Source organism: Dasypus novemcinctus, chromosome 3, assembly GCF_030445035.2.
Source record: "Dasypus novemcinctus isolate mDasNov1 chromosome 3, mDasNov1.1.hap2, whole genome shotgun sequence".
Taxonomy (NCBI): domain Eukaryota; kingdom Metazoa; phylum Chordata; class Mammalia; order Cingulata; family Dasypodidae; genus Dasypus; species Dasypus novemcinctus.
This window is the reverse complement of record NC_080675.1, coordinates 128,478,381-128,588,331: the sequence shown is the minus strand read 5'-3', so window position 1 is coordinate 128,588,331 and position 109,951 is coordinate 128,478,381. Positions and strand designations below refer to the sequence as shown.

The 109,951-nt window shown below is 39.5% G+C and overlaps 1 protein-coding gene across 4 annotated transcripts; it reads left to right on the top strand.

The window, feature by feature from the left end:
* The first annotated feature begins 18,256 nt into the window (after window positions 1-18,256).
* RAB27A (RAB27A, member RAS oncogene family) lies at window positions 18,257-99,606 on the top strand. 4 transcript variants are annotated; one of them, XM_058294231.1, is made up of 7 exons: window positions 18,257-18,632; window positions 39,355-39,475; window positions 66,953-67,127; window positions 73,681-73,766; window positions 75,514-75,617; window positions 80,573-80,696; window positions 97,301-99,606. In XM_058294231.1, the coding sequence occupies exons 3-7, from the start codon at window positions 66,972-66,974 to the stop codon at window positions 97,497-97,499; spliced, it is 669 nt and encodes a 222-aa protein (XP_058150214.1). In that variant the 5' UTR covers window positions 18,257-18,632; window positions 39,355-39,475; window positions 66,953-66,971; the 3' UTR covers window positions 97,500-99,606. The 4 variants fall into 4 exon arrangements, with proteins under 4 accessions (XP_058150214.1, XP_012385430.1, XP_012385431.1 ...); XM_012529976.4 differs by lacking the exon at window positions 18,257-18,632 and adding an exon at window positions 18,660-18,942; XM_012529977.4 differs by lacking the exon at window positions 18,257-18,632 and adding an exon at window positions 18,951-19,028.
* Window positions 99,607-109,951: the final 10,345 nt, after the last annotated feature.

Here is a 109,951-nt window from a genome sequence, read left to right as displayed (position 1 = left end):
AAGTATTAGTGCTGGGGAAAGTCAATTGTGTAAGGAAGGAAAAAGTGTGAAGTAGTATTGGTGATATATGTTTACAAAGCAACAATATGAGTTCTGGGAGGATGGAGGTTAGATCATGTAAATTGTGTAGAGTTATAGTAGTAGGAAAGTACCTATAATGAGGTAGACGACTGAATATGGGAGGAATGTGGTACGTACTAAGAGGCTATTGTTTTTTTGAGAGAGGGAAAGAGAAAAGAAAGGTAATAGTTTCAGGGACGAATACCAGATGGAAAACTAAACAAAGGTATTAGAAATTAAGAGTTAGACACTTTGTGGATCAAAGAAAGGGAGATGGAATATAGGAGAGATAGCAGATGGTGGAGGATATCAAGTTGTAGGGGAAAGGGGATAGTGTAGACAGGCTAAATCTATTCACAGAGAAATGAGGCAGTGGAGGGTGAGGAAACCCAGCAAATGTGAGGTATTTCCTGTAGGACATATTGTATTGTTATGGTAAAATAGTATAAGAAGAATATTGGGGACAAGAAAGAGAGGATTGAAAAAAAAAAGAAAAAAAAAAGAACAAGAAGAACAACAACAACAACAAAAAATAAAAAAAATAAAAAAAAAACAAAAAAAACAAAGAACAGAAACCCCGCCGCCAGGCTTGGCTGGGCTCAGCCGGGCTCCGTTCCCCCACCCGCCGCCCGCCACAGCTCGGCTGGGCTCGGCCGGGCTCGGCCGGGCTCGGGTCCCCCGTCCGCCGCCCGCCGCGGCTCGGCTGGGCTCGGCTTCCCCTCCCGCCACGACTCAGCTGGGCTCGGCTGGGCCCGGCTTTCCCGCCCGCCGCCCGGCGCGGCGCAGCGCGGCTCGGCTCTCCCGCTCGCCGCCCGGCGCGGCGCGGTTTGGCGCGGCTCGGCCGAGCTCAGCCGGGCCTGGCCCCCCCGCCCGCCGCGGCTCAGCCGGGCTCGGCCGGACTCGGCTTCCCCGCCCACTGCCCGCCGCAGCGGCGCAGCGCAGCTCGGCTCTCCCGCCTGCCGCCTGCCACGGCGCAGCTAGGCTCGGCTAGGCTCGGCTGGGCTCGGCTCCTTCGCCCGCCGCCCGCCGCGGCACAGCGCGGCTCGGCTCTCCCGCCCGCCACCCGCCGCGGCGCGGCTAGGCTTGGCTGGGCTTGGCTCCCTTGCCCGCCGCCTGCCGGGGCACAGCGCGGCTCGGCTCTCCTGCCCACCGCCCGCCGCGGCGTGGCTCGTATCCCCCGCCCGCTGCCCACCTCGGCCCAGCTAGGCTACCCTGGCCACCGCCCGCCGGGGCTCCGCGCGGTGCTAGCTGCCTCGGCTCCGCCTACCCAAGGAGGGAGTCCTCCACACGTAGCTGGGATCTCCGTGTATATTTCACAGATGGATCCTCTCTGTTACCTTCCCTCCAAATCGATGTCCAGACACCTCTGGACCAGGAAAAATCCCGAAACAGCCCGTCCCAAAGAGTCTCCGATGCCTCCCAGCCGATTCCCCCCAGGAGCTAGTAACCGGGAAGTTCACTCAGCCGCCATCTTGCCTCCCCCTCAGGATTTTCTCTTTATCTCTTTGTCCAACTCCCTCCTGAATGATGCCCTGCAGCCTCCTGCTCTGTGAATTCCCAAAACAGCTTGCTTGGGTAGGATTTTGCCCCTTCTCTGCCATTTTTTTGTGAAAGAGCTGAGCAGTGCTTACCCTATGTCAATGGCATTTTCCCAGAACTCCATCATCCTGTTTTTACCACTGTCACTAAGTAATATGCTTTGAAGTCAGGAAGTGAGGGATCTCCAGCTTTGTTCTTCTTTTTAAAGACATTCTTGGCTATCTGGGGTCCCTTACCCTTCTAAATAAGTTTAATTTTCAACTTCTGCAAAAAAGGCTGTTGGGATTTTTATTGGGATTGTGTTGAATCTGTAAATTAGTTTGGGTAGAACTGATATCTTAATGATATTCAGTCTTCCAATCCATGAGCATGGAATGTCCTTCTATTTATTAAAGTCTTCTTTGTTTCTTTTATCAATGTTTTGTAGTTTTCTGAATACAGGTCCGTTATTTCCTTGGTTTGGTTTATTCCTAAATATTCGATTGTTTTAGTTACTATTATAAATATAATTTTTTTCTGATTTCCTTCTTAGATTGCCTATCAGTACTGCATAGAAATGCCATTGATTTTTGCATATTAACCTTGTATCCTGCCACTTTTCTGATCTTGTCTATTAATTCTAGTAGCTTTCTTGTGGATATTTCAGGATTTTCTAGATATAGGATCATGTCATCAGCAAATAGTTTTACTTCTTCCTTTCCTATTTGGGTGACTTTTATTTCTTTGTCTAACTTAATTGCTCTAGCTAGAACTTCTAGTACAATATTGAATAATAATGGTGAAAGTGGGCATCCTTGTCTTGTTCCGATCTCAGCAGGAAAGCTTTCAGTCTTTCACCATTAAATACAATGCTAGCTGTAGGTTTTTCATATATACATTTTACCATATTAAGACTGTTTCCTTCCATTCCTATCTTTTGGAGTGTTTTTATCAAGAAAGGATGCAATATTTTGTCAAATGCCTTTTCTGCATCAATCGAGAGGATCATATGATTTTTCTTCTACAATTTCTCAATGTGGTTTATTATGTGAATCGATTTTCTTGTGTTGAACCACCCTTGTATACCTGGGATAAAACCCATTTGATCATGGTGTATAATTCTTTCAATGTGCATTTGGATTCAATTTGTAAGGATTTTGTTGAGGATTTTTGCATCTATATTCATTAGAGATATTGGTCTGTAATTTTCTTTTTTCATAGTATCTTTATCTGGTTTTGGTATTATGGTGTGTTGGCTGCCTAGAATTGGTCCTGTTCAATTTTTTGGAAGAGCTTGAGCAAGATCATTATTAGTTTATCTTTGAGTGATTGGTAGAATTCATCTGTGAAGCCATCTGGTCCTGGGCTTTTCATCTTTGGGAGGTTTTTGATGACTGTTTCAATCTCTTCACTTGTGATTGGTTTGTTGAGGTTTTCTATTTCTTCTGAAGTCAGTGTAGGTGTTTCATGTGCTTCTAGGAATTTGTCCATGTTATCTATATTTTCCTCTTTTTTTTGTCATATAGTTGTTCATAGTATTCTCTTATGATCTCTCTTATTTCTGTGGGGTCAGTGATAATATCACCCCTCTCATTTCTGATTTTATTTATTTGTGTCTTCTCTCTCTTTTTCTTTGTTAGTCTTGCCTAGGGTTTGTTGATTTTGTTGATGTTTTCAGAGAACCAACTTTTGGTTTTCTTGATTCTCTTTATTGTTTTTGTTGTTGTTGTTGTTGTTCTCAATTTAATTTTTTTTTTCTGCTCCGAACTTTACTATTTCTTTCCTTTGGCTTGGTTGGGGATTCGTTTGCTGTTCTTTTTCTAGTTTTTCCAGGTGTGCAGTTAGGCCATCAATTTTAGCTCTTTCTTCTTTTTTAATGTAAGCATTGAAGGTTATAATTTCCCTCTCAGCACTGCCTTTGCAGTATCTCATAGGTTTTGATAGGCTGTGTTCTCATTTTCATTCATCTCAAGGTATTTGCTGAATTCTCTTGCAATTTCTTCTTTGACTCACTGATTAAGAGTGTGTTGCTTAATCTTCGTATTTTTATCAATTTTCCCTTTTACAGTCTATTATTTATTTCCAGCTTATTCTATTATGATCAAAGAAAGTGTTTTATATAATTTCAATCTTTTAAAAATTTAGACTTGTCTTGTGACCCAACATATGGTCTATCTTGGTGAAGGAGCCATGAATGCTTGGAAAGCATTTATATCCTTCTGTTTTGGGGTGTAATGCTCTACAGATGTCTGTTAGCTCTAGTTCATTTATCATATTATTCAAGTTCTCTGTTTATTTTGCTTCTGTCCAGATGTTCTCTCCAGTACTGAGACTGGTGTATTGAAGTCTTGAACTATTATTGTAGAGACATCTATTTCTCCCTTCACTTTTGCCAGTGTGTGCTTCATGTATCTTGGGACACTGAGGTTAGGTGTATAAATATTTAGAATAGTTATTTCTTCTTGTTGAATTGTCCCTTTTATTAATATATAATTACCTTCTTCACCCCTTATAACAGTTTCACATTAAAAATCTATTCTGTCTGATATAAGTATTGCTACTTCGGCTATTTTTTATTACTATTTGCATGGAATATCTTTTTCCAACCTTTCACTTTTAACCTGGTTGTGTCCTTCTATCTGAGGTGAATCTCTTGTAGACAATATATAGATGGCTCTTTTTTTTTTTTTAATCCATTCTAGCAATCTGTATCTTTTGATTGGGGAGTTCAAGCCATTAATGTTCAATGTTTTAACTGTAAAGGGATTACTTACTTCATCCATTTTGACCTTTGGCTTTCTGTTGTTATATCGTACTATAGTCTATCTTTTTTACCCTTTCTAATAATCATTTCTACTTTCTTCTTGAAGTCTCTCACCCTTTTTTTTTTTCCCTTTCAGGCTGCAGCACTCCTGTTAGTATCTCTTGTAATTCTGGCCTTTTGATAACATATTCTATCAGATTTTGTTTGTCTGTGAAGATTTTGAACTCCCCTTCATTTCTAAAGGACAGCTTTGCTGGATACAGAATTCTTGGCTGGCATTTTTTCTCTTTCAATACCTTAAATACATCATTCTACTTTCTTCTCTCCTCCATAGTTTCTGATGAGAGGTTGGCAATTAATCTCATAGAGTTTCCCTTGTATGTGATGCTTTGCTTTTCTCCTGCTGCTTTAAAAAAAACTTCTGTTTATCTCTGATATTTGTTATTCTGAATTGTAGGTGTCTTGAGGTAGGTCTATTCCTGTTTATTCTGTTTGGGTTGTGTTGTCCTTCTTGGATATTGATATTTATGTCTTTCATAAGGGTAGGGAAGTTTTCAGTCATTATTTCCTCAAATATTCTTCTGCCCCTTTCCCATTTTCTTCTCCTTCTGGGACACTGATAATGTGTGTGTTTTGTGTTGTCATTCAATTCCCTGAGACTCTGCTCCATTTTTTCCATTCTCTTCTCTTTCTGTTCTCCTCTATTTTCCAGTTCAGATGTTATGTTTTCAAAATCACTGGTTTTGTCATCAAGCATTCAAATCTGTTCTTATGTGCTTCTAATACTCTAATAAATATATATTTAGATTTATTTTTTATTTATTTCTCTCCCCTTCCACATCCCCCCCCCCCCCCCGGTTGTCTCCATTGTCTGCTTTCTATGTGTCCATTCACTATGTGTTCTTTTTTTTTTAATTTTTTTTTATTTTATTGAATTTGTAATAATATTACATTAAACATATATATGTGAGGTCCCATTCATCCCCATCCCCCCACCCCACCTCTCCCCCCCCCCCCCCCAGCAACACTCCCTCCCATCATCATGACACATCCATTGGATTTGGTAAGTACATCTTTGGGCACCTCTGCACCTCATAGTCAATGGTCCACATCACGGCCCATACTCTCCCCCATTCCATCCAGTGGGCCCTGTGAGGATATACAATGACCGGTGATTGCCTCTGAAGCACCATCCAGGGCAGCTCCATGTCTCAAAGACGCCTCCGCCTCTCATCTCTTCCTGCCTTTCCCATACCCATCAGCCACCATGTCCACTTTTCCCAAACCAATGCCACCTCTTCTATGTGGACATTGGATTGGTTGTGTCCATTGCACCTCTATGTCAAGAGGAGGCTCAGATTCCACATGGATGCTGGATGCAATCCTCCCACTTTCAGCTGTAATCACTCTAGGCTCCATGGTGTGGTGGTTGTCCTTCTTCATCTCCATCTTAGCTGAGTGTGGTAAGTCCAATAAAACAGATTGTAGGTGCTGGAGTCTGTTGAGGCTCAGGACCTGGCTATCACATTGTCAGTCCAGAGATTCAAATCCCCTAAATATATCTTAAACCCCAACATTAACTGCACCTCCAGCACATTAGCATGAAAGTCTTATGGAGGGAGATCCCATCTGAGTCCAGATTCATCACACATAAACACCATTTCCAAAGAGGGGCCATCTGACCTGGTAGTTAACCCCATCGGCCATGACCATAACTCCCATGGGTCTCTTTAGCCCTCAAAGGAACCAATATCTGGGGGTTATATCTGCTTTATCTGTCTCTCTGACTCTGCTCAGTTGTGCATAAGGGCAATCCTTCTGCCAGCCTCCAGACTCTTTTTTAGAAACTTGTAGCCATATAAACTCATTTCTCCTTTCCATTTCCCCCTTACTTTAGGTCAAACAGCATTTTAAAGTCATGTTATTTTATGTAGACAGGGATATTCTGCTGATCCGCATTGAACCTTCCGTATAAGGTCATTTTCCAGTTGCATCATCAGTTGGTAGTTGATAGTGGTCCCTCGGTGCCAGGGAGGCTCATCCCCAGGTGTCATGTCCCACGCTAGGGGGAAGGCATTGCATTTACATGCTGAGTTTGGCTTCGAGACTGGCCACATTTGAGTAACATGAAGGCTGACAGGAGGAAATTCCCAGGCACAATGTTGCTCTAGGCCTTGTTCTTATTTTAGGCTTATCAGCTCACAAGCATAGTCATTAGCATCAGGGGCTCACTGTTGAACCCTCACTCCCTCCCGGTCCCCGCCGCTGCACCTGGGAGACTGTTGCTGCTCCCCTAGGGACCACGACAGAGCACCACTGGCCAGGAACCCAGTACCCCCCCTGCTGTGGTTTTTAATTGTTACCACTATGAGTATATCCAAACATTACCATGCACCCTGGACATATGTTCTGTACAGCTCCCTGTCAGCCATATATCACCTGTCAATGGCATCCCATACCAGTATCCCTCCATTGCCATTGTTGAAACACTCTGTGATCCAGAACTACCCGAAATTTGAAGCCCAATATAATGTCAGGGTCCCTTACTAGGGAATGGCATATAGCGATGGGTTTAAAGGTTAGATAAAGAACACGTGTTTACTTGGAAAAAATTCTACATCCTATCTTTTCCTTTTTTTTTTTTCCCCCTAATTATTCAGCTTCTCTTCACAGGAGCCCTAGACCACAGCAATGCATATATATAATATACAGCACTTCCATACATCCACCACAAAACCTTTTCCCTTCCACAGCGATACTCTTACACCCTATTCACATCATATTTACTTAACGTGATGTACAGAGTCTGAGACACTAGCTTTCTAACAAGGTGACATCTGTGCTTACATTATGGTGCATACTTTAGGATACACAGTTTTTTACATTCTTAGTTAGCCTATGTTTTACATTATGGTTTACATTATCAGTCTGTCATCTCCTATATGTTATGGTGTAATATTACATGTTTTATATCCATCCTTGTGTACTCTCAAGAAACTATGTGTTCTGTGTCCGCTTGCATTCTTGTAAGCAGCACTGGGAATCTGTGTCTCTTTTTGTTTTCTCATCTCGCTGCATCAGCTCTCCATGTGTGCGGTGCCACTCCTGGGCAGGCTGCACTTTTTTTGTGCGGGGCAGCTCTCCTTGAGGGGCGCACTCCTTGTGTGTGGGGCTCTACTACATGGCATGGCACTCTTTGCATGCCTCAACACTGCGTGTGGGCCAGCTCACCACATGGATCAGGAGGCCCTGAGTTTGAACCCTGGACCTCCTATATAGTAGGTGGATGCTCTATCAGTTGAACCAAATCCACTTCCCCTAATATATTTTTAATCTCATCTATTGTCTCTTTCATTCTCATAAGGTCTGTTATTTTTCTTTGCAGACTTTCAAATTTTTCTTTATGCTCACCCAGTTTCTTCTTAATATCCTTTATGTCTTTAGTATTATTTTCTTTCAATTCTTTAAATTTATTTTGGAGAGTTGTGTGACTATCATTGATTAATTGTCTTAAGTCCTGAATCTCTTCAGGATATTTGGTTTGTTACTTTGGGTGGGCCATCCCTTCCTTTTTCCTAGTATGGCTAGGATGTTTAGGCATCTGATATGTTGGTAAATTTACTCTGATGGCTAATTTCTCTCTCTTGCCTATTGTCAGTATTTTTTTTTTCACAGCTTTTCTTTGATATTTGATTCAACTTATCTTAAGGCTTTAAAACTGCCCAGCAGTTTTATCAAAATTGTGCCAGGGACTTACTAATGGGACGCAGATTTTCTCCCAGGGATGGGTAAAGAGAGTTCAAAAAGCAGTATTTGTCAATGTAATTTCCAGATTGGCCAGCAGATGGCACTTGGCACAATTTTCCACAGAGGTGTATCTCTCTCGGTTTTCCTTAGTTTTTGTCTGGCCAGAGCCAAGATTCAAAGTGGGTTCTTCTGGCTGAATTAGCTAAAAAAAAGCCCCCCGATTCCTCCTCCCTTTTCCCTTGTAATAGCTGACAGGGAGGAAGATGTCTGATCCCCTTTTAGTCAGCTGAAATGAGTCAGGGGTTTTACTTCCATGGAATATCTCGGAGGTAGGTGAAAGGAGCCCTCCCAGCAGCTGGAAGGTTTTGTATTGTTTCAGCTGCTTCATCTTTCTGTCCCTCACTCTCCTGGGAGTTCTGAAGCACTGTCTTGGTCTGCTGACTCCCAAAGCTGGTCCCTTGGGCAGCTTTTGACTCTTACTCTGTTGTTTTTGTGAGAGATCTGAGCATTATCTGCCTAATCTGATGCCATCTTTCCACAATCCCCCGTGATGTATGATTTTTAAAAACGTGTTTTTGGATTCAGTTAGCAAGTATTTTATTGAGGATTTTTGCATCTATATTCATTAAAGAAATTGTTCTGTAATTTTCTTTTTACGTATTGGTTGGCTTTGGTATTAGGGTGATGTTAGCGTCATAGAATGAGTTTGGTAGCATTCCTTCCTTTTCAACTTTTTGGAAGAGCTTGAGCAAGATAAGTATTAGATCTTTTTAAAAATGATTAGTAGAATTTACCTGTGAAGCCATCTGGTACTTGACTTTTAATTTTCGGGAGGGTTTTGATGACTGTTTCAATTTCTTTATTTGTGATTGGTTTGTTGAGGTCTTCTATTTCTTCTAAGTTAGTGTAGAGGTGTTGATATTCACTGAGAATATGATCCAATACTTAGAAAATCCCCAAAAATCCACAACAAACTATTAGTACTTATAGACAATTTCAGCAAATTGGTGGGATAAAAGATTAATATGCAAAAATCTATAGTTTTTCAATACAGTACTAATGAGCAATCTGAGGAGGAAGTTAGAAAAAACATTCTGCTTACAATAGTGACTAAAAGAATAAAATATTTAGGAATAAATTTAAGCAAGGACATGAAGGACCTGCATTCAGAGAACTATAAAACAGTGCTAAAAGAAACTGAAGATGATCTAAATCAATGGAAGGATATTCTGTGTTCATGGGTTGGAAGACTAAATATCATTAAGATATCAATTCTACCCTAACTGATCTACTGATTTTATACAATCCTGATAAAAATTCCAAAATCCTTTGTAGAATTGGAAAAGCCAACTATCAAATTTAACTGGAAGGGTAAGGGGTCCAAAATAACCAAAAATATCTTAAAAATGAAGAACAAAGTTGGAGGACTCTCACTTGCAGATTTTAAAGCATATTATCTAACTGCAGTGGTAAAAACAGTTTGGTACTGGCATAAAAATAGGCAGATTGACACATGGAATTGAATAGAGTTCAGAAATAGATTCTCACGCCAAGAGTGCCTACAACTGAAAGCAGGAGAATTGCATCCAGCATCCGTGTGGAATCTAAGCTCCCTCTTGATGTAGATGTGGAGTGGACACAACCATTCCAAGGTCCACAGGATGAAGGAATAGAGTATGGGATAGAGTGGACTTACTGCTATTTTATTCATGAACTATTGTGATTAGTATTCGAAGAAAATGTGGCATTGGTGTGGAGAAAGTGGCCATGGTGGCTGCTGGGGGTAGGGAGTGGGAGGAAAAGATGTGATGTGGGGGCATTTTCGGGGGTTGGAGTTGTCCTGGGTGGTGCTGCAGGGACAGTTACCAGACATTGTATGTCCTGCCATGGCATACTGGGTGGAAAGAGGGAGAGTGTGGGCTATGGTGTGGACCATTGACCATGAGGTGCAGCGGTGCTCGGAGATGTAGTCACCAAATGCAATGAATGTTGCATGATGATGGAGGAGATTGTTGTTATGGGGGGAGGAGTGGGGTGATGGGGGTGGGGGGTGTATGCAGACCTCATACTTTTTGAATGTAATATTAAAAAAATAAAGACACACACAAAAAAAGAAATAGACTCTCACATCTCTGTTCAAGTGATTTTTAACAAGGCTGTCAAACCCACTCAGCTGGGTTCAGAACATCTTATTCAACAAATGGTGCTGGGGAAACTGTATATCCATATCTAAAAGAATGAAAGAGGACCCTTATCTCATACCTTATACAAAAATTAATTCAAATTGATCAAGGACCTAAATATAAAAACTAGAACAATGAAACTCCCAGAAGAAAATGTAGGGAAACATATTCAAGATCTCATGATTGGTGGTGGTTTCTTGGACCTTACATTCAAAGCACAAGCAACAAAAGAAAAAATAGATAATTGGGATTGCCTCAAAATTAAACACTTTCATATTTTGAAGGATTTTGTTAAGAAGGTGAAAAGACAGCAAATTCAATGGGGAAAAATCTTCGGAAACCATATATCGGAAACCATAAGAGATTGATTTCCATGTTATATATAGAGATCACACAACTTAATGACAAAATGACAAGCAATCCAATTTTAAAAATGGGTGAAATAAATGAATAAACATTTTTCCAAAATGGAAATAGAAATGGCTGAAAGACACATGTAAGGATGTTCAACATCACTAGCTTTTAGGAAATTACAGATCAAAACTACAGTTTTGGCCATTATTTTAAAAAAAACAAACAGAAAACCACAAGTGCTGGAGAGGATGTGGAGAAATAGGAACACTCCTTCACTATTGGTGGGAATGTAAAATGGTGCAGCCTCTGTGGAAGACGATTTGGCGGTTTCTTGGGAAACTGAACATAGAACTGCCATATGATCTGGCAATTCCCCCTACTAGAAATACATTCAGAAGAACTGAAAGCAAGGATGCGAACAGATACTTGCACATCAATGTTTATAGAAGTATTATTACAATTGCTAAAAGATGGAAACAACGTAAGTGTCCATCAACTGATGAATAGATAAACAAAATATGGTACATTCATACAATGGAATATTACTCAGCTGTAAGAAGAAATCAATTAGGGAAGCACATGACAACCTGGAGGAACCTTATGTTGAATGAAATAAGCCATACACAAAGGACAAATATTGTATTTTCTCATTGAAATGGACTAAATATCATGAGCAGACAGTGGACTGTGGGAGGAAAAAGGGGAGACAATGCCGGATATATGTAGAATGTTTAATAAGTTCACATGTAAATGTGGTAATGGTTGGCCTTGAAAGCAACACGTTGTAATGAATATAACAAACTGTTGATATGTGGATGTAATTGTGGCTGAAACAAGTTTAGGGAAATTAATGTCATTTTGAGGACAGCTGGAGGATAATATAGGGAATGTATAACAATGATTTTGGCAGTAAATGATGATTGTGGTTAAAAATATAAATACAGGAATGTTCTACAAGGTGTTAAGAATGTGGTTATATATGGGAAAATATAATTAATGTAATTTATAGACTATAGTTAACAACAACATTGTAATGTATATTACAATGATAGTATATTAATGCTAAAGGTAAAAAAAGAATATGGGGTTTGGCTTTGTGAGATATGAATATGATTAAGCGTTTTTTCCCTTCTTCATTTTTTTCATTAATAACTTTGACTATGTCTTTTAACCAATCTGTTTTCATCTGTGTATTTTAAGAATCCTAGAGGAACAGTTGAGTTAGTAGTTGGAATTAGATAAAAGTGCTGATAGAAATTTTTAGGAGGAATGCTTCCATAAATTGTTGAGCTGCCTTTTTCTGTTATTTTTCTTTTTTTTTTTGAACTTGAAGTGAAGTTACTAAAACAAACAAATAGCAAACAAAACCTCAAGACAAAGGTTTATGTATAGATGCCTTATTTGGGAATGTGACTCTGTAGCAGTCAGGGCCCAGTCAGGAAATAGAAATTGCACCAGTAATTTGTACAGGAAAAATTAATACGAAGAATTGTTATCTAGGTGAAAGGTAGTAACTGTTAAAAGGGGTAAACACAATTTGAAAGAGTAACAGAGGTAGCAACTGCAGAAAGCAGCTATTACCCTTAGCGCTGAAGGAAGTAAATAAGAAAGGGACTTAGAACCTAGAAGGACCCTGCAAGGGTGAGATACAAATCTTTTAAGTTAAGGGAGGGATGGCGGCAGGAACAGGTTGCCTGACCCTGGGGAGAAAAAGAACGGCTTAGAAGCACCTACTGCTGCACCTCGAGGGCCTGCACTGTGGTGAATGGTCCTAGACACATCTAAAAGACTAAAAAACACTGGAAGAATCAAAAGTTCCTCCTTCCTTTTCCAGCCTTGCTTTCTCATTCAGTGTCCCCTATTGACCAGTTGGCAGGGGAGAAATGTAGTTTGCAGAGTCCTTGCTCCCGTATCACAGAGAAGGGAGGTTTTGGACCAGCATAGATACCAAGATTGGGAAGGCGGGATTGGTGGAGTAAAAAAGTGAAGGAGGGAAAAACAATACAAGGATATATATTTAGGTGAGCCTCTAATGTAGGTGACTAATATTTGATTCTTTGGAACTTTCTGAAGAGACTTTAAAAAGTTGTGTGTGTATTTTACGATTATTTTGAAACAAATTGAGACTTAGAGAAAAGGTGCAAAAATCGTGCAAAGAATTCCCACATACCTGTCACCCAAATGTTAACATTTTACCACATTTGCTTTTTTAAAATTTATTTTTTATCTTTTTAAATTTTTTTAATTTTTAATTTTGTTTTATTTCATTTCATTTTAGCATGTTTGCTTTAATCTCTGTTTCTCCCTACATATACGTGTATGTAGGTATGTAGGTGTGTGTGGATGACTGTATACGCACAAATGAACACATTGTTTTTCTAAACCATTTGGGAGGATGTTACGTTAATGACCCCTTTTACCCCGAAATATTTCAGTGTGTATTCCTAAAAACAAGGATATTCTCTTTCATAATTACAGTATAATTACCAAAATTGGGAAATTAAGATTGATACAGTTTATTATCTAATCTCAGACTTTATCCACATTCTGTCAAGTTCCATTAATGTTCTTTAGCATAAAAGACTATTTTTTTCTCTCGTCCTGGTACTAAGTCAGGATCACATTTTAATTTAGTTGTTTTTAGCTGTCATGTCTCTTTAGTTTCATTTATTCTGGAGCAGTTCTTCCATTATTGCCTTTCTCAACCTTGGCATTTTTGAGGAATACCCACCTGTTGTTTTGTAGGAATACCCACTTCTTAATGTGGGTTTGTTTGATGCTTCCTTGTGATTAGATAGACTCAAGTTATGCATTTTTGGTAGGAAATACTACAGGATGTACGTCATTGCCATTCATGGATTCTGTGTTATTTCAGGGGGTACAATCCATTACTGTCATCAGTGCTGTCTACATCATTTTTTGGGCCCAGTGCAAGATGAATATGCAGGGCCCTGGACAGGGATGAAGAAGTCAGTCTGTCCTCATCGGCCCACCACCTTGACCCACGGTGAATGGACCTCCAAGGGATTGCAAACTCCACCCTTGGATGGCCTTGATACCTGGATGGGGTGGGAGAGGCTCCTGCTGAATGGCCTGCCTAACGTGCAATGACACTTCTAGACCAAGTCAGAATGCCTGCTGTCTTCTCCCACTCCACAATGTCGTGGATTGTGCCCCCAATCCTGACCCCCTGAGCCCATGTGCACTGTGCTGCCAGCATGGAAGCATGGCAAAAGCAAGCCTCCCTCTGCTGAGGTGAGGTAGCTTTCCCAGAGCAAGGATTGTGTGTGTGTGTGTGTGTGTGTGTGTGTGTGTGTGTGAGGCCGAATGGATTCCAGGAGCCAGGCAGTGGGCAGCACTAGAAGTCAGAACCATGTGTGAGGTGAGGTTCCAAGCTCCCAGAATGCTCCAGTGTCCCCTCAGACTTCACTTGCAAAATACAAATTGAAAGAACTTTAAGACAGCGACTGCAGGGCAGTAAATCCCAAGGGCAGGACTCTTCTGAGTGCTGGGTCCTCTGCAACTCTGCGGATTGCATGCCCGTGAAGCTGACCTGAATTTCTTTTTTATTTTTAAAACGATTTAGTTATTTATTTATTTATCTCCCCACCCCATTGTCTGCTCTCTGTGTCCATTTGTGTGTGTTCTTCTGTGTCTGTTCGTGTTGGCTCCGGGAACTGATCCTGGGACCTTCCGGAGTGGGAGAGAGGCAATTACTCTCTTGTACCACCTCAGCTCCCTGTCCTGCTGTCTTCTTATTTTCTCTTGTTGCATCATCTTGCTGCACCAGCTCTTCACGTTGGCTGGCACTCCTGAGTGGGGTGGCATTCCTGTGCCAGGTGGCATTCCTGCTCCTCACCAGGAGGCCCTGGGCATCAGACCCTGGACCTCCTATATGGTAGATGGGAGCCCAACTGCTTGAGCCACACCCATTTCCCCTGAATTTATTTTGATGTTCACATTTTTCCAGATTTGGCCAGTGAGAACCCCTTCAAGGTGGGTCCTCTTTAAGCACTCCTTTACTTTCTGGCTTATCTTTTTCTTTTCCAGCCCAAGCCCTTGAATTAGCCAAGGAGTTTTGGGTCCTTTCCATTTGTTGTTTAATTGAAGTAAAATTTACATCACATAAAATTAACCATTAACCATTTTACAATGTACAATTCAGTAGCAATTAGTATATTTACAATGTTGTGCAAACATCACCTCTGTCTAGTTTCAAGACATGTTCATGATCGCAAAAGGAAACAGCATACCAATTTAAGAGTCATTCCCCATTCCTCCCTTCCTCCCTTCCCTGGAGAACAATTGTCTGCTTTGTGTCTCTCTAGATAGATTATATAGATGGAATCACATAATATGTGAGTTTTTGTTCTGGCTTCTTTTAGCAAAAAGGTATTGGGATTTGTCCATGTTGTAGCTTATATCAGAACTGCATTCCTTTTTATGGCTGAATAATATTCCATTTTATGGATATACTTCATTTTGTCTATTCATTCTTTAGCAGATGACATCTGGGTTTTTTCTACCTTTTGGCTGTTGTGAATAGTTGCAGCTATGTACATTCAGGTAAAAGTTTTTCTTTTTGAGTCCCTGTTTTCAATTTTTAGGGGCATATATCTAGGAGTGGAATTACTGGGTCATACATTAATTCTATGTTTAATTTTTTGAAACCACCAAACTGTTTTTCACAATGGTTACACCGTTCTGCATTCCCACCAGCAATGTTTTATATAAAGGTTACATTTTCTGTATATCCTTGTCAACACTTGCTATTTCTATCTTTAAAATATTATGGCCAATTTAGTGGGTGTGAGTAGTACCTCACTGAAGTTTTGGTTTACCTAATGACTAATGATGTTAGACATCTTTTCAGGTGCTTCTTGCCCATTTGTTTATCTTCTTTGGAGATATGTGTGTTCAAGCTTTTTGTCCATGTTTTAATTGGATTATCTCCTTGTGGTTGAGCTGTAGGAATTCTTTATATATCCTGGATATTAGACCCTTATCAAATATATGATTTGCAAATATTTTATCTCATGATGTAGGTAGTGTTTTCACTCTCTTGATAGTGTCCTTTGATGCACAAAATTTTTATTTTGATGAATTAAAATTTTTTTTTGTTGCTTGTGCTTTTGGTGTCATTTCTTAAGAATCATTGCCAAATCCAAGGTCATGAAGATTTACCCCTATGTTTCCTTCTAAGAGTTTTATAGCTTATATCTAGGGCTTTAATTCATATCAAGTTAATTTTGTATTGGTGTTTGATCTTAGTATGCTTATTAAAAATGACTGTAGATGTATGGGTTCATTTCTGGTCTCTCAATTCTATTCCATTGATCCATTTGCCTCTCTTTATTCCACACTGTTTTTTTTTTTAAGTTAATTTTATTTATTTATTTAGATTTATTTTATTTATTTCTCTCCCCTTCCCCCCCCAGTTGTCTGTTCTCTGTGTCCATTTGCTGCGTGTTCTTCTTTGTCTGCTTCTGTTGTTGTCAGCGGCACATGGGAATCTGTGTCTCTTTTTGTTGAGTCATCTTGCTGCGTCAGCTCTCTGTGCGTGCGGTGCCATTCCTCGGCAGGCTGAACTTTCTTTCGCGCTGGGCGGCTCTCCTTATGGGGCGCACTCCTTATGCATGGAGCTCCCCTACACGGGGGACACCCCTGCGTGGCATGGCACTCCTTGTACACATTAGCACTGTTCATGGGCCAGCTCCACAAGGGTCAAGGAGGCCCGGGGTTTGAACCACAGACCTCCCATGTGGTAGGCGGATGCCCTATCCATTGGGCCAAGTCCGCTTCCCTCCACACTGTTTTGATTACTGTAACTTTGTAGTAATCTTTGAAATTGGGAAATGTGAGTTCTCCAACTTTGATCTCCTTTTCCAAGATTATTTTGGTTTCAGGGTAGCTTGACTTTCCATATGAAACTGAGCATTGACTTTTTCATTTCTGCTAAAAAGGCCATTGGAATTTTAAAAAAAGATGTAAAATTTATTTATTCATACCCCCCCTCCCCGCCATTGTCTGATCTGTATCCATTTGCTGTGTGTTCTTCTGTGTCTGCTTGTCTTCTCTTTAGGTGATACCTGGGACCTTCTGGAGTGGGAGAGAGGTGCTCAATCTCTTGTGCCCCCTCAGCTCCCTGGGCTGCTCTTTCTCTTATTGTCTCTACTCTGTGACTCTTTTTGTTGCATCATCTTGGTGTGCAAGCTCTCTGCTTGGGCCAGCTTGCTGTGCGGGCCAGCTTGCCTTCACCAGGAGGTCCAGGAATTGAACCCTGGGCCTCCCGTATGGTAGACAGGAGCCCAATTTCTTGAGCCACATCTGCTTCCCACCATTGGGATTTTGATAGGGTTAACACAGAATCTGTAGATAGTTTTGGGAAGCAGTACTATCTTTAAAATTTTAAGTCTTCCAACCCAAGAACATGGGATATCTTTCCATTTATTTGGGTCTTCTTTAATTTCACTGAGTAGTGTTTTGTAGTTTTCATTTTATAAATCTTGTACTTTCTTGGTTAATACCTAATACAATGTCTGACTTGTTGAATAAATGAATGGGCAATGAATGGGCCACAGCACCAGTGACTATTTTCTGATCCCCTGCCTGGAAAACTCCTGGTCATAAGCCCTGATGGCTAGGTGGGGTGTGGGAGTGGGGGGTCCTTTCCCTGTATCACATCAGCCATTAGCGGTTCCTTCATTGTTGGTCCCCCAGACCTAGATGATCAATGTTTCCTAGGACTGTTTCTAGAGATGTAAACATGGGGCTACTTTTCCTTTCTTTCTTTTTTTAGGTTGGGATATGACATTTATTGAGCTTATCCACCAGAGTGGAAATAATGCCTGTACAAAACCAAATGTTACTATAGCTTCTGCATCACAATTAAAAGCCAAACAGTTTTTAAAAAAACAGCCAACTCAATCAAAACCCACTACTTCAGAATCAATTATTTCTTTGAAGTCACAGTATCACTAAAATATGGTTATGACTCAAATGCAGAAATTTGGTAGGTTGGAAAGCTAATTAAACTTCCACGTTGCTCAAATAGAATTACAAAAAGGCAAAATTGTGTTTTTCAGAGATACAGTCCACTGGAATCACCAACTCTGGACAGCTGTTATTTTAGAATCCTGGCATCTTTTAGACAGTCTTCTATTGTCCTTTTTTCCCAATCAGAGATTTGTGGATATGTGGAATGACACTACAACCAGCAATTGTAGCCTTGATCAGAGAGTCCAATTCTTCATCTTCACGAATAGCAAGTTGCAAGCGATGAGGAGTAATACGCTTTACCTTTATATTTTTCGGTGCATTTCCTGCCAGTTCAAGTACCTCTGCGGTGAGGCACTCCTTCGGCGCTGAGAGAAGAAACCGCTGGGTGGCAGCAAAATTTCGCAGATTTGTCCTGTCAGCTGCCATTCTTTAACGAATTGTTCTAACGCGTACTTAGAAATTTAGTGTGATTTTAAAAATAATCCTAATTAAACCGTGTGAGGAGAGGTCTCGTTTGCCATTGCAAGAACCCCAGCGCTTTCCCCTCAACTCGGGGAGGCCATGCCCAGGCTGACCCGAGCGAGGAGGTGGACGCGCCGGATGGACAGCGGCAGAGCTGGACGTCGGCGCCGATCCGCTTCCCGCCCAGCTGGGCCAGGGCGCGCCAGGAGCCAGGAGCCCCCCGGGCCTCAGGAGCCCGCGGCCAGAGCCGCCGTGCAGCCCTTCGGCCTCTCTGCCTGCTACAGTGCAGTGACCCATCTGGTGCCCTGGAAAACACCTTTAGAAAATGGCTTTTGGGGGAGGAGATTTGGCGAGAAGTCACCAACCCATACCTCGCAGCGCGACGATCCTGGAACAGTTTTTAAATGTCAGCCCCGTGTCTCAAAACGAAAATAACCCCTGCCCACGGCTAACCTTTCACGCCTTCCAGAAAAGGCCAGTGGAGGTCTGGCTGGGAACAAATGAGACGAGCGGGGCTCTTTTGGGGCTCATGAGGGCACCCTAAGGTGAGGTCCTCCCCCCGCGATCTCGGCAGGTGCTGCGCTGCGAGCCGCGCGTCGAAGGCGCCCGCCAAGCGCCCGGGGCCGCCCCGCGCCCCGCACTCCCGCCCCCCAGATCGGGCGGGGGGTGCCCTCCGAGGTGACAGGAGGAAGCGGGAGGTGGAGGGAAGAAAGGAGGTCCCGCCCCACCTCGCTCTCCTTTACGGGAAGTGATGTGGGGCCAGACGGAAAATACCGCCGGACACCCAAAAAAGGCCGGCAGCTGGTGGACTCGGCCCGGAGACGAGCCGCGAGGGGGACCGCCGAGCCGAGCCAGGTGAGGGCGGGCAGCTGCCGCCGCCGGGGACGCGCGCGGGCCGGGGCGCCGAGGCCGCTCGCGGCTCGTCTCCGAGACCTGAGAAGGTAGCCGGCGAGGGGCGCCTTGGGCTCTGGGTTGGGGTTGGAGGATGCAGCTCGACTTCTCCCCACTTCTAGGCGTCGAACCCCACCAGAAAAGTTGCTTTGTGTGTCCCAGACCCTCAGAACAACCCCTAGCGATGACAGCCGCTGGGGCAGGGGATCGGCTGGGGCGAGTTTCAAATACCCTGCAGCCCGAGATCGGGCGGGGGTCTGAGGTCACCTCGGGGTGGGTTCCAGGTACGAGAGGGTAAGGAAACTTCACTGGTGGAGACGAAGAAGGCCCCAGACCTCTCCGCTGCCCTCTGCCTGTCCCTTGTCCTCCCTCCTGTTTGTTTGTTTTTTTTCATTTTACTTTTTAAAAATGTCTTTACAGCCTTGCTGGTAAGGATCTGGGCGGCAAGCTACCTGGGGTGGGGGGTGTCTCCCTTTTTCTGTCAGACAGAAAATCCTACCAGGCAGACAGCCAGGTCCTCAGGCCTTGCCTAGGGGTAGGGCTGATGTGTTGACAGGTTTCGGTGACTATTGCCAAGGTCTTCTCTGTCCTAATAGATCACTGATTAAGCTGTCAGGCCTGAGGTGAAGGAAAACTCGTGAGTCCTTGACACAGCCTTCCCGGCCTTCTGGCTCCTGCTGGCCAGTTGGGCCACGTGGGCTCTGAATTTTCTGCCACAGGGTTCTCTTCCTTACCTGGTGTTGAAATTCTCACTTTAATGGTTGGCCGATTAGTCAGAAGTCCTAAGGGGGAGGGGAGGTGAGGGTGGAGCGGGAGGGTGGGGAGAGTGAAGTATTATGCCATATGTGTTTTTTGTAATTATTGCTGATTTTTTCTGTTGGTACACCACTGCTCCTGTTCCTTTTTTTTTAGACCTCCTAAAAACTTGCTGTGGGGAGAAAAGACAATGAAATTAGTCTCAACACAGTCTGGAAAAAAAATTTCTGCAGATGGTTAGAAAAGAAGAAAAGTTGTTAATATAATGCTGAGGCGACTGAGGATTATTTTTTCCTGTATTTCTATATAAAAGTTTTTCCTCGGGGGGTGTTCTCCCTCCCTTCTTTTTTTTCTCTTTTGTTTGTGCTTTTGTTGTCATAGCTAAGAATCCATTCCCTAATCCAAGGACAGACAGATTTATGCCTGTTTTGTTCTAATATTTTTAGCTCTTACATTTATGTCTTTGATATATTCCACCCCCCCACCCCCCCCCCCCACTGTTTTTGCTGTCTGTGTCTATTCGCTGTGTGATCTTCTGTATCTATTTCTCTTTTTTTTCATCTTCTCGTCTTTGTCCTCTAGGATTCACTGGGATTTGATCCTGGGGACCTCTGATGTGGAGAGAGGTTCCTTGTCAATTGCATTACCTCAGTTCCTGCTGCGCTTCACCATCACTCTCCCCTTTGTCTTTCTCTTGTTACGTCATCATCTTGTTGTGTGACTCACTTGCTTGGGCATTTGGCTCACCATGTGGGCACTCAGGCGGGCACTTGGATCGCCATGTGGGCACTTGGCTTGCCATGTGGGCACCTACATGGGCACTCTGCTTGCTGCATGGGCACTTGGTTCACCGCACAGGCACTCTTTCTCTTGTCCTTTTTCACCAGGAGGCCCCAGGGATCGAACCCATATGTTGGGGGCCTCATCACTTGAACCACATCCACTTCCCTCTTTGATACATTTTGAGTTAATTTTTATATATGATGTGAGGTAAAGACTCAACTTCATTCTTTTGTATGTGGATGTATAGTCTCAACACCAGTTTGTGTTGAAAAGACTGTTTTTTTCTAATGATCTTGGTGTCCTTGTAAAGAAATTGATTACTATAAATGTGAAGTTTATTTCTGGGTTCTTCATTCTGTTCTTTGATCTTTATGTCTATCTTTATGCTAGTACCACATGGTCTTGATTACTGTAGCTTTTTAGTAAGTTTTGAAATTGAGAAGTGTGAGTCTTCCAACTTAGTTCTTCTTTTTCAGGATTGTTTTTGCTATTTTGGGTCCCTAGAATTGCATATGAATTTTAGGATCAGCTTGTCAGTTTCTTTCTTGTTGGTTTTAGAACAGATGTAGCGGTTTTGAAATGGATTTGCAGGGGTTTTGAGCAATATTGAAACAGACTTGGCTTTCCCCTCTAAAACCTGCTTTTTCCTTAATATTTTCCAGTAAATGGCAACTTCATTCTAGCTCAGAGTAAAAACCTTGGAATAATCATTGATTCTCCCTTGGAAAATCCCATCGATTCTACCTTGAGAACATATCTAGGATATAACTATTTCTCATAATCTCCACTACTTCTACCAAGCTCCTGTCATTTCTATCACCTGGCTTCTACAAAAACCTCCTAAAAGACCTCCCTGCTCCCAGCCTCACCATTCTACAGTTTATTCCCAAAACAGCAGCCAGAGTGATTCTTGTAAAACTAAAGTTAATCATGTCAGTGACTCCTCTGCTCAAAATCCTCCAATGGCTTTAAAGAACAATTTTTTATTGTAAAGTATTTTCAAACTTATAGGACAGTTGCAGAAATAATACAAAACCCATACAGAGAACTCTAACATACTTCCCATCCAGAAACCCATATCCTCCAAATTTTAACATTTTGCCACATTAGTGTTGCCATATTATTCTCTTTCTCTCTCTCTCATTTATATCTCATCTACCATCGGTCTACCTATTTATTTTTTAAACTTTTGAGGGTTGATTGTATACATCATGCTTCTTTAACACTTAATACTGCCATATACATTTCCTAAGAACAAAATCTCCAATGGCTTTTTTCTTTCTTTCTTAGGTACCGGGGCTGGGAATTGAACCTGGGACCTCATACATGGGAAGCTGGTGCTCACCCACTGAGCCACATCTGCTCCCCTAGTTGGTCTTTTCATTTGTTGCTTGTTTTTTATAATTTTTCGGATGCGCTGGGGGACTGAACCTGGGACCTTCCATGTGGGAAGCAGGTGCTCAACCCCTTGAGCCACATCTGCCTCCTCCAATGGCTTTTTGTTTTTAAGATGTATTCCCCCCCCCCCTTGAGGCTTGTTCCTTTCTTTTGCTATCTCTTCTCTGTGCCCATTCACTGCACGTTTTTTCTGTATCTGCTTGTCTCCCTTTGTTGCGTCATCTTGCTGCACCAGGTCTCTGTGGCGCATGGGCCTTCAGCTCTCTGCAGCGTGTGGGCCAGCTTGCCTTCACAAGAAGGCCCTGGGAAGGGAACGCAGGGCCTCCCATATGGTAGATGGGAGCCCAATTCATTGAGCCACAGCCACTTCCCCTCCAACCGCTTTTTATCTCAGAAGTAAAAACAAAGTCCTCATTGTTACTTCCAAGGCCTTACTTGGTGTGTGGCCGCTTCTGACTTCATCTTCTATCATTCTTCCCTTTGTTTCCTCTGTTCCAGTCACACTGGATTCCTTGCTTTTCCTAGGTTGTGCACCCACCTCAGGACTAATACCTAGAGAGATAGGTAGAAAGAAAGAAATATAGATAGATAGAGAGATAGATAGATAGATAGAGCAGATACTATTAGTCTCCCACTACCAGAACGTAAGTTCCACGATGGCCAGCAATTTGTCTTACTCACTGTGGTTTTCCTAGCACTTAGAATGATTTCTGGCACATAGTAAGCACTCAACAAATATGTGTAGATAAATTAAAAGGAAATGGAATACTATTTCTTTTTTTAAAACTTTATTTCAACTTCAAAGAATAAAATAGCAGACAAAAGGCAGCTTAAATTATGGATGCATTACTTGAAAACTCCTGTCCAAGCACATGTATCTTATTTAAGAATGCTATTTCTTTGTCACTAGTTTTTCCTACTCTAAGAGAGAAATGGTCACAGATAAACCAACATCTCCCAAGTTTCTCTTCTTCTATCCTCCTATTTCTCCCAAGATAATGTAATGGCCTTATTTTCCTTGGAAGGGGAAAATTCAAATAAGTAGAATGGTGAGGGCTTTTTGGTCCTTCCCCCTGGGACAGAGGGGAGCCCTCTGCTCTGTAGCCTAGGCAGACTGGGCAGGCCATTCAGTGCCTGTCTTCAGTAGTTTGCGCTCTAGTACTGAGCCTGGGAGGGAGTGAAGGTTCTTGGAAAGTAAAGGGAAAGGAAATTCATTTCTTGATGAATAATTTACACCATAGTGAATTATCTTTCTCTGGCTTCTAACAGAGAATGCCAACCCTGAAGTTCATTTTGGCATTTAATTATATAACTACTAGAGACAGTAAAATAATTTTGTGTATTTTCCCGTTATTTCCATTACTAGATTATAACATGCTGGAGGCAGAACTTGACTTTAAGTTTTTGATTCTTATCTTGCAAGATATTTTCGACAAAATAAGTGTTTAATAAACTCTTGTTGAACATATAAATAAATTAATAGATAAACCTGGATTTATTTTCATCATTGGAAACTTCTAGCCCATATAACTGCAAGTATCTTGTTATGGTCCACTTCATTCTGCTGTTGATAGAGCAGTATTGGCTGCAGGTAAGTGAAGTTTCCTGGTGGCTTTTTCCTCAGTGAGAATGGAATTAATAGTGCTAGAGAGTGTGGGACTTAACTTTCTATATTACTTCTCCTTTTTGTATGTTACTTTTTAAATTTTTTTTTTTTAGAAAGAGTTATTTATTTATTTATTTCTCCCCCTCCCTTCATTGTCTGCTCTCTGTGTCCATTTGCTGTGTGTTCTTCTGTTTCTGCTTATATTCTTATTAGGCAGCTTTGGGAACCAATCCTGGGACCTTCCAGAGTGGGAGAGAGGCAATCATTCTCTTGCGCCACTCAGTTCCGTGATCTGCTGTGTCTCTTATTATCTTTCTTCTGTATATCTTTTTGTTGTGTCATCTTGCTGCTCCAGCTCTCCGTGTGGGCCAGCATCGAACCCTGGACCTCCTATCTGGTAGAAAGGAACCCAATTGCTTGAGCCACATCCACTTCCCGCTTTTTTTTTTTTTTTTTTTTGAGTTACAGGGCCAGGGATTGAACCTGGAACCTTCTGTGTGGGAAGCTGGCATTCAACCACTGAACCACGTTGACTCTTGTTACTTTTTAAATTGAATCTGCCTTCCATCATTATTTAGGATTATGTTGGAATATGCCCTATCTATATCTTCACTGCAAAAATGAAAATAATTGTTTATTTATATAAGATGTGTTTGTGTGTATATATATATATATATATCCCAAATAAAGCACAATAGGTTTTCTTGAAAACAAAACAGAATGTGAAGTTTAAAAGCTGGAGCTCCTAAGAAGGAAAATTGTCTAGCTACTTTAAAAACAATATCGGTTTCTGAAGAGAGTGATTTTTCTTTTCCACAGCCTTTGCTTTTTATGTCCAGTGCAGGTTTTGCTTGGACCATATTTATTCCTCTGTTTCTTGGTCAGGAAGTTTGAGTTTATGATTAGCTTCCCTTTTAAGCTGATTACCATGGAAGCAGACATGAGCACTAAGTTGGAGGCAGAGATAAAGAATTTTTAATTAACTTTAAATAGAGTGAGGTGTGTGGAATAGTAAGCATCCAGCTTGCTTTGGCTCCCCGTCTGAGCATGCAGTATCTGAATAGACATATCACATCCTTTTTCATATATGATTGAGGTCTAATAACACCTATATTTTATTTTCTGTCAAGTAAAATTAGGTGTCTGGCTTACTTAGGAAAGTGTTGGAAGTTTTAATCCCCCTTTCTGTTATTTTTATTATTTTTGCCTCTGTATATGTTTCCCTTGAGAAGGTCTCCCATGTAGCGCCTCAGCCACTCCTAGGACCGTCTGAGTATATGAAACCAGATTTTTTTGACTCTTAAAATTGACCTGCTGATGTGGGGTTAAAGGTAGGGTTTCCAGATTTACCAATTTTTTTTAAAAAGTACAATATACATTTCAGATAAACAACAAATATTTTTTAAGTATGTCCCATGCGATATTCAGGACATACGCTAAGAATATTATAACATATTTAGGTCACACTTAAACTTAAAAAAGTATTTGTTGTTTATTTGAATTGCAAATTTAACTGGGTGCCTTGCATTTTATCTGACAACCTTAGTTGGAGATAATGTTTGTGCACAAGAAATGTGTTGATCATGTTTATGTCCAAAGAATGATTGAGGTATGGCTCGTTCTTGTGATTATACGTGTATCTGTCTTAAGAAAGGAGAGGATTTGTAAACTCAAGGAGTGTAGACCTAGAAGGAAGTTAGACTATATTTAGTTTTACTCTTGTCTTGTATAGTTAAGGAAATTCATATCCAGAGAGGTTAAGTCACTTTGTCAAGGTCACAGAATTTGTGGAAGAGACAGAACTGGAACTCTGGGTTCTGAGGTTGGCCTGCTACAAGATCTCTTTCCTTAAGATACCGTGTATAAGAAGTTGCTTATATTCTAGTGACCCTTAGTCACTTGTGTGACTTTATCACACTGTTCTTTCAGTCCCCAGATCCAATGTGTGGACCCCAAAGCCATTCTCATGAGACACCCTTGACTTTTCTCTGAGAGCCACATGACTGTTGAAAGCCACCATTTGATGGTATTCTCTGTTATGATGTCAGAATGCCTGTAGTTCAATGTGTTTTCATTCCTTCTAAGGTCTTGTTAATGTTTTTGTCCCTTTTGAGGTTTTAGTGTAAGATGTGTTGATTAAGGTGGATTTATCTAAAGTAATTCCATAACAACCAACTCTTGTCTTATGGAAAGCTTGCTTCCCTTCAGTGCCCAGTCCTAGGAAACTGTCATCCCTTTGCATTTTGGTAGAATAAATATGGAAGTTATATGACAAGAAGAAGTATAGGTAAATAGCTGCATGTGACCTGCCCTTTAAAGATATGTCTTTTTTAAACAGTTGTTTTATTATTTTTAAAAAATTATTTTTACATGCTTAAGAAAGCAGGATTGAGAAATAAATGTGTTTTTTCTAACTGCTAACTAGAATACCATATTTCAGAGTCACTAACCTTGTTTTTTCATAGCTTTGTTGGTTAATTCATATAAAGCCTCACCAGCTGCCAGGTCAAAGCATAATAATAAGATTGGTTGCCAAGAGACTGAAAGATAAATTTATTCTTATTACTGCAGTTCATCTCCCCTGCCCTCAGAGTGTGATCCCACCAACCCTGGAGGCTGGCCAAGTCCTATCTGGGATTGGCTGTATACTTATCTCTTATGTATTTGTATCATTAAAAAACAAAGTCAAGGGAAGTAGACTTGGCCCAATGGATAAGGCATCCACCTACCACATGGGAGGCCCGGGGTTTGAACTGCGTGCAGCTGGCCCATGTGCAGTGCTGATGAGCACAAGGAGTGCCCTGCCACGCAGGGGTGTCCCCCGCGTAGGGGAGCCCCACGTGCAAGGAGTGCACCCCATAAGGAGAGCCGCCTAACGTGAAAGAAAGTGCAGCCTGCCCAAGAATGGCGCTGCACACACGGAGAGCTGACACACAAGATGACGCAATAACAAAGAAACACAGATTCCCGTTGCTGCTAATAAGGATAGAAGTGGTCACAGAAGAACACACAGCGAATGGATAGACACAGAGAGCAGACAATGGCGGGGGCGGGGGGGGGGGAAATTAAAAAAAAAACCCAAAAACAACAAAGTTAAGGTCTCAATCTGCTAGTTAAACATGATGGTAGGGTATTTTTATTCTTGCAGTACTATCCTTCATATGGAGGGATATGAAACATACAGAAATAGATTATGACATACATGTTTATTTGAAACACTTTTTTGAAACACTGCAGAATTTTAAAATATAATCCATGGCTGTGGTCAGGGATTTCTTTGTTTCTTGCTCTGTGTGATTAATTTTTGTGATGAATCTCACCACTGCAAAGGACTGACCCCCAAGAATGAGCATGCCCTGGAAAAGATAGAATATTGTCGTCCAGTTAGATACAGGAGACCAAATGTGGCCAAAACATGCTGCTGGCTGTCCTTGGCTCAACTTCTCTGGTTAGGAACAAGGCTAACTCTCTGCTCCCCCCTCCCTCTGCTCTAGACGACAGAGTGGGTTGTGATTATTTCCTCAGGGAGTGACTCCCTGCTGCGTTCTAGAGCTCCTGCTTGAAAGTGAAAGAACCAGCCCAACCGGAAATAAGTAGGCTGGTGGTTTTTAGTCTCAATATTGCCATAATTAATTATGTGATACTACAACAGTGGTTCTCAATTGGGGGCGATTTTGCTCCCCCAGCGGACATTAGCAATGTCTGAACATATTTTAGCTTTCAGACGTCATAACTGGGGAGTTACTACTCGCGTTTAGTGGACAAAGGCTTACCATTCTACAACAGCAAAGAATTATCTGACCCAAGATGTCGATAGTGCCAAGGCAGAGAAACCCTGTGTTAGACAAATCATTGAACTTCTTTGGTCTATAGTTTCTTGAGTTATACATTCTGTCCATTATGTAAAATTTTCTAAGCCAATCCCCACCATTGCCCCCAGGTTTCACATGGGAGTGCAGTCCTTGTGGAGGTGCTAGGTTGGCCATATGTGAGGAGTGGACCCTTTGGGGGTGGTCTACCATAGGAAGTGAGAGCTGGTCTGCAGTGGCTGTCTGCTCGGACACTCCACATGGGCAGACGCCTGCCAGAAGGACCAGACAGTGCTGTTACTGAAGGGACCTGTGCTCTCAGTGCCTCTGCAGGAAGAGCTTGCAGCTGACCAGGAGTGTCTGTTTTCCAAATTTCCACTATACCCTTGTGCCAGAGGCGGGATTTCTGCCACCAGGATTAACCAAGGGAATGGTGAGACTAGACATTTTCTTCATTAATACACATTTTCTGCTTAACTAGAAGCTCTCTTGGAGATTTTTAAAAGTCAACAACAAAAAACCCCATCCTGAGTCATCGACCATTTTTGCCACCTAGATCAAAGAAACCTCATTTGTTACACTTACAGAATCATGTGATTTAAGAGCTGGAAGGGATCTTAGAAACCATGTAGCCCAGCCCCCACTCCCATCTCAGAGGTTCAGAGCCGTACCCAAGGTCTCATGACCAACTGATGGCATAGAAGGATCTACAAGACAAGTCTGCTGATTCTCTTTTGTGTTCTTTTATGCCCCCATACTAATATTTCTTGATTGCAACCAAGTGTAAGAGGGGCAATCCAAATTTTGTTATTTTCTTGTTCAAAGGAAATGACTTTGAGATGGTACTTTACTAACAAGCAGGGTCTCATCCTTGAATCCTTCTGAAATATCACAGGAAGTGAAACAAGTATATTATAATTCTCACCTACGTTAAAACAATTCGGAAATATCTGAGCGCCTGCTGTGTGCCGGCTGCCAGTTAAAACAATAGTATACTGCTGCTTTTCTGTTCCCATTCTTGTCCCCCACCCTCACCCTCCCACCTCTGCCCATAAACCCATTCTTCCCACAAAGCCAGTGATCTTTAAAAAATATAAATCAGATTGTATCCCTCTTTTACTTAAAACTATTCAGTGCCTTCTCATTGCAGTAGGTTTACGATCCAAATGCTTGAGCGTGGTCTATAAAGTGTACCTGATCTGGGTGTTGCTGGCCTCTCTGACGGCAGCTCATCCTATGACTCTATCCTCCAGCCTCTCCTGCCTCCTTTCTGTTCCTTGGAAGTGCCACACTCATTTCCATCTCAGGGCCTTTGCATTTGCCCTTAACTCTTCCTCAATGCCCCCCCACCAACCCCCAGGCCTTCATCTGACTGGTATCTTGGCATTATTCAGATTTAATTTCAAATGTTACCCTCTCAAAAAGCCTTCCCTGAGCACTGTATTGAAAGTTGCCTCCAGCCACCCTTTAACCTATTGTTATTATCTCATAGCACTTATTACTATTTGAAGTTATTTTATTTTATGGTCATTTGTTTATTGTCTGTCTCGTCTTGCTAAAATATATTCTCTAGAGACTTTGTTTTTTATACCACTGAATCCTTAGCACCTAGAAGAAGGCTTGGCACATGGTAGGTGCTAATTTAATAGTGAATGAATGAATACCACAGCAAGCAGCTGGTGTTAGAGAAGATTGCTTTACAGATGTTATCCTATGTAATTCAAATTATCTTCTCTTCTTTGGATTTTATTTTTTAAACTAAAACCAGGATGCCAGCATATTGGTACATGAGAAATCTAGATTCCAGACTATATTCTTTTATCTGAGGACTAGTTACTTGCTTCCTAAAGTAAAAACTCCATGGGAAGAAATATAAAAGTTGTCTCCATGGTAAGAACATTATCAGGGTATTTAGGGAGTATAGCAGTTTGATATGGTTATGAATTCCAAAAAAACAAAGATATTGGATTAAGCTTGTAATCTGATCTGTACGTGGGCATGACTGAGTTATGATAAGGGCATTGAGTCCCCACCCCTTGGTGGGTGGGAACTCGCAGATAAAAGGCGTGACAAAGAATAGAGTTGAGAGTTTTCTGATATTGGAGTTTTTATGTTGAAGTTTGATGCTGAAGACTTGAGCTGGCACCCCAGGAAGTCAGCACGCAGAGGAAAGAGAAGCCAACACCAGGAAGGAAGGAACCTTGAACCCAGAAAAAAGCAAGCCCCAGAAACGTAGGAACCCAGGAAACCTGAACCGTCACAGACGTCGGCAGCCATCTTGCTCCAAATAGACTTTGGTGAGGGAAGTAACTAATGCTTTGTGGCTTGGTATCTATAAGCTCCTACTGCAAATAAATACCCTTTATAAAAACCAGCCGATTTCTGCTTTTTTGCATCAGCACCCCTTTGGCTGACTAATACAGGGAGTCACCTGAGACTAAAAATGATCTTAGCGTTTAAATGCTAGAAGAGGAGATCAGAATTTTAATAGGTCCCCAAAACTGGCTGCCCCTGAAAAGCACATTTTCACACTTTTATTTAAAACATACCAAGATAAAACTACACATTTTTCAGTCTCTCCTCTGGAGGTTCTAATTTTTTAGGTTTGGGTTTAGGGCTGGGGAATTAATATTTTATTTAAAGTCCTGCCCTGGTGATTGATGTTGCATAAGCAACTTTGGGAGCCAGTGACCATGCCCACCTCCATTCCCAGGTGAGTAAACTGAGGCTCCGAGAGGTCATGGGCCTCACTTGGGGTCACACAGTTGGTGAATGGTTATGGAAGCTCAAATCGTCCAGACTTCTCTCTGCACCATTCAAGAAACACAGGAGAAAAGATTCTCAGGGATAGAGACAGCACAGCCTTGGAAGTTGTTGATTTATTATTATTTTTTCTTTGTTTACATGTAACTAACCAGTCTGGTGTCAAACAGGAATTACATACAGCCTCGCCTTTTTCTTGTGAACTCACAGATTAATTAGGTGTTAGATAATAAGACATAATGTGAACCCTCCCACAGCAGAGATGATCAAAATTTGGTTCCAAGACCAGCAGCAGCAGCTTCTGGGAGCTTGTCAGAAAAGCAAATTCTCAGCCTAACCCCAGACTTACTGAATGTGAAACTCTGCAGGTGGGACTCTGCAAACTGCTTTAGAACCATTCACATGATTTTTTTTTGTTCACTGAAGTTTGAGAACTAGTCTACAGATATATTTTATAGCCCAATTAATGGTCAAAGCTGCTGACTGCTGTCTTTGTACTTGAGGACTCGTAAACATGGAGGCCTTAACTTAAGCTAGCCATCTGCTTTCCTTGGTGACATTTATTCAAAGTATGAACTAGTGTTATAAAATCTTCATTATAATGCCATACCCAAAATGGAGGAGGAGTGGACCAATACTTATTGAGCACCTGCTATATGTGAGGCACTGTGCTTGGTATTATTGCTTGTTATCTCAGTTAATTCTCACAACCATTCTGCTAGGTCGGTATTATTACCTTTATTTTACAGATTTGGAATCTGAGGCTGGTGGAGGCTAAATATGATCTTCATATATACGTTATTTCTAGTCATAGTTGTATATTTTGGTATCTGTTGTCATCCTAGAGAATTAGATTTCAACCTTTATTAGGCATAACAAGGAATCCCTTGGGAAGCTTGTTAAAAGTGAAAATTTCCCAGGCCTCCCTCTCAGAGCTCCTAGTTCAGAGGCCTGAGTGGGGCTCAGGACTTTGGATTTTGATCAAGTCCCCCAGATAATTCTGCTGTCCATGAGCATCAGATGGTACTTGGAGAAGTTAACACAGTGGTTGGACCAGATGACTCACTAGACTTCTCTCCAACCCTGAAGTTCTGTGTTTCTCCAATGTTTTGTGCCATCAGACTTTGGCCACTGGGTGGGAAAACTGGCAAGAGAATTATGCGTATGGGAGGAGGTTGCTTCAGAGCAGTACAAAGAAGTTAATCATGCATCTCTTATAACCCTGGCTATTTCTGCTCCCTCTGCTGCCTCTTAGAGGGTTCCCGGGATATATTTTGGCTTTGAGTAACTTGCAATCTTTTCTGTTATCTAACCCAAATTGCACAAATTTTCTTATAGCAATTTCACCCTTGCGTTGGTGAGGTACACGGATGCAAGCAACTTCCTCTAGGGTATAATTAATATCTGTGAAGTAGTGAGTTGCTTCAACCTTTGAGGTTAGAAATGGTGCTTCCTCTGTTTGGTGATAAGTTCCCTTATTTTTCATGGACAGAATTGGCATACTTATGGAATGATTTCCTAATCCATTGGAAGACTGAGTGATTTTTTGCCATTATGAAGGAAAATGTGAGATGTAATTTAAAAAAGAATTTCAGTGATGATGCCTGATACCCTTTTTATAAGGTGGTATGCTGATTTCTTTCCACATGTTTAGAAGCAGCTACTGACAGAGTGTGAAACAGACATGTGTATCCAAAGGCCTTTGCCCAGTCTAGAAGTGAGCAAGGTTGAAATACTACTTTTTAAAATATATCTTTGTCCCTGAAACAAATTGTATAGGACAAGGAAATGCACACACACACACATACACACATACACATTTCAGAGTCCTGGGATCCACTTTGTGTAGGGGAAACTATTTTTCAAGTTTCAGGTTAGGATTCCAAGTATAACTTCTTTTACCACTTGATATTAGAAATGATAATAACAAAGTGTATTTGAGTACAGTAGCTACAACTACCATCTATTAAGAGTTTCTGTGTGTCAGGAATTACACAAACGTTCTCTTATCTAATCTTCAACAGCCTTTCAAAGTAGATATTATCCTTCATTTTTTACAAATGATGAAACAGGCTCAAAAATATTAAGTAATTTGCCTGTTGTTGGGACTGGTGTTTCGTTCCATATGGGACTTTCAATTTCTAAGACCAGGACAGTCCTGGGAAAACTGGAAGGTTTATGTGTCACCCAGCATACTGACCCACAGTTGATAGGAAGTAAGGCCAAAGGGTTCTGAGCCATCAGAGTAGTTTCATGTACTGAAACTTGCTGACCTGCCTTACCGAGTGACCTTCAGAACAGGTCTTGGAGCTCTTTTCCCTCCATTTTATACACTGTTCCTAACAAGATTGGTTATTTGGTTTCCAGGTGCCTTGTCAATTAGAAACTGCACAGTAGAAAGGGGAGGGAGTTGCTCTAGGAAGGTACACTGATTACTGTGGTGAGGGAAAGCTGGTGAAGGAGGGAGTAGGGAGGATGAAGTATAAACTAAGATGACCCGAAATAATACAGTAGCCCGGAGCCATTTATTATAGGGGCAAACACACCTTAATAAGAATAGCTGTTATTGAACTTACTATGTGCTAATTATTGTCCTAAGTACTTTATATGTATTACATGATTTAATCCTTACAAAATAATCCTATTATTAACTCTTTCCACAAATGAGGAAACTGAGGGACCGAGTGGCTAAGTGACTTGCTCAAGGTTACAATGCCAGTGAGTGGTCAAGCTAATATTCAAAACAGTCAATCTCCAGAGCCTAGGTTCTTTATCTTGCTTCAGCGTCAGTCCTAGGTCCTGAGGACATAGCACAGCAAATTAATGGTCTTTATTGTGATGTCCCAAATCATCCAAGAAAAAAAATTAAAGCATAGGCATTTACCGATTATTTTGTATTAATTAATTTTAAATTTATTTATCAAAGTTGTAGGTGGACATATAAAGAGTCAAGTACTTTTTACAAAGCTTGTTACCAAAAAAAAAAAAAAAAGCAGACTCCCCTCCCCCAGCTTACTTCCTGCTCCTCAGAATCAACCACTTTCAATTCTTGTAGTTGGCTGACTCTTTTGTTGGGGGAGGGAAGATAATGGAGGTTTATATTATTTTAATTTTTATTAGAACCGTTGTAGGTTGATAGAAACATGATGCAGAGAGTACAGAGTTCCTTATATGCTCCCTCACACACAGTTTTCCCTATTTTTAACTTTTGCCTTAGTGTGGTATCTGTGCTACAATTGATGAAACAATGTTATTTTAATTATACTATTAACTATAATCCATAGTTTAATTTAGGGTTAACTGTGTTGTATAGTCCATGTTTTTTTTAAAAATTTTATTCTACTAATATATATACAACCTAAAATTTCCGCTCTAAGCCACATTCAATTATATAATTCAGTGGTGTTAATCACATTCACAATGTTGTGCCGCCTTCCCCATCATCCATTGCCAAAATTTTTCCATCATCCCAAACAGAAACTCCAAACCACTTAAGCATTAACTACCTATACCCCTCCCACACTAGGTCCCTGATAACTGGTATTCTAGTTTCTGACTCTATAAGTGTACATGTTCTGTTTATCTCATAAAGTGAGATCATACAGTACTTGTCCTTTTGCATCCGGATTGTTTCACCCAATATGTTTTCAAGGTTTATTCATGTTGTTGAATGCATCAGAACTGCATTTCCTTTTTATGATCAAATAATATGCCATTGTGTGTATATACCACATTTGGTTTATCATTCATTTGTTGATGTACACTTGTGCCGCTTCTACCTTTTAGCAATTGTGAATAATGTCACTATGAACATTGGTGTGCAAATATCTGTTTGAATCCCTGCTTTCAATTCTTTTGGGTATATACTGAAAAATGGAATTGTTTGGGCATGTGATACTTCTATGCTTACATTTCTGAGAAATTGCCAAATCGTTTTCCAAAGTATCTCCACAATTTTATTCTCACTAACAATGTATGAGTGTTCCTATTTCTCCACATCCTCTCCAACACTTATTTTCCATTAAAAAAAAACTTGCTGACCTGCAAGTATTAGAATAGTAGCTATTCTAATGGATGTGAAACGATGTTTCATTTTGGTTTTGATTTGCATTTTCTTCATGGGTAATAACTTTGAGCATTTTTTCATGTACTTATGGGACGTTTGTACATCTTCTTTAGAAAAATGTCTATCCAAGTCTTTTGCCCATTTGAAAATTGGGTTGCATGTCTTTTTTTTGTTGTTGAGTGGTAGAAGTTCTTTATATATTCTGGATATTAAACTCTTATCATATATATGGTTTCCAATTATTTTCTCCCATTCTGTAGGTTGCCTTTTTACTTTCTTGATAAATCCTTTGAGTAAAAAAGTTTTTAATTTTGATGAAGTCCCATTTATCCTTTTTTTCTTTTGGTGCTTGTGCTTTTGGTGTAAAGTCTAAGAAACCACTCCCTAACACAAAGTCCTGAAGATGTCTTCCTCTATTTTCTTCTAGGAGTTGTATAGTTTTAGTTCTTATATTTAGGTCTTTGATTCATTTTGAGTTACTTTTTTTAATATGGTGTGAGGTTGGTGCCCACCTTCATTCTTTTATATATCACTACCCAGTTTTCCCAACACCATTTGTTGAAGAGACTATTCTTTCTCCATTGAGTGGACTTGCACCTTTATCAAAGATGAGTTGGCCATTAATGTGAGGGTTGATTTCTGAACTCTCAATTTGATTCCATTGATCTGTTTGTCCTTGTGCCAGTACCACACTATTTTGATTACTGTAGCTTTGTAATAAGTTTCAAAATCAGGAAGTGTGGGTCCTCCAATTTCATTCTTCTTTTTGAAGATGGTTTGGGCTATTTGGGGCTTGTTTGCCTTTCTATGTGAATTTAAAGACTGGGGTGAAGTGGACTTGGCCTGGTGGATGGGGCGTCTGTCTACCACATGGGAGGTCTGTGGTTCAAACCCCGGGCCTCCTTTACCCATGTGGAGATGGCCTACGCACAGTGCTGATGCGCACAGGGAGTACCTGTGCCATGCAGGGGTGCCCTCTGCATGGGGGAGCCCCACGCGCAGGGAGTGCACCCTGTAAGGAGAACCGCCCTGCTTGAAGAAAGGTGCAGCCTGCCTAGGAGTGGCATAGCACACACGGAGAGCTGATGCAGCAAGATGATGCAACAAAGCGAGACACAGATTCCTGTGCCGCTGACAACAACAAGCGGACAAAATGAGGAGCACACAGCAAATGGACACAGAGAACTGACAACTGGGGCAGGGGGTAGGGGAAGGGGAGAGAAATAAATAAAAATAAATCTTAAAAAAAAAGATTGGTTTTTCTTTTTCTACAAAGTGGTTTGTTGGACTTTTGATTGGGATTACATTGGATCTATAAATTGCTTTGGGTAGAATTGCCATCTTAACAATATTTAGTATTCCAAATCATGAGAATGGAATGTTCTTCCCTTTATTTAGGACTTCTTTATCTTCTTTTAGCAATGTTTTCTATTTTTCCATGTACAAGTCCTTTATATCCTTGGTTAAATTTATTCCTAGATTCTTTTAGCTGTTATTGTGAATACATTTTTTTTTCTTTATTTCCTTTTCAGATTATTCTTTACTAGTGTATAGAAACACCATTGATTTTTGCATGTTGGTCTTATACCCCACCACTTTGCTAAAACTTCCAACGGTATTTGGGACTTTGAATCCCCGAGCCTTTTTGGAGATTCTGTGATGAGTTGCTTCTGAGGTTTCCTTACAGCTAGATGAGGAATCAGTTTTCTTGGGTCTGCTAATTAGTTACCTCTGTCAATCTGCTTTTCAGCTACCAAAATTTTGTTGCTATTTCCACTCATGTTTTCTTTGTCCTTGTAAACTTATGCCTAAATGGAACAAAAATCTCTTTATTGTTAAGTTAATGAGATTTTGGGAGGTAGCAGAACAAAATATGCATGTTTAGCATGCCATCTGTAACTGGAAGTCTGAAACACATTTTAGAAAGTTTTTTAGAAAGGTTTTGTTGCTTTAAGGCAGGGGCTCTTAACCAGGGGTCTGTGGAAAGATTTCAGGGGGCCTCTGAACTTAAATGGAAACAAATCAACTTATTATCTTGTTTATTTTCTCTGACTTTTAACTGAAATCTAGCATTTCCTTCACTTATGAATGTATGCAATAAATAAATTACAGTAGTATTCATTTCACCTGACTGGCAAAGGGGTCCATGGAACAAAAAAGGTTAAGAAACCCTGCTTTAGGGGAAAGACTGACAGCTCTTAAAAAATGGTGTTATCTAAATTTTACTAGATATTCAAAGTACAGTTCTTGGTCTAGGAGCATTGGGATCTTCTGGGCATTACCTGGGACCTGTTAGAAATGCAGAATCCTAGGCACCCCGACCAGGATATTCCTACGTACGTTGAAGATTGAGAAGCACTGATAGGAAACCTCACTCAATTTCCTCTGTAATTAGAATTAGCTAACTTCAATGAATTTTAATCTGAGATTTAAAAATCTTGGTACATTCCTTACTAAATTATTCTACAATTTCTAGGGGTATTGTGAGATAATAAATAAGAATGTATTAGTTTTCATAAAAATGCATCCTTTCTCCCTTCATCAACCTTGTCTATACATTTGTTAGCATCGAATGTGAACCAAACCTTCCATGTTATTTATCATAAGAGATGCCAGACTGGTTATATTCAGGCTTTTTTATTTGCCCACAGTTCTTGAAGTTGGTGATGGGCTTTTTTTTTTTTAAAGATTTATTTTATTTATTTCTCTCCCTTCTCCCCCCTCCCCCTCGTTATCTGTTCTCTGTATCCAGTTGCTACGTGTTCTTGTTTTTGTCTGCTTCTGTTGTTGTCAGCGACACAGAATCTGTGTTTCTTTTTGTTGTGTCATCTTGTTGTGTCAGCTCTCTGTGCGGCACCATTCCTGGGCAGGCTGCACTTTCTTTTGTGCTGGGCGGCTCTCCTTACAGGGCGCACTCCTTGCCTGTGGGGCTCAACTAGGCAGGGGAAACCCCTGTGTGGCAGGCACTCCTTGCACTCATCAGCACTCTGCATGGGCCAGCTCCACACAGTAAAGGAGGCCCTGGGGTTTGAACCGCGGTTCTCCCATGTGGTAGGTGGACGCCCTAACCACTGGACCAAGTCTGCTTCCCAGGTGATGGGCTTTTGTAAATTGGAGAGATTGAATCTTCAGTCATAGAATTCTTAGTTGTCAAAGTGAGAGAGGGGTTCCCCTAGTGGCAAGGGAAAGATTGGTTTGTTATAACTAACTAATGGCTATACTTAGGGACCTTGTATTAGTCAGCCAAAAGGGTGCTGATGCAAAATACCAGAAATTGGTTGGTTTTTATAAAGGGTATTTTTTGGGGGTAGGAGCTTACAGATACCAGGCCACAAAGCATAAGTTACTTCCCTCACCAAAGTCTATTTTCATGTGTTGGAGCAAGATGGCTGCTGATGTCTGTGAGGGTTCAGGCTTTCTGGGTTCCTCCCTTCCAGGGTCTTGCTTCTCTATGGGTTCACGGTTACTTTCTTCCTAGGACTTGCTTCTTCCTCGGCTCAGGGTTCTTCTCTTCCTGGGGCTTGCTTCTCTTTCCTCTGTGAGCTTACATCCTGGAGCTCCAGCTTAAGGCTTAAGCATCAAACTCCAACATCAAAACTCCAACATTAAGAACCCTCAACTCTGTCTTTTGCCATGCCTTTTACCTAATGACGTGGCCCAATCAAAGCCCTAATCATAACTTAATCATGCCCAGGTACAGACCAGATTACAAACATAATCCAATATCTATTTTTGAAATTCATGACTATATCAAACTGCTACAGTGCTCAATAAGTGATTGTGGGATGAATGAATCACATAAATAAGATACAATCCCTGACTCGAAGATATTCATAACCAACACGTTAGACCAAAAAATATACTGGGTAATTATCAGACAGTGGTAATCACTACTAGGAAAGAATAAGCACAGAGAAGGGACATCCAACTTAGCAGTGCTGGCAGGAGGAGTTGCTAATGGGCTAAGAGATTGGTGTATTTAGAGCAGTGGCTCTCACACTTTAGTGTGTATCTGAATCATCTGAAGGGCTTGTTAAAACATGGACTTCTGTGCTATCCTCCTAATTTGATTCAGTAGGCTTGGGGTGGGCCCAAGAATGTGCATTTCTTACAAGTTCTGCCAGGTGATGCTGATGATGCTGGTCTTTGGACCAATCTTGAGGACTACATTAGAAAATTACAAAAATAATTCTGGTGTGAGGACTCCAAAGAAGCTCACTGGAGGCAAGGAATGGTAGATAATACTGTAAACAGAGGTGTAAGCAGTAGCAGCTTCATTGTGGATGAACCATTTATAGGTTTTCAATAGAAGAGTGATGGACTCCCAGTTGTATGTTGGAAAGGTCACTTTTGGGTGCAGTGTGGAGGATGGATCACAGGTGAGGCCAGGTTGGAGGCCGGAAAACCAAATAAATAGTTTATCATAACAATCCAGATGAGAAATTATAAGAACTTGAAATAAGGGGGAGAGGAGGTAAGATCCCTAGGATTTGGTTGTCAGTTGGAAATGGGAGAGGAAGAAGGGAGGACCATCAGATTTCTGGCTTTGTGTGTGTTGGGATTGTGCTACTCAAGACAGGAAGAAAAGTGGGTCTGAACAGGCTTTGGGGAGAAGCATGAAGGTGGTAAGTGCAGTATTTGAGATTTCAGCAAGATATCTGGCTGGGCAACCCCTCTCCTCCACCCCCAATAGATAGTTTTATTTATGGGTCTGGAGACTGGGAACACATTTCTGATAAGTAATCTAGCACCCTCCCTTCTGCCACTACTGTTTGAGCTCCCATATTGTTTGGATCAGATATTGTATTTGTAAAGAAAGAATATTAAAATAACCTTTTATGAGCCTTAATAATATGATACATTTCCAGATGTTTTCTCAAGAAAATAAATGTTCCCCTTTTTTACTGGGGTGTGGGGAGAAACAGTGAAAAACTAACCTTCTAATCCTAGAAGAGGGTTAATAAAGCCTTCAGTCTGAAAGGCCAAATTGGATCTTAGAAAGCTTGAGAGGGGCAAAGTCACTTGACTGGCCTACAAGGGCATATGATGAACAGCTGAGACTAATTAGCTGGATTGTGTGTTTTTACAGAGATGCCTGATTTTGAAAGTTGGTGAAGTGAACCGCTTTTGAAAAGTGTTTTGAAAAACTTCTTATAAGATCGTGATTCTGAATTTAACATTTCTCTTTTTATTAGACAAAGAGTAACCTTTCTTGAAGAGGACATGTGATTGGAAGTTGTCTACTTGTTGAAGTGTTGGGAACTCCAGTCTCTAAAAGTTTTAGAAAAACAACAAGCTTTTTTCTACCTTTGCAAGGTATGGTTTTTCATTTATTTTTATTTTTCCTTGTTGAGGTTTCGAGCTCTGCTATGTCAACTTTCAGGTACTTAAATTATGTGGAATTTAACAAAATACCACTGATATATTAATTTTTTTTAAAACCAAAGACTTCAAGACATTTTAAATTTCTCAGGCTTGGTTTGATAAGTACATTTTCAATTACCAGAGAGTGGTAAAAATTCAAGTTTATTGAGGTTTTGTTTTTAATCTCATTAATAGCTTCAATGGAGGAAAGCTTTATGTAAATGTGTGTTTTAGTATAAGGTACATTTCTTCAGTGAATTAAATTTGTCTTCAAATTAATGCTAATTTTGTTAGGTTTGATAAGTGTACTGTAGTTATGTGGGAAAATGTTTATATATTTTAGCAATGCATGCTGAAATATGCAGGAGGGAAAGATCTGGGTGATGAGTATGATGAGAGGGTTTATTATGAAATTTTCTCTTTTTCAAACTTTTGGATATGTTTAAAAAATTTCATAATATGACATTTTCAAGAACTGCCACCAAGTGCATGCAGTAAACATTTAAGCCAAGTGCCTGGTTTTGTACTGGATGCTGAGCATGTGAAGAAGTTAGTGGTCTCTGCCCACTAACCCATTTTTAATCAAATGTGTGGGCATATTTTTGTGAGTGTCTATGTATTGACTTATCTTTGATTTGATTGTGACCAGTGTCATAGTTGGGTGTCCCTGGCACATATACTTGGAGGCTGAAAGCCTTAGAGAGGGGCTTCCCTGTTCCTGAATACCCACAAGCATTTAGGCTAAGAGTGTGGAAGAACCCTTCAAGTTCTTTTAATCCCAGTTCCTCATTTTACAGATGAAAAAACTGATGCTTAGAAGGGCTAAGCTCATTTGGTTGATTAGTGTCTGGACCAAGGCATTCTGCCAAGTGTCCTGACTTGCACTGCAATGTGCTGACCAATAGTCATTTTCCTTTTTTTAGCCACAACTTCATGCTTTTCACCTAGAAGTGAATCAGAGCCCCATTATCAGAAATCACTGTAGAAAAAAGAGCCTTGACTAAAACTGACATTCTGTGTCAAGATTCTTGGATTATAAATCCAAAAAAAATATTTTTCTGTGTGCTTCTTTCATGAGGCATCTTCTCCATAGAACATCCAGCAGGTTGGATTTAATACATTCCAAATAAGTTTACTCCCCACCGTAGTTGCTTTCTCTGTCTCTTTCCACCTTCTTTATCCCTTCCAGCCATAGTTTTCAGGGACCCTGAAGCCATTACACTCGTGGCTTACACTCTAGTGAGTGTAAACAGCATTTTCCCTTCTTTTTTGCTGTTGCTGCTGTCCACCAGACAGGAGATGTGGCTGAAAGGGAAAGCTGTTGAAGTCCTGCCGCCAGCAAGACGGCACCATGGCAACCGGGGCCTTGCACAGTAGTAGCAGGTGCGGGAGCCCGGGGCTGCCTCTGCTGCAGTTGCAGCTGCGCAGCTGCCAGCTGCCCTCTCCAGGTTCTCGGTACCTGAGCGTTCAAAGAGGAAATGGACATCACTTCTCCATTTCCGTTTTCCCTTTTTCCTCATTTAGATAGGAAATAGGATTAAAGCCTCCTGAGATCGTTTGTTCTTATTCTCATCTTCCTCCCCCCAGACTTGATCGATTTAGAGCCAAAGCTCAGGGTATAGCATATGTGACAGATGATGAGTCATATAAAATCCATAAAAACGTAAGTGACTATCACAGGAGCCATCATTCATCTGTGCTGTCTTTGCAAAAGGATGCTTTGCTGCTTCCCCCTGCTCTCCTGTTGCAGCACGGCTGACATCTTAACCTCTCTGAAGAACAGAATTGGGCGGATGAGGTTGGGTTCCCTGTGGTGAGGGCTGGGTATGAGGTGATGGATTAGATGGCTGGGGCAGTTTTTAGGGCTGAATTCTCATTGCTGCTGCTTCTCTGGAGGCAGGAGCCGCTTTGCTCAAACATGGATATAAATCATCCTTCCAAGAGCCGAGAGCATCGACTTTTTTTTTTTTTTTTGGTGTTTCCCACCCTCTCCCCTTTTGTTCCCCATTTCATACTTTTTCAGGCTTCTCTTCTTGCTGATGTAATCTGATCACGTATCCTTTAGCTATGGGTGTTAAATTCATCACCCAGCAAATAGTGAATAGATTCTGTTTTCACAATGAGAAAGTTAAGGCTGTTTTAAGCTCCCACTTTTGTTCCTGTGGTGAATAATCCAGACTGTGGACTATTGGCCTCAGGAATTACAATGATGATGATAACTCTGAAATTTGTATTGTTAACCTTTATTTTTCTTTATTATTTTAATTAGAGAAATTGTGGATTTACAGAAAAATGCTTAAAATAATTCCTATTATTAACACTTTGCATAAGTACGGTACATTTGTTACAATTGATGAAAGCACATTTTTATAATTTTATTAACTCTAGTCCATGGTTTATTTTTCTGTTGAGCCTTAGCTCCTGTTTTCCAAATGCCACTTAAACACAATTCTTGGAATATCCTTCAGACACCTTTAATTGGCCATATCCCTAACAGTATGACGTAGGTACTGTTAACTTTGCGCTTGACTGGTTCTGTGACCTTGGGCAAGTTCTTAACCTTCCTTTGCATCAGTTTTCTATTCTATAGATTAGGGGCCTCCTAAGGTTGTTGTGAGTATTAAATGAGTTAGTACTTTAAAAGTCTAGAGAAGTGCTCACTAAGTGTTAGTTATATTCTTTTCATCTTCTCTCCGTTATCTAAACTAAGTTTTGGTTATCTTTAGCTTTCATACCAGTTTGCTAAGAAATAGAATGGAGTTCTACCTCCTAAATGTATCTTTTTTTTTTTTTAAAGTTTGCTATGTTGTTGTTTTTTTTTTTAAGACTTATTTTTATTTATTTAATTTCCCCCCCTCCCCTGGTTGTCTGTTCTCTGTGTCTATTTGCTGCGTCTTGTTTCTTTGTCCGCTTCTGTTGTCGTCAGCGGCACGGGAAGTGTGGGCGGCGCCATTCCTGGGCAGGCTGCTCTTTCTTCTCACGCTGGGCGGCTTTCCTCAGGGGCACACTCCTTGCATGTGGGGCTCCCCTATGTGGGGGACACACCTGTGTGGCACGGCACTCCTTGCGCGCATCAGCACTGCGCATGGCCAGCTCCACACGGGTCGAGGAGGCCCGGGGTTTGAACCGCGGACCTCCCATATGGTAGACGGACGCCCTAACCACTGGGCCAAAGTCCGTTTCCCATCCTAAATGTATCTTGAATTAATCCCCTCTTCTTCATCTTTACTATCACTAACTCAAGTCAAACCTTCATCATCTCACCTCAGAGCCTCCTGATGCTCTGTATATTCCCAGGCTCCATGTGGTTGATGGGGAGGTCTTTCTAAGGCACAAATCACCTTGTGCTCCTCTTCTGCATAAAAGCCTGCAGTGGCTCTCTATTGCCCAGAAGATAAAACACACACACTTTTTAGTGCCATCTAAGAGTCCTTTCAGGCCTAGGTTCCAAACCCTCTCCCATCTTTTCAGCCTCTGTTCTGGACATGCCCTCTCCAAACTGCCATGCAACCCTTTGGCCACATCTATCTGCCGGAAGTAACCTGAATGCATCCCAACCTTCTCCTTCTTATACCTTTGCAAGTGGTGATTCTCTGCCTGGGATGTCCTTAAACCCAACCCTACCCTCCCAGACAGTCCAGCACTGGCTCCCTCCTTGAAAAGCTTTAAGCCTGGTCCATCTTTTGAATTTTGTATGTCAGACAGCCCTTATTAAGTTCCATCAAAAATTAGTTTCACCTTTTGGCATCAAAGATTATTTTGTTTATAGTTTCTGTTATTTTTTAAAGGATAATGCTTATTTGACTAATACGTGAAGTATAGTCCTTTCCCAGATTAAACTGCATAGTATATAACTTTTATTCATTTGCATTTGTCACTTCTCCCTCTATGTGCCTGGAAACTCACACTCTAATTTAGTGCTCAGCTTACCTATCCCATCTGTGAAGTTTTCTGATTCTCTCCCCATATAATGTAAGTGCAAGCAATGTAAGTACACACAATTTGAAGATTGGTTTTGAGTGAGATCACCTCAAGGACCTGACATTTTTTAAATGTTTATTTTTCATTCATTCATGACCCTGAAAACTACCACCCAGAGAATAAATGAGAAGGAAACAGAATGACTTTGAAAGAGAAATCTTGAGTAGAGAGTATAAATCAAGAGCAGAAGCCAGGAAGATGAGAAAAGAAACTAGAAGAAAGAAAAGATAAAGATCAAAGGCAGACTAAAAGTAAAAGCTGATAAATTTAAAAATTAAAGGTCAAAAAATTGCATAATTTCCTCAATAGACACAGAAACAAAATTGATGGCCATTCATGATAACCATTCTTAACAAACTAGCAGTATATGGAGAACTTCCTTAACCTGATAAAAGTATCTACCAAAAACCTACAGCAAATGTTATTCATAACAATGAAATGTTAGAATCAAGACAAGACTGCCTATATCACTATATCCAATCAATATTTTTGGAGACTCTACCTAGCACAGGAAGACAGGAAATATAAATAAAAGGTTTAAAGATTAGAAAGGAAGAAACAAATTTTAATTATTTTCACTTGATATGTCTAACATTGTTAGAATTAATGTGGCCAAGTAGGAAATAGAAGATATATGTATTTTAAAAATGTTATCACCCAGTGACAAAAATATAAAGTATCTATTGATAGGTCCAAAGATGGACAAGATCCTTATGAAGGTAATTTATTGGAAACATTTTAAAGGCACTTAAGACAAATAAATGGAGAGATATACATGTACATGGATAGGTAGATTTAATATCATGAACAAAATCTTCCTGAATTCAATCTAAAGATTTAATGCAACACCAATCAAAATCCTCATAGCATTTTTGAGGAACTTAGATGGGAACATGAAATGTCAAGATTATCCACAGTAAAAACAGAGAACTAGCCCACCCAGATATGAAGTTGTATTATAAAGTCATAATAATTAAAATATTGTGGCATTGACCCAGGGATAGTCAAATTGACCAATGGAGCAGAATAGAGACCCCTAAAACGGATTTGCCCATATATGGCAAATCCTGGGGGAAAGGGTAATTAAAAAAAAAGATATTATGACAATTGGATATCCTTAAAAAAATAAACTAATGAAATTGGATCACTATATATGCCTTAAAAAAATCTCAATGGATTAAAGGAAAATAATGTAGAAAAATATCGTTGTGACCTTAGGTAAAGAAGAATTTCTTCAATGTGGTATAAAGAGAAGTAAGTGTAAAGGAAAATATTGATAAATATTTTTAAGATTGAGCCATTTTAAGAAAAAATGAAAAGAAAATCTGCAAACAGGAAGAAGATATTTACAACATATGTAATTGACATAGGGTTAGTATCAGGAATATATGAAGAACTCCTGCATGTCCATAAGAAAATGATAACCCAATAGAAAAATAAGCAAAGGGCATGAATGTGTATTTCCATAAGAGGAAACTAAATGGCTAACAAATTAAAAAAGATGCTCAACTTCATTAGCAATCAGAAATGCTAATGTAGAGCCCAAATGTATTACCATTTGAGAGGCCTAATAGGACCAAATGTTGGAGAAGATGTGAAGTTGAGAGAGTAACATGGAAGAAATATATTGGAAAACAATTGGTCATTTATCTTATAGTATAACTGAACACATACCTAAGATCAGCAATTCTGCCCCTCAGTATCTACTCTAGATTAGAGCTTCTCTCCTGATATGCCCTGAATTAGAGTGACTTGACAGAGCCTGTGGAGTCCCCAAATCTGTTGCCTTTGATTATAAGCATTTGCCCCAGTATGTCATACAAACATCACAAAAAAGGTAGAGAAGCAATTTCCTAGAGAAACTCTTGCAGGTGTGCATCAGGAGGCACCTACATTAATGTTTATAGCAGTATTGTTTTAAATGGCAACAATAAAGGAAACTTCCCAATTTCTGTTGTAATAAAAACTTATGAATTGGGTATCTTCATTTAATAGAATCTTATACATTAATGAAAGTGAATAAACTACAGCTATATGTAACAAATTTGCTAATGTTCAGAAACATAAAATTCAGAGAAAAAGCACATTATGGAAGACTGATGAAGTATGATGTCATATTTATGAAACTCAAAAATGCAAAAACCAATATGTTGTTTAATGTGTGTGTTAAAACAAAAAATTGTTTAAAGGCAATGGAATGCTAAATACAAAATTCAGATTAATGGTTACATCTAGAGACAATGCAGGGAATAGAATAGGGAAGGAACATAGGTACCTTCAACAGTATTAGTGATGTTCTGGGTTTGTATTTAAAATAGGCTCATCACTTACATGGTATATATTCTTTTGATATATCAAATATTACCTGATTGTTTTTTAGTTCCAAAGGAGAGGTTAGAGAAATAGAAGACTGATTTAAGTAAGCTTTGAAATGGATGTGAGGTGAGGGCTGAGGGAGGCTCATTTTGAACCCATAGAGGGGTCTTTCAGGTTAATTCCTTGTCCCCCATTCCTACTGATATTGCCCTATCTGCCCTGGTCCTCTTTGACCCCCATTAACCTTATAGTTATGACAGATTCATTTTATCTTTTACCCTTCCAAGAAGGACTTTAATTTTCCCAACGTATGATGAAAGAACCAGCAGCCTGGGGAGGGGAAACAATGGGGAAGAACATTCCCGTGGAGTGAAGTTGGGATCCCACAGCCATGCTTTATCTTATACTCTATGCTTAGTTTCATCCATTCTACCAAGGTATAGGAAGGCGGTGGTGTAATGGAGTGAGCTTTGGAGTCAGACAAACGTGCGTTTGAACCCTGTATCTTCCTCTACCACCTAGCTGTGCTTTTTTGAGCATGTTAGATAACGTTCTGGAGGCTGAGCTTTCTTAGGCCCAAAATTGAGTTCCTCCTCCTGCTTCGTTGATCTGGTGAGGATTGAACACACCTAACCCAGCACCTGCTGGCGGGAGATGCTCAGTACATATGAGGGAGACAAGAAAAAACAAAATGGTATCCTGGCTGATATCTTGAATGTTTCCCTGTTACCTGTTGGGGAGAGGATGAGGAGGGGACTTGTGGCATGAGTATCCATCTGGGATGAAAATGAAGTCTTTATTTTTAGTGTTTTCTAGTGTAGGCTTTGTGATAGTTATGTTTTAAGTCTGTTTCAGGAAAAGTCTGGTAACATTTAATTGGTTGTTTTTTTTGTTTTTGGTCCTTCTCTGTTTAAAAAAAATTCAGTTCATATGAGAGAGAGAGGTAGATAGTATATTCATGGACCAGAACATCTGAAGTGTGCTGACTGATTTAGGGATTGTGGTAGAGGTGAAAGAAAAACAAAACAATGGTGAGAACAAATTCGTGAGAGAGTAAAGCCCACTAACTCTTATTTAAGTAGTCAAGAGGAGTAATAGACTACCCTAGGCAGAAGGAAATTGGAGAAGGAAGAAACTTAAGACAGTTTCATAAAAAAAACAAAAAAGCAAAGTAACTAAAATAACTAGTGGATATGGTTTAGATAAGATAATTTCCCTCCTCTGAAAACCCACAGACATTAAGTAATTAGAGAAGGGTTTTGGCATGGCATTTCTTAACATCAGTGATAAAAGTAGTAGCTATTTCAAAGAGAGTGAGAGAGGTAGAAAAGGAGGCTGGAGGAAAGTATTACATCTGGGTTGTATGTTTTCATTAACATGCAGTCCAGATGGATGGTATGTGATGATGGGCGAGATCTAAGTTCTTGATCTGAGGAGATACTCCAATGTAGGCTCCAAGAGAAGAGAATGCTTTGGGGACAAAGGGACATCCTGCTGTCTTCCATGACATTTCCCTTTTACTCACTGTCAGATAAAATACCTTACAACAGAGGAATGATGTCTGAAAACAAAGTTTTATCAAAAGAGCAGGGACTGCCCATTATGTCCCATGTATAGTTCAGCTGAGAGCAACTGTTGTGGTTCTTAGTCCTGTTTATGTTGATCTAACATTGTGTTCCCTCTTCAGTGGTTTGAACGGTCATGTCCTTCTTTTTAGACCTTTCACTCTTGGTCACTTTGCCTTTGTCTCAAGGACAGGGATAAATGTGAGACCATCCGAGATGGGAAGGTATTCAAGCATCTCTGAAAGAAGTAGCTTTGCTAACTTTTAAAGATTCAACAGCCTTGTCCCAATACAATGTCATCATCCCCACCTACCCTGCCAAAAATTTGATACCCATTCACAAAATCCTTGTGCCTACCCCAACTCTTTCCCTCCCCCCATTTCAAATGTCCTGTTTCTGTCTGCAACACCATTTTGCTCTCCTGGTCATCCAGGCTTGATTCTTTGGAGTGACTTTTGCCATCTCCTTTCCCACCCAATGTAGCACTGCATTCTATTATTTCTTAACCAATGTCTCTTGGATTCCCTCTCATTTTCCATTTCTGCTTTCCTAATGTAGGCAATCATCTTTTAAGGTCCTGGCGAGAGAGGCAATACAAAGGACAGCTGCCACCATGACCCCATTTAAATATTTGTTGACTCCAAATAACCATATACCCTCATTTAAATATTGTCCTCACTTATGCAGATTATTGCCATTTTCTGCTCAGATGCTTGGAGGGCAAATTCCCTTTGTGGGGTGGGTGGTGGTAATGAAATTATAGAACTGACAGCTTTATTTTCACACAGAATCTCCCTCAGGAAGTCCAGTTGTAGCTTTTTAAAAAAATTTTTTTAAATTCTAACAATACCTGATTTGGGTTTCTGACATGTACCTGTCACCATCTTTGCAGCATTACATGGTGCTGGACAGTTAAATTGATGTTGGTTTTTTTAAGGATCACCTTTAACTCTAACATGGATCTTTGTGAACAGAACTTTACACTTAGTTTATCATAGGTAAACTCTGGACTTTGGACCTAGAATCATAGAATGTGGAATATTTGTGCTGGGCAGAGACCACCAAGTTAAAACCCCTTGTTTCATGTTGCAGGAAGCAAGGTCTAGGAAGGGTTGTTAACCTCTGCTGGATCACACATAGATGGTAGCAGAGCTGGACCTAGACGAACCTTGTACACCATGGGTTAGTCGTCCAGTCTACTTCAGTTTGCCATATTGCATCATAAACATTCCTTTGGGTTTATAGCCAGTTTAATAGTCATTGGTATGTTTGCCTTATATCTATGTGGCTGTAAATTTTGAGGGGTCTGTATAAATTTTGTATTTAAAGTGGTTACAGGATTCCTCAATGCTTGTTATTTTGAAGTCAACCATGCCCTTGGACCAAACATGTTCTCTTTCCTATTCCTCATCATCTGGTTAAATCCTGCCAAGCTTTGAAGGTGCTCAGCTCAAGTCCTAGTTTCTGTTTGAAGCCTGGGACTGATTGCTTCTCCTTTCTGATCTCCCAGGGACTACTTGTCATATAAAACCACCACCTTACATGTACAGTTTGTTTACAGTTTGTAAAATGCATTCTCATAAAATATATCCTTTAATCCTTCCAATAATCCTGCTAGGTAAATATTCTCATATTGAGGAAACAAACTGGGAGAGGTCTTACGACCTGCTAGGAAGTAAGTAGTAGAGTTCAGCTAGGAAGTAAGTAGTAGAGTTCAGATCTTCTGACTTCAAATCCATTTCACTTTTAATAGCCTGTCTATATAGTGTACCAGGCATTTCGATCCCTGATTATATTTTTGAAAATGTGTGTATCTTGCTTCCTTACCCCAATTACAAACTGCTTGAGGGGAGTGGTTTGCTCAAATATTTCTTTCATGCCATTTATAGTTGCTAACACAGGGCTGAGCACATAGCAGTTGCTTATCAAATACTGTTGAATTGAATACAAATAAAATATCCTTTAAATTATTATACCAGAAAAGAGTGGCTATCAGTGGCACCTCAAGACACTGTTTCAGTTACTCCTGTTTGAAATCGGCAGGGGACAGAGGGAACCAGAGGAAGGAAGAGGCTGTTGAGAAAAAAGCCAGATGGTAGACACAATTAGCAATTGAGTGACAGCTGGCCTGCTGAAAGTCCAGTGATGAGGGGTAGTGGAGAAGCAATATTACAAGAAGACGGAGTTCTCAGGAAATAAGCAAGTTTAGTGAGAGATGGGATGCACTCAGGAGATGGAAGCGGGACAATTAGCAGTAGCATAAAATGTAGACAAATTAACAAAGATGAAGCATTCATACATCTTGAGAAAACATCCATTAAAGGAATGACCAATGTTGCCTGTGGTTTGACGACAGGCTTCCAGGGTGAGAGTAGTGTGGGAAGAGAAGCATTTAGCTCAGTTTGTGGTCATTCTGTTAATTCTTGAGGCCATGAGAAAGGGAACATAAGTGAGGATGATTCCGTTGAAACAACTTCCCCTTCCTTTTCTCTATTAGGGCAATCAATAGTGCCTCAGCCCTGACCCCTGGCAGGTGGATGTGAAGGCAACCCAAATAATAGGGCGAGCATCTTTGCACCAAGGTGTGTTGAGAGGACCAGACTCCTGGATTTTCTGATACTGCCTTATTTCACATATTATTGTGCATTACCCCATATATTAGTAAAATGCTTCAGAAATTCCAATACTTCAATAAGAAAACCAATTTCTGACTCCGCTTTTCCCCCAAAGGGTCACTAAAACCCACTGGAAGACTGCATACCCCAGATTTTGGTTCAGAATATCATGCTGAATTTTAATTTATGTTTAGGCTGCTACTAACTCCATAAACATTTTGCATCTGAACAAATGCAGAACCTCTTCCATTATAATGGATGTGACAAATGCCCAATTTCCAAATAGTGGATGCCTACACATTTTCTTTTATGAGCTCTTATCTACTGCTTAGAACATAAGAATAAGACGTTTCAGATCAGAAATAGTAGAATTTTTTTTATTATCCCCCTCTCCCTCCTTGCAGCTTTTTGCTTGCTGTCTTCTTTCTGTGTCCATTCACTGTGTGTTCCTCTGTGTTTGTATTTTTATTTATTCCCCCCACCCTGCCACAACTTGCTTGCTGTCTGCTCTCTCTGTCCATTCACTGCATGTTCTGCATTTTTTTTTCTTATCTCCCTTTTTTTGTTGCATCACCTTGCTGAGTTGGCCCTCCATGGTGCTCGAGGGCCAGCAGCACTCTGCCGTGTGAGGGTGAGCCTGCCTTCACATATGGTAGACAGGAGTCCAACTGATTGAGCCACAGCTGCTTCCCAGAAAGAGTAGAATTTTAACATTCACTTCTTCCTAAGCCTGAAATTTTCACAGTTCTGAATGATTTTATTGGAGTTAAAGATATGTATTTCAGGGAAGCGGACTTGGCCCAGCGGTTAGGGCGTCTGCCTACCACACGGGACGTCCGCGGTTCAAACCCCGGGCCTCCTTGACCCGTGTGCAGCTGGCCCATGCGCAGTGCTGATGCCGTACCACGCAGGGGTGTCCCCGCGTAGGGGAGCCCCACGCACAAGGAGTGCGCCCCGTAAGGAGAGCTGCCCAGCGCAAGAGAAAGTACAGCCTGCCCAGGAATGGCGCTGCACACACGGAGAGCTGACACAACAAGATGAGGCAACAAAAAGAAACACAGATTCCGGTGCTGCTGACAACAACAGAAGCGGACAAAAGAACATGCAGCAAATGGACACTGAGAACAGACAACCTGGGTGGAGCAGGGCGGGGCAGGGCAAAGGGAAGAGAAAGAAATAAAATAAAATAAATCTTAAAAAGAAAAAAGATGTGTATCCCCACTTAGAAGCACCAATAATTATAGAAAATTATTTAAAATTTCAAAAACATAATTTATATGCTGAGTGATTAATTTTCTTTAATATATTCTATGCAGTAGATCCTGAAGTATAAAAAATATTTCTTGGATATTCACATGTAAATTTTAAGGTGATGTCTCATTCCTAGGAAAGTTAAAAGTTTTGGTTTATTTTCAATGCTTAATTATATAGTAGTTGTATTTTTAAAATGTGGTGTACAAATATATATAGCAAAGTCCTAACTTAAAACATACCATTTATAACATTTTTATGGGAAAATATTTCCTGAAGTCAAAATGCTCAATGTATGAACTTTTACAATCAATTTTGTTGGTATATGGAACCTAGCTTTATATTTTAAAAAGTATACATAATGATTGTAGAATTATGACACTGATTTTCATTTATAGCTTGTAAAACTTTTTTCAATGCTTTATAGTTGCCTCTCTCAAACACGGAATCCCATGCTATCCTCATTTTTAAAAATTAAGTATATTATGTTTCTTCAATTTCCTTGTTACACAAACTTTCTAAAGATATTGCTTATCAGTTTCTTACAAACTCTTGGATATTACGTTTTCATGATTTTCTTTTCACATACTGTATGCTCCTCTAGTCTTTTACCCTCTTGGCTTGTTCCCTTGCGATTCATAGAGACTCTGCTTTATTTCAGTGCTAGCAAATCTGTATTGAAGTTTCTTTTTCCATTCCTTTTTTTAACAAGGCTCTATCAATACTTTCTGAGTTACTGTCTTGTCCACTTACTTGAGCCCCTATAATCTTGGCCTCCTGGCTTGAGAATTCTCCCTCAGAGGTGCATTCAGGAGTTTGGATCCCATAAGTGCTTTTACTCCAGGCTTGGCAGACGACAGAGACAAGTTATGGCCCTGGGGGACCAAGTTCTAACCTGAAAACTTGGCTTTCCTTTGGCTCTAGACAGAAGGAGGAAATTTAGTGAAGGAATCTGGTTGGAACAATTAGGAAGCCTTTGAATTTAGATGAGATAAGCCGAGAAAGCAAGTGAACCTAATAAATTGCCCTGGTTTAGAACATAAGAGACTCCCTCTGGCTTTTGATAAAGTGGAAACTACTCTGGCTATTGTTACCACTGGCTCTGGTGAATGAGCTTTGCATTATTCATCTCCCCAGCTTGTTTAGATAGGGGTCTGCTTGAATTCTTGGAAGGCTTTTCTTCAGACTCCCAAATCCCTAAATTACCTCTCCTCTTTTTTTACCTGCTTCTTAGTTTCTTGGTATTTGATTTTGAGGTGACTGTGGCTGACTTTCCGGGACAGCCCTTTGTATTTAACCCCTTGTGGCCTGGGCTCCGTCCTATAAGGCTGCCTGCTCCAATAGGGGACATTAGGGTTTTCTCTGTCATTTCTTTCCCATACCCTTTTTCCTTCCTTGGAATTTTCTTATGGGTTTAGTAGCAATTCTTTCATATAAAACATTCTTCATGACATAACCGGTAGCTGAGTCAAGAAGATTTGAGGGTATAAGACAATACTAACCATTTCTTCTAAATTCATAGGAAAAAGTCAAGTTAGTGAAGAGAATTTTAAGTTTTTCCCCCACCAATATTTTTTTTTAAACTTTGTGCCTCTTTATGCTTTCTGTGCTTCAATTTAGTATAAAATGGTTTCTGATATAGCATAAAATAATGTATTCTCAATTATTTTAATTAGCTATATCAGCATTTTATTGTGTTCTGCAAAGAATACCTTGACTTTTGAGAGTCCTGCTTAAGCATAGTTTTGGTTTTTTTAGGAGGTACTGGGGATTGAACCTGGAACCTCATACATGGGAAGCAGGTATTTAACCATTGAGCTACATCTGCTCTCCAAAGATTATGGTGTGTTTTTTTTTGTTGTTGTTGTTGTTGTTATTCAGGAAGTACCAGGGATTGAACCCAGGACCTCATACATGGGAAGCTGGAGCTCAAACCACTGAGCTATGTCTGCTCCTCAGCATAGGTTCTTGATCCCATTAAGACTAATCTGAACCTATTTTTGGATAGCTTCAATGTGTATGCTTAGAAAAAGGAAAGTATAACTAGTGGGGCTGGTTACAAATGTCCTTCCAACAGTTCTCTCTACTATGGTTTTCAAGGATACTGGTTTCCTATCCCAAGGTCGATCCAACCTCTTAGATTCCATTTTGGCCACCTTGGCCTCCATTTCCCAGTACTTTTCAACCCTAGACCCACTGCTTGTCCTTCCCCTTAACTGTACCAATGTAGGTTGTCCCAGAACTCTTTCCTATAGTCTCATTTTATTCTCTCAAGTTCCCAGTAGCCCCTTATTCCCTCTTGGAGTTCTCACCAGGGACACCCGTATATTTCAGATTTTCCCTCTCAGATGTGAACAATGCTACTCTATGATAAGTAGGGCAAGTAAAAGCATCTTCAGGCACTGCTAAATGAAAAAACCTAGCAGACACTATAAGTATGTTGTCAATATAAAGCATTTAGGCAGAGAGGAAGTGTTTGGGTACAAAGCAAAGAGAAACGAGATGATTCAGACCCAGGATGAAGGTAGAGCTTTCCATATTCGTTTTCCAATTGTTGGTGTACAATGGAGCCCTTGTTAAGTCCTTGGTGGGTCCAGAGTCCTTGGAGGTGTAGTTTTGCTTTCATTCCTTCCATCACAATGGTTCTGCTTTCATCTGTTCTATACATTGGGGTGCTGTGAAAATTTTCATTTAAAGAAACTGAAAGAGTTTTATTGCTAAAGCAAGTTTGCAATGAGAACAGATTCCTGAGGCAATGAAAAGGTTGCTGCAATGACATCATACAGGTTTCCTGAGACCCTATGCAGGAGTCGCCAGCTGGCTGTGAAGACAGTGATCTGCTATGGCCAAGAAGTAACCCAAACTTACAATAGCTCTATCGTAGAAATCAGACAAGAAACCCCGAAACATAAAATAAGCTTTATGATCATCTGTAATAAAATGTTATAATGCAACATATTGAGTTCATTCCTTATTGCTCAGTTGACTGTCATAACAAGATGAAAGCAAACATACATGGAACAAATGTGCCTGAACCTTGTCTGTCATTTATTGTGTATGCTTTTAAAATTCTAGTTAAAAATGAATGATTTGAATGGAAGTTTACAGAACTCTTAAGATACCTCTATGAATCCCCAGAACACAGATATAATGCCAATTTGAATAAGGAACACGATGCCTTGTTCTCTTATGGTGCTTTATATTCTTCCTCTTCAGGACATTTCCTTGTGTTAATTTTCTAAAGATAAGTATGATCTAGTTTTTTGAAATACATGTTTCTCAGAAACTAACAGGTAGATTAAATGTTAGTAAAGATATATCAGGGATGCATATGTGGCTCAAGTGATAAGGTCTCCACCTGCCGTGTGGGAGGACCTGGGTTTGATCCCTGGGTCCTCCTGGTGAAAAAGAAGAAGAGAAAGTGTGCCTGCGCAGAGAGTCAGTGCCTATGTGGTGAGCTGAGTGCTTGCGTGATGAGCCAAGTGCCTGTGCGGCAAGCCAAGTGCCCATGTGAGTGCTTGCGCGGTAAGCCGAGTGCCCATGTGGTGAGCTGGGTGTCCACATGAGTTCCCGTGTGGCATGCCAAGAGCCCGCGTGGCGAGCTGAGTGTGCAGCAAGCCAAGGGCCTGTGTGAGTGCCTGCATGGTGAACCAGCGTCCACATGGTGACCCGAGTGCCTGCATGAATGCCCATGTGGTGGTGAGCCGAGTGCCCGTGTGGTGAGCTGAGTGCCCGTGTGAGTGCCCATGTGGTGAGCCAGTGCCCGCGTGGCAAGCCGAATGCCTGCACAGTGAGCCAGTGCCCACACAAGTGAGTCACAAGCAAGATACGACAAACAAAAGAGAGATGAAGGGAAGAGTCAAGGTGAAGCGCAGGAGAGACCAGGAACTGAGGTGGTGTGATTGACAGGGAACCTCTTTCCACATCAGAGATCCCCAGGATCAAATCCCGGTAAATCCTAGAGGAGAAAGACAAGAAGAGAAGAAAAAAGGAGAAATATATATAGAAGATCACATAGCAGATGGACACAGACAGCAAAAATAGCAGGGTGGGGAGGAGGAGGGGAAGAAGAAAAAAGAAAACAATTACAATGGCCTGTCCTTATGAAAAAAAGATAGATTGGAAAACATAACTTGTATGTATGTAATTCTACATCCAAAAAACAGGTTATATAGATTTGTCACACAGTTTTGGAATATTTATAAAACTTCACTCACCTTAACAAATTCCCCCCAATTTGATATTATACAGATTATATTCATTAACCACAATGCAATAAAATTTGAAACCACAGTAACAAAAAATCCAAACAGGCTTTTTCATCCAACAGGCTGATTTAGAAATTGGCTTGATGGTTGCAAGTACATTTTTAGGGTTCCTCAGTTCTTTTGCATAAGTAAACACTAGGCACACCCCATTCTATAAACAGCTACTGATGAAATACAAACAGCTGATTCTAAGACTGCATCCTGAATAGGTGGAACAAGGAAAGACTTCTTGAGAAGCAATAAGGAGTATATCTGATTAAACCTTGTCCATTAGGTGAGTTTCTTCCTTTCTTTTTTATTCAACTATTAAAGAATATGATATTTATGGACATGTACACACATGTTGTAACTATATTAATTGGGAGAGTAGACTGTATGAGAACAAAAAAGACCCATAGCTAGCTGTTTATAGCTTGTTAATATCTAATATGAAACGCCAAGAATCCTACTGCTAAAATATTATGATGTGGTTTGATTTTGATGTGGTTTTGATTTTTCTGGGCCTATTTCACTGTTTTTAAAATAAGTAAGTGGGTTTATGATGGGAATATTTACAGATAATGCTTTAACTCATAATCAATAAGTATCAGTATACTGCCTTTTCATTAACATTATGGTACAATCAAAATGGGCACAACATCGAGTAGCTCTCTTGCCAGACACAGCTGGGGGAAAATTCTTCTTATGGGAAATGTAGAAGTCCCTGAAGGCACAGCAGCACATGTACTCTCTGTGGAGGGTCATGTATCTTAGCATGAAGAAAGTAGCTCATAGTGTGACAAAGAAAACATGTATCCATTGACTGGCTTTTTAGTATAAATATAATTGTAGTTTTTGCATACACACATTGGAGTTTGGAAAGAGTACCTGGAAGTGAGGGACAAGATATCCAGAAGAGAGAAAAGGGAGTAGAGAGGCCATAGCACAGGGTGATGCTTAGAAGTAGGGCTATTAGAATGCAGCATGGAGGTTTCCTAGGGTGATGTTTGACTTGGAAAAGAAAACCAGCTGTGAAGACATGGAAATCCTGTGTGCTGCCATATAAGCTAACATTTACCTCAAGAGCATATTCCTGAGTGCGGAAAACAACTCTGCCTGCTTAGGGCAGTTGCTGGTAGATGGATGGGGCAGGGAGGATAAGGGAGAGGGAAGCAGTATGTGATGCATTTTCATAACCTTTGTAAATACCTGTGTGCCACGCTCATGCATAATTTAGCTTTAGGAGTAGGACATGTAAGATGGGAGCTCTCACCATTCACAGTCCTGCATGTATGCAATTACAGTATATCTTGTCACAGAAGAGTTAAATTATGGTCTGTGTCCTTCGTTTAAGAAGTTAGGGAAAAAACATTCTGTTAAGGGTAAAAATCACACATGGAACAGCAACATGAAAATGACATCTCAGTGTACAAATGATTGTCCCCTTGGTTCTGGAAAGCCAAGGTGGAGTTAGCTTATATATTCTGGACACCATTTTCCTATGGTGGTTAATCTATACAGAGTAGAAATATTCTTATTCTCATTTTTAGACAAGTCAATGAAAAATGAGCTCCCCTCTTCCCCATTCACTACCAACTCAGGGATATTTGTCTGTTTGTTTTTATTATTTGGACAGTCATCAGCCACAGGTCTTTTTCTTCAAATTCAAAATTATTTTCTATTCTAAAAGTTTTCTTGGAATGAAAGAAGTTTCATTGCTCCTTTACAAGTGGTTTCCTTCTTGATTTGGTGTGCTTCTTCTAATAGAGTAACATCTTTCCCATATTAAAGAACATAATAAAAATTAAATTGGGGTAGGTAAGATGCAAAGGAGAGTCAGACTGTTTGTTAAAAAGCCTTATCACATCCCATGTTCTAGGAGGATGAGGCTTGGGAGAGTCCTGACTCCATTTCTAGGTCAAAATGGAAAAGCATTCTCTGTGTGTGCTCTGTGTTTGTGTGTTTCACTGACACTTTCTACATTTGTTTTAACTTAAAAAGTATTACTGTTACCTTTATTAAAAAGGAACGATTTCAATTTTATTAAAAATTAAGCTAAATAAACAAGTAGGGTCGAAGCTTCTGGCCTCCAATTTGGGGTTATGGCAAAACCACTATCCTGCTGTCTTTTTGCATGGGGTTCTGGAATGATATAGGGAATGGTATGTGTGGTAATGCCCTAAGTGCTTAAAATACACACACACCAGGGAACTATATACCAGAGAAGATTTCTATACATTAAAAAAAAAATTGTATTGTGGTAACCTGTATACACCTAAAACTTTCCATTTTAACCACCTCAAATATGCAATTCAGTGGTATTAATTACATTCACAAAGTTGTGATACCATCATTACCATCCATTATCAAAAGTTTTCCATTACCCCAAACAGAACTCCTGTGCCCACTGAGCACTAACTCCCCATTCCACAGCCCCACCCTACCCCTGGGACCCAGTTATGAACTTTCTGTCTCTATTAATTTCTATGGAATAGTTATTTAATAAAAGAGAATTCGTATAGTATTTGTCCTTTTGTGTCTGGTTTGTTTCACCAAACATGATGTCTTCAGGGCTCATCAATGTTGTAACATGTATCAGAATTTCATTCCTTTTTATAGCTGAATAATATTCCGTGGTATGTATGTACTACATTTTGCTTATCCATTCATTCGTTGATGGGTACTTGGGTTGCTTCCACCCTTTGGCTACTGTGAATAATGCTGCCATGAGTACTGGTGTACAGATGTCTATCTGGGTCTCTGCTTTCAGTTCTTTCACATATATAGGTTGAATTGGGGTTGCCAGGTCATATGGTAATTCTATGTTTAACTCTCTGAGGAACCACCAAACTGTTTTCCACAGTAACTGCATCATTTTACATTCCCACCAACAATGCATGAGGTTTCTATTTCTCTACATCCTTGCCAACACTTGCTATTTTCGATTAAAAAAAAAAAATCCATCCTAGTGGGTATGAACTGGTATCTCATTGTGGTTTGGATTTCCATTTCCCTAATGCTAATGATGTAGGCATAAGGGCTGTTTGTATATCTTCTTTGGAGAAATATCTATTCAAGTCCTTTGCCCATTTTTAAATCGGGTTATTTGTCTTTTTGTTGTTGAGTTGTAGGGGTGTTCTTTGTTTTGCAAACTTGGAAATGTTTTTTCCAGTTGCAATCCTTCAAGTTCTGCTTGATTTGTAATCCAGTCAGTCCTGGCTGCTGTAGCATCACTGTCATTCCTTATATTTCTGTCTTTGAGATTTAGGCTCAGGAGTTTGGTGGCTCTCTGATGTGACCAACAGCTCTTTACTCTTACCTCTTTAGAACTTGTTAAAAGGCAGAATTCCCTCTATTAATCAAAGATAAATTTGCAATATATCCTACCTTCCAGGTAGTTTAAGTTACTCTTCCTTTTCCATTTTTGAGAGTATTTTCATTCCATTCTTTGAGAGTTTTGTAAAGTCTCAATGTCATTTTTTAAAGACAAAATGACAAAACACCAGGCTTACAGACATAAGATCACTATTCAGGCCTAAATTTGTTGTATTCATAAGAACAGCTATAATTTTTGGATCTTTGTCAGGCATTTTGTTAATCATTTTACACAGGTAGAAGGTGGTATCCTGCCATTTGAATCGAGAAGACCCTGACTCTAAAGCCTACATTTCACCATCTTCTGTGTGCTCACAAAAGCAACCTCTGAGTGGGAGTGGACCTTACTGATTTTGCACTTCTCTTGAATTTTGGAGACTGTCCAGCTTAATGGTGGCATTAAGAATTATGTTTAAACATGGATTGGGCATTCCATTGCAGTGGCATATGATGTGGCCAGTATATGCCTGCTTTTATATTATTTGAGATATTACTCAGCAAACCAAACAGCCACTCCTACTTTCTACTTTATTGTCTATATTTTACAAAGGATATTTTATGGTGTAAATCTTTTTTCTGTTATCATCTATTTATAAAACATTAGCCACTTATCACATATTGTAAATAATATAACACCCTGTGTTTTGGTGAGTTTTCTTTCCATAAGTTCCTATAAACATTCATATTCTGCTTCTGAAAAAGGCTTGGCCAACAAATAACAGATCTTGAGTAAATGAGTCAATGGTCTCCATAAAAAAGAAAAAAAGTATATCATTTGCGTCATTGACAGTGGTCTTCCAGAAGAACATTGTCTATGTTCATGAATTGTGCAGTGCCCCCTTTTTTCCAAATATATTGCTGCTTGTATTATTTACTTACTGAATTACATTGGTCATCCTTTGAGGTGATAGTAATATTTTAAAAATAGTTAAGTAGAAGGATTGAAACTGCTTATCTTTCTATCAGCCTGATCTTTCTTTTTAATACTCATAAAGACTTTTCTAATGTCTGGAGGAAGCTTTTACAAATGAGGATAGGTTTGGTTGTACTGGCAGCATTGGGAGATGGATATTAAATTCAACAGCGGTTGCAGATAATTTATATTTCTCTCTGAATAACTTGCTATGTTAGAATATCAACATCTGTTAGAAGTTTTTCTTTTCAATTTGTTTAAATGGGGAAAACAAAATATTCCAATGTAATGGACATATTTGTAAACATTAAGCCACACGATATGCAAATTTAGACCCTGTCAGTTTCTTGCCATAAAAATTTCCCCTCATTGTTAAGGATGGATCTATGATATTACTACAAAGCACTGTATTGGTAGGAATGCATTTATAAATCATAGATACAGGTATATATATAATGCAGTTACAACTTAATACTGAATTTAGATGATAAGCACATTTTTCAATAAGGAGGCAAAGAAGAGCCAGATTCCAATATTTTCTATTTTTCAGAGTCATTAAATTTTTCACTTCTCTTTGTCTGAGATGTTTGTGCAGACAAAGCAAGCTCTGTTTATAATTTCATCTCTTTCATTCCTGACCTATTCAGGAGGGCAGAAATATATCTACTCACATCTAGACCAAAAATAGAGAAGAGGAACCTTATGCACACAGAGGGCACAGACTCTCTCCTTTCTTGTGGAAATGGTGGGCCCCACTGTTAGGCAGTAATGCATCTTGCTTTTGTAGTAAAAGTAGATGTGCTTCACTTCAGGGTACAGGAGTTGTAATGGTGTGAGAGAGTTGTGTTCAGGGCTTATTTGGTACAACAGACGCTGTCACTACTCCTATCTTGGTACATTGTAAAATGCCTCTGCCCTCCTGCCCCACTCTGTGTGATTTCACTTCCCCATTTCTACTACCTCAATTTCATGTGTCCCCCAGAATGACAGGTATAGGTCAACTATGGTGCCATAAAAAAGCAAGTAAAAGAAAAGCCTACTTTTTTTAAAAACATTAAACATAAAAACATGAATACACATTATATCTCTGTGACAATCAGTATGTGAACACTTTTCTCCAAATGAATCCCTGGATAAGGGGATATTATTGTATGAAAGAACATATGGCAATATAGTTCTCAATGCTGATGTTCTGTGCTGTTATATGAAAAGTAATGGTTATATTCACATGTTAGTATTTCTATCTAGAAATCATTTTGGGCAGAGGGAAGTGAAATTCATAAACTATATAGGAATTCTGAAATATTTTCTTAACCATTCTAAAAACTTGAAAACATTTTCAAGTAAAAAATTATTTACTATTCTTTCATCAGTTTTAACAATGGTATTACACTAATGCAAGATGTTAATAATAGGGTATATGGGAACTCTGCATGATTTTTCTGTAAACCTTTAACTTCTCTAATAAAATTATATTAAAATTATTTATAATATGCCTCATTTTTCTTTTTAGAATTCTATTTTTGTTTATTTTCTATTGAGCTTCCTATTTTTAATCCCTCTCACATCTTCACATGTATGCCAGAAATGTGGCTTGTACACATACCTGCAGAGGAAAAGCAATATAGGGATATTTACTTTGATGCCATGGTGTATTATGGTTATGAGGGAGGTGTAAAATGCTCATAAGGATTGACATCTTTGAAACCCAAAGTAGTATGTGTAGTCTTTAGCGGAACTTAGAACATGGTTTAAAATATCAGGTCTAAGGGAGTGAAGGAGTAAGGAAATGAATTTCCCATGTCAAGTCTTGACTCATCATTGTATCTCAGTCCCTAGCACAGAATAGTCATTCAATTAGTATTTATTGAACAAAGGAACAAGGGAAAGGGCTTGAATAAATATCTTTATAGATAGATATTTGAGAAAATAATCTTGACTTGAGAAGAATGTACCAAGGACCTGAGCAAGTATATAGGGAAATGAAAATTTTCAGAGTCTGCTTTCTTTCCATTTTGGCCTATAGGAAAAAAAGACAAAGAAAGAGATGGTACAAGTATCAAGAAGATTTCTTTTTTTTTCTGGCCTTTTCTGTGACCAATAAAAGGCAGACAAGCCCCTAATTTATGATTTCTCTTCTTGGGGGAACCCATCAGCAGAGATGGCTTTTTAATAGGGGGCTGCAAAGGTAGAACAGATCTCTTAGCCCAGCACCTCTAGAACCCAAGTCTTGATCATAAAGCAATTTATTATTCAAACCAGTGGTCCTGCAGAAAACTTTTGACTCCTAAATTAAAGTAATTATAACTGAGGTTCCTGGCTCTAAAGGAAAGGAGACAGAGAGGAAAAAAATCTTGGTGTTTTGTAAAAGGGCATAGGGTTGGTATTCAGAAGACTTGGGATCTAGCCTAGCTCCATATCTAACCTGGTGGTTGACTGCAGACCATTCACTTACATTCTCTGTGCCTCAGTTTCTTCTTCTGGAAATTAGAGCTCTGAAATTGCCAAATCACACAGATGAAACTCATTGTTAGATTGTAATGCAAGGTAGCTTTTGCGATAGAGACTCCAATAGTGATTGTATCTAAACTGTATTCTTTATATATGATTTTTCAAAAGGTTCAGGTACTGTTTAAGTTAAGAATAAGTTATAAAATTACATGCCTTGCTAATAAAGAATTTGGTGAGGCTATTAATAGTATTGCTCATGATGTTTTAATTATTGAACACTTAATACAGACCAAGATATGTACTAAAAACTTTTTGTGGATTATCTCGTTTTATCCTCCAAATAACCCGATGAGGTTAATAATGTTGTTATCTCCATTTTACTGCTGAAAGAATGGAGGCTTAGGTTAAAGAACTTGCCCCAGGTCACACAAAGTAGAGGAGCTTTGGAATTTGAGCCCAAGCCTACATGCCAAACATTTAGAAAACATCACTCTCTATAGGGTGTAAGTCTTATACAGATATTAAATATCCCTTAAAATAAAATAAAATAAAAATGTATATCTAGTACAATTTATGGCACATGGTAGCTGTTCATTATTCATTAATTATTATCCCTCCCTTTCTTTCATTCTCTATACTGTGTATATGTGAAGAGGGAAATTTTGGCATTCAAAAAAGAGCTCTTAAAACAGGGTAGAGTCATTCTTATCTGGAGTAGATCAAATGATTCTGCCTATTGTTAGAGGATCCTACTGTTGAAGTCTGATTGACTTTAATAGGAAACTTCGAGGAGAATTTTGTCTATGGTGTGTGTATGTGTGTGTGAGAGAGAGGAAGGGTGGAACAGAGGGAGAGAGAGAGATCTTTCCCCTTTGTTCTTAACTATTTAATCTCCTAAATTTTTACATAAATGATTTAATTATTTAAAAATTTCCTTACTAAGTTAAGCATCAAGGGGCTTGGGAGAACCTAATTATAAAAAATTAATGTGTTTTATTTTTTAAATGAGGAAGATTATTGACTTTCCCTCACTAGGCAATTATCACCACATAGTTAGTACTTGTTGAGGAAGTGGGTGTTCCTTGCTTTCTATTGTTAATCTGATGAGTGTGAGGGTGGAGAGCACTTTAAAAAAATATTTGTGTAAGGAGGAGAGGTTGAAGTGAGCTGAATAAGAAAATCTTTTGCATGTTCCAAATTGGGGGCAAGAGGCTTTCTAGAAGACATTTCCTTGAGGTATTTACATACTACTTCCTCAGGGAGATACAGATTTAAAGACGTAGCCTTTGGTGCAAATGCTCTTAACAGATCCTTATTTTTATTTTATTAATTTTTAGTTTAGAAGCCCACTGTTCTTTCTTACAGTTCTAGGAAGGAAAGGAACATTACCTGGATATTGTCTTTTGGAAACTATAATTGTACCAAAATCATTTTGGTCATATACATTTGGTTTTAGCTAGTTAAAGTAGTTTTTAGATCAATCAGAAATTGTTTATAGGTAGATCCTCTTTCAACTGGGTAGATCTACTCTGAACTAGTATAATCCATTAAAATTATTTATGAGCTTGTCAGAATGGACTAGTGTTTAATACAGATTTGAACTTGTATTTAAGCCTGTCAAAACTTTTTTGTTGTTGTTGTTGATGTTTAAAATGGAAAGTTTGTTTGCTAAGTAGTGAGTAGGATGCAAGCACTGTCATAACAAATATACAGAAATATGCAGATCAACGTAAGCCAGAACTCCTTTGAATCAGTCGTATCTATTTTGAATGGATTCACAATGGTTTGAACCAGCCAAAAAAAATTGCAGACTTAATTTGAAAATGATCTTTCAAATTAACAAACTACTACTACTCTGATCTTCAGAACCAGTCTGATCTGTCCAGAACAGGGAAAAGGAAGGGAACTAACATTAGCCAAGTGCCCAGTATATGCTAAGCATTTTGCCAAGTATCTACAAACAGTATCTCATTCAATTCTCAGACAGTGGTGTGAGATAGTGTACACAGTCCCCTTGTAATAGAATGGAGATCTGGAAATCTGAGGCCCAGACATGTCCAAGTAGTTGGTATGTGGGAAACTTGAAATTCAAACCTAGCTCTGTTTTGACTCCAGAGGTTATGTATTTCCTGTTAGGCTCCCTTGTTCATCTTATACCACTCTTTACTTTTAAGCCCAGTATGCATGTGTAAAAAACTGAGTTATGGAATCAACTAAGGGTAGAAGAAAGGACATTGGACTTGCAGTTAGAAGATCTAGGTTCTAGACTGTGCAAATCAGTTAAACTCTGAGCTCTGTTTCTTCTTTCAGAAAACCACCCAGAGAGTGAAAGGTCCCAACATTTATTTTCAGATCAAGAAAGCTGATACTTGTCTTAAAGGTGCAGACTGAAAGGTGCAAACTATGATTAATATTGATGGTTGTATTTTGGTTAAAACTTCCTTTGTGATGACTTGTTTTGGAGCACATTGTTAGGAATTGCTACCAACTCTAGTAGAATATATAACTCAGGAAGATTATTTGTAGGCTTACATAACTACAAGATGTTGCATCTTCATCCATGAAAACTAAACACATTAAATTGTTGGTATAGCATAGTTTCCCTGAAATCTTTGAATTCAACTCAACTCAGTCTATTACATTCTAGAATATTAATACCCCTGCTAACATTTCTCCTGTACTTTAAATAATATAAAAACATAACTGTAGAAATGACCAATTTTTCTTTTCAAATTAAAAGTAAAGAGGAAATGAAGGCAGCCATTGTATTTTCTTGCATCATTCTCATTGCTTTTTTGCTTCCTCATTCTATCTGAGGGAACCCCTTCCCCCCCAAATGATTAAACATTTTCTGGACCTTCTTTTCAATTCTCTGCTTTTATTTTAAGTAATGTGGGACCAAGTAAAATGCTGTGATATAATATACTAGAATATCTATTTATATCCAAGTGCATCTTCTGGAGAGGAAGTCTTTTATACATCATCAATACTGCCCACCTAAACTGTGAATACAGAATCTGTAACATAGGAAAGCCATCACATACAAAGTGTCACTCTTTATAATGTGCAAATAGAATTATGAATGTTTGTGGAAGCTCTGCCCTTACAGACTGACCAGCCATATATGATATGTGAGGTCACAGACCTATACTAAGGCACTCAGGAGAAGGCCCTTGCTGAAATTCTTAGGAATTTTTGAGAATAAAGTAAGTCAGCAAGTTGAGGATGTGGTGGGGAAGGCAAACTTGAACACTAAAACATGTCCTGGCCTAAACTTTTCTTGATTTTTATGGGTATGTAGAAATAATCCTATAGGAATCATTGAGCATTATAGCAAAGTTTTTGGACTTGGGCCTTAGTGAAAAGGGGACAATGGGAGCATCTAGTATAGAGCCTCTGCAAAGTGTGTGGATGGGTGGGTATGTATATGTGAATAGATAGGTTGGGTTATAAGTGGTAATGGAAGAGCTGGTTATTCTGATTTTTAGGAGGGTTAATTGTATTGAGATGGGAGGAGACGAACTACATTTCAAGTTGGACAGATATTTTGGGTTAAATCTACTGAGAGGTTCAAAACAAATCACAAAAAATGCCTACTGCAAAGGGCCAAAAAGAAGGTGGGCTCTTAAATTTTGGTCCATATTGAAGAGCTAAATGATCGGCATTTCCTGTTAGAATACCAAGGCAAGTACAAGTAAATGAGTCCTTAGTCCTATAACTATGATCTCTGAGCATTGAGTGGCAAGATATGGAACTTAGTTCTTAAGTAAGCAGTGATATTTGAGGAAAGTCTGATTTAACACACACATATATATATTAATTTATTACTGTGTATAGGAGATGCAAATCAAATTTTATTGTGAATTTAGCTTTGTCTGTAAAGGAGCTCTAATCATATGTGAAAATAAGCAGGATAAATGGATTTGCCTAGATATCTAAGTAAAAAGAGGTAAGAGTCAAGGATCTAGCACTAGGTTACTTTGAGGAAGGTGGAGGTATTGAAATCAGTTGTACTCTAGGAATTATTATTCCACGCAACATTTTTAAATCCCCTCCTGTCCCCCCGCTTTGCGGCTTGCTTGCTGTCTGCTCTCTGTGCCCATTCTCTGTGCATTCTTCTGTGTGTCTGCATTTATTTATTTTTTATTTATTCCTCCCCCTTGCGGCTTGCTTGTTGTCTGCTCTCTGTGTCCATTTGCTGTGTGCTCTTCTGTGTTTTTTTTTTTACTCGTCTCCCTTTTTGTTGCATCACCTTGCTGAGTTGGCTCTCCGCAGCGCTTGCAGGCTGGCAGCTCTCAGTGGAGTACAGGTGATCCTGCCTTTGCAAGGAGGCCCTGGGATGTGAACCCAGGGCCTTCCATATGGTAGACGGGGCCCCAAGTGATTGAGCAACAGCTGTTTCCTGACTATTATTTTTTTGATATTATCAGTCCCACTTGAAATTTTTATCCTAATAGTATTATAATATGCATGTTAAATTAAAAACAAACTGTTAATTATTTACTACTTAAATACCATCTCATCTAGAAGATTATTAGGTCTTCACGGGCAGTGAATATCTAACTCTGTCTTCATAGAATTCCTAGGCTTACAGGTGTTACACAGAAATACTTTTTGAACTGGATATTAAGGTTAACACACTATTCAAAGAGACCTCTATAATATTTTCTAATGGATTCTAACAAATTTGCCTCTTTTTTTTTTGTATTTTTCAGGGGAATCACTGAGTTCTTCATGATGTCTGATGGAGACTATGATTATCTTATCAAGTTTTTAGCTTTGGGTGACTCTGGAGTAGGGAAGACAAGTGTACTTTACCAGTACACAGATGGTAAATTTAACTCCAAATTTATCACAACAGTGGGCATTGATTTCAGGGAAAAGAGAGTGGTAAGTTCTATATCTTTTACATAAGAATGTAACATCTGAATAAACATTACTTTGTAGGAATTAAGATGACAAAGTTTGGAATATAAAATTAAAGGGTACGTGTGAAAGTATATCATGTTTAATCTGGACAATGTAATTTAAAAGGCTATTCAGAGATGTACTTACTGGGTGCAATGGATGTCTCACGATGATGGGAGAGAGTGTTGCTGTGGGGGGAGTGGGGGGTGGGGGCGGTGGGGTTGATTGGGACCTCGTATTTTTTGAATGTAATTTGTAAAAATAAATAATTTTAAGTAAAAAAAAAAAAGGCTATACTGAGGGACACAATATAAAATCAAGAAGATAAAGTCAAAGTTAGGAGTCCTGTTTAATTTTTCACTTGGTACCCTTCTGGCTTTTATCTTTACTTCTAAACTCCCCGAAGTTATTCATCTAATTGTTATGAAGCCTGACCCTTCCATATCCCTGTTCTTTAGCTGTATCTCCACCTTTGGTATCTTTTCATTATCATATCTCTTAATTAAAACCTGAGCAATCCCACATGGAACAATTACTGTGCCAGGAGGATGAGGTAGGAGTGGAAGTAGGTAATGCTGGTAGTAGATGAGATCTGAGAAGTGTCCAAGGGAACAAGGGGGGGCCTGCAGAATTATGTGAGGAGAGGTTCTTTTCTAAAAGGACCTTAAAACTGAGAGGTATTTTGTTGGTGAAGGAGAAGGCAGGAGGTTACTAGTCACATTTACAGAGGAGGGAAGATGACCTTCTACCTGGACAACATTTCTTGTTACCATAAAGCAGGTCACCTGTGGCCAGGAGGTTAATGACAGAGGTCCAGCAATGGAGAATATCTTACCAGGGAAAGGTTTAGAGTCTCCAGCTTCCAGGATAGAAGCCTTCATTCCCTCCTGTGTGCTCTAGGTCATTTGTTCTACTACCAGAATGTCTTCTAGAGACTTAGACTCACTGATAAAGATTGAAGCTTCATGAAACAGTTAGTATTGACATATAATTGGCAGAATTAATATATATGCATGCAATTATTTTTATTTGTCATTTTATAACCTCGATTTTTAAAAAAAACAACTTTATTCAGATACAATTTACATTCCATAAAGTTGACCTCTTTGAAGTGTAGAATTCAGTGATTTTTCAGTGTATTTACACAGTTGCTCAACTGGCACCACTGTCTAATTTTAGAATATTTTCATCACCCCAGAAAGAAATGCCATGCCCATTTGCAGTTGCTCCCTATCCCTCCCTCCAGCCCTGGTAAATAGAAAGTGGTTACTAATCTACTCTCTGTGTATTTACCTCTTCTGTACATTTCATATAAATGGAATCATAAAATATATAACTTTTTGTGTCTGGCTTCTTTCACTTAGCATAAGGCTTTCAAAATCCATCTAAACTGTAGCATTTATCAGAATTTCATTCCTTTTTATGGCCAGATAATATTCCATTGTATGAATTACTACATTTTATTTTTTCCATTTATCTGTTGATAGACATTTGTGATGTTTCCACCATTTGGCTGTTATGAATCATAGTTCTATTAACATTCATGTACAAGTTTAGGTGACCATGTTGTCAATTCTCTTGGGTATATACATAGGAATGTCATTGCTGGGTCATATGTTAACACTATGTTTAGAGTTATCATCCAAACTGTTTTCCAAAATGAGGCTGCACCATTTTATATTCCCACCAGCTATATAAAAGGTTTCTAATTTCTCCATATCCTTACCAACACTTGTTGTTGTCCATCTTTTTAATTATAGTCATCCTACTGGGTGTGAAGTGATATTTCATTGTGGGTCTGATTTGTATTTCCCTAATAACTAATATTTTTGAATGAGCATTTATTCATGTGCTTATTGGCCATTTGTATATCTTCTCTGGAGAAATGTCTATTCAAATCCTGTACTTTAAAAATTTGACTTATTGTTTTTTTGTTGTTAAGGAATAAGAGCCTTTATATATGAAAGTCCTTATTAAATATATGATTTGAAAGTAGTTTTAGCTCTTACATTAGTTCCTATGACCCATTTTTTAATTAATTTTTTTTGTTTGGCATGAGATAAGAATCCAACTTCATTCATTTGCATTGGATATCTAGTTGTTCCAGGGCAATTTGTTGAAAAGACTATTCCTTCCCTGCTGAATTTCTTGGCACCCTCATTGAAAATCAATTGACCATAAATGTAATGGTTTATTTCTTGAATTTCAAATCTGTTCCATTGATCTGCATGTGTGTCCCTATACCAGTACCACACTGTCTTGATTATTGTCACTTTATAAGTAAATTTGAAATTGGAAAGTCTGAGTCCTCAAATTTTGTTCTTGTTTTTCAAGATTTATCTTGGCCATTTTGGGTCCCTTGCAATTCTGTATGACTTTTCGAATCAGCTTGTCAATTTCTGCACAAACCAGCTGCAATTCTGATAAGGAATCTGTAGAGCAATTTGGGGATTTACAATATTGCCATCCTGACAACATTAGGGCTTCTAATCCATGAATATAGGATGTTTTCCCATTTATTTAAATTTTCTTTAAAACTTCTTTCTAAATATTTTGTATTTTTTCTAGTTTGCACTTGTTTAGTTATATTTAAGTGTTTTATTTTTTAATATATTGTAAATGAAATTGTTTCATTATTTCATTTTTGAATTGTTCATTGCTATTTTATAGAAACACAATTGATTTTGTATATTGATCTATATACTGCAACCTTGCTGAACTTATTAGTTCTAGTAATTTTTAAAAATGTTTGTGGATTCCTTAGGATTTTCTATATACAAGATCATGTCATCTGTGAGTAGAGATAGTTTTGCTTCTTCCTATCTAATTAGGAATATCATTTATTTAATTTTCTTTTCTAATTGCCCTGGCAAGAAGCTCAAGTATAATGTTGAGTAGAAGTGATGAGACTAGACATCCTTGTCTTTTTCCTGGTCTTAGGGAAAAAGTATTTAGACTTCCACCATTAAGTATAATGCAAGCTGTGGGTTATTTTCAGATACCCTTTATTAGGTTAAAGAAATTCCTTTCCGTTCCTAGTTGAGTGTTATTGACATGAATCAGTTTTGAATATTGCCAAATGCTGATTCTGCATCTATTGTGATAATAATGTGCTTTAGTCATTTACTCAATTAATATGGTATATTATGTTGGTTAATTTTTACATGTTAAAACAACTTTGTCATTCTTGGGATTATTTCTATTTGGTCATAGTGTAGAATCCTTTTTATGCATTGCTATATTCTCTTTGCTAGTATTTTGTTAGGGATTTTTGTGTCTGTATTCAGAAGGGGTATTGTTCTGTAGTTTTTCTTCCTTCTTGTGATGTCTTTGTCTGGTTTTGGCATCAGGATAATACTGGACTTATCAATTTTGTTGATCTTTTCACAGAACCAACTTTTGGTTTTGTTAATTTTCTCTATTAATTTTCTATTCTCTATTTCATATATTTCTACTCTAATCTTTATTATTGCCTTCCTTCTCCTTGCTTTGGATTTAGTTTACTCTTCTGTTCTAGTTTCTTAAGGTCGGAAGTTAGATTATTAATTTGAGATCTTTTTTAATACAGGCATTTACAGCTATAAATTTCCCTTTGAGTACTGGTTTAGCTTCATTTCATAGGTTTTAGTATGTTGTATTTTTGTTTTCATTTATTTCAACATATTTTCTAATTTCCCTTGTGATTTTTTTCTTGGCCTATTGGGTATTTAAGAATATGTTGCTTAATTTCTACATATTTGCAAAATTTTCAAATCTTTTTTTGGTACTAGTTTTTAATTTTACTCCATTGTTGTTGGAGAACATCTTTGTTTTTAGGAGGCACCAGAAACTGAACCTGGGGCCCCTCATGTGGAAGCAAGTGCTCATATACTTGAACCACATCTGCTCCCTATGTTTTATATTTATTATGTAGTTATCATTAATTGGTGCTCTTTAGTCTTCATATAGATTTGAGTTATGGTCTTTGTGCTTTCATTTCAGTCTGAAGGATTCCCTTTGTGTTTCTTATAGGGCAGGTGTTCTAGTGACAAATTCTCACAGTTTTAAAAAATCTGGAATGGTTTAATTTCACCTTTTAAAAAAAAAGGATATTTTTGCTGAATATAAAATTTTTAGTTAACATTCATTTTTATTTCAGCACTTTGTATACATCATCCACTGCCTTTGGCCTCCATGGTTTCTGATGAGAAATCAGTTATTCATCTTCCTTGTATGTGTGTGCTGAATTGCTTTTCGCTTGCTGCTTTAATGAGTCTTTCTTTGTTTTGGATTTAATAGTTTGATTAGCATATGTCTGGTGTGATCTCTTTGAGTTTATCCTACTTGAAGTTCATTGAATTTCTTGGATATGCAGATTAATGTTTTTTATCAAACTTGAGAAGTTTTCTGTCATTATTTCTTCTGATGTTCTGTTCTGCCCCTTTTCTTCCTCCTATCCTTTTAGGACTCCCTTATGGGTATGTCGATATGCTTCATGGTGTCCCACAGGACTCTGAGACTCTCTTCCATTTTCTTCATTTCTTTTTCTTTCCAGTCCTCAGAATGAATAATCTTCATGGACTCATCTTAAAATTTCCTGATTATTTCTTCTGCCAGTTCAAATATGCTGTCAATGCTTCCATGAATTTAGCATTTCAGTAATTGTGTTTTTTAACAGCAGAATTTCTATTTGGTTCCATGTTTGTAGTTTCTGTCCATTTATTGATACTCTCTATTTGGTGAAACTTTGCGCTAATACTTTCCTTTAATTCTTCAGATGTGGTTTCCTTTTGTTCTTTGAACGTATTTATAACAACTGATTTAAAGTCTGTGTATTCCTACTTCAACATATGGACTTCCCTCGGGCAATTTCTGTTGAGTACTTTTCCCCATTTATAGGCCATAGTTTTCTGTTCCTTTGAGTGGCTCATTAATTTTGTTGAAAACTGGCATTTTAAATAGTATAATTTGATGACTGGAAATCACATTCCTCTCCACTTCCATAGTTTGTTGTTCTTGATATTTCTGTTGTTTTTGTTGTTATTGCTGCTGATTTGCTTGGTTAGTGACTTTCCTGGATTAATTCAGTAAAGTCTAGATTCTATGTTGAGAGTGGCCACTGAAATCTCTTGTCAGTTAGCTAGCTAATGGCCAGCTAATGAATGGACAAAGATTTTCTTAAATGCTTTGAACCAATATGTATCCCAGTTTTTTCTGAGGGGCTTTGTGTATTTGTTGGAGCATATGGTCAATGCTGTGAGAGGCAGTTTACAGTTCTGCCTTAGTCTGCACTTACCGTTTGAGAATAGCCTCAAGGCTAGCCAGAGGTGAGAATGTAGGGTAATTCTCAGGCAATTCCTCAGCATATGTAGAGCCCTGCTCATGTATATGGCCTTCTAGGTTCCCAGGAATATTTTGGAGCTTTTCAGAGCCCCCTGTAGACATCTCATTTCTAACTTGAAAAAGTTTTTTTGTGTGTGTGATCAGCCTTTTGTTTAGCCTTAGCTGGTATTGTTGCCTCAGGTGACTGTGATATTAAGCAATTGATACTGATTATTTTCAATATATGCCCTAGGAATAGAAAGAGAATTTCTGAGAATGTGGCTTTTTAGGGAGCTTTCAGACAGGTCAAATAGTGACAGTTCTCTGGATATGGGAATGTTGGGTAGCCCCAACCTCCTATAGTGGCTGTTATGGCTGCTACACTAATGGTTTTCAAAGCTGCCATAGTTGTGTGGCTATGACTACTGCAGAGCTGGGAAGAGGTGGATGGCATTAGTGCAAGTTAAAACACCATAAGGGAAATGACTGTGGCTCAAGTGATTGGGCTTCCGTCTACCCTATGGGAGGACCCAGGTTGGATCCCCAGAACCTCCTGGTAAAGGTGTGCCCATGTAGTAAGCCAGTGCCCACACAGCGAGCCATGCAGCAAGATGACTCAACAGAATGAGAGACAAAGGGGAGAGTTAAGGTGAGATGCAACAGAAACCAGGAACTGAGATGGCACAAGGGACAGGGAACATCTCTCCACATCAGAGGTCCCCAGGAATGAATCCCGGTGAATCCTAAAGGAGAAAAACGAGGAGAGGAGACAAGAGAAAATACTGTAAAACTCACTGTTCTCTGTTGTTCTTAAAAAACACTTCTTGTAATTTTGTAAGCCATTTGTTAAATTTACAGAGTTCTGGAAAAATGGATTTTGACAATTTTTGCCTGTTTTATCTTTGTTTTTATGGAATTGATTTTCAAATGTCCTTAGTCTGTCTTTCTGGAAGTATTTCCTATAATATTGTTTTAAAAACACTTTTTAAAATTGGGAGAGCATAGAAAGGCAATGTTTCCTGAAACTAGTGGCCCAAGGGAACCTTGAAGAAAGGTGAGCTGATCTAACTGATTATACAATTATCTAGAATAAAATGCAAACGAAGTTGTATTCTAGATGGGATTCTCTGTAGAAGTTTAGATTTTAAAGGTATTTGCACTGACTAGAATGCTGAAAAGAGTTGATCAATCTCAGAAATTCTATTTTTCTTTCTTTTTCACTTTGCTGTTTCAGGTGTACAGAGCCAATGGGCCAGATGGAGCTGTTGGCAGGGGCCAGAGAATCCACCTGCAATTATGGGACACGGCAGGGCAGGAAAGGTATGCTCCTTGCTAGAGAAAAGGGAAAAACAGCTGTGCTCTTCATTAGTGACCTGAGCAGGAAAAAGTCAGCTGATTAGTTGATTTGTACCTGGATAAGACATGCTGCCATATTAACAGGAAATTGATCAGTCTGAGATGATAATGGTAGCTTTATTTCATACAAGTTGAAGAAAAATGAATCCTTTTTAAAATGGACCTTCTTGCTTGTGGATTCCTCTCTCCTTCCCTCCCTCTCTCCCTCCCTCCCTTCTTTCTTTCTTTCACTATGCACTTTGTTCTATTTTCTCCATTTACTTTTCTTATTTACTCAACCACAAATAAAATTGCACACACTATTCTTTTTTTAAAGATTTATTTTACTTATTTTTTCACCCCCACCTTGTTGTTTTGCACTTGCTGTCTGCTCTCTGTGTCTATTCACTGTGTGCTCTCTCTGTGTCTGCTTGTCTTCTCTTCTCATCTTCTCTTTAGGAGGCACCGGGAACCGATCCTGAGATCTCCGAAGTGGGAGAGAGGCACTCAATTGCTTGAGCCACCTCAGCTCTCTGGTTTGTTGTGTCTTTCATCGTCTCTCTTTTTTGTCTCTTTTGTTGCTCCAGCTCTCAGTGCAGACTGGTTTGCCACACAGGCCAGCTCGCCTTTACCAGGAGGCCCTGGGAAACAAACCTAGGACCAACCATATGATAGACAGGAGCTCAATTGCTTGAGCCACATCTGCTTCCTACATGCACTATTCTTAACTGATGAAACCTAGTGGAAAATCTGGTTGGAATAAATTTATCTGGCCAGAGGTTGCTTGATCAAAATAAACCACATGCAATTGATATTGTAGCTGTATTCAGTTAGCTAATACTTCTGCTTTCTCTCATTGCTTGAAGGATTATTTTTTAACTTTTATTATGGTAAACTTTAAACATATACAATAGTACATAGACTAGTATATTGAATCCCATGTACTCATTACCTAGTTTCAAGAATTTTCATGTCATGGCCAATCTTATTCCACGTATACCCCTCACCACTTCTCACACCCAAGATTATTTTTAAACAAGTTCCAGATGTCTTATTATTTCATTGGTAATATTTCAGTATATAGCTCTAAAATGTAAAGAATTTTAAAAATAGAAAACATTGTTTAAAAATATTTGAGTAAAACTAATATAGCTGGTCAGATTACAAATTCATACCAGTATTTTTTTCCTTGGAGCCTATGAATTTCAGTTTCAGGCTTTGTGTATTGGCAAAGAGAAGGGAAACTTTTGGAGGGAGAGAGAGGGGAGAAAGCAGGATAAATCCTTTTAAGAGAGAGTATAAGAAGGTAGATATTGAGTCAGTACTATTCCCTCTTTAAGCTAAAGAAATGCAGAGATAAAAGTTTTCTGTAGAGACTGAAATTAAAGGTCATGGAAAACATTGTAATGTCAAAAGTCAAGCTTTCACAGAACAAGGAAAACATACACAGCAAACACTACTGCTTTTGACCTAATTAACTCATGATTACAATAAATTCTTGGCTGAGACTAGGGATCACGAGCTAGTTTTATCATCCCTGTCCAGCAGGCTGGGTTTTCAAATCACATGGTCTCTTAACACATAAACATACAGGTGATAAATTAACCATTCTATGAACTTTTGGAATATATCATCTAATTTGCTATTTGTAAGAGGCCGAGGACATTGCTGGTCCTCATATTTCAGGAGTGGGTCTGTAGTCTACTTGACTAATCTGTTTCTATGTTCCTAGGTTTCGTAGCTTGACAACAGCATTCTTCAGAGATGCTATGGGTTTTCTTCTGCTTTTTGATCTGACGAATGAGCAAAGTTTCCTCAATGTCAGAAACTGGATAAGTAAGTGTTATTGTTCTCCTGTTCCCCTTTCCTTGCAATAAAAAGTCCCCTTATATTTTATTTCTGTTGTAAATTTTTTTAGAGGAGCTACTTGTGCAAATGTTGTTTAAGAGAGCAAGTTTTTAGTTTTAGGAGCAAAGGTAACTGAAATACTCTGCTTTTCTTAGCAATAATAACTTTGGTTTGTTGAGTACATCCTATGTTCCAGGTACATGGCAACACTTCACATGTAATCTCTTAACACATGTTTTCCAGAGAGAGGACTCTCTTGTCTCTCTTTTACAGATGAGGAAATAGACTCCTAGAGAAATTTCATCTCTGAATGTCTGCTTGTCAAATGCATACTATCAATTCTTGTCCTATCTCTGGGTCTTAAAATATATATTAGATACCCTTTGCAGACTTAATAGAAAAGAACCCTGGCTGCATGTCTCTTCTGTGGATAGAGATCCTTCCCTCTACATTTAGGGCCAGACAATCTCAAGGAGGACCATGTCATGGAAAATTCCAGATCCGCATTGTCATAAGGGTTCCCTAGCATGCTATCCATCAACCTTTTTGTGGCTCTTTGGAGAGATCCTAACCTCTTAAATAATTGGTTAATAATCTTTTAAAATCCTGTCACTTGATCAAATAACAGCTTTCAAACGTACATTTTCTTCCTTGGATTTCCTGTATTAGCATAAACATAGAACATCTGTTGGAGAAGGCTGTGATGTTAAATTCTTAACATCCAAATCTTTAAAATCAAAATGTTTATTTTAAAATACCTACTTCTCAAAAATTGCTTGAGGGAAGCAGATGTGGCTCAAGTGATAGAGCTCCTGCCTACCACATGGGAGGTCCTGGGTTCGGTTCCTGGGGCCTCCTGGAGAAGGTGAGCTGGTTCGATGGGCAGGTGTGGCAAGCTGATGCAACAAGATGATGCGACAAACAAACACGGGGAGGAGGGACAATAAGAGTCATAATAAGAGAGTCATCTCAAGCTGAGGTGACTCGAGCAGTTGGACCCCTCTCCCTTACATGGTAGGTCCTGGTTCGGTTCCTGGTGCCTCCTAAAAAGAAGACGAAAAATAAATAAATAAAAACAAAAACTTTAAAAAAATAAAGAGAAAATGAGACAGCGAGCTCAAACAATGAGGGGGGGTGGTATTAGTAAGTAAAATAAATCTTTGAAAAATTGCTTGGTATTTTGGGACTATGAAAGGGCAATTGACTATGGTTTTGATGGTAGAGAAACCTATTTTTAAAAATTGTTTTAAATTAATTTATATAGAGGGTTGTGGTGTTCATACTTTGCATCTGATCCTCACAGCTACTCATGAGGGTATCAGGGAAGGTGGTGGGTCCTTATTTCAGGATGAGGACTTTGAGCCTTAAAGTGTAATTAACTTACCTGAGGATTGGGAGCCGACAAGTGGAGGAATCTTTTGGCTTTCAGTTCAGTGGCCTTTTATGCCCTTTCTAAATTAGCTTGATTACTAAGAGATGAAGTGATATTTCGCACTTTAAAAAGAAGTACCCCAACTTTAATTAGGCTTACTAGGCTTCACTTTGTTAAATGACTGACTCAGCTGCACATCTCATTATTTCCCTTACAGATGAATGGCTATGGCTATTTCTAGTCCTTTATCCTCAGCCCTTGCTTATCATCCTCTCCTTTACATCATCAGTACAGGTTCTGGGGCTTTTGTAAGTCAAGCATTTTATAAGGATAGTTGTTAGAGATGTGCTCATGGAATCTTAGCATTAGAAGATAATTAACATAAAAGAAAGATAAAAAATACAAAAGAAAAAGAAAGATAATCCGCATACTTGTTTTTCACAGGTAGAAACATTAGATAAATTTTGCTCACCTGAGCTATGTAGCAAGTTAAAGAACAAACTTATGTTTATCTGCCTTGTTTGTTATCCTTAGAGAGTAATAGAATGCTTATAACCCAGTTTGGTAAAGAAAACTTATACACATTGAAGATGTCAAATATTCAATCAAAAGTGTGTCTTCCTTCCTTCCCCTTCCCTTCATCCCTATTCTCCCATTAAAAAAGGTCTAATTTTCAGAGTCAGATGTAGTAATATCAAATCTTAATTAGGAAAAAATGTGTTGGTATCTATACATTTTCTTTTTCCTCTGCCTGCCACATTTTGAATATTTCAGGGATTTTTCATTTTTTCTTTTTCTTTCTTGTCAAAATAATAGTTTTTTAAAAAATTATTATTATTTTTTAAATGGTGCATGCTACAACAGAGGAAGTGTTACATTAAAGAAGTAGCCGGCGGCTGACTTGGCCCAGTGGTTAGGACGTCCATCTACCACATGGGAGGTCCGCGGTTCAAACCCCGGGCCTCCTTGACCCGTGTGGAGCTGGCCCATGCGCAGTGCTGACGTGGGCAAGGAGTGCCCTGCCACGCAGGGGTGTCTCCCGCATAGGGAAACGCGCAAGGAGTGCGCCCCGTAAGGAGAGCCGCCCAGCGCGTAAGAAAGTGCAACCTGCCCAGGAATGGCGCCGCCCACACGGAGAGCAGACAGAACAAAAAGAAACAGATTCCCGTGCCGCTGACAACAACAGAAGCGGACAAAGAAGACACAGCAAATGGACACAGAGAACAGACAACCGGGGTGGGGGGGGCGGGAAGGGGAGAGAAATAAAAAGAAAAAGAAGTAGCCAATTCTTCAGCCTCAGTTGGCCTGGGGACAGCAGAGCCAGTCTGCCTTTTCCCTGTCTTGTGGTTCCTTCATTCTTACCTCCAAACGTCTCCATACCCTCCTGGAAAGTGGGATCAGTGCCCAAAGGTGAGCCCAGCTTATTAAATGAGACAGAACTGTGAGCTAAGTCCTCTGGACCTATATCTGAAATGTGAGAGGAATTGGCTGGACTTGTATTCAGTCAGCCGTTCTCCTGGAGTTCAGATGAGTCAGCACATCAGGTCCACAGTCAGTCTTCCTTCAGTGGCAGCATATTTTCTAAGGAAACTTTAAAGTTGCCTAAATTTCTAACTTTTTCTTCTGTGGCTTCATGTGAGTAGTATGAGAGCCCAACAGGTATACATCTTACATGTTTTTGCCTCTACATTTTAATTCTCATCATTCATTCCCTTTGTCTGGAAAGCCTTCTCCCATTTTTTTTTTTTAACTGATTAGAATTCCACTTATTATTTAAAACCTGGCAAAAAATCTGCCTGGTCTTGTGATTATTATTATTATTATTTTTGTATGTCTTTTTTCCTTGGTGACATTTTTTAAAGTTTATATATATATATGTGTGTGTGTGTGTGTGTGTATTCCCATACTTTGTTAAAAAATTAGGAATAAAGAGAAAGAAAAAAATAATTTCTCTCAGACTCCCATAAAAATCCACTATTAATCATTACTATTAGCAATATTTACATATACTTCTAAGGGCTTTAATATATTAACTTAAGGGCTCTCAAACTTGAGTATGCATTACAGTCACCCAGAGGGCTTGTTAAAACACAGGTTGCTGGGCCCCACTTCCAGAACTTCTTATTCAGTAAATCTGGGGTGGAACCTGAGAATATGCTTTTTTAGCAAGCTCCCATCTAACAAGAGATGCTGATCCTGCTGGTCCATAGACCTTACCTGGAGAATCACTGGATTAGTTCGTTTAACTGTGACTTAAACCCTATGAAGTAGGTACTGTAATTATGGCCATTTACAGATGGGGAAACTGAGGCACAGAGAGGTTAAATAACTTCCCCAGGGTCATTCAGCAGTAAATGGCAGAGCCATTCTTCAGTCACAGGCACACTAGATTCTGAGTTCAGGCTCATGACCCTGACTCTGGGACACACAGCTACTCTGGAAGACAGGACGTTTTCATAGGAGACATAACCATGAAGCAAAGTCTTGAAGGACGGGTCTTGGAACAGCATGTATTAGAGCTCAAAGGAAAGAAAGACCATGATATTTCTTAGAACCAGGACTCAGTTTGGTATGGCTTATGTAGATCTAATTATCTCAGTTGCACCTTAAGGGTAAAGGACAGTGTCCTGAAATTCTAAGCAAAGTAGTCTTAAAGCTCAATAAATGTTGGTCAACTTGACTTTCTCTTGATAAAATGTAATAAACATGACTTCATAATGAGGAACTAAAATGTCAACATTTTTCCGGCTAACCAAGATAAAAAAGAAATTAGGCCACAAACTTTGGGGTATGTTTTATTGTGAAACTTTGGGCTGTTTAAATTTTGTTATGGGATGTGATGAGCAAGAAATAAGACTTTTATTTTCCTCCTTTAGGAGATTAAACTATTTAGCTTAGTAAACTGTTTGATTCTATTGCTTTTTAAAATTACGCCTGTTTACAGGTTACAGATAAAATAGATAAAAGTTGTGGAGTTAGAATTATAGTTCTACTGATTCTTCTTGGTTCTGTTGACAAATCATACACAATCTATTCTGGGTCTTCTCCTATTTAATCCTGTATTTTGTTTGTTTTAAATGAATTGATTGTGCCTTCAGATAATAGAAGAGTGTGAAAAATTTTCAGATAGAAATAGGTTAGTTATTAGGAAGATATTACTCTGAACAAAATCATTGCTGTGGAGAGAAGATATGAACAACAGAGTTTTAAGGTTAGCAGTAGGCACTAGGAAATCTTAAAAGTTTCTTTTCAAGTGACTTTTTATAATAATAATAAAGCAGCCAGGTGTTATGTGTGTGTGCACTTTTGGAGGGTGAGCCTATTCTCCCATTATGCTCTGATATTACTAAGCTGGAATATGTGATTGAGTGCATGGGTGGGGGTTATATGTCTGCCCCATTCATTTAGTTTTACAGATTAGGTTATTGACACTTTGAAACCACTATTATTTCATTTCCTTATATCTGTACATCATTTACTATTTTCAAAGTACTTATGCATAGATTCTCCATTGATCATAAACTTACATTATTATTTACCTATAATAAATTTTATCTATTAATTTTGATAGGCCAGCTACAAATGCATGCGTATTGTGAAAACCCAGATATAGTGTTATGTGGAAATAAGAGTGATCTGGAAGACCAGCGGGTAGTAAAAGAAGAGGAAGCCAGAGGACTTGCAGAGAAATATGGGTGAGTATATTTTTGGAGAAATCTAGAGAAAACATTTCTACCATAAATGTTACCATATGAATGCGGAAGCAAAAATTTAAAAAAATTCAGATGAACACTTTGGGCCATATCCAACACCTACTTTGCATATTAATATTGTATGATAGTGGGGCTGTATGGAGTGAGGACCTTTGTTCAATACTTCAGTCCTATATTATCAATATCTTGGGGCTTTCAGAAAGACAGCTTGAAGGGCAAATGCCTGTGTACGGTCTTCTTTTCAAAATGCAATCAGGAGACCCCTTGAAGGAGTAAGTGTCCTCTGTGTTCAGCAAAGAAAAGTTAAAGCCAGTGTGTGCTGTTGTTGAGAGCTCCAGTATACAAGGAGGCCTTTTGGGTAACTCAGGAGCTGATTTGAAACTTGTATGCTGGGAGAGGGTTGTAGGGATCCCCTTTGGTTCAGGCTATGTTCTTGTGGTGAAGAGTCAGCAAAATACTTGAGCTCTAGGTGTAGGAACATAGTAGCAGCAGAAGTATGAATTGGAAATGAAAGGAGGTGTTAGCTGCTGCCTTTTTAAATGTCAGGGTCACCTCTACAAAGGAATACTTTGCTTTCTACCTCTAATACAATGAGAATCTAAATGTGTATGTATTAATTACCCTTAATGTAAGTGGTAGACAGCAAGTGGAGTTGAGAAGGGCAGTGGGAGAAGAGAGAGAAATGATGTGGTGTGGTACACAGAGGGAGGTTACCTAGCTAGTGGCCTTGGTTGTTGGAATCCAAGGAGACAGGGGAAAACCTTTCCCTTTTCATTTTCTAACCACTGCTTTGCTCTTCCTTGGGCTGATGGCTGTTTAGAAAGTACTCCAGGATAAGGGGAAGTAGAGTGGAAGGATTGTTGGCCAGGTGGGGGAAAAGTCAGACTCTGGAGGGCTTTGGATACCAGGTTAAAAAGATTAGACTTGATCCATTTCATCTGAGGGACAGAGGGTTGGTGAAACCTTTGCACATGGGGAGATGTTATGAATACTTTCCAGAAGATCAGTCTGGGAATTGTGGATGGTATGAACTGAAGGGAGAAAAGACTAGAGACAGGGAAATTGCAGTGACCCATGAGGTAGGTATGAGGTAGATTTGTGGAAAAGGAAAAGGAAGAAAAAATACATGGAGAACAAAGATGGGTGGATCAAGATGTAAAGATCTTTCTCAATCCTAGCTCACCTGGGGTATTACCATCATCCGATGTGGAGCTGTTTTTTTTTTTTTAATATATTAAATATACTTAGACTACATATAATGCTACACACAAAAAACCCACAAGGGATTCCCACATGCCCCACTCCCCACACCTCCCACTGTTCCCCACACTAACAACTTCCTTCATTAGTGTGGTACATTCATTGCAGCTGATGAACACATTTTGGAGCATTGCTACACCACATGGATTATAGTTCACATTGTAGTTAACATTCTTTCCCACTCCATTATGGCAGGATATATAGTGTCCTGTATCTGTCTTTCTCATGCAGAGCTTTTAAAGACTATCCATGCGTGGACCTCACCTCTTAGCTTCTGACATAATTGGCCTGGCCTGGTGTACCAAGCAGAGGTTAACGGGAGAAGCTTACCTATATGCAAAGGGATCTTTACAGGGATTTGTCCTTATACAATTGTGGGACCTGGTTAGGCTGCCTCTGTAAGGGTGTGTTATCTTTATATCCGGTGTTGAAATTTGATGTCCACAGAGCAGTCAGGAACGGAAGGCAGATATAAAGTGAAGGAGAGCAAGAACAAGCTGGGAGCCCATAAAGATGGTCTGAAATCTTTGCTGGTTCTAGTTGCCACTGATCTTGATGGTGTGGGTGCTCTGCAGAAGCTGGGGCCCTTTATCACAGCGCTAAATATACACCCCTTGCCCAGGAGTTGAGGAAGCTGAAGGAGGATCCAGGAGAAGGTGGAGCAGTTATAGGTCTGGCCCTTATGCCACTGAGATGAATCAACAGATAAACAACAAGTATGAGAGCTACAAAATGGCTGCTCCTTCACGTCTACCCTCCAAATATCCCCCAGAATCTCTCTTGTGCCCGCTCTACCCAGAAAGGGAATTCTGGGAAATGTAGTTCAGCCTAGCCAAGCTGATACCAATGGACACAAAGTTATCACAGGTACAGAGACCCTGGTGCTGGTATTTTTTCAAAGCACTCCATGCGATATTTTTTTTTTTTTTGAGGTACTGGAGATTGAATTCAGGACCTTGTACATGGGAAGCAGGTGCTCAATCACTGAGCTACATCCACTTCCCTCCATGTGATTTTGATGTGCCATGGTTGGCAGCCACTGACATAGGTGTTTCTGATGCAGTTTGACAATGCCCCACTGATGATTCTGACATGCCCCCTCCTGCCTTGAGAGGCACTGGTGCAGTATAGTGGGAAGGAAAGAGGGAAGGATCTAATACCACAGAGTAATTTTGAAGTGTTAAAGCTGGGAGTCGTGTTGCAAGAGGATAAGGAGGAAATACGTGATAAAGGCAATCGAAACCGTTGTCCTGTGCTATACTTTTAAGAAGTATGTCAGTAAAGACAAAAAGCAAAAAAAAAAAAAAAAAAAAAACCCAAACAAAAACAAAACTCAAAAAACCCAAACCAAAACAAAAAAATAGAACAACAAGGGGAGTTAGCTAAATCAAACAAGGATATTCTGAAATACTGGAGAGTCAAGATTGACTCCTTTCCCCTTTGGGCTTCTTTAGCCCTTGGCTTGCTTCTTCTGTCCACATCCTACCTAGTATCATATTGCCTTCTGTCATATTGGGAATCAAGGAATGAAGGGACTGACTTTCATTTGTGCCCAGCCCACAGAGTGTGCAGAGTATTTCAGAGGGAGGGGTTCAAACTATAGTTTTTTAATTGAGTTAAAGTGAGAAAGGAAGGGATTAGCAGATAAAAATAGTTGAAACTGTTAGAAAAGAAAAGCAAGAGGGTGGAAACAGAATTCCCTTAGTCTTTAGGAGGCATAAAGTATGGTTCTTTGGGCTGTTTGGCAGTTTCAGAGGAAAAATGAAGTAAGTTGGTTCGTATACATTTCACAAATTTGAAATAGAAAGTTCAATGACTATTTCCACAGGAATCTTGTTTCATTCTTAATCATCACGTTCTCATTGGTTTCATATGCACTAAAAGGTGAGTTGGGTGAGTTCATCCACATGCTAACAATCAGAAAACAGGATGCAGTTTACTGTGTATTTTCATATCATGTGTAAGTTGTCTGCTAAATTTGCGTTTTTGGTGATTGTGCTCCCTTTAATCCTTAGTTTGTACAAATGGATCATCAGATCAAAAGTGGTTTACTGAAATACACATTTAGAGATGAACATGGTAACATGAAAGACTATGATTAAAAAGTTCTGTAAATCTAAATAAGAACAGGTTACATTGAAAACATGAACATGGGACTTCCGGCAAGATGGTGGCTGAGTGAGCTTGCCTTGCCGTCTCTCCTGGGAAGAGGCAGCTGGGCACCGCTGGAGGTTCTCCGGGACCAGGCTTTTTCAGGATTTTTTCAGGGCAGGAAGTGTCTGGACATCGATTTGGTGGGAAGGTAATGGAAAGGACTGGTCTATAAGATATAAATTGGGACTTTTCAGGAGGGGGAGGCAAGATGGCGGCTGAGTGAACTTCCCGGTTACTAGCTCCTGGGGGGAATTGGTTGGGAGGCGTCGGAGACTCTTTGGGACTGGCTGTTTCGGGATTTTTCCTGGTCCGGAGGTGTCTGGACATCGATTTGGAGGGAAGGTAACAGAGAGGATCCATCTGTGAAATATACACGGAGATCCCAGCTACGTGTGGAGGATTCCCTCCTTGGGTAGGCGGAGCCGAGGCAGCTAGCACCGCGCGGAGCCCCGGCGGGCGGCGGCCAGGGTAGCCGATTCCGGCCGAGCCCGGCTGAGCCGCGGCGGGCGGGGGGGCGGAGCCCGGCTGAGCTCGGCCGAGCCCAGCCGCGCCACGCCGGGCGGCGAGCGGGAGAGCCGCGCCGCTCCGCGAGAGGGAGAGCCGAGCCGCGCTGCGCCGCGACGGGCGGCGGGCGGGAAAGCCGAGCCCGGCCGAGCCCAGCCGAGCCCAGCCGAGCCGCGGCGGGCGGCGGGCGGGGGACCGGAGCCCAGCTGAGCCCAACCGAGCCTGGCGGCGGGGTTTCTGTTCTTTGGTTATTTTTTATTTTTTATTTTTTGTTGTTGTTGTTGTTCTTGTTGTTCTTTTTTTTTTTTTTCAATCCTCTCTTTCTTGTCCCCAATATTCTCCTTATACTATTTTACCTTAACAATACAATAGGTCCTACAGGAAATACCTCACATTTGCTGGGTTTCCTCACCCTCCACTGCCTCATTTCTCTGTGAATAGATTTAGCCTATCTACACTATCCCCTTTCCCCTACAACTTGATATCCTCCACCATCTGCTATCTCTCCTATATTCCATCTCCCTTTCTTTGATCCACAAAGTGTCTAACTCTTAATTTCTAATACCTTTGTTTAGTTTTCCATCTGGTATTCGTCCCTGAAACTATTACCTTTCTTTTCTCTTTCCCTCTCTCAAAAAAACAATAGCCTCTTAGTACGTACCACATTCCTCCCATATTCAGTCGTCTACCTCATTATAGGTACTTTCCTACTACTATAACTCTACACAATTTACATGATCTAACCTCCATCCTCCCAGAACTCATATTGTTGCTTTGTAAACATATATCACCAATACTACTTCACACTTTTTCCTTCCTTACACAATTGACTTTCCCCAGCACTAATACTTTCCTTTAAAGTGAGCTTAACTAGCAATAAGAAATTGGAATAAGAAGAACAAAGTGACAAAGAGAAGATATAACACTTACGCAAAAACAACAGCTAATTAATCTCCAAGACTAGACAAAGAACTAGACAAAGAAGCTAAGGAACTGATTAAACCCATCAAGAAAAAATGTTGACAAGACAGCAACAAAAATCTACAAACCAAACCAGTAATCAGGAAAACATGGCTGAATCCAATCAACAAACTGAAAATCAGGAAGGGGGGCAGGACTTCGCACAAGCAATGAAAGATCTCAGAACATTTATCACCAACAAATTTGATGAAGTAATGAAAGAGGTTAACAGCGTGAAGACAACACTCGGAGGGGAAATTGCAGACATGCGCAAAAAAATAACAGATATGATGGAAATGAACACCACAATTCAAGAAATCAAAAATACACTTGCAGCAAATATCAGCAGACTAGAAGAGGCAGAGCAGAGAATTAGTGATGTGGAAGACAGTGCATTGGAAATCAAACAGATAGTAGAAGTGGTCAATAAAAAGGTAGAAAAAATCCAGATAGGACTTAGGGACCTGAATGATAACGCAAAACGCTCAAACATACGTATTATAGGCATTCCAGAAGGAGAAGAGAAGGGAAAGGGGTCAGAAGGAGTGTTGCAGGAAATAATGAATGAAAACTTCCCAAATCTACTGAAAGAGACAGATGTACATATCCAAGAAGCACAGCGCACTCCACTGGTCATAAACCCCAACAGGCCCACCCCAAGACATATACTTGTAAAATTATCCAATGCTCAAGACAAAGAAAAAATTCTAAAAGCAGCAAGAGAAAAGAAAACCATCACATACAAGGGAAACTCCATAAGATTAAGTGCTGATTTCTCATCTGAAACGATGGAGGCAAGAAGGCAGTGGTATGATATAGTCAAGGTACTAAAGGAAAAAAATTTCCAACCAAGAATACTCTATCCAGCTAAACTAGCATTCAAAAATGATGGAGAGTTCAAAATATTCACAGATAAACAGAAACTGAAAGAGTATATCAACAAGAAACCTCCCCTTCAAGAAATTCTTAAGGGAATTCTGCAGGAAGAAAGGAAAAAACAGGACAGTCAGAGATGGAGGAGAGTGTAAAAGCAACAAGAAAGACAAAAATAGAAGGGGAAAATAAAATAATACAAACAAAATATAACAAACACAAATCCAACCAAAATATGGCTACCATAAATAACTCTCTAAACGTAATAACACTGAATGTCAATGGATTAAACTCACCTATCAAAAGATTCAGACTGGGACACTGGATAAGGAAATACGACCCATCTATATGCTGCCTACAAGAGACACATCTTAGACCCAGAGACTCATGGAGGTTGAAAGTGAATGGCTGGAAAACAATCATACAAGCAAACAACAACCAAAAAAAAGGCAGGAGTAGCTATATTAATATCAGACAAAATAGACTTTAAATGCGAAACAATTGTGAGAGACAAAGAAGGATACTATATTTTAGTGAAAGGGACAATTTGTCAAGAAGATCGAACAATCATAAATATTTATGCTCCTAACAAGGGCGCCTCTAAATATGTGAGGCAAACGCTGGAAAAACTAAGTGAAAGAATAGATGCATCTACAATTATAGTGGGGGATTTTAATACACCACTATCAACTCTGGACAGAACATCTCAAAAGAGAATCACTAAAGAAACAAAACATTTGAACAGTATATTAGAAGAGCTGGATCTAATAGACATATATAGATCATTACACCCAAACACAGCAGGATATACATTTTTCTCAAGTGCACATGGAACATTCTCCAAGATTGACCATATGCTAGGCCACAAAGAAAGGCTTAATGAATTCAGAAAGATCGAAATCATACAAAACAATATCTCTGACCACAGTGGAGTCAAGCTGGAAATTTGCAAGGGACAGAGACCCAGACTTCACACGACAATTTGGAAATTAAACAGCACACTCTTAGAAAAACAGTGGGTCAAAGAGGAAATCTCAAAAGAAATCAATGACTACCTTGAAACAAATGATAATGATAACACAACATACCAAAATTTATGGGATGCAGCAAAAGCGGTACTGAGAGGGAAATTTATAGCCATAAATTCATATATCAAAAAAGAAGAAAGAGCAGAAATTGAAGAATTAACTGCACATTTGAAGGAATTAGAAAAACAACAACAAAGTAACCCAACAGGAAGAAGAAGGAAGGAAATAACAAAGATAAGAGCAGAACTAAATGAAATAGAAAATAAGAAAGCACTTGAAAAAATAAACAAGACCAAGAGCTGGTTTTTTGAGAAGATCAACAAAATTGACAAACCTTTAGCGAGACTAACAAAGAAAAAAAGAGAAAAGATGCAAATACACAAAATAAGAAATGAGAAAGGTGAAATCACCACTGACCCCACAGAAATAAAGACTATCATAAGAGGATACTTTGAAAAACTATATTCCAACAAAAATGACAATTTAGAGGAAATGGACAAATTCCTAGAAATACATAAGCAGCCCATACTGACGAAAGAAGAAATTGATGATCTTAACAAACCAATCACAAGCAAAGAGTTACAATCAGTCATTAAAAATCTCCCAACTAAGAAGAGCCCAGGGCCAGACGGCTTCACAGGTGAATTCTACAAAACATTCCGGAAAGAACTAACACCAATCCTGTTGAAACTATTCCAAAAAATCGAAACAGAAGGAACACTGCCTAATTCCTTCTATGATGCCAACATTACCCTAGTACCAAAGCCAAACAAAGACACCACAAGAAAGGAAAATTACAGACCAATTTCTCTAATGAACCTAGACGCAAAAATACTTAACAAAATACTTGCTAATCGTATTCAACAACACATTAAACGAATTATACACCATAACCAAGTGGGATTTATTCCAGGTATGCAAGGATGGTTCAACATAAGAAAATCAATCAATGTAATACACCATATAAACAGATTGAGAGAAAAAAACCACATGATTATATCTATAGATGCAGAAAAGGCATTTGACAAAATACAGCACCCCTTCCTGATAAAAACACTCCAAAAGATCGGAATACAAGGAAACTTTTTGAACATGATAAAGAGTATATATGAAAAACCTAAAGCCAACATTGTTTACAATGGCGAAATCCTGAAATCCTTCCCTCTAAAATCAGGAACAAGACAAGGATGCCCATTGTCTCCGCTCCTATTTAACATTGTCTTGGAAGTACTGGCTCGAGCACTGAGACAAGAACCAGATATAAAAGGCATTCAAATTGGAAGGGAAGAAGTCAAAATTTCATTATTTGCAGATGACATGATCCTATATATAGAAAACCCTGAGAGATCTACAACAAAGCTCCTAGAACTCATAAATGAGTTTAGCAAAGTCGCAGGTTATAAGATCAATGCGCAAAAATCAGTAGCATTTCTATACACCAATAATGAGCAAGATCAGGAGGAAATCAAGAAACAAATACCATTCACAATAGTAAATAAAAAAATCAAATACTTAGGAATAAATTTAACTAAAGAGGTAAAAAACTTATACATCGAGAACTATACAAGATTGTTCAAGGAAATCAAAGAAGACCTAAATAAATGGAAGAATATTCCCTGTTCATGGATAGGAAGACTGAATATTATTAAGATGTCTATCCTACCAAAACTGATCTACACATTCAATGCAATCCCAATAAAAATCAACACAGCCTTCTTTAAGGAACTAGAAAAACTAACTATGAAATTTATTTGGAATAAAAAGAGGCCCCGAATAGCCAAAGACATATTGAAAAAGAAAAACGAAATAGGAGGAATCACACTTCCTGACTTCAAAACATACTACAAAGCTACAGTAGTGAAAACAGCATGGTACTGGCATAAGGAGAGACACACAGACCAATGGAATCGAATTGAAAGTTCAGATATAGAACCTCATGTATATAGCCATATAATATTCGATAAAGCCACCAAACCCTCTCAACTGGGAGAGAATGGCCTATTCAACAAATGGTGCCTGGAGAACTGGATAGCTATATATAGAAGAATGAAAGAGGATTACCATCTCACACCTTATACAAAGATCAACTCAAGATGGATCAAAGACCTAAATATAAGAGCCAAGACCATAAAGACCTTGGAAAGCAGTGTAGGGAAACATCTACAGGACCTTGTAATAGGAAATGGCTTCATGAATATCACACCAAAAGCACGAGCAGCAAAAGAACAAATAGATAAATGGGACTACCTCAAAATTAAAGCCTTCTGCACCTCAAAGGAGTTTGTCAAGAAAGTAAAAAGGGAACCCACACAATGGGAGAAAATATTTGGCAACCATATATCTGATAAGAGACTTATAACTTGCATATATAAAGAACTCATAGATCTCGAAAACAAAAAGATAAACAACCCATTTAAAAAATGGGAAAAAGATTTAAACAGACACTTCTCTAAAGAAGATATACAAATGGCTAAAAAGCACATGAAAAAATGCTCCAAATCCCTAGCTATCAGGGAAATGCAAATCAAAACTACAATGAGATACCATCTTATTCCCATAAGATTGGCAGCCATGAAAAAAACAGTAGAATACAAATGCTGGAGAGGATGTGAAGAAAGGGGAACACTCATCCATTGCTGGTGGGAATGCAGAAGGATCCAACCATTCTGGAGGACAGTTTGGCAGTTTCTCAAAAAATTATCCATAGATTTGCCATATGACCCAGCAATACCACTGCTGGGTATATACCCATCAGATCTGAAAACAAGGACACAAACCGATATATGTACACCAATGTTCACAGCAGCATTGTTCACCATCGCCAAAAGTTGGAATCAATCCAAAAGTCCATCAACAGATGAGTGGATCAATAAAATGTGGTATATACACACAATGGAATACTACTCAGCTGTAAGAACCAATACACTACAATCGGACGTGATAACATGGATGAACCTTGAGAATCTTATGTTGAGTGAAGCAACCCAGGCATTGAAGGACAAATACTATATGACCTCAATGATATGAAATAAGTTAACTGCCTCAGAGAGCTAGAGTCTGGAAAAGTGGCTTACTGGAAATCGGGGGGTGGAGGAAGGATGTGAGTTAATGTCTGTAGGGGTGGAATCTGTGATGAGCTGGGGGTAAGTATGAGCACAAAGAAGGGACAAAATGGGGGCAAGGGGTTACCTTCGGGTGGGGTTTTCTGGGTTTGAGGGGGGCTGGGGATGGGAAGAGGGGTAATATGGTCCAAGAAATAGGTGGGAGGGAGGGGCAACATACAAACATGGGAGAGTGCCAGAAGTTCATTGAGAACTAAATGTTGAGTAAAACGTATCAAAGTATAAGTAGGAGGGTTACCTGGTTAGGACGCTCAGGGGGTATGGTCTGATGCGGGAGGACTCCGGAGGGAATAGCTGAAGGCTCATTTTGCCAAGGTGGGTTCTACCATTGGGTGGGGTGGACCCATATCCTGGGGAAGACTAATGCCGTCGAATAGAGAGAACTGTATCTCTCGTGAGAAAGGACGGCTCCCAGGGCATTAGATTGGCAGGCGTTGTGGGCCCTAAGGGGAGGGGAAAATGGACGTGCAATGGATGGAACAAAGGTAAATAAGGGGGCAAAAGAGGAGTTATGTGAGAGTACACGAGGATGAATATAAAACAGCTAATATTACACCAAAAACATATAGGGGATGACAGACTAATAATGAAAACCATAAGACAAAACATAGGATAACTAAAAAATTTAGAAAACTGTACAACCTAAAGTATGGACCACATAGTAAGCACAAATGTTACCTTGTTTGAAAACTATAGTTTCGGAATCTGTACATCAGTTTCAGGAAATATGATATGAATAAGTTAAAAGATTATTGCTGTGGAAGGGAAAAGGTTTTATGGTGGATCTGGGGAAATACTGTATATTGTATATATGAATTTTGGTGATCTAAGACTCTTCTGAAGCTGACATTATGTTGGGATTCACTTTACGGGAAGTTTTGGATCACAGAGTGGTTCAACAATGGCAGCGGAGGAATACTGATATGGGATGTTATTGACAGGATATATATGGTTGACAGGGAGTTATACAGGGCATATGCCCAGGGTATATGGTAATATCTATATATACTCATAGTGGAAACAATTAAAAACAACAGCTGGGGGGGTACTGGGCTCCTGGCCGGGGGGTCACTGTTGTGGGCCCTGGGAGAGCAGCGGCAATCCTCCAGGTGCAACGGCAAGAACCAGGAAGGAAGGAGGGCCCAACAGTGGGCTCTTGATACTAATGGCTACACTTTTGAGCCTATGCACCTGCAATAAGAACAAGGCCTAGAGTAGCATTGTGCCTGGGGGTTTCCTCCTGACAGCCTTCATGTTACTCAAATGTGGCCACTCTCACAGCCAAACTCAGCGTGTAGATGTGATGCATTCCCCCCAGCGTGGGACACGACACCCGGGGATGAGCCTCCCTGGCACCGAGGGATCACTACCACATACTAGCTGAAGAAGCAACTAGAAAATGACCTTGAATTAAAGATTCAATGCGGAACAGCAGAATATACCTATCTACATATAATAACATGACTTCGGGAAGCGGTTTGACCTAATGTAAGGGGGAAATGGAAAAGAGAAATGAGATTATAAGGCTGTGAGTCTCTAAAAAAGAGTCTGGAGGTTGTCAGAAGGAATAGCCCTATGTACAACTGAACAGAGTCTAAGAGACAGATAAGGTAGATACAACCCCAGGTATTGGTTCTTTTGAGGGATAAAGAGACCCACGGGTTCTATGGTCATGGCAGAAGGGGTTCACTGCCATGACAGATGGCCCTTCTTTGGATCTGGTGTTTCTGCATGATGGAAATGGACTCAGAGGGGATCTCTTTTCACAAGACTTGCATGCTACTTTATTGGAATTGTAGTTGGTGCTGGGTTTAAGATATATGTAGGGGATTTGAATCTCTGGACTGATAATATGACACCCAGGCCCAGAGCCTCAACAGACTTCAGCTCCTACACTTTGACTTATTGGACTTACTCCACTCAGCTAACATGGAGTTGAAGAAGGTCAACCACCACAACATGGAGCCTAGAGTGTCTACAACTAGAAGCGGGAAGAGTGCATCCAGTACCCATGTGGAATCTAAGCCCTCACTTGACATAGGTGTGCAATGGACACAACCAATCCAATGTCCACAGAGAAAATGTGGAATGGGTGTGGGAACGGTAGCCATGGGGGCTGCTGGGTGTGGGGAACGGGAGGAAGAGATGAGATGTGGAGGCGTTTTCGGGACGTGGAGTTGTCCTGGATAGTGCTTCACGGACAATTACGGGACACTGTAGATCCCCCCAGGGCCCACTGGATGGAACGTGAGAGAGTCTGGGCTATGATGTGGACTATTGACTATGGGGTGCAGTGATGTTCAGAGATGAACTTACCGGGTGCAATGGATGTATCACGATGATGGGAGGGAGTGTTGCTGTGGGGGGAGTGGGGGGCGGGGGCGGTGGGGTTGAATGGGACCTCATATATTTTTTAATGTAATTAAAAAATAATAATAATAAATAAATATTAAAAAAAAAAAAACAAAAACCAGCAGGGTGTGGGGGGGGGGGGGGGAGAGAGAAAAAAGGGAAAATAAATCTTAAAAAAAAAAAAAAAAAAAAAAGAAAACATGAACATATTTGTGTGTGCTGGGACAAGTAACTGAAAATGAGGCCTTCACCCAAGCAGCCAAAAATGGAAAGGATGAGTAGGATGGATAATGATGAATATCAGAAAATGTCTATTAGTAGACTAAGAATCCATTTCCCGTATTTCCCCATGCTTTGTTTTTGTTTTTGTTTTTGCTATGAAACTTGGTTAAATTGTTGCTTGAAGCTCTTAGTCACTTTCTAACACAACACAATGATATCTGCCAATCATGTTTTTCTAGAACAAGTGCAAAGTAATGCTTTCTAGTATGTTATATTGAATAATATTGTCATTAATGTCAGAGAAGAGACCAAAACAAACTTGTTCAAACTGACAATCCTCACTGACAAAACGATTATGTTCACACTGTTGCTGAGACACGTTAAAAAATAGCTTAAAAAATCAATAATAAATATATTAGAAGGGAAAGCAGAAAATAGCTTTGGCAACATTCCTTTCTTAGATGATGCTATTAGAGGCATCTTATTTTTGGGTCCCACCACAGAGTTTCTGATTTAGTAGGTCTTGGGGGAGCCCAGAAATATACATTTCTAACTAATTCACAGATGTCACTGCTGGTTCAGGTCGGCATTTGAAACCCACTGGTGTAGATGCTACTCTGAGATATGCATGCTAGCAGATAGTTTCCTTGAACATATAGTTGGACAAAACCTTTTATGCACAGAATATGAACCAGTTGTCTACATGTGCTGTTCATAGTGAGGGAAATGTGTTCATGACTTATCACTGGGAAATTATGCTAAAGAGAGGAGGAGGTTTTTGTTTCCTGCACAGTTAATTACATAGCTGTGATGTAGACTGGGAAAAGAACTGGAATTGGTGCTGAGGGAAATCCAGCCCCAAGTGAGTAGGCAAGAACTTTGTGAGTAAAAGTGGTTATATCTAAATGCCTTCCCACACTCTGCTTTATTCACAGAGGGAAGTTGGTGGTTATAATAAGCCTTTTGTTCTTGATTCAGAGTTGAGGGAAATAAAGAAAATTGTGAATATGATCAAAGCACAGCAACTGAAAGGATGTATTTCATGGGCTGTGTAAAGAAATAGGCAATAAATATAAGAATTTACTTTTTCCCGTTGAAGGCTGCTGGCTATTGATGAGGAAGTTCCTCATGAGTCATTGAAAGATCAGTTAAAAATATTTATTTTTTGACATTAATATCAGCACAGTTCATTTCTGGGATTTCAAGTGGCTTAGTTCAGTAGAATGCTTATTTATCCTACATAGTCTGAAGTAAACTAAGTGTGGTATGAATAGCTTGGTCTCTAATAGTTTGATTCTTTGCGAGCTTGGTGACAGTCTTCCCTTATTTGAGAAATAAACTGATGATGTATCATTGAATATGTTTTAAAACCACACAAATAAGTTGTAACTAAACATTCAAGACTGATTTCTGGAGCCCAGTGCAACCCAACAAGAGATCTAGATTTCATTTGCTACAGTCTCCCATGTGAAAGAGTCCAGCCCTTTACTGTAAATGCTTGTTCATTTAGCACCCGATACTTAACATCCAATGTAAAGTAGTCTTTAGTGAGAAATGTCTCCATAATATCTGGATCCACATGTTAAAGCCAAATATCCAGAGCCATCAAACACATACTTGTGTTATTCTTGGCAGCCTCTAAGTGGGATTTGGGATTTTCTCATTTTTTTGGAAATAAATAATGCAAAAGACACCAGCTGAATATGGAACCTGACCTATAACATGAACTGCATATAGAAACCGTAGTGAAAATCTGCAATCCTTCTCATTGATTTGTAGCTTTTACCATTTTTTCATTTAATTTTTTTATTTTAAAATTTGTGAAAAATCTATTTTTAAAAATGTACCAAAATTGATAGTCTGCATGTGCTCCAAATGCTCACTAAATGGTTATTTACAGACTAATAACACAATTAGAATTTTTTATATGTTTGGCTATACTGCTTACTGGTAATGCTACATTAGCACCACCATGTGGAGGGAGGGAACAAAACCATCTTTCTATGGTTAGAAAGAGGATGATCCTCTTGAGTTCTAAACTAAGATTACTAAATTTTTGTCTACTAAATCTTAGGAAAAGCAGATTTTTTTTTGAGACGAGAAAAAAAACATTAGTTTTGTAAAAAAATTGATGTTTATATTGAGCACTTGCTGGGTGCTAGGCTTGTGCTAAGCTCTTTACATGTTTTCTCTCATTTCCTTCTGGCCACAATCCCATGAATCACTATTACTCCCTTTACAGCTATGGAGGTGGAGGTCCCAGAGCTAGAAATAGGGGTTTGGGTAGTTTGGTTCTAGAACTCAGAATCTTAATGACTGTATTTTATTCTTTCGTTTATCCTTGCCTCCCTCCCTGGCCCTAGACTTTGAGGTATTTTTATATTGCTTTTTAAAAAATGTATAAGGGAAACGGACTTGGCCCAATGGGTAGGGCATCTGTCTACCACATGGGAGGTCCGCGGTTCAAACCCCGGGCCTCCTTGACCCGTGTGGAGCTGGCCCATGCGCAGTGCTGATGCGCACAAGGGGTGTCCCCCGCGTAGGGGAGCCCCATGCGCAAGGAGTGCGCCCTGTAAGGAGAGCTGCCCAGTGCGAAAGAAAGTGCAGCCTGCCCAGGAATGGTGCTGCCCACACTTCCCGTGCCGCTGATGACAACAGAAGAGGACAAAGAAACAAGATGTAGCAAATAGACATAGAGAACAGACAACTGTGGGGGGGGGTGGGGAATTACATAAATAAATAAATCTTAAAAAAAATGTATAAAATATTTAACATGTTCAGGTAAACTAGCCCAAATTTCTTCTAAAACCTAACATCAGGATGATATGAACCTAAAAATATTTCTAATTCTATCCGCTAGACTTTCCTATGCCACCTTCCAAATGTTAAGTACAAGGCAAATTTCTGTCTCTGGGGCTTATCATTTCCTTAAGGAAGTGTTTTAGTTTGCTAAGGGCTGCCAATGCAAAACTACCAACCAGAAATGGGCTGGCTTTTATAATAGGAATTTATTAGGGTAAAATCTTAAGTTCCAAGGCCTGTGAAAATGTCTGAGTCAGGATATCACCAGAGAGTCTTTCTCACCAAAGGTCGGCCACTGGTGATCCTAGACTTCTGCCATGCCGCAAGGCAAAATGGCAGCTGGTGTCTGCCTTCTCCTCCAGGCTCCCTTTCTCCTTGACCTCTCCTGTGGGTAATCAGATATGTGGCTAGTCTCTGCAGCTTTGGGCTGCTCCGTTGATTCTAGCCTCCAGCCTCTTTCCCAGCCTCTTAGGGTTTCTCTGTCTTTCTGAGACTATAGGGGATCCTGGAGTCCTCTCTCACATAGTAGAGTAAAAGCATACAGTTCTCTTTCCCTATGTGTCTCTGTTTTCAGTCTTTAGTTTTATATAAGCCTCCAGTAAAAGGTTTAGGACCAACCCTGGGTCCTGCAATCTAATCAAAGGCCCTTAACAGAAGCGATCTAATCAAAAGTGATCTAATTAAAAGATCCCTTAACTGAATATAACAAAAGGGTCCCACATATGATAGGCTTACATACATAGGAATGGGTTAGCTTAAGAACATAATTTCCTGGCACCCACAAAAGACATGGAACAGGATAGGAAGGAAAATCTTAAATCAGTCGTCCCTGTGGATTTCATGTGGTTCCCTTTTCCTTTGGTACCTCAAAGAGCTGGGAGTGGATTGAACTCTACTGTGGCATTCATTATTCCTGTAGAAACAAAAACTATCTTGCCCAACTGTTCAGAAGACTTTGAATAATTTAAAGTTTTTAAGGCTGTTAACTAAATTCCTGGTCATGTGACTTTAAGAGTCACAAATGGCACGTAAATATCCTTCTGATCGGAAGACAGATATTTGTTACCTGATTCTGGATTTATACTTCTAAATTACATCTTATTAATATTGGACATCTTTTAATATGAGTGACTAAAAAATGTATAACAACACCTATAGCCTGAAGCTTTTTTATTATCTGGTATATTTGTGAAGCTTTTTTATTATCTGGTATATTTGTACTCTACTTATTTTCTAAGTTGAATTACCAAGGTGAAGGTCACAATCCTTTCCTCCATATGTTATTATCTGAGTTGTCTCTGTCTTCCAGAATCCCATACTTTGAAACTAGTGCTGCTAATGGGACAAACATAACCCAGGCAATTGAGATGCTTCTGGACCTGATAATGAAGCGAATGGAACGGTGTGTGGACAAATCCTGGATTCCTGAAGGAGTGGTACGATCCAATGGTCACACCTCTACAGATCACCTAAATGAAGAAAAGGAAAAGGGGGCATGTGGCTGTTGAACAGTCAGGTGATCTACAATTCAAGTGGCCCATATCTGTAATCTTCTCTATGGTTAATACATGGCACAGTGACAGGTTAATGAGCACTTAGTATGAACTGCTTCTCAGCACCCCTCCTAGACTTATCAGTAAAGCATCCACTTTCAAAATTAATTTCCTGCAGCTCTGTAAATATTTCTTTAAGATTCAGCAACAGAGTTAAGAGAAATATTTCACAGAGCCAAGAGTGCCTTATGAAATCTTACTGCATGACAGACAGTCATACACTGCAGAAGAGTGCATTTATTGTAAAGAATGACTGAGGACACTTTCATCTATCTGCCTTACTGTAGATAGGCTCAGAGTCGTACATTCAGTATCTCAGATGCAATTGTAAAACCATCAGAGTCTTGAATCCAAGTAAAAAAAGACCTTATTACATAGGTAATTTCTAAAATTTCATCTAAACCACTTGAATGTTAAACAAGAATATACAAATATATCAGTTCACTGTCTTTGAGTATTAATTTTATGTAAGTATTCCCTATAATTGAGTATGGGACAAATTATGACAATCTATAGACCTGGATGAACTAGATTAGCCAATTGTACACTCACTGTGACTCCTTTGTTGGTGGGAGAGGGTTTGAGGCAGGGGCAGGAGCAGCTTTAATATATGGGCAACTGAAGTGGGCTTCTGGCTCCCTATTATATTCCCATTACTCTGAAGGATTGATTGAAGGGTCCAGGAAGTATATTTTATGGCTTCAGTTCACTATTGTCCATGCATTTATACTTGACCTATGGGCTGGTCACACCTGAACCTAGCTGGTGCTTATGCTGAAGTTATTTGTGATAAGCAAATATTGAACTTCTTTTTCTTCATATTTATAATGTTAGTCTGCCATCTTTAGACAGCAGTTTCAATTGGCTTGTAAAACTACTAATCTGTCTTTACCACCAGGCTCTGTATTGTTGATATTTGCAATACACTGGTGGAATTGAAGGAATTAGTTTTCAGTTACATAAAAATGTCTGTTTGCTATTTAATGGAAGATAGATGTTTGTATTTAAACAGCGACATTTGTAGTCTAGTTTAATATAAGAAAAATATTAAGTGTTTTATAACCTATATTTTTCTTTGAGATCATCGGCATTTACTATATATGCTGGGTCTTGCCAAGTTCATGTAACTCTGCATTGCCAAAGTGTCTTCATACTAAATTAAAGGTGGTTTTAAAATATCCCTCATGACAGGTGTTTAAGTTCAGAGGTATTTAGGGGAAATTATTATTTATTAAAGTGGCTTAAATAAAGTAGATTAAAATTTTCAGAGAGCTTAATGGTTATTTAGGAAGAACTATTACTTGTTAAAATTTAAATGAAGAATAAAAATAATGTGTTTGTGGTGGTAAATGTGTAAGTAAGTGAGCAGAACTGTGCTTAAAAAACACAAGTATGATGGAAAATAGTACGTTTACATGATAACTTTCAAATGGCTTTTTCTTGTATACCTATCAGGTTTTTTTTTTTTAACCACTGCCTACCTACTAACCCCATAAGAAACATAACTGCGATTACTGAGATTTTATATATTTCTACCCTTCAAATGGGGGCTTCTCTGAAATATTAAAGAAGTCGTTGAGTCCTATGCATTTGAATTGCATATTCTAATAAGGAAAAGATTCAGACTTTCAAGATCAGGGTCATAGTCATACATCAGTGCCTTCTAAGGTTTCCATAAAACTACAGAGGAATAAATAATTTTACTGTTATATATCAGGGTACAGTTTATGTGGCCTATTTGTGTAGTTAAAAAATAAGAAAATGTTCACATTTCAGGTTTCAAGAACCAAATGGGTAATTAGCTATAGGTTGCATTGGCCTTAAACATATCATACAATTGAATGTATATATGATACAGTGCACACACAAGAACCACCTTTAGTTATTGAAACAAATAATGTATATTCTCTTTTGAAGTTATTTACTTAAAGTTGATATTGAAATACCATTTTTTTGTGAGTCGATGTATTTTCCTATTTTCAACCTTGTATAAAAGTGATGTTTTTCTTTAGTGAATCTTGTGCCAATTAACCTTAAAATAAAAAGTGGTCTAGTCTGTCAAGTTTGTGTGTGGACATAGCTTCATTTTCCATCATATTAAAATTTCAAACCAGAGGTCATATTGGTCCTTGGGAAAGAAAATGTTAATTCTACTTAAGTAAACTAAATTTAGGGATGAGAATGTCATGAAGTGCTAGCTTAGGGACCAGCCAAGACAACATATTCTGGAGAAAGTAATTCAAATATATTATCACCAAACATTTATTGAACACCTACGGTATGGGAAGTGTTGTATACTAGGCAATCTCATGAACAAACTAAGGATGGAAAGGACCTATGAACAAAGTACCAGATGAAGTTTTAGGGTATGGATTAAAAACACAGATAAGGGATGTGGCCTCTGACATTGGAGGTAAGAGGGGAAATCTGAGTGTTCATGTAGGTGGGAAGGGCAGCAAATTCTGTGCTGAAGTAGCAGGATAAAACGGTTGGGAAGGAGGGGGAGTGTATAAAGAGTTTGGGGTGGGGGAGATTGGTGAAACTCATAATTGTTGAATGGAAAGAAAAAGATTAAAAAAGGGTAACAATTTTCAGTCCCTTGGTTCACAATGACGTGCTGGGGAGACATTCATTACTAAAATTTCTGATATGTACCCCTGTTACTTAACATTTTTCTGGAATTATTAAAGTGATTAGACAAAAAAAATTGCATATAGGTATCAGAAAAGAAAAACTTTATATGTGTTTGAAGATTATTACTAAAACTTTCTGAAGTTAAATGAAAAAAATTAACGTTGACGTGTAGCCAGAGAAACACTGAATAAGAGAGGGCAATGAAGGTGGGAATGGGTATAGGACTGGGATTAAACCCAGTTATTTTAAAAATTACAATTATTTAAACATTTGGAACTGGCACATAAATAAATTAGTGGAACAAAGCAGAAAGTCTGGAAGTAGACCAACAGAGACGTAGCATTTTGAAGTAGTGGGAGAAAGGATGCCTTATTCAACACTGGAGGAAAAACAACAACAACAACCAGATAACTTAAATTTCAGATTAGTTGCAAAATCAAGTGTGAAAATGGTACTATAAAAATAGAGAAAAAGAGAATTAAAAAATAATTTTGGGGTAGGAAATTCAGTTTCAAGCAAAACACCAAATCCAAAACCATAAAAGAAAAGATCGGATAAGTCTGAATGCATACAAATAAAATAATTCTATATGGAAAAAATACCATAAGCAAAGTGTAGCATATTGATAAATTGGAAACAAAATTGTAAATGTATACCAGTAAAGAGCTAACTTAAAAAAAAAATAAATTTTATCAATACGTATTAATAAAGCATACAATTAATCCAAAGTGTACAATCGATGGTATTTGATATAATCACATAGTTGTGCATTTATTACTTCAATCATTATTAGAGCATTTTCATGATCTCAATGATAAAAAAAGACAAAATTCTTTACCTCTCAATCTCTCTGTTTCCTCTGCTGTACATAGCTGCTTTTTTTGGCTATTCTTGCACAATTATTTATTAAGCAGTTTTATTGAGATATATTCACATATCATACGCTCTATCCAAAGTGTATAATCAATGGCTTTTAGTACAATCACAATGTTATACATTATCACCACAAAAATTTTAGAACAATTTCATTATTCCAAAAAAAACCCTCCAAACCCCTTAGATTTCCTTCCCTAGACCTATATAACCACTAATTTCTTTTTTATAAATTGATTTATATTTATGTTTTATATAAATGGAATACTACCTCTTGTAGCACTTTTATCTGGTTTCTTTCACCTGTTGATGTTGTATCCGGCCACTTAGCTGAACTCATTTACTAGCTGAAGTAGCTTTGTTGTAGAGATTTCAGAATTTTCTAAATTTAGGATCATGTCATCCATGGATAGTGAGAGTTTTACTTCCTCTTTTCCTATTTGGATGCCTTTTATTTTATTTTATTTTTCTTGTCAAATTGTTCTAGGTAGAACTTCTAGTACAATATTGAAAAACAGTAGTGATAGTGGACATCCCTATCTTGTTCCTGATCTTAGAGCGAAAGCTTTCATTTTCCCTATTGAGCATGATGTTGGCTGTAGGTTTTTCATATATGCCCTTTATCATATTGAGGAATTTTCTTTCTATTCCCACCTTTCAAGCTGTTTTTTATCAAGAAAGTTGCTGGATTCCTTTTCTGCATTGGTTGAGGTGATCATGTAGTTTTTTCCCCTCCAATTTGTTAATGTGGTGTATTACATTATTTGATTTTCTAATGTTGAATCACCCTTGCGTACCAGGAATGATTCTCACTTGGTTGTGGTGTATAAGTCCTTTCATAAGCAGTTGGATTCTATTTGCAAGTATTTTGTTGAGAATTTTTGCATCTATGTTCATTAGAGAAATGGGTCTATAATTTTCTTTTCTTGTAGTGTCTTTATCTGGCTTTGGTATTTGGGTGATGGTAATGTCATAAAATGTGTTGGGTAATTTTCCCTCCTCTTCAGTTTTTTGGAAGAGTTTAGATAGGATTGTTATTAATTCTTCTCAAAATGCTTGTTAGAATTCACCTATGAAGTCATCTGGTCCAGGACTTTTCTTTGTTGGGAGATTTTTTTCTTGAAGATTTATTTTTATTTTTTCCCCTTCCCCACCCACACCCTGTAGTCTTTTGCTGTTTGTGTCCATTCACTGTGTGATCTTCTGTATCCATTTCTCTTTTTTGTCTTCTCATCTTTCTCCTCTAGGATTCAGAGGGATTTGATCCTGGGGACCTCTGATGTGGAGAGAGGTTCCCTGTCAATTGTGCCACCTCAGTTCCTGGTCTCTGCTGTGCTTCACTTTGACTCTCCCTTTCATCTCTCTTTTGTTGCATCACCATCTTGCGGCGTGACTCACTTGTGAGGGCACTGGCTCACTGTGCGGGCATTGGCTCACCATGCGGGCACTCATGTGGGTTCTTGGCTCACCATGCGGGCACTCGTGCAGGCACTTGGCTCACCATGTGGGCACTGGCTCACTGTGCAGGCATGCTTTCTCTTCTTCTTTTTCACCAGGAAGTCCCAGGGATCGAATCTGGGTCCTACCATATGGTAGGCAGAGGCCTTATCACTTGAGCCAAATCTGCTTCCCTGTTAGAGGATTTTTGAAGATGGATTCAATCTCTTTAAAAGTGATTGGTTAAGTTCTTGTATTTCTTGTAGTGTCAATGTAGGTACATTTCTAGGAATTTGTCCATTTCATCTAGTGTATTAGTCAGCCAAAAGGGGTGCCAATGTAAAGTACCAGAAACCTGTTTGCTTTTATAAAGGGTATTTATTTGGGGTACAAGCTTACAGTTGCAAGACCCTAAAGCGTCCAACTCAAGGTTACTTTCTTACCAAACTCTGTTGCCACATGTTGAAGCAAGATGGCGGGCAATGTCTGCAAGGGTTTAGCCTTCCTCTTCCCTCTTAAGGCTTCCTGGGTCCAGCTTCTTCAGATCTCAGCTGTAGGCTGGCATAAGGCTTGTCTTTCTTCCCAGGTCTTGTTTCTCTCCAGGCTCAGCTGCACTGGTCTCTTTACAAGGTCAGCTGTAAACTATCATGCTGATTGCTCACCTCCCTTCCCAGGGCCTCTGCCATGTCTATGGAGCTGTCTCTCTGCCTTTGTGTATCTTCTCTGTGTGTCTACTTCTGTGGAAGAGGCTGTTTAATTGGCCCACCAAGGGGGCAGGGACTCAACCCCGCATGCCCTAATGATGTGGTGGTCGAATCAAAACCCTAATCTTGATTTAATCATGTAAATGTAAAGCCTTTGAATTTAAATCAATCAAAGGGTATCATGCTCAGGGAAACAGATCAGTTTACAAGCATAATCAATATCTCTTTTTAGAATTCATAAATAATATCAAACTGCCACATCTAGGTTGTCTAGTGTGTTAGCATACAGTTCCTTCTAATATACTCTTATGATCCTTTTTATTTCTGGGGAGTCAGTCCCACTTCATTTCTGATTTTATTTATTTGTATCTTCTCTCTTTTCCTCTTTGTTAGTCTAGCTATGGGTTTGTCAATTTTATTGATCTCAAATAAACAGATTTTGGTTTTGTTGATTCTCTCGTTCTTTTTTTTCCCTCAATTTCATTTACTTCTGCCCTGATCTTTATTATTTCTTTCCTTCTGCCTGCTTTGGGAATGGTTTGTTGTTCTTTTTCTATTTTCTCCAGTTGTTCAGTTAGGTCTTTGATTTTAGCTCTTTTTTCTTTTTTAATATATGCATTTAGGGTTATAAATTTCCCTCTCAATACTGCTTTTGCCATATCCTGTAAGCTTTGATAAGTCGTATTCTTATTTTCATTTGTCTCAATATATTTACTGATTTCACTTGCAATTTCTTCTTTGAAGCACTGATTATTTAGGAATGTGTGATTCAGCCTCCACACATTTGTGAATTTACCTCTTTCCCATGTCTTAATGATTTACAGTTTCATTTCATTATGCTCTGAGAAGGTGCTTTGTATAATTTCAATCTTTTTATATTTATTGAGAGAGCTGCTTTGTAACCTAACATTTGGTCTATCCTGGAGAAAGATCCATTGGCATTTGACAACGAGGTATAATCCACTGAGTTTGGGTACAGTGTTCTATATATATATTCATTAGGTCTGGCTCATTTATCATATTGTTCAAGTTCTCTTTCCTTATTGATCTTCTGTCTAGTTGTTCTATCAAATGATGTGGGTGGGGTGTTGAAGTCTCCACCTATTATTGTAGAGCTGTCTATTGCTCACTTTAGTTTTGCCAGAGTTTGCCTCCTGTATTTTGGGGCACCCTGGTTAGGTGCTGTGATGGTTAGGCTATTGTTTCAACTTGGCTAGGTAATTGTGCCCAGTTGTTTGATCAAGTAAGCACTGGGCTAACTGTAAAACCAGGGCATTTATGGACTTCAGTCACCATTGACTTTAGTGCAGTGGTAAATCATAGATAGCTGGTTATAGTTACATCAATCAGGGAGATTGCCATTAACAAGAGTGACGCTTAACCCAATAAGTTGAATGTCTTAAAAGGGGAAGTAATTCCAGCATTGAGAGAGAATTTCTCAGCTTGTCTTTGGACAGCCAACAGGGTTCTGTATTAGTCAGAGTCCTGAGTAATACAGTGACTTTAGATTAGCCCACTTTCAATTAGATCACTTCAGTGAGGGGCTTTGATTAGCTTGTCGGACCCAAGGTGGGTCTTAATCTTACTGGGGTCCTTTATAAATGGAGGACTAAAAAGCCACAAGCACAGGAAAAAGCTGGAGAGATAAAGAGAAAACCTGAGAGGCCGAGAGAGAGGCCCAGGAGACCAGAGGCAGGAATCAGTAGCGCAGAGGCACAGAGAGAGGCCCAGAGAGACTGAGAGAAGGCCCACTGAGAACAAGGAGCTGAGGCAGTAAGGCCAGAGGAGAGGAGACAGGTGGCCACTGCCAGGTGCCTGGCTGCCCACAGCTGAGCTTGGGGAGAAAGTGAGCCTGGAAGGGACATAGAGACCAGCAGAGTCGCCACTGTGTCTTGCAGGTGGCAGGAGTCCAGGATCACAGATCCGGCCTTTGGTGAGGCAGCTTCTCTGATGAAGCCTTGATTTTGGCATTTCTGCAGCCTCAAAGCTGTGAGCTTCTCACCTTATGTGTCCCCAGTGTAAAAGCAACCCATTTCTGGTATATTGCTCCCAGCAGCTTTTTGCAAACTAACACAGGAAACTTAGGGCAGACTGTAGAGGCTTGTTACAGCGGTGGACCCCAATGAGCCACTCGCCTGTATCCATGCCCCTTGGCCATATGACACCACCACTCCCACCAGCAATGGGGCCCTTCCTCACTCTCCAGTCTGGGCTGGCCATTACTTCAACCAATAGGATGCGGTAGAAATGGCATTGTACAGAGTCTTGCTTCACCTTCTTCGACCTCCATAGAGGGAAGCTGCTCTAGCCATGGAGCAGAAGAGGCTGTACAGAGGAGTGCTGAGGCAACTCAGCTGACCATGCTCTGGCTGCCAGGCCTGGGGTGGGGCCACCCTCAGCTCCCCAGCCTGACTGAACCCAGCAGAGGGCAGGCACACAAGCAGCCCAGCCCAGACAGATAAGCTGGTCCTGCAACCCACAGAAATATGAGAAATAACAAGCCATTTGAAACCCCAGAGTTTTAAGGTATTTTGTTACACAGCAGTAGCTAGCTAATTCTTATGATATAAACTTATAACAGCTTCAAAATATCATTACCAAATGTCTTATCTACTGCCATGGCATTCCACATAGCATTGTTTCAGATCAAGGAACCCATTTCACAGCACATGATGTGTGGGAATGGGCACATACCCATGGAATTCACTAGTCTTACCATATTCCCCATCACCCTGAAGCAGCTGGATTGATAGAATGGTGGGATGGCCTTTTTTTTTCCTTCTCCCCCCCCCCCCCTTTTCTGCTCTCTGTGTCCATTCACTGTGTGTTCTTCTGCGTCTGCTTGTATTCTTGTCAGCAGCACTAGGAATCTGTCTCTTTTTTGTTGTTGTTGCATCATCCTGCTGCGTCAGCTCTCTGTACGTGTGGCACCACTCCTGGGCAGGCTGCACTTTTTTCACACAGGGCAGCTCTCCTTACGGGGCACACTCCTTGCATGTGGGGCTCCCCTTCGTGTGGGACACCCCTGCATGGCACAGTACTTGTTGCGCGCATCAGCACTGCACCTGGGCCAGCTCACCACATGGGTCAGGAGGTCCTGGGTTTGAACACTGGCCTCCCATGTGGTAGGCCCATGCTCTATCTGTTGAGCCAAATCTGCTTCCCTGGAATGACCTTTTGAAGACTCAATTACGGTGCCAACTAGGTGGCAATACCTTGCAGGGCTGGGGCAATATGCTACAGGAGGCTGTGTATGCTCTAAATCAGCACCCACTGTATAACGCTGTTTCTCCCGTAACCAGGATCCATGGGCCCTGGAATCAAGGGGTGGAAATGGGAGTGGACCACTCACTATTACCCCTGGTGACCCACTAGGAAAATTTTTGCTTCATGTCCCTGCAACCTCAAAATTTGCTGGTCTACAGGTTTTAGTCCCAAAAGGGGAAAGCTGTCATCTGGGAACACAAGGATGATTCTATTGAACTGGAGGTTAAAACTGCCACCTAGCCACTTTGGTCTCCTCTTATCTCTGAATCAACAGTCAAAGAAGGAAATTATTGTACTGGTTGGAGTGATTGATCCTGACTAAAAAGAGGAAATAGGACTGCATCTACATAATAGAGGTAAAGAAGAGTTTGTCTGGAATACAGGAGATCCTCTAGGGTATCTCCTAGTACTGCCATGTCCTATGTTAAAATCAATGGAAAATTGCAACAACCCAATCCAAGTTGGACTAACAATTGTCCCAGAATCTTCAGGAATGAAAGTTTGGGTCACCCCACCAGGCAAAGAACCATATCCAGCTGAAGTGCTTGCTCAGGGTAATGGAAACATGGAATGGGTAGTAGAGGAAGGTAGTGATAAATATGAACTTCGACCACATGACCAGTTACAGAAATGAGGACTATCATGGTCATGCATTTTCCTTCCTTGTTTCATTATGATGATGATTGTATATGTACACAAAATGAATTTTTTGTCTTCTTCCCCAAACTTTTCCCTTATCATATAACAAGTTGTATCTGTTTCATGTCATAATATTTGAGGATGTTAAGTCTGAGAGTGAATATAACCCAAGAACTTGCACCCTATTCTGTATGGAATTAATGTGTTTCCAGTTGTACGCAGGAGAGGTGAACGTTGTTAGGTGGAAATATATATATATATATATATGCATGTCTGTTATTGTTTTTACTTAGAGACTAAGTAAGGTTTAAGGTAATGTGTATGGTTGCTGAATTGACAAGGGATGGACTGTGATGGTTAGGCTATTGTGTCAACTCAGCCAGGTAATTGTGCCCAGGTGTTTGGTAAAGCAAACACTGGGCTAACTGTAATACAAGGGCATTTACAGACTTTCATTACCATTGACTTTATTGCAGTGATAAATCATAGATAGCTGGTCATAATTATATCAGTCAGGGAGTTTGCCATCAGCAGTGAATGATGTTTAACCCAATCAGTTGAATGCCTTAAAAGGGGAAGTTATTCCAGCATTGAGAGAGAATTTCCCAGCTTGTCTTTGGACAGCCAGCATCTCCCAGAACTCATCAAGAACCTTCACTGGACTTTCATTGCAGGCCCTGGTTGCAGCCTGCCTGTGGAACCAGGACTTGTGCATCCCCACAGCTGTGTGAGAGACTCTTATAGAATCGCATACCATTGACAAATATCTCTTGTTGATTCTCTTTCACTAGAGAACCCTGACTAATATAGGTGCATAGATAATTGACTTATTTCTTCCTGTTGGATTGTCCCTTTTATTAATATATAATGCTCTCCTGTATCTCTTATAACTTTTTTGCATTTAAAGTCAGTTTTGTCTGGTATTAATAAAGCTCCCTCTGCTCTTTTTTGTTTACTATTTTCATGGGGTATCTTTTTCCAAACTTTCACTTTCAGCTAGTTTGCATCCCTGGGTCTAAGGTGAATTTCTTGTAGGCAGCATACGGATGGCTCATTTAAAAAAAATTGAGAGAAGCAGACTTGGCCCAATGGATAGGGCGTCTGCCTACTACATGGGAGGTCCGCGGTTCAAACCCGGGGCCTCCTTGACCCGTGTGGAGCTGGCCCATGCACACTGCTTATGCACACAAGGAGTGCCATGCCATGCAGGGGTGCACCCCATAAGGAGAGCTACCCAGTGCCAAAGAAAGTGCAGTCTGCCCACACACATGGAGAGCTGACACAAGATGATGTAACAAAAAGAAACACAGATTACCGGTGCCGCTGATAAGGATAGAAGCAGTCACAGAAGAACACAGAGCAAATTGACACAGAGAACAGACAACTGGGGCGGGGGGGGGGGGGGGGGAGAGAAATCTTAAAAAAATTGATTCTATCTTTTGATTGCTGAATTTAATCCATTCATATTCAATGATTTACTGTAAGTGTATTATTTACCTCCACTATTTTATTCTTTGGTTTTCATATGTAATATCTTACTTTCATCTGTCTTTTTACTCTTTTGGTTACTCTTTCTGCTTTTCTTTCTTCTATACTCCTCCAAGCTTCTTTCTTCTGTCTTTTTCTTTCAGGCTGTAAGGTTTCCTTTAATATTTCCTGTAAAGTTGGATTCTTTTTTACAAATCTTCTTAGTTTCTGTTTGTTTGTGAATGTTTTAAGCTCATCTTAATATTTGAAGGACAAATTTGCTAGATAAAGAATTCTTGGCTGGCACATTTTCTCTTTCAGTCTCCTAATTTTATCATACCTCTTTCTTCTCACTTCCATGATTTCCCATGGGGAATCCATGCTATATCTTAGTGGGTGTCCCTTGTACATGATGGTTTAGTTTTCCCTTCCTTTTCTCAGAATTTTCACCATATCTTTGACAATTGACATTCTGAGTAGTATGTGTCTTGGAGTAGGTCTATTTGCTTTTATTCTGATTAGGATACCTTACACATTCTTGGGCATGTAAGTTCATTTCTTTCATGAGAGCTGGGGAATCTTTGGCTATTATTTCATCAAATATTCTTTTTGCCCCCTTTCCCTTCTCTTTTCCTTCTGGAACTCCCATGACATATATGTTGTTGCATTTTGTGTTATCATTCAACAACCATGGACCCTGTTCTATTTTTTCTTTTCTTTCTTCAATTTCAGCTGTTCCATCTTTGGCATCACTTATTCTTTCTTCTATCATTTTGAGTCTGCTGTTTTATGTCTTCAATGTATTTTTGATCTCAACTATTGTGTCTTTCATTTCCACGAGCTCTATTACTGTTTTTATTTGGGTTTTCAAATTCTTTTTCTGTTCACTCAGTGTCTTCTTGATGTCCTTTATCTCTTTAGCCATATTGTCTTTCAACTCATTAATTTGATTTTGGTAATTTGTGTGCATCTCATTGATTAGCTGTATTAAATCCTGTGTTTCTTCTGGGGCTTTTATATATCTTTTTTTCTTGGGCCATTTCTTCCATTTTCCTAGTAGGTTTGTAATTTCTTGCTGATGTCAAGGCATCTGATTAGGGTGACTTTACTCCAATGCTTGATTTCTCTCTGTTTCACGGGGTTTTAGTGGCAGGAAGCTGTGTGTTACCACTGTTCTTTGATTCTTGGTTCAACTTTTTTCTGTGTCTTTAGGATTGTCACAGTTAATTGCTCAAACTGGGACACTGGATCCAGTAATGGATTGCAGACTCATTTCCTAGGGTCTTCAGGAGGGTGGTTGTAAAGGTTGCAAAAAAAACCTCTCTTACTCATTTACTTTTAATTTCCTCATGTGCAATTTCTTTCAACTGCCAGCAGATGGCACTC

Excerpts from the sequence above, each read along its gene's own strand:
- RAB27A (XM_058294231.1), top strand. The coding sequence starts at position 66,972 with ATGATGTCTGATGGAGACTATGATTATCTTATCAAGTTTTTAGCTTTG. Across the intron at positions 73,767-75,513 it reads GACACGGCAGGGCAGGAAAG|GTTTCGTAGCTTGACAACAG; the intron begins GTATGCTCCTTG and ends CTATGTTCCTAG. Across the intron at positions 75,618-80,572 it reads CAATGTCAGAAACTGGATAA|GCCAGCTACAAATGCATGCG; the intron begins GTAAGTGTTATT and ends TAATTTTGATAG.